Genomic DNA, 144,179 nt, shown 5'->3' on the forward strand with positions numbered 1-144,179 from the left:
TGGCGGCATAACACATTACTTACTCACTCATTCGAGTGTTTAATGTGTTTTGGTTTTGTGGCAAGATTGGCTGTGATGTTGTGTGAGGATACCGTGGAATAACGCACGGTTTTGGATTGATCAAAACATTGACCGAAAAATACAAACATGAACATGTAAAAGTCTTTACCCCTAATAAGCGAACACCATATATCTCTACATAACTATGAATGCAATATGTGTTTCTCAAACATATAATCCATGAATCATCTACACGCGTATAAAGCAGTCTATCTGGATTTAGATACCGAGGGCCACATGCAAATGATGCTCTGTCTGAAGTACTGATTATGCTACCCTAGACATAGGTAAACGACATGTAAATTCATGCCATGTGGCCAATATGTTTGAAAGACCCATTTAGCGAAAAAAGCTAGCTTATGACCTTGGGATTTGTGGTCTCTTCAAAAAGTAACTTCCATATAAGGTTCTTTGAAACCCATAATAGGTATCAGTAGTTGTGTGGAAGAAAGTATATTGTACTGCGTATGCGTAAACACTAACTTCCGACTAAGCAACTTCCTTTTCCTGTCCAAGAATCAACATGGTAGGATGGTGTCTTCGTTAGGCTAAATTAAATCCACTGTCATCTATCATCTTATAGTTTTATTCACTTGATAAACAGTTGTTTGTATTCTGCAATGGTCGATCTTTCGTACCGACGTAACATTTCGCACCCATGTATTTTAGATGCGTTACATCGGAGTAGTTTGATTCACCCAAGTAATCTCTTCTTGATGTGATTGTTTATGCAGACAGACGAACAATCAGCAGCCGAATTGGCTGAGAAGAAGAAGAGGAGGACCTTCCGTAAATACACATACAGAGGTGTAGACTTGGACCAGCTTCTGGATATGACCAGGTTGTATTTTCTGATTTTTTTATAGTTATCATGAAGTTTTGTCAGTGGTAGTCGTGTTTCATTTCATCGACGTTGTGCAACTTACAAACATGTTGAGTTTCGAGTCGGATTCACCGTAGCGTATTCAGAATGTGTTACTGGTTATGATTATGTATTTTAAAGGTATGCTAGGCTGTATGTCATACTTATGATTTTGTTCCATTTCTGTAACTGTGTTAAGCACCTGTTTAACCAAAAATAAAGACTTGTTCTCCATGGTTCGTAAGGGTTATTCACTCTGTAAACATAAATACCCTGTATAGTTACTAACATCAGTTTAATCAAGCTGTATTGACAATACCAGAACATGACATTGACATTGACATTTTATGCAGGTTATTGATCGAGTTAATTCTTACATTGTAAATTTCACATACAATATTACCCAAATCTATATGCAGCATAGGGACTTAAGTCCATTGCCTAATTATTGTCGAAGTTGTGCAATAACTTGATAAGAAACATTGTCCAGATGTATTTTATGATACTGATAAACCTTCAATTAACTTTTGTTTGAGGCCACATCCCCTTTTCAGATGAGAATCAGAAGTCACATTTTAATGACTGCTGTCAGTATGAACTGTGACTTTGGCTTGTAACAACCTTTATACAGGGACACTTTCCCTTGGCCTCAGAGCTGGATGATTGCATGTGATTTTAACCTGACATTGATTGTGGCCTACATTATGACAGCTAGTTTGTTTCCAACAAACTTGACAACTTCCAGACTGTAGTGGTTTAGTTGCTAAAATACAGTGTTACCACTCGCTAACCATGCAAACTCATTCACTAAAAAAATCACACATTGCTCAGAGCTGGATGAAAGTGTCATATGCAGCTTATAAATATCAAGCTCCACAAAGCATGAGCAACAGTCCACACTTAAGAAAATCACAGTTTTGACCTTTGATGATGCAAATCGCTCCTTACCATCCGCTTTTGCATGTTTTTTCAGCTATTTTTTTTGTTTTGAAAACACTGGATACTGGGTACCTTTTATGAACATATTTGCTACTTAAAACCTTGAACTAAGACGTGAAAGGATATTTAATACATTTTTTAATACCAAGATTGTTTTTTCCAGTGAGCAGCTGATGGAATTGTTCCCATGCCGTGCTCGTCGCCGATTCAGCAGAGGTCTGAAGCGTAAGAGGCTGGGACTGATCAAGAAACTGAGGAAGGCTAAGAAGGAAGCAGGACCCCTTGAAAAACCAGAGGCAAGTATATGCAGAACTGCATTTGTTTGAGCTTGTATTCAATTGTATTTTATTTTTTGCCCTGGGCTGACATGTTTGTCCAAAAGTCCCCAAGCTAGGCTAGTGTTGGGAATAGTTTGTAAGATCATGATTGGATCTTCCCAACAGCTCGGTCATCAAAATTAATGGGTTAGCATCATTTTGCTGTTTCTCTTGTTTCTCTAGAAAATTTGAGAATTTAAGTAAGGGTATAAAATCTTTCGTGTTCGGTGAAAGTGGGGGGTGGGGGTAGGTGGGGTCTTTGCGATCATTTGTACGTTCCGATGTGTGTCAGCTTTGTTTGTGTTGTTGCTCATAATGTCAGTCACTGGATTGTCTGATACGGATATGATTATTTACAGGCTGCTGCATATTGCTGGAATATTGCTGAGTGCAGCTTTCTGAATAACATGATATACATACCAATAAGTTTGCATATTTATTGGGTTATGTATTTGATCTTGATAACAACTTTACAGCATAAGTATGAAAGTTATATGAAGCATTCAAAATTTCGGGAGTCTTAGATGAAAATAATGCAACAAGAAACCTAATGGAATTGGAGAAGGTTAATTTCTGTCACTGCCTTGGTTTCTCCTGTTAGCAAATATCCGAGACATCCTGAAAGTTAGGTGAATGTCTGATTTACATCTTCTAGGGGAAACCTATCTATGCTTGTTGTAAGAGGCGACAATGCATGTCGTAAGAGGCTATTATCGGGTGGCCACCCTTACTGACAATTGTGTGAATCTATGCTCAGGTCAATGACTCGATTGTCTGGTTCAGACTTGACTATTTACAGACTGCAAGTGAACAAGCTTATGAAGGAAATTTGTGAGTTGTGTATAACAAAGTGTGTTTGTTTAGGTGGTGAAGACCCATCTAAGAGACATGATCATTGTCCCCGAGATGATAGGCAGCATTGTGGGAGTGTACCAAGGCAAGACCTTCAACCAGGTGGAAATCAAGGTAAGCTCGTCTCATCAATGATGACTGGTAGAGATGTGGTTTGCACAGTTAACAATTTTATTCAAATGTTTTCATTCTGTATCCATTTTCAAAGATTTTAAAGTTTTGTATCTATCCACCTGATAACTACTTTGGCTAACATCCTGTCACAGGACCAAATCCTAAATCTGTTTAGATCAAGTCTCATGTAAATGAACCATTTCATTTCGAGCAAGCCACAAACTGCTTGACAGTAACAACCTTTTCTTAAACATGGAACAATGAAATCTTCATGAAAATATTGCGTAGTTTTTGTATGGGGATTCCTCTTGATGCATGAAGGGGCGATTGAGTAGCCTAGTGGTTAAGACGTTCACTCGTCATGCTGAAGACCATGGTTCAATTCCCCACACAGGTACAATGTGTGAAGTCCATTTCTGGTGTCCTCTGCCATGATATTGCTTGATTATTGCTTAAAGCAGCGTAAAACCATACTCCCTAACTCTGGTGCACAAATTAGGGGTATCATGACCCAGTATTTGCACCTGAAGACGTGTATCTGTGATAATTTGTAGGAGTCATAGCTTTACATGATGCTTCACAAGAATACATTGAATTTCAGCCAGAGATGATTGGTCACTATCTGGGAGAGTTCAGCATCACATACAAGCCCGTGAAGCACGGTCGCCCCGGTATTGGTGCCACCCACTCCTCTCGATTTATCCCTCTCAAGTAGGGAGACATGTATACACATTAAAGCTGCTACAACAAAATTGGACATGTTTTTTTGTTGGCGTGAGAATAATTCGAAAGTCTGGATTTTGACATTCATAAAGATGACACTCAAGGCCTGAAGGGAAGGAAGAGTTCACACAGAAATAATTGTCTAATGACAGTCAGCAATGTGGTAGCCTAGTGGTTAATGTGTGCTCGTCCCGCTGAAGACCAGGGTTTGATTCCCCACATGAGTACAATGTGTTCCCTGCCGTGATATTGCAGGAATATTGCTAATAGCGGCTTTAAAACCATACTCCTGGACTACGGTAACAGTATCTTTGTGCTGTTTCATATAAGCCAGTGATGGTGGGTAGCCTAGTGGTAAAGGTTTTTTACCAGCCCGGTTTCAAACTGCAGAGAGATATAGTTACTGCAGCCATAACACAATGTAACCTGAAGAAGACTCTTCCTCGCAGCTGACATGGGGCATCTATATGTAAGGACTCACCACTTCATCCCAGAAGACTCATGCAGCTGTTCACACTTCACAAAATAACATTTCATCAATACTTATCATGCTACTCTAGTGCCTGCTAAGGCCCACTCACAAGTTGATAACAGAAGTAAATTTATATTCTTACAGTTGCAAACACTGGTTGTGCAGGGGAAACAAGGGGTCACTTTTCTGTAAATTACTTCTTACACTTTTTTAAATTTCTCAATTTGCTGCACTGCTCAAAGGCCAATATAGCAAACAAGGGCAATAACTGTCAAAAGTGTCATGTTTTTTTGTCAATGCTGGTTTTCAAAAGATATGTCCAAAATGTCATCCATGTAGAAGATCAGAGTAAACCCCATTCTCACTGCAATTTCGTGTTTGTTCCCTTTTATCCTGATAAGGTAGTCTCACAAGTCCTATATATCATCACCCAAGGAGCGGAGACAAATACTCGAGTTCCGCGGTTAGCATTTCAGCAAATATGGTGAACAGCTCCCAGTGTGAAGTGTAAGTTATTCCCCTTTTTACAGTGTTCACTGCTGGCTGGGAGCTGGAGCTAAGTATTGCCCGAGACGACAATACAACTCTAAAACCCCTTGCTTCATACATTTCACAACCATTTTCTGTTTGCGGACTTTTTAAACCAAAAATTTGTAAAAAAGAAAATCTGAAGACTTAAACGCAGCATACATGTCCACTATTACCACATCCTTGTGTTCCACCATGCTTGCCGGTGGCGCTGAGCTACTTCTGCCATTACGGGAGGTAACTCCATCAGTTCCTGTTCGACTGACAGCACATCGCGATCTCACAAACTGACAATTCGAGTATCATCTGAATCCAAGTATTGATGACAAGGTCATATGATAGTTCTTTGGAGACATGTGTCCATGCTCCCTCATAGTGCGGATTGTTGTTATGCTATCAACCAGTGGTTTGCCATCACCGTCGTTTATCTGAAGGCTGCCTGTACTTGGACCTTCTGCGTTGCTTATTGTCAATACTCAATCAGATGCTGTTACAAATTGACTTCGTCACAACAGGCTGATATCCCGTAATCACAACAGTCCGTCCTCAAATACTTCCATGATGGTGAAACATGAAGTACACAAACCCATGAAGTTGCTGTGCAACCAAACCTTCAAGCTTGATTTCATATTGAAGTATCATTTTAAGTGCAGGGACGACATAAGTCGCGATTCCACGATATTCTCACATAGTTGTCATAAATATCACATTAACATTAATTCAGCGTGATTGGAAATAGAGTACATCTTTCAATAGTTTTATCCGCATTGACACTCATTTTCACATACAAACATCAAAAAAGTTATATTGCTTGAATAAAATTATCTACCAGGGATAATTCTCGCCCATATTTTCAAATACAATGATGCATTTTAACATTGTGCTGTATGGGCGTACCTCGGGAATATTTGAAATTTTCACATGAAGGGCCCATGTCAGAAAATTCCTTGAGTGAACCCTAATTTACTGTATCTAAAAATGGCAATAAAAAACTTCCTCGATAGTTTCTCCAATCGTCAAAAGTTGTCAATCAAATCACTTGCAACACAGCATCTCTTACTGTGCATTAATGATTCCTATAGCACTGTGTGGAACTTTGCACGACATATTTTTATACCAGATTGTCGCGGCGTATTCGGTGATCTACAACAAGTCATTAGCCACATTTTTTGTCACTGAAATCCTAGCAGAAATCAAAGACGTACATGTATGTGCATCCAAGCAGAAATCAAGGGAGAAAAAGTTAAGTTTCAAAATACAAGCAAATTTCGACTTTAGAATGACAAAACCAAACCTAAATGAATATACATACAACTCTTTCTCCATAAGAAACTACAAATTTCACATCCCAAACGATCATATTTTAGATGTGATTCGCCTGGACTTAAGATAACACAGCACTGGTTTTCATGAAAGTATACCCTCTTGAAACGTTCATGAATTACGTACGAATGTTGAACTATTTCTAGTGGCCAAACAGCAAGTTGGAGATATTTTCAAATATGCTGCGATATGTTTGCTTTCCATATTTGTCAATATTTATTGAAAACTGATTTAATCATTCAAATGTAACTCATAAACATTGTGAATGTCTTTTCAACTTCAGGTTACTAGTAAAAAAATTCTGGCTGCTGCACATGGCAAACATGGCGCCTTCTGCAGAAAATAAATCGACTATTGTTGCTAATTTAAACAAAAAGGTGAACCTGGAAAATAAATCAATGTATAATGAACTGTCAGTTCTAATTACCGTAATTAAAAAAGTCCATATTGATAAGATTTCATTTGATACAGTCAGACACCTGGTCTTTGATACAGTACACACTGCAGACACTATAAGACAGTGACATTGATGAACGCATTGGAATATAAATTATATATTTTTTGCCAACTAACTGTAACACCATTTACAACTGTCGCTGTTTCATGTCATCGCTTTGAATATATTAAATTACGATCTGAACAGACAATGTCAAAGACCTATACATTGTTTGTTCCCCTGCATGCCAACGAAATAAACAGCTGATGGTGGTAAACATGCCTTATCTATAATTATTCTCGCAAATAATTCCTCCTAAAGTTGACAATGAACTGAAATACATAAATATTATGTATTTTCTCCTAAAGTGGACAATTAACAGAAATATAAATACTATTGCAAATTTTTGTTGATACTAGTGCTAATATTTTTAAATATTCACAGTTGAATAATTAACGTTCGAAAATATCGGAGGATGTTACTATATAATCTAGTAACATTAATTGCAACATAATTCAAGTCACAAATACCGAATATCAAATACAGTTTCAACTGTGGGAAGACAAAATGTCACTGAAAATTTGTAAAGATTTTCTCTCATGGGTAAAACATTCAAGGTTATTCCTTGAAAGTGTTTAATGAACTGCGACATGCATGCTTCTTCAATCCTTCAACATCCAAGGTCAATGGCATGTCATGGTAATTGTGAAGAGAGGTATCATTGCCACTGAGTGTGTCCACAGTCTGCCATGAGGGAAGTTCATAGTAAAAAGTGGTCCCCTTCAGGATAAGTAACCAGTATCACATGGGGTTGTGTCATACATTAACCGTCTTCCCGAGGCAACAGCGTTAACTGACTACCCTATAAAAGTCCAGTTTCCACCCTTGCCGAACTAGGCTTCAGTTATGGAGCTATATTTTGGCTGGACTAACGAGTCTATGCACATAGTCCAATCAAAATCTCATAACGAATTGAACATCTGGTTCGTAAACTGCCGTGTGGATTTCAGTCAGGATTTGCAAAGCATGTGTACCGTCAACAGATATTTTCCAAATCTCTTTCATGTTTTTAATCAAGGTGGTCATGTGATTTGAAGCACTTTGCAAAGTAAGACTCGTTTTATTACAATATAAATCTTGATTATCGATCAGATTGCCTTCACTGGGCACCGCCATTTGGTTTGAAACAAATGCAAGTGATAGAGGGGGAATCTGATTGGTCAAAAGAAGGGCATAGAAGGTACATGACTCGTAATAGCTGGCGGCACTATGATCGAACCTAGAAATTCCAGCCAAGTTGGGAAAGGGTGGAAACTGGACATTTATAGTCCGTTAACTCCCTTGCATCAGGAAGATGTACATTCATATACTGAAAATGCACAAGGTTATTACCTTGACTTACAAAAGTGCAGGTCCAGGGGACCCCAATGATTAACTTGAAGGGTCTTTGCAGGCAATATAGGGGTCCTGTAAAGTAATGAAATGGTGTAGTGTACTGTACGTTTAGCTCATTACTTTTTAGCCTGGAATGAATCAATGATCATGTGGACAGTGGTCATGATTGATGTATGAAATAACAGACACCCATTACTGCTCTTGTTGCAGTGTATGTACAATGCATAGGTCCTCACGGACACAGTACATTGTTTTTCTACGTCTCTTCTCTACATTTGTGCGAACTGTGAGACCCTGATGCATTTGGCTTATGAATGCTCAGCTTTCTACAAAATAAGCAATGAATACTTTACTGGAAAGTTTTTATTTCCAAATTTCCATGTTAATTCACATTGTTTCAAACAAGTCCATTGGGGCACTGAAGATTTTCACCCGAAAGAAGCACAGATCTTCATGTACTTTCACATCCAGAGTAACTTCAGGGAAGACTTTGAACTTGAGACTTCCCCATCCACCATGCTGGTCAAGTGTGTAGCGTTCCTCGCATGCTACTGGTTGCACTAACACAACAAATATGTACAAATAACAGATACAGTCTATGTACACGATACTAGCCAACTACTTCCGATACCACATCTGCACTGTCTTCATCTTCTTGATCTTCTTCTGCAGCTGTAGAACTCCGTATAACAACGCCTCCGCGGTCGGGGGGCAACCTGGCAACATGATGCACACAAGGAATAATAGCACCTGCTCATGATGCACACAAGGAATAATAGCACCTGCTCATGATGCACACAAGGAATAATAGCACCTGCTCATGATGCACACAAGGAATAATAGCACCTGCTCATGATGCACACAAGGAATAATAGCACCTGCTCATGATGCACACAAGGAATAATAGCACCTGCTCATGGCTTCGTTTTGAAGACAAGCCAAAACAAAGTTAGCGACCTGACCACCACCCTCCCCCATTCTGTTAGTCACCTTTTACGGCAAGCATGGGTTGCTGAAGACATTTTCCACACCATATCTTCACAGTCTAACTATTATGATTAATTGTCAGTGTTAATTGTGAACTATACCAAACAACCAAAAATAATTAGAGATGATGAATATTTGATACAGGATGTGGTCTGTGACCTTGTACAACAGTAAGTCAGAAATGAAGGCTGTGAACCTACCTGGAACATATATATCAACAGGAATAACCCTGTCACAGCCTCGGACCACGGCATAAGAGTAGTGGTAGTAGCCTCCACCGTTGGCACAGCTGCCCATAGAGATCACCCATCTCGGCTCCGGCATCTGGTCATACACCTGTAACAGGTAATGTCAGGTACAGGTTACCATTGACAGGTAAAGTCAGGTACTGGTCACATGTAACAGGTAAAGTCAGGTACAGGTCACTGCAACAGGTAAAGTCAGGTACAGGTCACCTGTAACAGGTAAAGTCAGGTACAGGTCATCTGTGACAGGTAAAGTCAGGTACAGGTCACCTGTGACAGGTAAAGTCAGGTACAGGTCACTGCAACAGGTAAAGTCAGGTACAGATCACCTGTGACAAGTAAAGTCAGGTACAGGTCATCTGTAACAAGTAAAGTCAGGTACAGGTCACTGCAGCAGGTAAAGTCAGGTACAGGTCACCTGTAACAGGTAAAGTCAGGTACAGGTCACCTGTAACAGGTAAAGTCAGGTACAGGTCACCTGTGAAAGGTAAAGTCAGGTACAGGTCACCTGTGACAGGTAAAGTCAGGTACAGGTCACCTGTAACAGGTAAAGTCAGATACAGGTCACCTGTGACAGGTAAAGTCAGGTACAGGTCACCTGTAACAGGTAAAGTCAGGTACAGGTCACCTGTAACAGGCAAAGTCAGATACAGGTCACCTGTAACAGGTAAAGTCAGATACAGGTCACCTGTGACAGGTAAAGTCAGGTACAGGTCACTGCAATATGTAAAGTCCTGGGATCTTGAGGTCTTCTCATATGGTATTTGAATCTCACGACCTCTTGACTTCCATGCCTAATTTCGAACACTGAATACAGATCACTTCCAAACTATTCCCCATTGCAAAGAAATCACAAAAGTAAAAGTTTTCAACAATCAACAAGCTATGCCCCACTTCACCAGATTTGTGACATTCAGGGCCACTGTTGCTCTACTTTGAAGCCAAGAAGCTCAAAAATAAATAAAATACCTTCATAATTAATTTTGAAGCTGTAGTGCAACAAGCTCATTCAGTATTGTTGACCTCATTGATGGGAATATATATGCAAATGGTTAAGGAAATATACAGAGAGTAAAACTACAACATAAAATTAATCAAATTCAGTTGCCATGTTTAGGAATTACGGTGCCCGGGGCTGCTCAGAAATTGGCACTAGTCATGTTGTCCTTGTTAAACTGCCCAACAGTTATGGTATCATAATGACAAGTAGAAATTTGCCCTTTTTGCTATATGTTACGTTTTATAAGGACTAGTGGACTAAAACTGTTAGTTTCTAACACTGCAGTGGCCTCTTTGTATTACTTTAAGCTTACTTTTCTCAGAGCTGGAGCCATCTTGTTTGTGAGAGTTCCAGCAACAATGATGAGATCTGCTTGTCGAGGGCTGGCTCTAAACACCACCCCAAACCTGTCCATGTCATATCTGGGGGCGGCGAAGTGCATCATCTCCACAGCACAGCAGGCCAAGCCAAACGTCAGTGGCCACAGGGAGCTCTGCCAGGACAAATCTCCTTATCACACAATGTCCCATCCAATACAATGACTGTAGCACTACGAAAACTGTAACTCAGGCCTATACTTTAATCATGTCAACAGGGTTTCAGAACAGTCTTCTTGGACATTGACTGGTTATTATAAAAAATGTCAGACCTAACCTGGAGCTTAAAACTATGATAAATTTCGGATTAGAACTCACAACCATTGCATCCTGTCAGTTCCTAGGGGAAACAACTCAACACATTGCCACTTATATATAGAAGTATACCATAAATTTGATTGTCAAACATGTGTTACATTCTGTGAGATGTACATAATGTGATCAATGATTATGATAATATTTGCAAAAAAAATACTTCTACAGTGTAATAATGAAATTATTTACACTGACAAGCAATCTAAAACTGATCATGCTCATATCTACTTCATATATGGCGACAGTCTTAAATATTTGAGCCTGCATCAGACAATCCAGTAATTGACATCATGAGCATTGATCTACGCAATAGGGATACGATGACATGCATCAACCAAGTCAGAGAGCCTCACCAACCGGTCCTGTTAGTTGCCTCTTACGACAAGCATAGTCACCATTTACGGCAAGCATGGGTTGCTGAAGACCCTTTCTACCCCAGATCTTCACATGTTCTACTTGGTTGTAAAATGGCTGACCTTCCTGGCCCAGTTGAGGAGGTCATCCACCCTGGCCAGTGCATATTCTGCCTTGTTGCTCGTGTTCTGGAAAGGGGAATATGTCTTCTTTGGCACTATTCCCTGGCTTGTGCTCTGCTCTCTACTTGGAACAACACTGAAAATGTTAAACAGTTAATAATCCTATTTCATACTCGAACAGTTTTGAAAATTCAGCTATCCTGTGTGTTTGCTTTTCCTTATTCCGCAGAGCAAGAATTCTGATTGCTCTTAATCTACACCACTGACAGATTTTTTAATAAATTTTATCTTAAATTCTATATTTTGGTAAAAAATTAAGAAGAATGTTTACGTGGAGACTTTGCAATACTGATAACATATTGCAATACCCCAAAATGTTTGAAATTCTACAAGCCCTTAGGATTCCTTTAACATTTACAAAACTGGTCTGGGCTAGCGCTAATTTCTATCCCTGATAAATACAGTCGTCACCTCCCCATAAAGCTGTACAGTTTCCTCTGGAAATGATGATTTACTGTTTCAGTTGTAATTTCTGTTATGCTGGGCATTGTTTCTATAACTGAGTGTATTGATCTTTTAGTCTAAGCAATCAGCAAAGGTGTACACACATTTTCTCTCTGTTTACCGAAAGTTATTTTAATCATGAAAATATGTATATTAAATATAACAGTAAAAAAACAACATACATGACAGTTAACAGGTCAAAGTATGTCATCGATGAATTTAGAATGAAGTTAGTAATCACCTGACACCTGTCTTGTCATCCTCTTTGTCGGCGAAGAGACTGCGACACTGGACTGTCAGTGCTGGGGACTGACGACTCACGAAGGACCCAAAAGTCGGAGAAAACAGACCCGAAAGTCGCAATACTGTAACACAAGTAGCCATTCTATAACCACTACCATGCCAAAAGGAAGTCAATTTAAGACTGTCTCATGACTTTAGTCTATGGATGCTTACAAGTGATCCCTATGCCATTTGGCATACTCGTCCCATTCCGCAATCTACAAGATACCGAGTGGCGAGGAATGAGCTAATAAGATGCAAAATGAAAACGGTTCCATGTTGACGTCAAACACACGGGTGCGCATGAATGACATGGTATTTAATAATGGTGATTTTTATGACAGAAAAGTGGGTTGGTGGACACTGTTAGGATAATCTGGATCTGAGTAAGGAACGAGAGAGGAATAAGAATGGGTAGTGACGCCACAAGAGTGAGTCCGCTTGAGTCCTGCTTTCTCGATGTTTTTGTGTGAAGAATATAAGAATCTGTACAGAATCTATAATAGCCACTAAACGGGTACATAACCCTAATGATTGTAAAGGGGTGAATGAGCGCAAAGAGGATCCAAGGGTGAAGGATAGAGTTCAGGGTAACCTACACTATAAGCAGCATTCAGCGCCAATATAATATTCCTAATAAACTGCATTCCTGTAGATCTACATAATAATGAAAATTAGTGAATTGAAAAAATAAAATATGTATATTAGATCCCATTTATAATCATATAAGCTATTTGAATTAAGAAAAAGAAATATATATATACTGAAAATAGAAGAGCTTTCACACACTAGAGCTTTCAATAACATAAGCTGCTGCAGCTTATATTTAGTAAACAAATATTCAAAACACTCAACATCGTTGGGCTTATTCAACAACATTGCGTGTGGAGATAATAGATCACTTAGACTAGTGAGAGGAGCTAAGCATGCTCGACGTCACAGGGCATTGTTTCGCCGGTGTGACTGGCAACAAAATACTACAAATAACACGTTTTCACCAAATGCGGTGCTGTTTTCGCCAGAGAAATCAGTGACGTTTTGCTGAGGTGCCATTTTAGTTGGTTGGTTGGTTTGTTGTTTAACGCCGCACTCAGCAATATTCCAGCTATATGACGGCGGTCTGTAAATAATCGAGTCTGGACCTGACAATCCAGTGATTGATATCATGAGCATTGATCCACGCAATTGGGATCGATGACATGCATCAACCAAGTCAGCGAGCCTGACCAGCCAATCACGTTAGTCGACAAGCAGAGTTGTCTTTTACGGCAAGGATGGGTTGCTGAAGACCAGTAATTAGCCTGCACCCTTTTAGCACACTCAAAATAGAATGTAAATTCGTACATTCTGTTCGGTTCAACAAATCAATAGAGTTAAGTAGACTCCAAGTTCAACATTCCACTTGTCCAATGTAAGACACGGAGAAGCTGGTCAGTGTTAAATTTGTTCTAGCGCTGATCATCTAACGATAATAGCTGCACGAAAACTGGGGTATCAGCAGCAAAGGTAAACATTTTACGTTGCATAACCCCTTCAAAGGCGATTGCCTGCGTATCGTTGGATTCACAACTTTGGCAACTTTTTACACCATTGGAATGATGGTAAAATTGAAAAAGTTCACTCGGTATCGTTAACAAACATCAAATCGCAAGTTATCATGCAAAGACATATAGAGGACACTAACCACTGGAGGTCGCCATTTTCTCCCACTGGGAACGAGGCTATTGATGAAAACGAGTCATGAGCTATTGCGCATGACCCTTAAAGAACGGAAATGGCGGACTCCGCAGACCTCAAGGTTCGTGTGAAAATTTTCAATCGGAAAATGTCCTAACATAACTCATAGGAACAGATTAAAAAATGATTCAGGCTTTCCACATAGGTTTTCATTAATATTTTTAGGGGTTTCTAGAAACTATCCATTCAATACAGACAAAAATTACACGCCTTCTTTCACTCCATCTAAACAATGTTTTCATTTCTGACCACCATGTCGGCTTTGCCTGTTGACCGTGGCTGGCCAGGCTTCCTTGTCAAAATGATATTTACAGGTTGATTCAACAAAATGTCGAACATGTATCTGTTTAGCCTAATGGTTGACGTTGTGTCGTTTGACACAGAAGCTCCTATCATCATCTCAGGCTCCCTTGTTGATTGTAGCAGTTGACATGTGAGGCAAGGCCTACTCCTGGTGATACTTCAATGTGAGCTCATTGTCAGAGGTTGAGATAAACTGAATCAATTGGTAGGAAATCACACTGATAATAAACTGAGCTCTTCACATATATATATACCATTGTTGTAGGTGCTTGCAATTGCATACTGCACAACCTCCATCTTGCATTCCCTGCAGCATTTAAACGGTTTTATTGATACCTCAAAACCAATATGCTGTAGTGTATATATTTTTATATAAACATGTTTTATTACATGTGCAAGTAAGACGTTTTCAATGAACATAGGTTTATGGAAATTTAAACATGAGGAAAGTGAAAAATGTTTGGGCATAATTTTGTAAGCCACTTACTCATGCTATATACCCTGGTTGCTCCTCATTTCAACATTCCAAGGGTATGTTGTTCACAAGCGCTACATCAATGAGCATCAGATTTATTTTTCACAATTCTTAAAACTATGTCAGGTATGCTTGTTGCATTATGTAGTTACTGATGCTGACACTGATGTATCGGATAAATCTTTGTTTGATTTTCACTCACGTCAAAGACTTGCCTACGTTTGCGCATACAGCAAATGCTGTAGTACACGTGAAATACGACATCTTTCTGTATGGAAGCCTGCACTTATCATGACAACAATCATATCCTATGAAGTGAAGATGAAACATGTCCAATTAAACGCAATAGTTCCACGAAGGATAAAAACATAGTTGGCACATTTACTAAAGTGAGACTAAAGAAACTAGGGATGCATATAAATGTACGATTTTAGCTCAGTTCAATAATGTCGGTAATGTGGGTGCTAAATCGAACCGTTGCCTCGCGAGATAACATGCAACCCCATACAAATTTCAACTAGTCCCAAAAGGTTTCCACACATTTTTTGTGCGCGGAACTGGGCGTCACCAGGGTTGGTGCCTTGTTGGTTATGTTTTGACAAGATAACTTGAATCGACATTAATAACAAGCCAATTTTGGTAATAAGAATAACTTGTATATAATGTTATGAAACATATGGAAGCACAATACTGGTGTGTGACCTTGTTTACATCTCACGTGACCTTGAACTTGTTCTCATTTGATGCAATAAATGCTGCTTGTGAAAAAATGTAGAATGTTGAAATTTTTTTTGTCAAGATATCTAAGCCAAACTAGTCACTCTCTGGTCTATACTTCACATATAATATGTCATTATAATTTTGTGAAGCTTTTGGTTGTATTACCGGTGTTATGATTACCTGTGCAGTTGGCATGTTATGATGATGGTCCATGATTATTTGTACTGCAATACAAGTTTCATCCAATGTTATGGGAGATGACATTGATTTGAACATTTGATTCAGTTGGATACAAAAGATTTTGCACCAGCTTTGGAAATGATTTATGACCGCCTCCGTGGTATTGTGGTAGAGCATCTGCCTGAAGAGAGGAAGGTCAGAGGTTCAGTGCCTGGCTGCTTCATACCAAAAGACGTTAAAGTATGGCACTTGTTGTTACCCTGCCTGGCACTTGGCATAAAGGGGCTTAAACAAGGACTCGTCAGCTCGGAGTCAGTATTCTATGTCTGAGTTGGATATTCATGTTGCATGGTATCTCAGTAGACCACTTTTAAATCTGCAATTAATCCTATTTCACACACACACACACACACACACACACACACACACACACTAGTGCCATTAGTTTGGTATGCAACATAAAAGGAAGACGTGCATTTCTTGATTGGATTTGTTGAGGATAGTTACAGTAACTGACAATATATACTAAATTGATGGCAAAGGGCTAATTTAGTTGATTGATCTGCTTTTAGAAGAAAAATATTTAGGTGTCATTATTATTGTATTGTAGATGTAAATTTGTTCCTAATTACTGTTTATATAGGGATTTTTATTGAACTGTTCAGAGGCTGATATGTTTGGCCCTAAGTCTGCAGCAAATGACAGAATCCTAGATAAATCCCTGAGAAATGGTGCTACTTTTGTATTAAAATTGACATGCAGACGTAAGCGATGAGAATTGTACATAATTTTTAGGGCAAGGTACATTTTTAGTTGTATCAGCTTTTATAAATAAACATGTTCTAATGTTATTTTTTCAGCACATGATAATGAGCTTTCGGGTGTCCGAACTGCAAGTCCTTTTGGGCTTTGCAGGGAGGAACAAAAGCGGCCGCAAACAAGAACTACTTCAGAGAGCGCTACAGCTTGTACAAAAAGGCTGCACAATGCCTGTGCAGATAAAGATTAGGGAACTTTACAGGTATTTCATATTATTTTCTCTTGTTAAATGAGTCATGAGTAGAGCTGGATATTGTCATAGTATACATGTGTGATGAAGGTCCTTTGGTCCTCAACTTCCTAGATTATAAACTTTTAATATAAAGGTTATGCACATGTTTGCATTACCACATGTTTGACACCAAGAGAACTAATCGGCGGGTATAAATGCAATGCTGTATCACAGCACTCATAGTGCGAACATGCCATTTAATGAATCGCTGTTGTTGATACAGGCGCCTTATTATTAAAAAACTGTAAATTTGTCCACCAAAACCTTTGAGCCTGAGGGAATTTCAAAGCGGAATAAGTCCCTGAAATTAGATGTTGCTTTTAAGATATTAGTAGCCAGGAAATAGTATAATTTTTTACTTATCCTGCATTACTCCTTAATGCATTCACTGCTTACCTTGCGACAAAAAAAAACTGGGACAGCTAACCGGCGATGGTCCTTGGGTGAATGGCTCTGTTCGTAATCCCACTTTTACATCCCCCGTCGCTGTCCCTGTGACCTCACGTGACCAAAGGTCAACTCTTCACATCACTGCCTGTCGCGACATAGCTAGGACGTTTCCAGCGGAGCTCTCGTTTTTTGGATTTATTTAGACCTTCTAATTCTTCTACCATTCTAAAATTCTTCTGCGATGGGTGATGTATACATTTCATATTACTTTCAACATGTTGTGAAGTTGTATTTGATGTTTTGAGGCGGGAAAAAAAGACGTGTCTTTTTTGCTTTTCCCGCCACGTGCTATCTGTTCCCCGCCATTTTGAATTGTGTTACAATTGTTTGCTTGGAAGGTAGTCAATTGTTTACAATTATCGGCTAGGTATGTATAACATATTTCATATGTTGTTTTAAATACTACTAGCCTTGGCGGTTCATTGAGTTGCGTATATTCAAGCATTTATACACTTTCAACTCGTTCAAAATTTGCCGAGAAATTATCTACGGCAGTAAATTCCAGTCCCGTTTTCTTCTAGTATATTATTGCGTAACTTATGCTTGCGCGTTGTACTAATTGTCGTGGAAAAAAATCTATTCAAGATCCTCACCCACGTTGTTTGTCGTGTACACAAATTTGTGCACCAAATTCTAAATGTGTTTTTTGTATAAACCTCTCTCCAACGAGTTTCGCGAGGTATAGGCAAGTTACTCACAAACGTATTTTACAGCAATCACGTCGTGAGAAAAGGAAAATGTCTTTATCGCTATCGCGAATGAGCGATGGACAGGATTCGATCATTACGACGCAACCTTTATCTATGAGGGATAATAGGTCGGCCGTAACTGTCACCGCGGAGGTGCACATGCCACCGGAATCTTCTCTCCCGGAGAATGTTGGGCGTATTATAATTGCACCTAATTTGCAGTCTTTGGAGAATTCTACATCTGTTACGGCTGCAGACAGTGCGCCAGCGTCTCAAGATGCGTTGTCGGGGGTAGCGCCAAGCCAAGCTAGACTCAGGTCTCCATTGAGCATTGCGCCTCATATGCCTGCGCCAAGCGCAGCCAAGCCCTACTACACAAGCGCTTCTACAGGGACATCAGCCCCAGGGCTATCAGCGTATGATATTACGCAAGCAGCGCACGATCAGCTTAGCGCTGTACCAACGTTCCCAGCGCAGGCGCCTATGCCAATTCCAAACACTAATTGGATGCAAAATTTTCTACAGTCAATGTGGCAGCAGTCTATGACACAACTGTATCCTGCGCCTACGCCTATGTCTACGTCTATGCCTACGCCTATGCCTATGTATCAGACACCTGCATCAAATACATCTACAGCACATATTTTACCGCCTACTCCAGTGACTAATGTGTATAACACTCCTATTATGAGTCATAATACAGTACATTCTTCGTTGAGTAGTACCAGTACACCTGCCCGTACTTGGACATCAACTCATGATTCCTTGTCACCAGGCAGTTCATCTAAGCCCTCGGTCAGAGGTAATATTGCACATCGGAGTAGAAGTCGTTCACCATCAAGACGTACACATCAACGTCGTTCTGATTCATCAGATGGTTCTAATGATGAGGAGGGAGATTCCGCGAACGAATGGAATACTCACCTTAGCCTGGCTCAAGTACCTGATTGGGTAGCTGACCGCCTCATTTCAGTACCTTCCCCGGGTAGTGGGGTGGATAAAAAAGATACTATTTGGACACATCCCACGTCGATTCCGATTGACCCTATGATGTCAGATATGATTAGATCTTTGGATGAGGACTTCTCCAGGCTGACACTTACGCCGTCATTCAGACCTCCCAGATTTAGGAAAGATGAATTTCCTATACATGGCTTTGAGGCAGCAAACCAGGCACATAGTTTGGATGAGGATATACAGAGAATGACAGGCTCGTCAAGGCCTACCACTCTTAAGGTTCAGGATACCAGAGTTGCGTTTATTGAAACAGAAATCCGAAGGGTATTAAAACCTTTAGCAGCATTAGCATCGTCTACTCGGGCGGTAGAGCAGGATCTGTCAGAGGATAATCCTAACCGACTAGATCACCTCCAAACTATAGTTGATTTTCAACAGCGTCAGATTGACCATATAAGGAATCATCTTAAAGCTGCGTTGGCAGAAATAACTGTCACTCGGAGATTGGGTTATTTAGCCTTATCTACTTGGGACTCAGAGTTTAAACGCAGATTGCTACGTCAACCCTGGTCTTCATCATCTCTGTTCAACGAACAGATTTCAGACACACACGCCAAGGTTTCCAGTTACGCTAGGGATGAAACAGCACTCAAGGCTTTGGAGCATGTTTCTCAAAATTTCTCCCAGCGATCAGGCAAGTCAGGCAACTACAGGCCTAGACGTGAGTCGCTTAAGGAAGGACAGGTGCAAGATTCTTTTCGTGGCAAAGGGCGTGGCAGAGGAAAACCCCAGGGTTCTTATCAATCCCGACGTGGTAAATACCACAGTAAGGGAGGTGAAAGGAGGGGCAAACATTGAAATGTTAGACAGTCACGACTGGGATCTCCTACCCCCAGTCGTCCCAATTGTCAATACCCCCGTAGGCGGGAGACTAAATTTGTTTTGGAAGAACTGGAGCATCCTCAGGGACGATTATGTTCTCAACATTCTACGCCACGGTTACCAACTAGACATAGAGGTTTTTCCTCCGTTGACCACGGCACCCATTCCGGGGAATTATCCAAGGAAGCAACATGTCCTTTTAAAGGCCAACATAGACTTACTATTGGAGAAAAGAGCCGTAGAGATTATACACAGCCCAGCGTTAACTCCGGGATTTTATTCTCACATCTTCCTGGTACCCAAGAAGGGCTCAGACAAGATGAGAATGATACACAATCTCTCTGTTTTCAACGAGCTCTATCTGAAGCGTCCACCCTATTTCCGCCTCATTACATTGAGAATACTCAGAACCAGCATAAAAGCGTTCGATTCCTTGATCAGTATCGATCTACAGGATGCATATCTGCACATACCGATTCATCCCAAAGATCGCAGATTCCTCAGGTTCCAGTTCAATGGGGTCCACTACCAGTGGGCAGTACTCCCATTTGGCATTTCAGTGGCCCCGTGGCTATTTACGCGAATAATGAAGCCCATAACTGTGTTTCTACAGCTGAGGAACATTTGGTTCCAGTCGTACATAGACGACTGTCTCCTGTGTCATCAACACACACTGATGTTAGTATGCCACCGGGAATTCACCAGAAGACTACTATATCAACTGGGTTGGATAGTCAACGAGGCGAAATCGGAGTTAACTCCATCTTTTCGACTCCAGTTCATAGGAGGACTATTTCAAACAGATCAGAACCTCCTGTCGGTCCCCAGGGACAGATGGCACAAGATTTTACGCCTCCTGTCACCTGCTCTTTGTCAACCACGCACACTTCACCAATGGCAAGTGTTGCTAGGGTTACTCACCTCAGCCCAGGACCTAACCAACAGAGGCCGATTACAGTTACGCCCAATACAACAATTCCTGAATCCCTACATCAGGAGTCAGGATCCACTCAGGGCCATCATGCTACCAACGCACTTGAGACCTTATCTCCGTTGGTGGACGATAGAGTCGAATGTCTTAGGAGGAATCTCTTTATCAGGGTTGTCCCCGAATCTACACCTATTCGCAGACGCCTCCCTTCAGGGGTGGGGTGCTCATCTACAAGACCAGACAGTCTCAGGGCTATGGTCAAGCGCTCATCGGAAATGGCACATAAACAATCTGGAGTTGGAAGCCGTAATCCTAGCCATATCCCATTGGCAGAATCAACTACAATCAACCCAACTCTCCATATCCACAGACAACAGCACTGTGGTGTGGTGCCTGCGCAATCAGGGAACAACACACTCCAACTCGCTACTGCAACAGACATTCAGGTTTTTCCATTTAGTGGATCGGCTGCAACTACAGTTCATAGTTCAGCACATCCCCGGATGTCGAAACATTCTGGCCGATGCTCTATCACGACCAGACAGGGTAGCACCCACCGAGTGGAAACTTCACACAGAAGCATTCCAAATATTGGTTCGGAAGTTCGGGCAACCAAACATCGACCTGTTTGCAACTTGCCAAAACCATCAACTTTTGACATATGTCTCCCCGTTACCAGATCCGAGGGCTTGGGCGGTGGACGCATTCAGCATTCCTTGGGAAGGACTAAAGGCGTATGCATTTCCGCCACCAGTTCTACTTCCCAGGGTAATACAAAAGATCCAAGAGACAAGAACACTTGCTCTGACTTTGGTCGCGCCCTGGTGGCCAGCGAGAGGGTGGTTCGTCGAGCTCAGGAAGCTAGCAGGAAACGACCCACTACCCCTTCCACAGTGGTCCAACTTACTTATCCACCCTCACAGCAAATTGCCTCATCCAACACCAGACAGATTTCGTCTGCACGGTTGGTTCGTCTTAAAAAGGCATTAAGTGCAAAAGGCTATTCGGCTCGGGCAGCAAAAGCTATAACCTTAGCTCATCGTCCCTCTACTAGAAGCCTTTACGATGATAAGTGGGTATCGTTTGAAACTTTTTGCAAGGCAAAAGGTCAAGATCCTACCACAGCGTCACCTCAGTTTTTAGCTGAATACCTCCTACATCTGCGTACCCAGAGACACTTGAAAGGTAGCACCATTACCACGTACTTGGTTGCACTTAACTCAGTGTTGGCCGTTCCGGATAATCGTAAGATTACTAAGATCCCGGAACTACAGGCCTTATTACGCTCATTTAGGCTTGAGGATCAGAAGACCAAGTTCCGCCCACCTGCATGGGATCTGAACGTGGTACTTCGAGGTTTGCGAGGACCCCCATTTGAGCCCCTCAATGCATCCTCCTTTTATGACCTCACCAAGAAAACAATGTTTCTCTTGGCATTAGCCACAGCGGCACGGGTGAGCGAATTACATGCAATCGACATTACCCGGGTTCGTTTTGAGCATGGGACGCACGGAACGGTACATCTAGGGTTGTGCTGGGATTTTATTGCCAAAAATCAATTACCAGGCCAACCTGATCGTTCCTTCACCATTCCACCAATCTCGACGATTGTGGGCAGTGAGGATGAGGGTGAACTTCTATTATGTCCAGTACGGGCACTGCGAATTTTCATCCGCCGTTCCAAGACTAGGCGTGGTTCGAGGAAGCGGTTATTTATACCCGTATCTACTACATCCACGACCGAGGTCAGTCGCAACACCATATCCTTATGGTTACGCGCAGTCATCCTTCAGGCCTATTCGATCGCCAATTTGGATCCACCAAGAACGAATAATCCTCATGAGATCAGGGCATTAGCCTCTACCATGGCCTTACACAGCAATTGTACTATTAAGACAATCATGGAAGGATGTTTTTGGAGGTCTGACACAGTTTTCGCTAGTCATTATCTTCGAGATGTGACTCTCGAGGACATTGAAGGTGTACGGAGTTTTGGGCCGTTGGTTGTAGCTCAGCAAGTTACCAACCCTCGACGCAAATAATGTACGCACCCTATACAGAGCCTTTTCATGTTTGGTGTAATCGATCAGATTTCGCCAGGGGAAGACAAGTTTTTGTCAGCAGGGCTATAATTATATAGTAAGTAAAGATTTGGCTGAGCAGCTCATTGTCTTTATTACTAAAATGTATAGGGAACTATTCTTTAATTCCCATGTGCAATTGTTTGCCACATTGTAATACCCTACCGTATTAGCGTTTTCTCTCAACTTTTCCGCTTAACGGTTTACTGACCAATCTGTGTCATGTTGTCAGGGTGTGAATTATCGAGGTTTCTGTATTGAGGATTTCCCACCTCCATACCGTCCGATACAGATGCATTAAGGAGTAATGCAGGATAAGTAAAAAATTTAGTAAAATCTAAATATTTTTTACATTTGTATACTTATCCTGCATTACTACGTTTAAGGCCCACCCGTCGCAGACTTGCCTCCCCACTTTGGCTTCAGAAACCTCAAAAGTATGTTTTTTTAAGCTCGGGCGACAGGCAGTGATGTGAAGAGTTGACCTTTGGTCACGTGAGGTCACAGGGACAGCGACGGGGGATGTAAAAGTGGGATTACGAACAGAGCCATTCACCCAAGGACCATCGCCGGTTAGCTGTCCCAGTTTTTTTTTGTCGCAAGGTAAGCAGTGAATGCATTAAGGAGTAATGCAGGATAAGTATACAAATGTAAAAAATATTTAGATTTTACTAAAATTAAAACAGGGAATCTGGTGGTCATAATGACTGCCAAGTATTGATATTATACTAAAAGATAAACAGCCGAGGAAGTAGCATCTATGATATTATATATATTTGACTCATTATGATGCTATTGATGCTTGGGTTGTCCCAGTTAAGCTGATTTGCAGATCAGTTTGAAAATGGAATAATACCTGGCAGCAACTGTGGCACTGAAGGTGTCATGACTTCGGCAGGAACAGAAACCACTGGGCGTATCCAGCTGGTCCTTATTTCAGACTTGTCAACTTAAAATGGCTAAATTTTCTCAGAGAAAACAACTGGTCCTTTGATTGTGGGTTTGAATCCTGCTTTATCCTGATTATGTTTCTTGACTTGTCAGCATCATATCCGTGCTTGTGGGTTTCACCAAGATGGTGAACGTCTGAAACCTGATTCACTTTTTTTTGGCTTTCCTCCCACATTATGCTGACACTCTGAGATAACTGAGTAATGTTAAAAGCAGCATCAATCCAAACTCAGTCTCTCCCTCTGTTTTGCCTTGTTTTTAGTTTTTAAAGTGATTATACTTCACCAGTCTTTCAAGAAGTTATTTAACTTAAAGTTGAAATTTTGCATGTCATATCTGATCGTGAAGAATTGCTTTTATGGCAGTATCTAGTAATTTTCAAGAGGAAAAGTGGAAAATGTCGGAGTCAAGTGGTAGCATTATCACTCAGGGTATATGTGGTTTTATGCATCCTGCGTCAGGTTTTATACCACATGTACCCCGAGTGATACTGCTACGTCGAATTTATCTTACTGAAATGTTTTAATCTGCCATTGTGAAAGAATTTGAACAAATTCAAAATAATTTAAATTATTAGAAAACAGCTCTGCGATTGAGCTGAGGTTAATTTATTTTCTGTCAAGAGACGTTCGTGTGCAGTTTTTGTGTTAGAAGCGGGGTATAAGGGATTTATGTTCCGGCTCAGAAATCCATGTGCAGCCTGTGTTCTTCGTGGCAGGGTATAAGGGATTGTATTCTGCTGCTCAGCCGGGATACATAGTATTTTATCAAGATCATGTGAACCAATCAGATGTCCTCATTCTGAAATGGGGTATGATAACGTTTTATCAGTATGAGTATAATCATTTGATACTGACAGAGATTCTTCCTGTGTCAAGCTGCTGCCTCTTGCATCTGAACATATTGTAGATTGATAGATATGTTCTGTAATATTAAACATCGCATTGTTGTTAATATTTTTTGGACTAATTTGCACATGCTAATAGTTGTACAATAATATTTCTTGCCAACAGGCAAATTTTTTCTTCCAACCTGCATAGAAGAAGATACCCTGGTGGTCCGGGCACAAGTCCCCCTCAAGTGAGACCACAAACAGATGCCCCTCCCCCCTCTGGAGGCCTTGGGACATGTAAGTACATCTACTTCATTGTTTCTATGAGTTCAAAATATGTACCCATGACTGATAATGGGAAACAATGACAGGAAAAGACAGCTGCTTGTCATTAAAAGACCTTCTTTGGGAGTTCAACTATCACAGATAAATCAAATAAATAGTAAGCATAACAATTAATGTTATAGTGTATGTTATGTTTGAGTTATAGAACTTTTAATAACATAATAATGGTGTTGTGGTAGGTTATAGATACTATCAAGGTTTTCCTATTGTTTCTGAGATGTCAGTGAATTAACTCCCATATTTTCTATACTCCACACAAGCAGTAGAAACTAACAATTTTAGTCCAGTAGTCCTTATTATAACATATAACCAAACCCTTAAAAATGGCAAATTTCTACTAGTCCTTATGATACCATTACTATTGGGCAGTTTGGTGAGGACTACAGGACGAGTGCCAATTTCTAACACGACACTCTATGCCCACTTCATATCCTTGGGCAACTAAACAGTAAAAAACATTTGTCTGGAGACAAAGCCTACTTGTCCAGCTTATTGACCCAAAATGGTGTTTTATCACACCATAAAAGATGTAAATGTATTTCCAACCACAAAGAATGATGTTGTCCAGGCCGTAGACAAATCTTAACATGGATATTCAGTCAGCCTATGTGACCTGCCATGACTTCTTATGTTTTGCTACATGGTAGTCTGATCTACCAATCAGACAGTGTGTCCTAAACTGGAATCGAAAAAGGAAATATACAATTCACTGCCGTCAGTTAGATTGGTCATACTCGCGTTGTTTATGCTCTTTTAAAACTACATTTAGTACCTGTTACAATTATTTTATCAAAATTGACTAAAGGTATGCTAAATGTAAGGTTTGTATGCAGACAACCGAAGCTGATTTGTTGTCTGGCTACTCATGTAACGAGCTAAACGAGATGAACATTGATTTTTCACACCCCTGTATTTGGAACAGCCTGTTACCATGACAGCAATCTGTTAACATCACCAGGTGTCATTCTTGTTTTATGCATCTGATTACAAGTTATTTTTTAATCTGTGATTTTCAGTTATTGATTTGGTTTCTTTGTTGTTTAACACTGCACTCAGCAATATTCCAGCTATATGATGGCGGTCTTTAAATAATCGAGTCATGACCAGACAATCCAGTGATTGACATCGTGAGCATTGATCCACCCAATTGGGATCGATGACATGCTTCAACCAAGTCAGCGAGTCTGACCACCCAATCCTGTTAGTCGCCCCTTACGACAAGCTTGGGTTGCTGAAGACCTATTCTACCCCGGATCTTAACAGGTCTTCAGTAATTGAGAACACCTGACACTTGCCATAAGTAAAGAAGATAAGGTCATTCATTCTAAAGACTTGTGAAAATTATGAGGGAGTATTTGATAGTGTGATTTCATACACATCACATCTCACGATTATTTGGCCTAACACTCAGCTGTGAATGTTGTTATATTAATTCCAAAATTAACTAAGACTTATGCAAATACTAAGAGACAATTTCAGGCAAGTAAAATAACATAGATGTTTTTAGTGCACATAAAAGTTTAGTTCCTGTAATTTGATTGGTTAACCTTGCCAAAGGTCTCATTATTTATTGTGCTTTGATAATTTGTATGTATTAAAATTTGATGACTGTATTTATATGCTATCATCAATTAACTTTCAACAATATGTTGTTTGTATGTTAAGGTCAAGGTCGTTTGAATATATTGATATTAAGTATAACTGTTCATCAAAGTATTATTATTATTTTTTATCAAAAGGACTCGTATGTGTCTGTCATATGTTGACCATCATATGTCTGCATCTACTTTCTTCAAGATAACAAAACATTAAATTGATAGCTATTGTCCACAGAACTATAACTTCATTGTTGAGTTGATTATGATACATAGTTCTTAATGTCTTCTATGCATCTGTTTTGAAACAATCAGCTAAGACGTTTAATGGATGTTGTTGGAACAGTTGTATTGTGTATACATATTGATGACATTTTGATTAATGTCTCATGGGCCACTGACACCAACTGGAAAGTTGGCACAACCCTGTGACTCTCCAGACGACCTCAAATAGGTATATCTTATATGATGCATGGAAACACAGCAAGCAATTGAGGGGGTAGTCAAACAGCTACGAGTATTAACATGGAACAATTACAAAATTAACATTAGATAAGTACGATATAGCATCTTGCACTTTCGCTTTCATTGCCAGAGCATAAGTCATAAACTGTTCAGTATTTCAGCCTGCTCTGAAATGGTGCCTTTTGCTATTCTGATCTTTATCAAATTTTTCATATATCCTGATGGAAATGGATAAGGGAACACATAAGTTTAGACACAGAAAATGTATATGTTGTGTTCCCTGCCTTGTCCACCAGAACGCGTTGGAAACAATGCACATAAACACACCTCAACATTTGATTCTGACGTGTTGAATTTGTATGTGTGCTATTTCAAATGTACTGACAGTAAAGCTTATTTCCTTGTATTTTATTATTGTTCTCTTATTCGTTTCCATCAGTATAATTCTTTTTTCATTTCCAAGGCAACAAGTTTTACTCATGGTCCCTTAAATATTTTTTTATGAAACTTTGCATCTCTCAGCATGCTCTCATCTTCACTGGGCAAGGGATTTAACTGACTGTAAAAGTCTTCTTTCCATCCTTGCTGAACAAGGCTGCAATTACCATATTCGACCCAATAAGCGCCCAGGGCACTTAAAAAAAGACAGAAGGGGTGGGCGCTTAATGTGACCAATTCAGAGTCAAATTGGCATAAATTCATCAGTAAGCCTTACCATATTTTCTTGAAAATAGTGCGCACTTTTTTCCAAAAAAAAAAAGCTGTGTAGAAGGAGGTGCGCATTATACACGAATTAATGAGTTTTGATGTTTTTTCCCCAATGGAAAGACATTATTGTGAGCACATCACACCGGAAATACCATGTCAACAAATCCATACTGAAGTTCGCAAATTATTCATGTAATTACACTGTCTGGCTATAAAAAGTGTTCTTTGTATATATGGACTTATGTTTGTAACTTATTTCATTAATTTTATTCAAAATTCCTTTTAATATTTTTTAAATAATTTCGAGGAAATCGTGTGTGAAGCGATCAAAAGATCGCACAATTCACTGTTATTAACAGCAACCACGGTCAGATTACTGCTATTGACGACTTGAAACGAACTTTAGTTGACAGAGAATGGATACATATATCATAAATGCCATACTTTGATTCGTTAAAAGTCATATTTGCTTTTGTTGGATGATTCTATGTCAACACGTAATTCTCGCGATCACACGATCACGTGCACAGGAGCCTTGACGGTGACTGGTCAGACTTATTTGGGGAGGGGCGCTTATTGGGTCGAATACGGTAGGTGGCGATTACAAGTTATGTCCCCTATATGTCCCTCCTATTGACTTCTCAGATTCCACCTTCAATATTACATGCATTTGTTTCAAAATGGCAGCGATAAGATGGGTTTTACCTCACGAAGTGCATCAAATCACTTAAGCACCATTGTAGAAAACATTAAAAGATTTGGAAAACATCAGTTGACACTCAGTTGATGGTACACATGCTCTGCACATCCTGCAATCGCCTATAACTGCATGGCAGTCGCCATGTTGGTTATGAACCGAGTGTCGATTTTCTTATGCAATTATGTATGCCTGGCATGAGAGGATCGGTGATCAGGCCTGGTGATTTGGTTGATCGTGTAACAGTGTACTCTGACAAAGTGGGACGTTGCTCATAATCTAGTGTGTTTTAAAAAGCAAGAATAGTATTATACAGGAGTTAGGAATTCTATAATTTTTTGGCTATTTTGTTATAGAATCATGATTCAAAGTATTGAAAATATATGTAACATTGCTATCAAATGAAAGTTCTGTGTGTTGAAAAGTAACATTACCAATTTTAGTAGAAACAGAGGGAATCATCTGACTTTGTCATCAATCATTATGTCAGTTGACCCACAAGCGTAAACAAAAGCAAATGTGTATGAAAACGGGATATGATTTGAATAATAACTATTTCATATGGAAATATACAGTAAGTGGTGCTTGACTTTTTCCCAGGGGTACATAATGTCACTGATGCAATGATTAATTAAAAGTGTCCATAGTTAATTGAGGAGAAAAACAATATTTAATATCTGAGTGTTGTTGGAAATGTTCACCATTCTGTTAGTTGTAAATAATTACAAATACTAGACATATTCATCATCAGTATGCAATGAATCAAGTATTTTTCTTCATCAATAAGAGGTTCAAGAATTCCTAGATTCAAGATTCAGCCATTTTCATGGACATGATATCCAATGTTCTGAATTCATGAATTTAAATATTAACACTAATTTGGGGACGGGTGGTGACCAAGTACTCAAAGTGCAGAATTGTGTCCCTTAGACATACCAGGGACACATTTCTCACTGATTCTCCCTGATTGTGGTTCTCATCTGTTATCAGTTAAAATGCTCTTGGATTTAAACAAAAGTGGTGGTAAATGTCAACGACCTACTTCACGACTTAGCGAATTAAGCTGAATAAACTTAAATGCTGTTCAAAGAGGTGTTAACCCCAAGACACTCGTCTCTAAGACTAACTCCTCTTCTGCTCTACTAATGATGCACTCTGAAGCAACATGGATTTATATTTTTTGAATGATTGTCAAAAGTTTGAAAGATGGAATGTATCAATTCATTTCAATCTGTCACATGTTCTATTCCAATGTAATCTGAGATTGAGCAGTCTGTGTACATTGATTTTGGACCAGCTGTTGTAGTAGAGATATTGACAAAAGGTGTGTTCAGCAAAGGGTGTCAATCTAAATGTTTAACACTGTGATTGTGTTGATGTTTCAAATAGGTGAGTGATTAGTTTTACCAGTCTCAGAACATTTGGTGTATTTCCTTGATCTTAACACACTAAAAAGTGGAAAAACATTTTTAGTGTTTTCTCGAAAATTGACTAGTTATTACTCCGTAGGCATGCATGGTAGGGCAATATTTAGTTTTTAGACGATCTTCTGAGCCTCACTAGGGATTTGTATGTTTTAAAAAATATATAAAAATATGTGTATTTATTAAACATTAATGTGACAGTGGTGCATTTCTTGGGACAAGCTATGAGAATGTTGTCATGACAACCAAACTTGTATTGCATAACTAAGCCTTACATAACACATGCACAAGGCTTGTTATATAATACAATTGGCTAGACACTCCCATGTGACTGGTAGTTACAGCTATTGCGTAATACAAGCCAGATCTTGATGGTGTACGGCAAGGCAGTGAATGCTCAGTCTTGCTTGGGCCAGAAGCCAAGAGAGTGTTGGTAATCATATCAGCTTTGTTGTCTTCAAGTTCATGATGGTAGTGACAAGAAGTGGAACAAGAGCAAGTTCATTGAAGGATCTTACCAATCAGAATATTCATGGAAAAGATAAACATTCCTCTTGTGCATTGCAGTCAAAAGCAGTGGCAAAGTCAAAAACAAGTATCATTATGAAAAGACTTGGTCTTGACAAGGAAAATATACCTGAAACATTTACGCGTGGTGAACGGTCAACACGTTTTAAACAAAACAGTGTTGGTCAGCATGGTAGAAATAGGCCTGAAGTTGTCGCCTCTGCTTCTGGTGCAAGTGTTGGTGCTTGCATGGGAGGATCTGAAGAAGGCTGTAACGTGTCAGACAGTACACCTGGCATGCCTTTACTCACATTGGCTTCAGGAACCAGCACTGAGGAGAGCTACACAACAGTACCAGCATTGCCTGGGTGTTTGCCTTCAGATAGGCACACAGCTGCTCCAGGAACAGACCAGGTCGATGTTTCAACCTCTGAAACTGCCATCACTGATTCCTCCAGCTCACTGCCTTTCAGTGCCAGGAGAGATTCTGTTTCTTATAATTGGGCTGGTGCCAGAATATCTCAACATAGGATATCCAGTGGTTCCTTCTCTGAAGAAAGCTTTTTCTCTGTTGCAAGCCGATGCAGTACTTCCAGTGAGAATTATGATGCTGATAGTCATATGGAAGTATTTCCCATACCAGTATTGTCTACCATTATGCCAACAGTTTCCTCAGTAAGGCCAGAATATGCTGTATCATTACTTGAAAGAGATATACAGCACGTCCTCCAACAAGTAACTGAAACACAGAATGCCAGCACAAATGGTTGGTGTACTCTCTATTACTAAATTAACAATACACTGTATATGTTTGAAGTCTCCATGGTATCAGTAGTTTTAAGGCCACTTCAATCATGCATGCAACTGTGATGATGTTTTCTATGGTGTAAGATCCAGTTAACTCACTCAGTTAACACATCATCCGAGGCAAGACATCATTTGGTAATGATGTCAGTTACAAATAAGTCAAAATCAATCCAGTCACAAGCAGAAGTATTTTAATAAGGATATATCTTACAGCCTGCCAGCATCGATTTCAGATCCAGTCAGGCAAATAGCTTTGATTGACTTCCAGATATGTGCCATGATGTGTTGCACGTTATTGTCATACTTGATCTTGTCAGCTCCATAGACCTGTGAAGATTTGGGGTAGAATAGGTCTTCAGCAACCTATGCTTTTTGTAAAAGGCGACTATGCTTGTCGTAATAGGCGACTAACAGGATCGGGTGGTCAGACTCGCTGACTTGGTTGATGCATATCATTGTATCCCAATTGCATGGATCGATGCTCATGATGTCAATCACTTGATTGTCTGGTCATGACTCGATTATTTAAAGACCGCCGTCATATAGCTGGAATATAACTGAGTGCAGTGTTAAACAACAAACAAACCAAACCAAACCAAACAAAACAAAACCATAAATCTCACCTAAACAGTTTAGGTATGTCTCCATCTGAGTTTGCCCCAAGTAGGTAGCTCAGTTGATCACATTGTCAGTGAGATCTTTGAAATCTCTCCATGCTACAATCATTTTCTTGCTCACTGGAGTCAGCTGGACATGGGGAAGTTCCTGAATAGAATAGCTGATGAGCAGTCTGTGCAACCGTAGCCACTTGTCCACTTTTATGTGTCAAGAAAAAATTATTTTGTCAAAATTAAGGGAACGGGTCTTCTGATAAAGAGGAAGTTGGTAGACGCCAAGGTCATATTATCAAAAACACTCTTCCTTTGGTCAACTTGGGCATCTCGAACACAGCTTGACTGAGAGCCTCGGATGCATGTGAATGAAAGTATATTTATCATACATGATGTATAAGCATCAATAATGTATTAGCTAGCTTGTATGGTCACTTTACTCATGTAGACTGATAAGTAGAGTGATGAAGTAAAACATACACCTATTTTAACAGATATCTACAAATCACCAGGAGTAATATAAAATGTCCCCCTCTCATCATAGTTGTAGTAATATAAACACTGGATGTCAGGGCATCTGACGAAATACACTTGATAGCTTTCATAAATAGCCTTTTTATGTTTAAGACACTTTGAATAATTTCACACTCACACTGCATATAATTCTTTCCCATTTTCTTACTCTTGAACTCCCATGGACTTTTCTAGAAAGGAATTTTAAATAGTGTTGCACCAATAAGTAGCGAAACTTGATAATATATCTCCTGGAATTGTGAGACAGGTTGTCAGTCTGTGTGAGAATTGCATCTATTAGGTAGGCTTCTTGTCCTTCATCTATAATCTGTCACTCTTTGAACAAGTTTGAAGTATGACTGGGATCTTGACAGGTTTCTTTGTCAGTTGTCTCATTAAGGGATAGTGCCAGCGTACATACTTCTGCCATTGCTGTCTTCAGAAGGCTACTGAAGTTTTCTGGCTGCCTGGTTGATGACAAAGCAGGGAGGTTGAGGCCCATAAGCAATACTGTTTGACAGTCAATATTTTGATCAGTCTTGTCTGTTCCATGGCCAACAAATACTCGATTGCCATGTAATGGTGCAACGATGCATTCCTTTCTAATAACTAAAGTAACACTCCTTGCCATGTCAGCGTCAGAAACTAACACTTTTAGTCCACCAGTCCTTATGATGATAACATATGAAGCGAAACCCTCAGAAAATTGCAAATTTCTACTAGTCCTATGATCCCTTAACTATCATGACTATTGGGCAGCTTGACAAGGACTACAGGACTAGTGCCAGTTTCTAACACTGCATGTTTACTTGAGTCCCACATTGCATTATCATGTTAGAATCTGCAGTTCCCTCATTTATTTGTTAGTGTAGGGTGGCAGTGCATTTTTAAGGTTTTCAACAAATTTCTTTGCTTGTCTAGGTGGGTCAGTGTATAGGTTGTGTCCCTTGAAACTGATGTATTTATCACTAACCCATATCCACAGTAGTTTCTGTTGAGCTGGTATGCTCACTATAGTTCATATGTTAAAGAGTAAAATCTAATTGGAATGATGCCAAAGTTAAAAAGAAATGTTTAAGACACAGACACAGCGGTAGAAACTAACAGTTTTAGTACACTAGTCCTTATAATAACATATTTCAAAACCCTTAAAAAGGGCAAATTTCTACTAGTCCTTATGATACCTTAACAATTGGGCAGTTTGGCAAGGACTACAGGACTAGTGCCAATTTCTAAGGCTGCAGACAGGTAAAGTTACTAACTAGCCATGTCTGGAGGTGTCCTTGATAGATGGCAAGTCAGTATCTGTGTTTGTCAGTTCTGGGGTTGGGAATGTAACATATATTTTTATTGAAAACAATGCTAATATTTCAAACCTTATGTCAAATTGTCTGTTTTATTTAGGTTAAGAATGAAGATGCCTTCTTAAGTTAATATATATAATGTGTTCATCATTAACTGATTTTTTTATTGAACATCATATAACATGATAATAAAACTTGACCTGTAGAGTGCTGTTTTCATAAAAGTACCAATCGTATTTGTACTTTGATTCTACCATGTTGCAATATTTTGATGTTTGCAGAATATATTTTGCTTCACTTATCTTTAGATCTAAGACCAGAAACTTTTAATGGCTGATATCATAACAGTTCAATTTTAATTTCAATTCAACAATTTTGTCAAGCTATATACCGAAAATAGCTCAGCAATGTTTGTACTTGATAATTATATGATGACGTACTTGGCTTATGTGCTCAGGGTTTCAACATACAAGGAAATAACTAACCTTTTAGTCCACTAATCCTTATGATGATAACATATAGCAAAACCCTTAAACAAGTAAATTTCTACAAGTCCTTATGATACCTTTACAATTGGGCAGTTTGGCAAGGACTACAAGACTAGTGCCCATTTCTAACGCTGACATAGAACAGTGATTGGGTCAATCTTTTTGAGAGTCCCAGAGATTTACAGGAATATTTTAAGGTGTCCTTGTCATGAAAATGGGGGTCCAAGGCAACCACTGTACCAACAGCAATACAAGACAAGTATCTATAAAGTCTTACGATTATCACAGATCTCCTTATTTGAATCAGACCGAAGTGATCAAGTTTTTATCTATTTCAAATATTTATTAACATAAAAAAATCATAAGGCTTAGTAGTTTGAATCTTTATATGCATGAAAATGGACACAAGAACATTAAAAGCATTTACTTTGGTAGACAGGGATTGTTTCTCTACATTTTGTGGAACCAATTTCACCAAATCTCATGTTTGTCATAAGTTTTATAAGTTCTTTTTAAATCAATTACTTTTTAACACTAGACATTTTTCAGTGCTGACTTGCTTTCGTAAAGTGGCTGTCACTGTTAACTTTAAACTTTGACTACATATATTGCTGAGCAATGTTTGGTTAGTTCCTGATTAAAATTTACTTTCTCAGGGATGTGTTCACTTTTTTATTTAGAACCGGGTGAACTGCAACTGCCATGTCTCTTGGTCTTTGTGTTAATTCAGAGGGACAATACATCAATGGTTCTGTGTGTTTTTAAATCATGCATGAAATAATTTCCAAGTGTGACATCACATGCCCGATTCACTTCTCAAACCAAAACAATAGAGCTCTGCTCAGTGAAGCTGAAACCACGAGCTCTGCTATAATATAAGTGGGAATTGCATAATAACTTAACAAATTGTTGTCCAAAAGATCCACTTTCTGAATTTCTATTAAAAACCACTCTGTAAAATCATTTATTCCTAAAGAAATTATGTATTTTCACATAGTTTATGCTTTAAGAAGAAGGCATGCAACATTTATAAAGATTCTTAAGTTATTGATCCTTGAATAACTCTTAGAGGCATAAGTATCAGGTTAGTATTTCACGTATCATTTCACCGTTTGAGATATGATTTATGGTTGCCAAATTTGCCCTCAGTGAAGATAAATATTTCAATGTAAGCATCCAGTGATTATGGAGAGATAACAGTGTTTGACACAAACTCTGGTTCTTTGGTCCAGTCTAGGAAAGGACCAGTGGAGTGAATTGGATGATCTCATTTTCAAGTGTTTGTTTGTTCTTTTACACTGCACTCAGCAATATTCCAGCTGTATGACATTAACAGGGGTCTGTAACTAATCTGGTCTGGACAAGACAATCCAGTGATTGACATTATGAGCAACAATCTAAACAATTGGTATACGATGGCATGCAACAACCAAGTCTAACCACCTGATCTAGTTAGTCGCCTCTTATGACAAGCATTGTCGCCTCTTTCGACAAGCATAGTCGCGTCTTAAGGCAAGTGTAGGTTTCTGAAGACCTTTTCTCTACGGATCTTCACATGTTAGTGCTATTTTGGCAGCATTGGTGATTATTTTCCAGTCAGAAACATATAGTAGCAGGTGACCTTGCCAAGATGAACATGACCAAGCTCACCTCTGTTCATTTCCTGATGAACGTCAGTATGTCTCATGATGATGATATCAATCAAGATGACTCAAAAACACCGAAAATCCACAGAACGTTCATATTAATCCAACTTCATTAAAACCCAGGGACGTTACTCCAAATAGAATTGTTTAGACGGATGACGTCACGACAATAGCAACTCTCTATTTGTGCATCATGGAAATTGCACTATCTTCATCAGCTAATGAATGTCAACAGATACAACTGCCATCTTTAATTGAAGATTGCTACAGAATTTTAACACGAATCAATACATTAGAAGGCGTATTGTGTCATCAGGTGAAAAAAACAAAACAAAACATCAGTAAATGATGACACCCCAGCTCTTTACCTGTGTTTTGCATGTATCTGGCTTTCTGTTATCTTGTAAGTGAATCTGTATTTGAAATGTGAATTATGCAGACACAACTAAGTAAGGTTGAACTTTGTATATGTTTCCTTTGTTTTAAACTGTTTTGTTCAGGATGTTAACCTTGCACTCTTTAAACATCATGTAACTTGTAGGTAGGTCTTTCCTTAAGTGCCTATTTCTAACATCAATGTTGATGGATTCAGCTTCAGTACCTCTGTCCAGGCTTGAGGGAACATGTATGTTCTGAAGCTATTTGTTGTGGCCTGAATGAAGGAGACTTTTTCAGGGTTAAGCTACAGACTCAGGTATTCAACTTTGAAACAAAATCCATTATTTAAACACTTTTGATAAATTAATCCAAATAAATTGGTGTCATGTGATGTCTCAGACAACATTTTGTATTGGTGTATTGATTTTGTTTTGTTGTTTTAAGTTTTTGCTTGTTTTTTTTTCTGCACAAAAGTCGCATTGACAGCTGAATGTTTAGGCTATTGATTAACAATTGTTTACCTAACATCCATTTCAGGTTACGGCACTTACACCTCTGACCCTGCAGGTGAGTGATCTTGATCATCAATATCATGGTCAGTCTGTGTTGGGTCAAGGGTCACCATAGGGTCAAAGTCATGGTTATCACTAGCTCATCTCACACATATTCACAATGATTTTCTCATTTCACAAGGCAGGAAATATATTTCGCCAAGCTTGTCCTCATGGGACCATCTTTGCCTTTCCAGTCCTTCTTGTTGTAAAGCCCCTTCATGCTGTCATCATGTATGCATTGTATGTTGCTTGTAAAGGGTCTACTCCAGGATAGTGTTAAGAATAAAGAACATTAACATATTAATATTATTCATAGCCTTAGAAATTCATGTTTTTTTAAGACTAGTCAAGTTCACTGTAAGTTATATTCAGTTCCAAATTGTGGCAATATCAAAGCATTGAGAACTGGTTCAGAATTATAACCCCCGCATGCTCTATGCTAGTAGTCCATCAGGACTACAATCAGTTGATTTTAACTTGTCCACAGCACAATTTGTAGTCACAGGCGAGCAGACTTGAGTGAATTTTGAAGGCTGATACATTGTTTGTATTTGTTTTTGTTTTTTTATTTCAATTAAGAATTTGCTATCCTGGATTAGATTTTGCTTGTGGTAATTGGGTTGTGTGGTTGGTGAATCAAGGGTAAACTGGTGTTTCTCCTGCATATATCACAGAAGGTGTATTATTATGCCTCTTCAGCACTGTGTAATCACATGTGGATATCGGGATGTACATGAACATATAAATGAAATTAGTTGAAAATTGAGTCGTCATCTTTGTTTCCAAGGTTATTTTCATGTAAGCAGATATGCAGACAGTGGATTAACTGACATCATACAGTCATATTTTCTGTTCATTTGTAACTTTACATGTGGAGTTAAATATATCTCTGCCTACTTACTAGACAAGGTCACAGCCCCAGGGGAATTGTGGTAACCATGTCATTTTGTCGTGTTTGTAGTCAGCTGTAAAATGTTGTTTTTCTTGGATGTGGTTAAAATTATTATGCTAGGAAGGGAATAGCTCCTGACTACCATGCCTGTTGTAAGAGCTAATTTATATGTGGACTGGGTGGTTCAGATTTGTGACCTGGCTGATTGTGTGTCATTGTTCTCAACGGTGTGGGTCATTGACTCATTGCTCATGCTTTCAGCCACTTGTTTAATATGCGTCTATATATCTGTAATACTGCTGGCAGCAGCACAAGACAGCACTCACTACCTCACTTTGTCTGTTAACTTAATGTGTCATTTATGTTTAATTATGTACCTGTGACTTGTCCTGTCTCCAGCTATGTACATCACATCTCAGGGATGAAGCTGGGATCGCAGCCACTTAATAGAACCCACGTTTTTGAAACTAAACTTGGATGTCATGGTGTCCTTTTCATAACCCGGAGAGCGGAAGGTCCAGGGTTCGATCCCCGACCGCGTCATACCAAAAGACGTTAAAAGATGGTACTTGTTGTTACCCTGTCTGGCGCTCGGCATTAAGGGGTTAAAGCAAGGACTGGTCGGCTCGGAGTCAGTATACTGTGTCTGAGTGGGGTATTCATGTTAAACTGCGACATTGTATCTCAGTGAGCTAGCACTATAAATCGGCATCAGTCCGGTTTGGTACAAGCAGCCACACACACACATGCATGCATGTCGCTATATAAGTGCAACAATCTTGGACGCGACGTTAAACCCAAGTTCACCTCACCTCACCTTTTCATAACCCTAATATTAAGAGTTAATCATCTATGGGGATCTTGCAATGGACCCCAGAACGCCTTATATTTTTGCAACACATATCAGATCCAAACAACCAGTTCTTCTCCCAAAACAAACATTTCTTCTCCTGAAGAGTGGCACCACTAAAAGTCTGGAATTTGACTTGCCCCTGGGAACCTTGAACATCAGATGAGCCGACTTGGAATAATGGGCTGAGCCAAGTTTCACCACTGGCTGCAGGTGTAAATACCCTCCCTCCATATTGAGTTAAATATACCAGAAAGCTAGTACTTCAAATTGTGTATAAAAAAAATTTACTTACAAGAAACCTTAATATACCTAATAATCCCATTTGTGTGTGTTTTTGTTTTTTTAGTTTGTTGAAAGTTGGAAATGTAATGTATTCTTGTCCCCAAGATATGCATGCACTGTTGCATACAGTAGGTTTATCGTGTAATAGGTAAATCATGATGGCTATGTTAATGTACTCCCATTGTCACAGACTCACAACTCCATCCGTATCATCTGGGACTTTCAAAATCTATTTGATGATTTACTCAAAAGAAATAGTGACAATGTATGAAGAAGTTACTGCTAGCATCTGTTGTAAATGTGGAAGCACATCATGATCCTGACTTCTGTTTGTCTCTCCAGTGAAGTTACTACCAATATGGAATCAACATATTATATAGAGAGCCACATTGATCTTTTTCCCATTAGAGTATCAAGTAATTAGGAGTGTAGCCCGAGGTAGCCGACTATGAAAAGAGATAATTGACTATAGTGTGTCACAGTCCCGCTATAACTCAGCAGTAATTGAATTGTCTTCTGGCATTCTCCTTGCTTAAAATGTCATCTCTAACTTCCATCAGGTTAGCTGTCATCAGACCAGCATGGCGGCAGATTGAGATTATCACCATGTTCTAAATAACCCATAGAACAGGGATGAGAATAAACTCTTTCACAATACTCTTCAATTACCCTTCCTCCCTCAGATAAATTTGTGACCACTACATTTGGATTGTTACGAACACAGCTGTTGAATGTGAAGAAATATCCAAGTTGCTCAATATCAGTTCAATAAATGAGGCATTCTGTGTAGAAGAAACTTAACGTCTAAGAAATAACCTTTTCTGAATTAAAGCATCAATCATAAATTGCAATATGCCTTTACCAAGTCTGTTGATAAGTGGCGAGTCCACTATATATGAAGTATAACCTTCATATGCAAGGATGTATGTACTTCACCTGAACCAGTGATTCTCACGAGCTTATGAGCTTATGAAGTGAACGCACAGCTGTCTCCCATGTTATTCCACCAATAGTGTCATGAAAGGGGTGTCAGTATGTATGTGTCTGTATGGCTCCATTTTCAAAGTGTGTTTGACCTTGTCAGTCAGTATTCAAGATAATTTTACAATCCTTTAAGTAATTGTGGTGGAGTTTTGTAACCCTTTAAGTGGGTTGGTAGGGCAGATATCTTACGGCCATTTCATGCAAACACCAAACAAGTAATGAGTACTTCAGTCCATACTTCGATGCAAGATCTCCATGATTTTAACTGTTGTATGAGTATGTGACACAGGACCTGCTACCTGACTAGAATACAACCCATCTGCACACTGCAAGACTCACGTTCTGTCAGTAGACAGCTGGGTGCTGTTGTACAAAGCGGTCTTATTCCTAAGATGATCGTAACTCTCATACCTGAACATATATTTACGACTGTCGTAGTGCTGAGGTGGTTTTGTACAACAGCACCCTGGTAATCAGGGGGGTGTAGACCTTGTATACTTATTGAGATGTCACCACTGTGGGTGTGTGGATGTATATTCATATTCATATTTTCATATGCCTATATTCATATTCTTCAGCAGTCCATGCTTGCCGTAAAAGGCGACTGCTTGTTTTAAGAGGTGACGGGATCGGGTAGTCAGGCTCACTAACTTGGTAGATACATGTCATCTTATCCCCATTGCGTAGATCGATGTTCATGATGTCAATCACTGGATTGTCTGGTCCAAACTCGATTATTTACAGACCGCCATCTAAATTGGCAACTAAATTTTCTCATTCAAAAAATAAATTGTTACTGAATATATGTGAGGTTGTTTCAAGTGAGGTTGAGTATGTTTGTCTTGGCAAAGATATGGATTTGATTTTCTACATGGGTCATCCCTCACTTTGATATAGCTGGAACTAAAGCTGTTCTCACTCACTCACTCACTCACCCCACTCACTCACTCACTCACTCACTCACTCACTCACTCACTCACTCGGGGGCACAGGGGGCCCAGTTGTCTAAGGCGCCGCGATTCGCTGTGCAGAGTTGCGTCCCTTGGGCATGCCAGAAACCTATGATTGTGGGTTTGAATCCCGGTTCGCCCCGATTATGTTTTATGGTTTGTCAGCACCATACCCGTGCTCGTGGGTTTCACCAAAGTGGTAAACGCCTGAGACCTGCATCACTTCGGGCTTTCCTCCCACTTAAGCTGACACACCGCGATATAACTGGAATACTGTTAAAAGCGGAGTAAAACCCAACTCACTCACTCACTCACTCACTCACTCACTCACTCACTCACTCACTCACTCATCCACTCATCCACTCACTCACTCACTCACTCCAGGTGAGTGTTCAAGGTCAGGTGGTCATTATGGTTGAAACTGTCTACCATGTGCTGTTCTTTATGTTACAGGTCCCATAGACTTCAGTAACAAACACTTGTCAAGTAGTCACCCAGACCCCACACCTTCAGGTCTACCCGTCCACCCTGATGTGCGATTCAAGCACCTGCCTTTCTATGACGTCCTTGCTGAACTGATGAAGCCAACTAGTCTAGGTGAGTTAAATAGTTAAATCAGTCATTGTTGCGTTGCAGTAACTGCTGCAGAGATGTTTGGCTAAACGAGGTCAACTCACTTGGTATTTTAGGCCAGGTACCATAATAACACAATGTCTTATCAAATATATATGGCCTTCTGACTTTGATTTAAGTGAGGTAAATTATGGATGAGTAAAGATGTTATCACCTAGGAAGATGAAATTAATCATCTTGGATGATACTTTCTGTCACTGTCTGTTCGGTTTCAGCCAGCTTTTGCTGTACTGTATTCTTGCATTCCATAATGTCTGATGTCATTCATCCAATCTTGTGTGATTCTTGATGTATTAAGAAGAAAAAACAACAACACAATTTTAAAGGTTGTATGTTCCCGAAATTGGTCTTTTTGGTCAGATTGTTTCTGTTCAGGGATGACTCCCTGGTAAATTAATAATGCTTTTGTGATAAGAATTTGGAATCATCTCCAGGTGGATATTTTTCCTTAAGTTTGTTTTTGTCAATGTTTGAACTTTTCTTACAGTTCCAAAGAACAATGGCAGATTCCAAGAGTCCTTCTTTGTCTTTCACCTGACACCTCAGCAAGCACAAGATATTGCCATGTCAAGGTAGGTGGACACTGAATAAATAGTCTGAACATAGGTTGGGTGGATGTAAAGCTGATGGAATAGCTTGAACATGGGTGGGGTGGATGTGACGCTGTGATGCTGATGGAATAGTCTGAACATAGCTTGGGTTGATGTGATGCTGTTAGAATAGAAAAAAAGTTGGATGAACACACAACTGATGGAATAGCTTGAACATAGGTGATGACCAGACTGATGTAAGAGCCTGTTGTGATATCCTTGTGCAGGGGAGTGTGTGGACATTCCACTAGTGGAATAGCCTGAAGTGGGCATGAGAGGAATTGTGTGAACAGTAGCGTAGCTTCCAATCCCTGATGGGTTGAAGGATGTTGAAGCTGGTGTTTAAGCTGGAGTCACAGAAGTCACTGTACTTATTCTCTCTGTATGTCAGGGGCAAGGGGGGCCCAGTCGTCTAAGGCGCTGCAATTGGCTGTACAGAGTTGCGTCCCTTGGGCATGCCAGAAACCTATGATTGTGTGTTCACCCCGATTATGTTTCTAGGTTTGTCAGCACCATGATACCATGCTCATGGGTTTCACCGAAGTGGTAAACGTCCGAGACCTGCGTCATTTCGGGTTTTCCTCCCACATTAAGCTGACACACCGTGATGTAACTGGAATACTGTTAAAAGTGGAGTTAAACCCAGGTCACTCACTCACTCACTCACTCACTCACTCACTCACTCACTCACTCACTCACTCACTCACTCACTCACTCACTCACTCACTCACTCACTGTATGTCATGGGTGCAAGTCAGGAGCAAGTGTTACACGTTTCACTGGAGTCAAGGTTGAAATGAAGCAGAAACGTTGTGGCACACAGGCGCAAGTCACATGCACCCACATGGCAACATTCATTGGCAGATGGCTGTTTCCTGGCCTCGCCCCCACCCCCTCTGAATCCCTCATGTTTGTACACCCAGATTCTCCACCGCATGGTGCTGATGCACATGCTTTGTTATCATACCCTTGTCCCACGGCTACTTTTGAAAACTTGCTTTTCTCAAATTTTATGGCACTATGCTTTGTTCATGTCCAACATATCCAATTGATATATTCTCATTGTAGGGATTTCCGGCCAGGGGCCAAGTGTGAATATACAGTCCAAGTACAGCTCAGGTAGGTTAGATACTTGCTGGTACCTGTGCAAAATATGTCATTGTTGAATTTAGTTACTGTGACGAGAATACCTACCGCAAATTGGTCCTATATAACTGTTGATGTTTGTTGCAGGTTTTGTTTGCTAGAAACAAGTTGTGAACAAGAGGACAATTTCCCTCCTAGTATCTGTGTGCGGGTCAATGGGAAAATGGCACCATTGCCTGTAAGTTTTTCTTGGACTTTTAGGGACATATTAATGTAAAATATTGTTTATTGCAGTTTCTCTTTTCATGTGAATCAAATATTTTTGGTTCTGAGAAGAATAATATGATAAAAAATAAATTAAAAAAATATGAATTACCTTAACCATGTTAACTGATACAAAAATACTATCATTTTTAATACCACTTTTGTTTTTGCTATTCAAGTTTTGTGGTGTCACCTCTCTGATTGATTTCCTCAGCTGGTAATCCTGTGGCACGGCTGTAGTAATGTTCCAGGCTAAGTCTACTAAACATTAACATTCTTAAAAGGTCGCACAACTCTGGATACCAATAACATGCAAATGGTTTGGCTATCACACAAGTACTGATTCTCTCCCTGATGTTAATGTGTGTGTTTTCACATTGTTTGATCAACATTTGCTACTTTTCAGAATCCTATTCCCACAAGTAAACCAGGTATAGAACCCAAACGACCGGGCAGGTCAGTCGACATAACCTCCATATGTCGCTTATCACCAACCGTATCTAATCAGTTGGATGTATCATGGGCCTCCGAGTTTGGACGGGTACGTCATGTCGCATGTCCTAGTGTAGTACACAGCTGGCCCACAATTGTACTTCTCTTTCAGATAATCACCAATAGAAGCAAACCATGTGTGGCGCGCCCACTGGACATTTCTTTTCTCACATCCAAAATAGAGAATATAACACAACAACTTCACTTGTCATGGTCGGTAGAAAATGAAAGCGGGGTGGTAGGTATAAAGGGAAATGAAAACTCACGGCACAGTTGAGCATTGTTCCTTAACACCCCAGACTGTAACGAGTCACCGACAAGTGTTACATTGTTCCTTAACACCCCAGACTGTAACGAGTCACCGACAAGTGTTACATTGTTCCATCTCACTACTACTAACTGTTGACACAACAAGCATCTGATAAGAACCTGAGAAATGTCCAAGAATGTTGAATATCCAGCGGTGTTTATAAAAGATAGCTGATAAATTTCACTTCCTCAGTAAATACTTTGCTTTTATCCTTCCTATTATATTTATATGAATATATATATTAGAGGTAAATCATTACTTTGAAGATTCACAATACAATTATATTTACACCAATAATCCAAATTAGAGTTGCATCGAGCTAAGTTTCAATGTTTTTTGTTGTTCCTGTATAATTTTTCGATTCATCAGAATAAGACAAAGATGTAAAGTACCATGAAAGGTTTTTGTGGTTTTTTAAATTGATGTATTCTTTGGATATTTTATTATCTCAATTCATTCCTGGAAATGTTACTTTTGTGTTTGTTGCTTGTTGATATTACAGATGGACTTAGGCCTGGCATGGCACAGTTGTTGACCTAATTCCACGCATGACATTCTGTTCAGTTGTATTTCTGGTGATGGGAACCTCATTAATTTAGCAAAATAGTCTTGATGAACTAAAGGAAAAAAGTACCCCTGCATGACACTAGTTGGATAAAAAAATAAAAGGAAATCCTGACAATGATTATCCCACTTTTCAAGATTACAGAGGAAATGTTACACAAACTTTTAAAAAGTTCTGACAACAAATGTTTTCTTTCGATTTTGGCTGTGTTTAGCCTCAATTTTAGCCAATTGTTCTACCACTATCACAAGTAACCAAATGTTTGTAATGCATATGTATATAAGTGGATGATAGGGGATATTTATATAATTTGCCCAGGGGTCTCCGCTGCAACCTACTGTACAGAGTTTCAGTCCTGACCCTGTGCCATGGTGTGGGTTGTGGGTGTACATGAGTATTGATCTGTCAGTGTCATGTCCATGGGCGTCATTCAGGTAGAAGCATCTAATGCCTGGGATACAGGGAATTACTCCCGGTGCCTTGTTGAAACTGAAATGTTATACCAGGTACTCACCACAGACCATGGTTCACATCTCATGCATTGTTTGTTTGTTGCAGGGCTACTGTCTGGCTATATACTTGGTGCGAAGACTCACATCAGATATATTGTTACAGAGGTTAAAACAGTTCGGAAATCGACATCCAGATCATACAAGAGCTCTAAGTAAGTTGCTTGACTCAAATATCGAAACTCTCTTGGGTAATCGTGTGTACAATAAAAGTTAAGACCCTTGAAGGGTGTCTCCGGAGCAATCAACCTGTCTCTACTCTATTCTTCAACTGTTGAGAATGTTGAATCTAATAATTGTTGGTTTATGTAAGGTGTCAAACCATGATAACATGCTCCTGAATCAAACAAATATTAGTATCCAGATTTACCTATTCACAATAAAGACATAATCATGCAAGACAGGATGTATGTTCTATCTATGATGTGGTTAAAGCGTTTGCTTGTCATGATAAGAACCCGGGGTTTGATTCCTGACATGGGTACAATGTGTGAAGCCCAATTTTGGTGTCCCCCGCCGTGATATTGCTGGAATATTGCTAAAAGTGGTGTAAAACGAAACTTACACACTCACTCACTATCATGTAACATTATCAATTGTTTGACAACATTGTGTTGTGATGACATCAATATTGCAGGTACGTCATGCTGTATCAATGCCAAGTGCAGAATGCCAAGTGCAGAATAAAACAAATTCTGTGACATGTTTGTTTCAGTTAAAGAAAAATTAGCGCATGATCCTGACAGTGAAATAGCAACCACAAGTCTCCGAGTATCTCTCATCTGTCCCGTAAGTACACGCACTGAGACAATGTCATCTCGGAGAGAAAACTATATATTGACAATCACTGGCCTTTGGTAGCACACCATGGCACTGATTCACCATTTCTGGACAGTCCCCACATTCCTTTGCCCTTCATGAAAAGTCATTGAAACAACTGGGTTCCGGTCCCCCATGCTAGTGGTAAGGGGCCTCCGCCCAGTACCAAATGTTTTCTGTAGGCCTCATTAGAACTGGACCCATGAAGATCCGGGGAAGAATAGGTCTTCAGCAACCCATACTTGCCGTAAAAGGTAACTATGCTTGTCGTAAGCGGCAACTAACGGGATCGGGTGGTCAGGCTCGCTGACTTGGTTGATGCATGTCATCGATCAAATTTTTACCACTGTTCGGTGGACGCTCTTTTTGATTTCCACTATCCTCTCGGCGACTGAGGCCATGACTACCTTGATGTTCAACGCTAAGTCTTCTGAAGAGGCTTGTGTTGAGGATCTGTTGTGATGATTCAGGATAAGATCACAACCATCTTGGAACCTCTTACATCATGCCGGATTGGTCACTGCCCTTTTACGTCAGGTTGTCCTTCAACAATGTCAGTGGGACAATCCCTTTAAGGCGCGCCTGTACCCACTTCTTGGTCGGCTCAGTCACTCTTTGCAAATAAATATTCAAGGGATCACGTAGGACGTTAACAGGGTCCAGTTTGAGAGGTTACAGAATGGGAAGTTTTTTCTGGGTCTTCTCTGGGATTTTATAGCGGAGTGCTTAGAAGGGTGCTTCTGGAAGTCACATACTGTCTCCGCTTCCCATCTCAATGACATCCCCCTTACAAAGGTCCAGGGTCTTCACCAGTTTGGTCCCTTGTTCCTGGCACACCAGCTGTTGACTCTACACCAGCAGAGATATTTGAACCCTCTCAACTTGTGAAGAACTAGGTTAGCATAGGCTGCTAGCATAGCGACTAATGGTGCCGGGTGGTGAGGCTCGCTGACTTGGTTGATGCATGTCATTGTATCCCAAGTGCGTGGATTGATCATGATATCAATCACTGGATTGTCTGGTCCACACTTGATTATTAACAGACAGCCATCATATATCTGGAGAATTGCTGAGTGCGGCGTTAAACAACAAACAAACAAAACAAAGCATAATTCAGTGCCCCTGTAAGGATCACGGGTTAGAATTGGTCCCCATCAACTAATGTTGGTCAGAAGAGGCAACTTTATGAATCGGGTTGTCAGACCTTGTGACTTGGTTGATGGCGTGGCATGTTGGAATGGGTCATTAATGCTTGTTGAGACTTGATTATTTCCAGGCTTCTGTCATGTAGCGGAAATATCGCTTAGTGCAGTATAAAACAACAAACACTCACACACACACTTTTAGTAAGAGATTGATGTTATAAAGGTATTGAATGCAATGGTAGAGTATATATGTATCATTATTCAATTGTGTTGTGCTCTTGGCTAGATGTTTCAGTTGTCTTAAGGCTGACTTTCATTGTTTGTGTTGATTCCAGTTGGGCAAGATGCGCATGCAGATTCCATGTCGAGCGAGTACGTGCACTCACCTCCAGTGTTTTGATGCCACCACGTTCCTCATGATGAATGAGAAAAAGCCGACATGGGTGTGCCCTGTGTGTGATAAACCTGCTCCTTTTGACAAGCTATTGATAGATGGGTATGTGTGTGGTCACCTGTGGCATCTGTGTACAGTTTTGCAACACAAAAGCAGAATCATCATTCTTTGTTACAGACTTTTGGAACCATGACTGATTGATTCCTAACTGTAGTATCAGTAGCAATATAAAGAGAAATTCTTATGTGTTTTAAACTCTCATCTCCATGTAAGAAACAGTAATTTTTTACTTATCCTGCATTACTCCTTAATGCATTCACTGCTTACTTACGACAACTAGAAGGACAGCCTGCGAAGGTCCTGGGTGAAGAAATAAAGTTGTTGTTCTCAAGTCCCAATAAGTGGCCTTCCGTCGCTGTCCTGTGACCTTGATGACACCTAAGGTAATCTTCACATCACTGCTTGTCGCAGCACAGCTAGGACGTGTCCCAGCGGAGCTCTCCTTTTGGATTAATTATAGACCTTCAGTTTGTCTACAATCTTAAAAATTGATCTGCGATGGGTGATGTATTCTTTTCATATTACTTTCACCATGTTGTGTAGTTTTATGTGAATTAATTAGGCGTGTAAAGACTCTTGTCTTTTTTCCCGCCAAAATATTGTTGTTCGCCGCCATTTTGAATTGTGTTACAATCGTTTGCCTGCCAAGGTAGTCATATTGTTTACAATTCTCAGCTACGTATGTATAACATATTCTTATGTTCTTAAATACTACTAGCTTTGGCGTAACAGTGAGTTGCGTATACTCAAATTATTGTATACTTTTTCAACTCGTTAAAAATATGGTTGCCGAATCTACGGCATTCTTCCAGTCCCGCTTTATCAACAATTCTTTTATTGCGTACCTATGTTTATGCAATTAAATAGGTTTTTGTTGGTCTTTTTGGTTTACATTGAGTTGCGTATATGAACTATTGTATACTCTTGCAACTTGTAGTTTTGCCGATAGATTATTGTTCAATTCTATGGCATTATTCCAGTACCGCTTCATCAACAATGGCGTAATTGTGTAACTTATGATTGAGCGTGGTACTAATTGTCGTGGGAAAAATCTTACAAGATTATCATCCACGTTGTTTGGTCTGTACGCAGATGTGCTCTCCAAACCCTAAATGAAAATATAAATACCCTTGGTTTACATTTAGTTGCGCATACAAAAAGATTGTATACCTTTGCAACTCATAATTTTGCCGATAGATTAGAGTTCAAATTCTTCGGCACTCTTCCAGTATTGTCTCATCAACAAGGGTTTAATTGTGTAACATACCTTTGAGCATTGTACTAATTGTCGTGGAAAAAACCTTACAAAGATTATCATCCACGTTGGTTGGTTTGCGAGCAGATGTGCTCTCCAATCTCTAAATGTAAATAGCCTTGGTTTACATTGAATTGCGTATATAAAAATATTATATACCCTTGGAATTCGTATTTTTGCCGATAGATTACTGTTCAATTCTACGGCATTCTTCCAGTACCATTTCTTCAATGGTTTAATTGCGTAACTTATGTTTGCGTGGTGTACATATTGTCGTGGAATATTCGCCCAAAGCTCTTTATCCACGGTCCTAGGCATGCATGTAGATGTGCTCGCCCAAATTCAAAATGTAATTTTTGTGTAAATCTCTAATCCAACGAGTTTACTATATAAAAGCAGATTACTCACAATCATATTTTGCAGTTATTCCGTCGTGAGACGAGAGGAATGTCACTATCGCAGAATAGCGAATGACATGGTTCGGTCATTACCACCCAACCGTTATTATCAGCAGGTATTATGACGCCTGTGACTGCAGAAGTACACCATCCACCGAAATCAACAATACCGGAGGATTTTGTGAGTATCGTAACTGCTCTTATTTTTTCAGCCGCCGGACACTTCCAGATACATGTATGTTAATCTGTGAGGTCGGCGACAGCACCAGCGTATCAAGATGCTATGATGGGGGTAGATTAGACGCAAGCCTTGATCCAGTCAATACTTTTGAGCTTTGTGTCTGATTTATCTGCGCCGAGCGCAGCACTTGACTACAACCCAAGCACTTCTATTACGCAAGCGACGCACGATCAGCTTAGCGCTGTTCCAACATATCCAGCATAGACATGCGCCGAGCGCAGCGTCTGACTGCTACCCAAGCGCTCCTATCACGCAAGCGACGCACGATCAGCTTAGCACTGTTCCAACATATCCAGCATAGACCTGCGCCGAGCGCAGCGTCTGACTGCTACCCAATGCGCTCCTATTACGCAAACGTCGCACGATCAGCTTAGCGCTGTTCCAACATTCCAGACCTGCGCTGAGCGCAGCGTCTGCGTACCAATCAAGGTCTCTACAATGACGTTAGCCCAAGGCTTACAGTGTACTCGGTTACGTAACCGGCACATGATCAGTTTAGCACATGTACCCGATTGGGAAGCAAACCATCTCGTGTCAGTAACGCCCTCCCCTGATAACAGGGTAAATAAGAGGGACACCACGAGGTCATTGGAGGAAGACTTCTCCAAAACTCACTTTTGCTCCGTCATTTAAGCGACCAATATCGTCAATGTTTGCAGTGGATCAGAATCTATTAGAGGATAACCCTATCTGAATAGATCACTTTCAAACTATCGTGTTTTTCCTACAGCGTCAGTTTGACCACAGGAAAATTCATCTTGAGACCGTTCTGACGGAGATTACCGTCACACCCAAGACTTTACAGCGTTTCCAACTGAGATGCTGGTTTCAAGGGCAGTCTATTACGTCAACCTTGGTCATCTACTCCCCTGTTCAACGAACAGATCGCAGACACGCACGTCAAGTTCCTAAAAAGCTTGGAAAGTCCAAGCGGGCTGGCAAGTCAGGGAATTATAAGCCTTGACGCGCGTTTCTCAGGGAAGACCAGCATTCCCTTACTGAGAAGGGAGTGGCAGAGACAAGTCTCAAGGACGATTTCGTACTTATCGCACTATATCATGGTGTCCGTATACGGGTAGAGATAACCCCACCGTTGACCACAGTTTGATTGGGAAAATCCAACATTGATATACTGTTGGTAAGAAGAGCTGTAGAGTGGGTTCACAACCCAGTTTTTACACCGGGGTTTTATCCTCACACCTACCTGGTACTCATGAAGGACCCAGACAAGATGAGAATGATCCACAATCTCTGTGTTCAACGAACGTTTGACTCTTGATCAGTCTCGACTATCCATCCCAACCGTAGACTTTTCAGGTCCAGTTCATTGAGGTTCACTACCAATGGTAGTATTTCCCATTTGACATGTCAGTGACACTTATGGCTATTTACAGGAGTAATGAAGCCAATAACTATCTACACGTGATGAACACTTGGTTCGAGTCGTAGATGGAGGGCGATCTACTGTATCATCAACACATGTCAATAACTGGGATAGACAATCAACGAGACGAAGTCGGGAGTATTCTCCTTCCTATTGACTTCAGTTCATAGGAGACCTGTTCAAGACAGACCAGGATATCCTATCTGTACCGAGGGACAGATGGCACAAGTTTCTACTTCTTTTGTCATCTACTCTACACCAACCACACACACTTCGCCAGTGGCAAGTGTTGCTAGGGTTAATCACCTCGGCACAGGAGTTAACTAGCATGGGCCGCTTACAACTGCGACCAATTCAATTTTTTCCTGAACCCTTACATCAGGAGTCAGGATCCACTCAAGGCCATCACTCTACCGACTAATCTAGAGCCTTGCCTCAATTTGTGGCGTTGAATGTCTGCGGAGTCTCTTTATTCGGGTTTTCCCCGAATACACACCTGTTTGTGGACGGCCCCTTTCAGGGGTGGGGTCTTCACTTACAAGACCAGATAAACTCAGGGCTATGGCCCGGCGCTCAATGGAAGTGGCACACAAACAACTTGGAGTTGGAAGCTTTAATTCTGGCTATATCACATTGGCAGAATCAACTACAGTTAGCCCGACTCGCAATATCCACAGACAACAGCACTGTGGTGTGGTGCCTGTGCAATCGGGGAACAACACACTCCCACTCTTTACTTCTAAGGACATTCAGATTTGTTCCATCTAGTGGATCGGCTGTGACTAAAGTTCATAGTTCAGCACATCCCCGGATGTAGAAACAGACTGGCCGATACTTTATCACGTCCAGACAGGGTGGCTCCCACCGAGTGGAAATTTCTCACAGAAGCATTCCAGTTACTGCTTCAGGAATTCAGGCAACCAAACATTGTCTTGTTTATTACTTGCCTAGGCCACCAACTCATGACGTATATCTCCCCGTTGCCGGATCCGCAGACTTGGGCGGTGGACGAGTTCAGTATCACTTGGGAAGGGCAAAAAAACTAACACTTTTCTGCCACCACTTTTACTTCCCAAGGTGATACAGGGGATCAAGGAGACAAGGTATCTCGATCTCTCCTTTGGTCGCACCCTGGTAACCGGCGAGAGGGTAGTTCGTCAAGCTCGGAAAAATCTAAAACGATTCACTACCCCTCTCACAGTGGTCCAACCTACTCATCCACCCTCAACAGAAAATTGCCTCACCCAACGTCTGCACGCATGGTTCGTCTTTAAAAGGCGTTTAAGTGCGAAGGGTTATTTCGACACGGGCAGCAAAGCTATAGCTTTAATTCATCGTTACTCTCCCAGAGACGACGATGACAAGTGGGGATCACTTGAGACTTTTTACAGGGAAGGAAAGAATCAAGACCCTACGATTGCGTCACAATTCCTAGAGGAATACCTCCTACATTGCGTACCCAAAAACACTTGGAAGGTAGCACCATTACTACGTAATTGGCTGCAATTATCTTAGTGTTGGCCGTTTCCGGAAAATCACAATGTGATTAAGGTCACGGAACTACAGGCCATATTATGCTCATTCAGGCTTGAGGATCAGAAGGCCAAGTTCCAGCCACCTGATTGGGACTTGAACGTGGTACTTCGAGGTTTGCGAGGGCCCCCTTCGGGCCCCTCATTGCATCCTCATTTCATCCTCATTTTCAAGCTCCTTCCCATCGCGTGACACCTTCGTTACACTCTCGGTATAGTATAGAGAGCTCCGCGAACGGGCTATCGCTGTGAGGAGCTTGGACATCACCAAGGAAACAATGGTTTCTCTTGGCATTAGCAATGGCGGTACGGGTGAGCGAACTACATGTGATTGACTCAACCCGGATCCGTTTTGAGCATGGGACGCACGGAACGGGACATCTAGGGTTATGCTGGGATTTTATTGCTAAAATCTACTACCGGGCCAACCCGACCGTTCCTTCACCATCCCACCGATATCGACTAGTGTGGGAATCGTACATGGTGAAGTTCTCCTGGGCTCGGTGCGAGCAGTTCGAGTTTTCATTCGACGCTCCAAGACTAGGAGTTCGACGAGGAGTTCGAGGAAGCGGTCATTGATACCCGTATTTACTTTGTCAACGACCGAAGTTAGTCGCATAATTGCAAACACCATATCTCTATGGTTACGTGCAGTAATCCTTCAGACATACGAGATCGCCAAACGGAACTCGCCGAGAGCGAATTACCCTCAAGATCTCAAGGTGTCAGCCTTACCAGGACTCAACACGGCACTTGTGGTTTTGGAACAATCACGGAAGGATATTTCTGGAGATTCGACACATATTTTCGTTAGTCATAACCTTCGCGTTGGGGCTCTCGGGGATGTCGAAAACGTTTGAAGTTTGGCCCTCTGGTTGTTATCCTGTAGGTTGCCAACCCCTGACGCAAGTAATGAACTCGCCCTATACAGAGCCAGTCAACTTCCATGTGCAGTCACTCAGTCGCCGCCAGTGGAAGAATATTAGACAATCTTGTTTGTCAGCGACGGCTCGATGACGTAGTAAGTAAAGAATTAGCTGAATAGCTATTATTTTCTTTATTACTATGCGTGTATATATAGGGAATTTCTCTTTAATTCCTATGTTCAATCTTTTTGATTTTTGAACAACCCTACCGTAATGGCGTTTTGTTTCCTTTCTGAACTTTTCCGCTTCACGGTTTATCGACCAACTGGTGTCGTATTGTAGGGTGTGAATTATTGAGGTTTCTGTATTCTGAAGGTTTACCCACCTCCAAACCGTCCGATACAGATGCATTAAGGAGTAATGCAGGATAAGTAAAAAATTTAGTAAAATCTAAATATTTTTTACATTTGTATACTTATCCTGCATTACTACGCTTAAGGCCCACCCGTCGTAAGACTTGCCTCCCCACTTTGGCTTCAGAAACCTCAAAAGTATGTTTTTCTAAGAGCTTGGGCGACAGGCAGTGATGTGAAGATTACCTTAGGTGTCATCAAGGTCACAGGACAGCGACGGAAGGCCACTTATTGGGACTTGAGAACAACAACTTTATTTCTTCACCCAGGACCTTCGCAGGCTGTCCTTCTAGTTGTCGTAAGTAAGCAGTGAATGCATTAAGGAGTAATGCAGGATAAGTATACAAATGTAAAAAATATTTAGATTTTACTAATTTTGCTGTCAGGAAAAAATGACTTCTTACCTCAAATCTGGCGTTACCCAATAGTGTTGAATATATTTGTTATACCAGTTATGGATTTCTTGTTTCAGTGTCCCGACCCATCACGAAATCTGTGGTTTATGTTACATTGTTAACACATTTCATTGAATTTGTGAGTCAAATTAAGTGAAGTGTCAGGGCCTGTCAGTTTTGCCATCTACAAAGTTCCTTAGTCGATATTTGTGTTTCAGAGTATAGTAAATTGACAATTTGCTTTTCCAACCATTGATAATCTTTGATATTGTATCCAATTCCTAGCAGACTTGGCACAAATTCATTATATTGTGGTGTTGTATTGGTAACTATATGATTTTGTCAATATCCCTACTTGGTCCAGTTGATCATGATGATGGTCCCGTTTTTATGAGCGGAAGCGGAAGTACTTCCGGTTATGTAAATGAACGAGAGCAACGGCGGGAATAAAAAAAACGAAATAGTACGCGAGCATTAGAGAGCTTTATTTGATACTGTAAAAAGGTTTTACAGTGTCACAAAAGTACAGATTTGACAGTATACCTTTGTTCTTGGTTGAACACAGGAGCTTGTATGATGTGGAAATCTTGAATGACCTGTGAACTGTTGCAGGTATTTCGTGGAGATCTTCCGGAAGTCCCCCGAAGGAAGTGAGATTCAGTTCCACGAGGATGGCAGCTGGAGCCCCATGAAGCACAGCAAGGAAACACATGTGATATCTAGTCCCTCAGTGAAAGCCACAAGTTCCTCCTCGTCAGCTGCATCAGCCTCAACCTCCACCTCATCAGACAAAGGTAACTTTTAGTGCACTAGATTTAGATTCCTCTGCAGGCTGCCATTCAGGAACATTTATTGTGCCGTTGGGGCGGTCGCTTGTCACACCTGGGTTCGATTCCCGACATGGGTACAATGTGTGAAGCCGACCATTCTGGTCTCCCCGCCGTGATATTGCTGGAATATTGCTAAAAGCTGCGTAACACCATACTCACTCGCTCACTTTTGAGCTGGTGCTACATTCTTTTCTACTTTGTAGGGGTGTCATTGAGTGGAAATTTTAGTATCGGTATATTGACTCTGATGATTCATTACAAATGGAATAATGACATGATTAATTGTTCTGTATGTGTACCAAATTGATTTATCTATTTGGATCTGCTATTTAATGCTAAATATGCAGTAGACTGATCACTGGAATATCAGCCTGGAATATTGATGACTACTCGTCAAACAACAAAGAAACAATCACAAGTTTGTCTTGAAGCCATGGTAAAAAATTCTGGTCCTTGACCTGGTGTCTTTACAACCTGACCAACAATGTCCCACACTTCTCGAGAAGACATACAGCAATATTTTAACAGTTATTCTTAACTTTGATAGTTTATTGAATATTTTTTCCTTTTTGTTTGTAGGTTCATCCAAAAAGAAATCTGTCGAAATTATTGACCTTACGATTGACAGTTCAGATGAAGAATCATCACCCCCCGCATCTGTGTCCAGCAGTCGACCATCAGAACAAGGGTGTGTGAGTCCCCCCGTTATAAACCTGGACACGCCGACGCCCCCACATGCCAGCTCCACACACTCTGTTTCTAGCAGTCCTTCAGGGGTGGCGCTATCCACAACTCAGTCAAACCCCCAGTCCCCCCTTACCTCACCCCACCCTTCCCCCTCCCCCAACTCAGTCGCCTCCTTCTCGTCTGTCGAGTCGTCCTCGGCAGCAACTGTCATGAGTTTCATGCCATCGGTTCCTCCACTCCTCCCATCCAGCAGCATGCTGCCTATCCCCCCTCCCTCCCTCCTCCCCCCATCCCTCGCCCCTTCAATTCCTGCCCCTGCTATCCCTCAGCACCGTCCCCCCTCCCTCATACCATCTTCCCAGACGCAAGGGCCAAGTCACAATCAGTACGGAACACTTAATCTTGATGCATTATCGGATCGTGAGTTTGAGGAGTTTCTTCAGGGTTTATCTTGGTGAAACGGCAACCCATTGAAAAACAAACTCAGGTTTATGACTCTGCTTGAGTATCGGTTCTCACGCTTCCAAGTAAGACAGCTGTCTGTATGCGTGCAAGCTGGTATCATTTGGCGTATTTATTTTGAATGCAAGCATTTTATAATAAACTTACAGAACGTCTGAAACATTGATTCCAGTATTTAAGTCTGTCCTACTTTTATTTTCATTACTGATAAACAACTTCGATATGACGCAATATTTTGTCCTCCTATTCACCAAAGGCAGCACATTGACAAGGCCAAAACATATCTGTATTAAAGATTACAAGACATTTGCTCTGAACCTTTTATTAACTTGCAAACGATAGAACCTTTTGCATGAAATTGTACTTGTAGATCTGAATTATTTCTTAATGATATGTCTGTTGTCTATGATCAGTGTAGTGTACAGGTGACCTCTCTGCTATGCTTGGTGCTGTGATAACTTAGCAGGGGGCCACTGTTGACCTAGCATATGAGTTACCTGGAGATGTTGTACTAGAATTTGACTGATGGAGATCAAAGGGGGACGTTTCCCCAAAACTTGGTACATTGTGATCAGGTTGGACCCATGACAAATGTGTATTTGTGCAGAGAAATGCAAATTTCTGATTTTTTTTGTTTTTGTATAAAAAAACTTACCTCCACAGTCGCATGCATCACATTTAAAGTGACGTAATTTGTCAATTTGACAACTGCTGTGAACTTTTTACAAATTGTCCTGTGGCTGTTTCTCTTCAGTATTTAAGATCTGAAAATTAAAATTTAAATCCGAATGAATTTGGTACAAATCTGTATATACTCTGACAAATATCAAACCTGATTTATGGTTGTGCACATATTTTTTACAAGTGAAAACACTCTTTCCATTTGGCCTTTTCCAACAAGACCATAGTTCAGTAACCTTGTTCACCTGACCCTCCTTCCCCAATTGTGTCTGTGTGTCCCAATAAAGATGTCCAGTTGTTCAACTCTCACTCTCCAATACCCTAACCCACCCCCATCAAAACTTCATCCACCCCCACCCCCACCCCACCTCTGCCCCACCTCTGCCCCACCTCTGCCCCAAACAAACCCTTTTCTTCACACCCGCTGTACTCTATTTTTCATATCTTGCAAGTGCTTCAGGTGTGTTTTTGTGCCATCATGTTCACTAGATACATATGGTATAAGTAATATTCAATGTTGTCAAACATTGTTGTCTACCTTTACCCAAGTTGTTAACCCATTGCTTATCGCACCTCATCAGGGCTCCGGAAACTGTCACAACCAAACCCACCCATTTTTTGCCACCAAATTGGTGTGTTTCAAAAGTAAACCATGACAACAAAAGTTCTAAAAGTTACATTCAAACACACAAATTCCTGTTTCATAAAACCCTTAACTGCTTACTACAATGGAAGTTTGAGGTAATTGTCCATGAAAGATGTAGAACTTCCAGCAAGAGTCGTAAAATATACTGCCGGAGATACATATGATTTGATAGCCTGTTGTTCGTGATGGGACTCGCCCAATATTGTACTAATGTAGGTACGATTGCAATATAGAGTACTATATTTATGTTTTATGTGAACACTTAGTACGTTGAATTGCCAAGTGTCTAACTGTTTTATTAGTGTATGTTGATTTGATCTGTTAAGCACATGAAGTACGTACAAGTGTGTTTTAATGTGTAGAAATGTACATATTGATTTATTATGTGGACTGTACATACTAGTAGAAGCATACCAACATGGAACATTCACACATCTTATCATTAACGATACAGGGCCGTTACAGAGATGTGTCACAAAGTGTTTCTTTTATACCATATTCCACACCAATAAAGGATGAATAAACAGCTGTCGAGAACCAGGAAATATACACAGCAATAACCTTATTTTCTAAGTTGTAATGGTGAAACAAATCCATGAGATCAATCAGAATTATCATTTGTTGCCAAATTCATTTGTCAAAGCAAGACTTGATAGACACGGTTTGATGCATCGTATTATCAGAGGATGCATCGTATTATCAGAGGATGCATCGTATTATCAGAGGATGCATGGTGGAGCGGGAGGAGACTTCATCCTGAATGAACACAAAGCCATGTTATAAAGTGCTTTTGTTTTGGTAATTGTTGAAGGGTGAAATTTATGTTCTTCTACAGTGGCAGCAGAAAAATGGCTGTTTTCTTGCTTTTATTGAATCTCTCCCTGCTCCTACACGCACCTGCATGTATTGTTAGCTGTGTGTATGTTCAAACAGATTCAACTGCATCAATTATTTTCATGTCTCACACAAAAGAGATTATGTACATAGTGTCAGATATTTATGTTGGGGCGAATGTTTGGCTTCAAATTTGAAATCTGCATTGTAGATAGCAAATCTCTGCTTCTCAACATCATTTCAACTTTAACATGGAATTTTTCATGGGCTCAACAAAACTTCACAGGTATGCGTTTCTTTCCAATTTGAGCAAAAACATTCCTGTGAAACCTTTGTTGACAAATTAACAAAACTGCCCAAATCGGGGTTTTTTTTAAACAGACATCAATTCCAATTTAAGGACAGATGACACTTTGAGAGTTCTCATCTGCCTCCGAGCAGTACTCCAGTTCTCATGAAGTTGGTGCAGGGAGTTTGTGATGATGTTAGTAGCAGTTCTAGCTTGCATTTTTGTGCTCTTGTAAAAGACGCTGCTTCTTGCTTGTTGTCCATTAATCACTAGGAAACCAATATTCTGTGTACATTTCTAACTGTACATAATCTCTTGCCTATAACATCCACTGGTCATTCATGGCGGCTCCAACCAACTCATTTCTCTTTGTCAAATCAGTTGGTAAAGGGCTTATACAGACTTGTACAAAGTGTAATTAAAGTTATCATTAAAACAGATCCTTCTTTGTCTGTTGTCCTTTCCGAGCGTCTTTTATTTGGGCACAAAGATCAAGCTAGTTCTGTGAAGGAGGTGGAATAGCCAAGACAAATATATGTTGTGGTTGTGTCAGCGTGGTGAGGTACTGTTGCAGCTTACACTCTGACATCACCAAGGAACCATCCGGTCTGACTGGCTAAGGTGTGTGGAACACCTCACTTAGGTTGGTTTCTGTGGATGAGAAAAGCTATGGCCTTCCAACAGTCTGATCCAATTCCACACAATTCACCAGTCCGAGCTTGGGATTGGAATTGACACTGAATTTTCCAAATGGAAGAGCTAATATTTGCTTACAATTTTTCACAAGTAGACAGCAATTATTTAATAAACCACACATTGCAGACTGCTTCAATGACATTTAAAACATTTACAAATTTGAAACTGTTATCTATTTGTTGTGAATTTACAAATACAATGATACCCTCTTTTCTGTATGAAATCATCTTTATTTATGACACGTGAACACTGAAGGGACTTGGTAGACATGTGAGAGTTTCATCGACCAGAAGGTAGGGTTCCCAGGTTTATGGATTATCAAGGTTGTAGATCAATGAAAAGTCAATGTTACGCTACAATACTGTCCACCATATGAATGTATCCACTACATGTACCGGTACTGACACAATGAAAACACACTGTCAACTTTAATTCGACATCAGAAGAAATGTGTTCTAGTTCTCATGTCCATCTCCAAACACGTTAAATGAAAAACAAACCTGTGTGACGACAATGTGACATTTGATTATCTCTACCTAAATACCTAGAACAACATTTTGATTTTTGTGGCCATTTTGCCAAATGTTGCAAAAGTGTGCATAGTGCATAGATTCAACAGTTTATACATGTGTTACATCTCTTAGAGAAATTCAGCATCAAAGTAACTTCTGTTAACACATGGGACAACACAGCTTAACATGACCCAGCACACACATTGCAACAAAGATGCAGTTTCATCATGTTTTTGCCTTCCTTGATGAACATTCGACACTCAAAATGTGGCAACATGGCCATCGTATTCATCAAGGGGAAAGTAGTCCCAGATGATATGCTGTATGTGTGATGTAGTGACCCACCCACCTATCAGCCATTGTAAACCAGAGAATATACTTGGTGTTTGTGGAGCAGAAAGAAATATTGTTCCTGAATCTGGATAATGTACCCAGATTTGTCCATCTTTGCTGCACTTGTCCATTAAACATCTAAAAATTGTTTTTGCATATATAGGTCAAGGTCACCATCATGAGACAAGTATTAAAAGTGTGTAATGATAACATAATGCCATACATTCTCTAGCATGGGGTTTTAGGTTTATAACATTTTGGCTGACTGCCATCAAATATAGAGGTCATCTACAAGGAAGTACGGTGCAAACAATCGATAATAATAGATGCGATCAATAAAATATAAATAATATGTCAAGGTCATTCTGATCAATTGCTCAAATAATAACAAACAAAAATAATTTCTCTATGAACCCTAACCATGTTCAATGTAGGCCGGACTTGTTAGGCTCAGTGAACAGGTAGCTACTATTTTCCCCTTTAAAAGGGTTTGAATTACAGTTCATATTTGTAACCACTTGTAAATTATTCATGGAAATATGGATACCAGCAGCCAGATCCAATCAGAAAGACTTTGAAAATAGGCCACACCTGTTTGGAAGGCAATATGTCATGTAACTGTCAACGTCAACCAGAGACAACAAAAATTACAGGAAAACTGAAGAGCATTCTCGTCTCTGTGCTTTCTCAGCTGTTCAATCATCATCGCATTTTGATTTGGTCCTCTGTCATCTGATTGGTACAATCGTACATGTCTCTTCCATTTTCTATATTTATAAGTTCAATCTGAATTTTGTTTGATAATTTGTATGAGGAATTACCTGTGTGCTCCACAGTTTGAATATTCATGCATATTAATGAGATTTGTTGCCTCCTGTAATTTCAAATGACCATGAGGTCAGCTGTCACTTGGTGAGATGAATTTTAAAAAGTCCTGATTGTTGGTTTGAGTGATAAATTTTGTAGTAAAAATGTCCGGGCATTCAGGAATTAATTATGGGCTAGCTCTTTCCGAGTTCAAAATGTACAGATCAAGCACCCTGTAATGGGATGTCCTCAGATATTGGTTTTGCGGTAGCTGTTCTCATTAAAATCACATCTTAGTTCTCGCTCCTGCTAAACCAAGATCTGAGGACATCCCATTACGTGTCACGTCAGACCTACCTTTCCGAATTTTGACCAGTCATTGGAAGGGTTGACAAGGATTCGACATTAGCAAATCAGAAGGCAGCATTCTGGTAGTTTATGGCACTAACTGGTGACTACGCTTTGTTACATATTTGACATTCTCGATTACCCGGTAATAATTTCATAACGGAACAAACATTCTGGAATGGCTAATAGATGGTCTAGAGTGGATTCAGTTATAAAGCCTGTAACTGTCATTTGGAATACCCCGTGTTAAATCACATTCAGACTCATGATCATTATCACTTTCAAGCGACGCACTGATTGGTCGGATGAAAGGTCATTTTGACGAGACCCGTGATGGAATGTCCTCAGATCTTTGTTTAGCGGTAGCGAGAACTCTGATCTGATTTTAATGCGATTGGTGGTAGCGGGAACTCTGATCTGATTTGATAAGATTGGGTTTGACACAGCCATTTGTCTGCTTGTTCCAGATGTTGTACATGGAACTCGGAAGCATCACATGACAGATTGACTCCTGTAACTTTTGAGTAGTTCGTATGTTCAAGGCAGTGTCTATCTTGGCTGTCTCGTCTAAGATTCAGTTAAATAGCAGAAGGGAACATGCAAATGCCATTTGACCTTGCAGAGGTCATAAGTTGGCACTGAGATGCTAAAATGAAAAAGAATTACCATATCGTGATAATGGCTCGATATATTTGTGATGGACTCAAAATTAAAAAACAAAACGAAGAAGTATAATTGTATCAAAACCTTCTTATTCATTATTTATCTAGAAAGAAAATTATTCAATGCCTGACAACCATTTTAATATGGCTGGTTAGGTTTTGTGCACATTTTAGAAGTGTCTGAAATTAATAGGAGTCGGAGACTTTTCACTTTCAGACTTGAAGTGCAAAGTGATTAACAAGACCTAGATGTCTATTGACAATCCTTCTATAGTGCTTGAATGCCAAGAAAAGTAAATGCCAATTTGAAAATTGAGTGAACAACCACAACACATTGTTGGTAAACAAACTGCTTGTGGGTTTCACGAAAGTTGTAAGCGTCCAGACCTGCATCACCTCATGCTTTCCAGTAGAGGTGACGATACGATATGTATCATGATACAAAGGTCAGGATATGTTCGCAATGTGCATATTTATGTGGAAATGTCTTGACTATAATTATTTCACTTTTTACTAGTGCACTTACGTAATTACAACACATTTTGCCATTTTTGACTGACAAAAATGCTTGGGAGTCATTAAACTAGTAGTAATGTGCTTTAGTAAGTGTGTTGTCTTGTATCGATACAGAAAAAAATGTATCATGTATTGTATTGGCACATGAAGACTCACGATGCACCAATGTATCATTTCACTTGAACTTTCCAGCCATAACAAGCTGAAGGGCAGTGATTTTGCTGAAATACTGTTGAAAGCAGCATTAAACCAAACTCAATCTCACATTATTGTAACGTTGTCTTTGAAACATGTATGTTTTGAATGCAGCTGTTAATTACTGTATGATTCCTTACCATGGCTGATAAAGAGTTGTCATTCTACATCATGACTATTACCAAGTATTTTGTTTTGAAGATCCCAGAGTATGACCAATGTGTATGCATATTGCAGAGCTCGGGCCAAGTGTTACCAGCGACGCGGTGTGTCCCAGGACCACAACGAAATACGCATAGAGTAGACATCTTAATGTGTTGTCAACAATTTGCACTCTATTAGCCCCACTGATGGTGATGGGATTGTGTTTGATGATGTTTGTGATGCATTTGCAGAAGAGTCCCTGTGAAAATAATATTCAGTTTGGTTTGAAAAATATTTGCCACAATTTAAGACTGGCTTTGTGTACAACCACAATGTTTTTGAAAATATACCATGTTTTATATATTGTAAATAGTATATTTTGTATGATTATTTTGTAAACACATCACATTCACAATTTATTGTTGAGATTGTTGAAAGCACCAGTTTATACTGACTTTTGTTTTGTTTTAACAGAACTCCCTCGACCTCCCCCTCACTCTCTAACACGAGCACCCCTAACCACCTGGGATCTCCGTCACACATAGGCTCCCCTCGGATTCTGGAGTCACCACGGGGTTTATGCTCACCACCCCTCAGCTCACCTAAACTGGACACCTTGTGTCGACTGCGGTCACAATCCCACTTGAGCTCGGCATCGCTGTTCGATTATCAGTCGCGACTGCGGTCACCAAACAACATTGCCTCACCACCAAAAGTGGAATCTCGTCTGCAGTCACCAATTAATTTTGGCACCACAGTCAAACATGAATCTCGTGAGAGTCTCTCCTCACCTTGTAAAAGAGAGTCACCGACAAAAATATCGTCACCACCTGCCAAACAACGGTCACCAGTACCAAGACCATTACCCACTCATCTTCAGACATCGAAAATGTATCCCCCGTTTGGCTACGTCCATCCCATGATGACGTCCCCCCTGAGCATGATGGCGGCTGTGCCAATGTCGTCATGTCTGACATTGCCCCGACCGGCTCCATTATCCCTAGCATCAAGTCTCAACAGGAATGGGGTCTCAAACTTTCATCCCTTCGCAAATGTGCCTTCATTTGGTAAGTTAGAATGTTGAGTATCGGATATAGATCCATCCTGTGTCAGTGAATGTTTCTTTTGAGGGTCAAGCTGTTCTATGAATAAATCAGCATTCATAACACTGAAATTAAAGGGCTTTGTCCATTACACAGCCCTATCCTACATGCAGCACAGCAGTTCAAAGTAGCCCCTCCCACACAGGTACCTCGTTACTCTTACTGTTCTCGTTCAGCGGAAGCAATTAATCAGGCCTGTCTGAGAAACAGTTTTCTGACTTAGAATACTGCCCACCCAAACTTCAAAATACAGTCAAACACCGTTGTGTCAAACTTTGATGTGTCGAAGTCTGCATATTGCTTCTTTATCATCATTTTTCATTGTGTCAAACCTCGGATAACTCAAAGTATTTACGAAGGTCCCTTCAACTTCGACACGATGTTTGACTGTATGTAAAACTGAGAATTTCTCTTGGTGAATTTGGTGAACAACCTTCTTGCTGGGTTTACTTTATTAATAATTAGTTGAAATGAATGTAATTAAGTACTTACTTTGCTGCAGTTTCTGAAGTTGACTGGCAGGCCTGTCAATCCCTTTTCATGTTTTCTTCAGTTCACTATCGGCAGTCAAAGAACTGAGAAAACAAAAGAAAAAACTGCTGTTTGGCAAAAGAACCTAATTTTGGAAGTGTCCAAGTGAGCTTGAAATGGTTCTGTTAATGTTGAACTGCTGATATGATTCTTGTTTCTTTGTTGTTGACTGTTGTGGCCTCAGGACACAATCTATCCACTTTCCCGTTCCGAACTGACATGAAGTAGGAAGTTATTTAGTATTATTCAAATAATATATGTGGCTCCTATCAATAATCATGATAATAATATTACCAGAGCATGGAAATACAGACATTTAGTCTCCTTTGTGCTGGACCAGTTCTGGACTAGTTTTATCTTGTGTTTAGAGAGTACACCTCAAGAGGAAGGACTATTCTGAAATTCTGTTCCATATACTCATATCAACGTTTTCTAGAATTTGAAGATTTTGTGTTAGGAAATTAGAACAACTAACACAGAAATTACACACTTGTGCAATAACATCCTGGATGCTCACTTCTTCTTTTTTGATTGACCTTAAATCAACAATAACAGCATTTTATTTTGTTTGCCCCTCAAATTGCCACAGAAGTATCTTTGAAACAAGAAAATAGTTGATCTACCTGAGCAGTTGGAAATTCTGACAAATGAGTTCAAGGGCCCTTTCTGAAAATTCTAAATGCCTCTCAAGTTAGTCCAGTCTAAATCATTGTGAATGATGTCAGTCTACTTTGTTGGGGTTTGTGGATGGGTTGTGTTCTGTTCGTCCGTTTCATCCTTGATCCCCTCGGGGGAGATGTTTCTGCTTCATTCATTAACAACATAAACAAAACATTGATACTGATGAACGCCTTGTTCATCTGAACTAACAGCATGAGTTGATCAATGCTTCAGTTTGTTTTATCCTTGTATACTATATAGTCCAAGAAACATTGAATGTGTTTTAGTGTATGAGAAATTTTACTGTTAGCGAAAAATAAGGGGACACCCAACAGTGCAAATATTGGAGTATTAATTTATGGAGACAAAGTTAACAAAATGAGAAAGAGACAAGTAACCCTCGATACCAACAGGATGTCAAGTGAAATCACTCCTTTCCATCGCTCTCTATTACCCTGGTATCATTTGCAGTGTATCATTCTCATCCAGTTGTAAGTTTTCATTAGTTTCTGCTTTGGAGACCCTATTGGCTGCAGGGGCAGTGAGGTAGCCAAGTGGTTAGTGCAGTCGCTCGTCACACTGAAGACCCAGGTTCGATTCCCCACATGGGTACAATGTGTGAAGCCCATTTCTGGTGTCCCCCACTGTGATATTGCTGGAGTATTGCTAAAAGCGGTGTACCCACTCACTTTTGGATGGCAGCTGTAGGGGTCTTGTTGTGAGGACAAAGATTATTTCCTGTACTTGCTATATGTTCAAATTGTTTATTCGTTTTGTATACTCACAAAGGAGTTGAAGATTATTTATTGTGTCCTTAATGGAGTGTTGTTTTGTACCAGATGATGACCTGTTGCCGATCCTAGCGTCAGATGATGAGGTAGGCGTAAGTATGACCCTTCTCCCGCTTCTGTTCACTGATCTTGTCACACGTGATGTGGTTACATGCATGGATAGGAAGTGTTCAAAATGTAGCATAAAAGTCGCGGGCTCCTTGTCACATCCCTAATGTTAAAAGTTAAAGATTAGGGCTCTGTATATTCAAATACCACAGGACCCGGTATTTGTCATTCCGTGATTCCGGGTTAGAATAGGCCCCAAGGAACCCTGCTGGTGTAGGAGGCAACCAAATGGATCGCGTAGTCAGATTCAGTGACTTGGTTGATTGCATGTGTCATCGTTGCTCACTGTATCGATCACTGGATTGTCTGGTCTGGACTCATTTATTTATTGCCCGCTGTCATAAAGCTGGAATATTGCTGAGTGGCATTGAACAACAAACAAATGGTACAACCCTAATATTTAAAGTTAAAGATTAGGACCCAGATTCCAATACCTTAGATTAAGGACCATAGAACCCTCAAACACTTGATTTGACCCTTGTATTTTGGAAACACCAGTTCTCAAGTCCTGTAAGACAATTACAAAAGGCATTAGAAATGCAAGTTTGACATGAGAGTGATATGACTATGTGACTATTTCGTGCTTCTACCATTCTTTGACACACTGCATTGACATCTGCGAAAGGTCACCTCAATCAAAGAGGCATGAGTGGGTTGATGGACAAGATACCACAATTCACTGTGCAGAGTTGTATCCCTTACACAAGAAGGATCTGCTCATCATTGGTTTGAATTGAATCTTTGCCAACATTGCCTTGGTCTGTCAGCAGCATTCTTGTGCTCATCCGCTGAAGGAGTAGATGTCAGTGATCAGTCATCCCACATTCAACTGCAACATTGTTAAACATCTGAAGTACTGATCAAAGCCCAACTCCTCGCCCTTTCACCTGTAAACTAGTATATGTGGAGAATTTTGAAATATAATCTTGAATGAATTAAGTCATTTATGTATATTATTTCAAATTAATGTGTTGATACATTTTGTTTGTTTATTTCAGATTCCTGATTTTCTCTCTCAGTCAACGTCAATGCTCAACTTCCGGCCACCATCTTCCACAAGCTCCTCACAGCATACTTTTAACCTGTATAGTGATGTGATATCATTAGACTGACATGCAAAAGTCATGGGGAGAGTTTCAGCAGATGAAGTGCAAATGATGAGTGACTGAAATCCATATGAACAGAAGGGATCTGCGTGCATGATGCTGTCAGCACTGACAATTGGCTCAATAAGTTCAAGTATTTCCTGGGCCAAAACATTTTCAGGGATTCAAAAACGTAGTTTTGCATTATCCAGTAGAGGATTTCACAGAGGAAACTGCATGTGTAATAATGTATTGGCAGTTTTCACCATTTTCCATTGAAGTAGGAGGTCTCGTCCATCGGGGTGAAGCTCATCTAGTCACGAGAGAGGATGTAGGATTATTTATTGTAGGTTCGGATGGATGGTACAAGAAGATGGAACACCACAATCGTGGAAGCAGTAGTTGTGGAATTTTCTGATTGTGCTGATCACGTGACAGATAGTGCCTGAACTGTTATATGGGCAGTTCACAATAGTTTCAATGAGATACAAGTACACTTGAAACAAAGACCATTTGCCTGTTGATCAGAATAATGTGACTGTCCATCTTCGGAACACCCTGGGGGCATGACAGTGTCGGTGAGGTCAGTCACCTGTTGGTTGTCTCTCGTATACAATATGGTCAAAGCCTGTGCCAAAGTTTGAGAGCTGGTCACAGAGGACTGTTTGTCTGCATGTGTTTAGTACGTCGACTGCAGTGAGGAACACAAGTGTTAGATCATGCTGTGTAGCCTCATCACCTCGCGCATCCTCTGGTGCATCCTCTCCTTGATGTCCGACATAATCTGTGAACTAAACAGGGTCAACTCACTACAATCTTATTGTCAATTTGTGTATAATTCTGTACATAGTTTGTGTTTATTTTTTGGGATGACAGAGTCTTTGTATATTTCTATGCTTGTTATTTCTACACCTAAATACAAATACAGATGAATTGACATGACCATGTGTCATGTGACTTGCTGTGTGTCAACTTTCTTGACACTGTCAGTGACTTGACAATGCAGCATGTGACTTACAATGTACATTCTCTCATTCGTACACCAGTCTTGACTCATTGGTAACCATTACATGGTGGTAATGCCTTGTCTCACCTGTAGTGTTGTAGAATACCATCCAAGTAGCTATTTTAAAGGTAGAAACTTCTTCCATACTTTACTTATAGGACTATCAAAATATATTTTCACTCAAAGCTAGTTCTTTAAGGAGATTGTGTCACCTTGTATGTCAATACTCACAACCAACCGTTTTATGCAGCCCCATTTCAAATTGTCATAACAGGTTTGAAGCCCCATTTCAAATTGACATAACACGTTTGAAGCCCCATTTCAAATTGACTTAACACGTTTGAAGCCTCATTTCAAATTGTCATAACAGGTTTGAAGCCCCATTTCAAATTGACATAACACGTTTGAAGCCCCATTTCAAATTGACATAACACGTTTGAAGCCTCATTTCAAATTGTCATAACAGGTTTGAAGCCTCATTTCAAGTTACATTAGCACACTTGCAGGCTCATTTTATATTTCAATAACACATTTTCAGCCTCAGTGGAAGGTGAAATAACACATTTGTAGGCTCATTTCAAGTTAAAATAACACATTTGAAGCTTCATTTGAAGTAACATAAGCTGTTGCCCTCAGCCTGAGATATGTTCACATCTCTAATGTTGAGTGGTATATTCAGTGACTCCCATACATTTGAATTTGTCTACAGATTTACCCAGATGTCCAGTGTCCGTCACACAACTACCAACATTGCTGTTCATGCCCTGTATATTCCCTGATGTCTTGTATGTCAGTGTCATTTAAATCAGATCTTAGTTCTCTCTACCGCAAAACAAAGATCTGAGAACATCCCATTACCTTTTTTGTCTGACCAATCAGAGCTTCTCTTACCAGATCATGAAAGTGACAGTCGGAATGTGATTTCTAATCATGATACGTCGAAAACTTTAACTCTAAGTCTATTAGCCATTCCAGAATGTTCATTTGTTCAGGTTTCAAATGTTTAATCGAGAATTTGTCAAAATATGTTTCGAAGCGTAGTCGCCAATTTGAAATTAGTGCCGTAAAGCACGAGAAAGCTGCCTTCTGACTGGCTAATGTCGGTCAAAGTTCGCGAAAGGTCGGTCTGACGTGACCAGTATGGGGATGTCCTCAGATCTTTGTTTAGCGGTAGCCAGAACTAAGATCTGATTTTAATGAGATTGCTTGTATGTAGTTGTATATACTGAGCTTGGTTCAATCATCTCCATCCTGGGTACCAAATGGACACACTTTTATACCATTATACAGTGGGGTGCTTCTAACCAATCAGATTGCTTTCTGGAAAAGCTAACAAAAACCAACCAATCAGAGGTCTTCACATGAAATAAGGTAAACTTATGGTAGTATGGCAGTAGCATCCACTTCAACATGGATGTGTAGCTCTCCGACATCCCTCTGGTACAAACAAACATATCAGGGTGCATAATGACAGGACTTTGTCTCGTGGGGCTATATCAGCTGTTTTCTGGACAATATTTCCCAAGGAATATTTTGAGTAAGAGTTGTATGATGTGTAACTTTCACTCTTGGTTTGAATAAAATTGCCAAAATAACTTAAGTGAGGTGGAAAAAAAAATCATATTTAGTCTAGTAACAGGATAAGATGTCATCATTTCAAAATATTTTGGGGAATTGGGAGTGTCTTTACCAGAGAAACAATAAATGGTGCTCTCATGAATACCCTGTTTAAACCATAATGTACATGGAAATACATCACACATTTCATTTGTTGTTGTTTTCATGAATGAAACGGGTCTATGTTTAAGATTTGTATATCATCATGTATTTATTGTTTTTGTGTGTGTCCAAGGTTTGTATTGTAAGCATTCCAGCTGGGCCTATATGCTAGTAAACTGATGCTGTGAAGCATTTCTTCAGATGTGAGTTGAAGAGGCAAGTATAATGCCTTGGCTTGTCAAGTTGTTCAGATGTGAGTCGAGTACCATGCTCTGGCTTGTCCAGATGTGAGTCAGGTACCATGCCCTGGCTTGTCCAGATGTGAGTCAGGTACCATACTTTGGCTTTTCCAGCTGTTCAGATGTGAGTCCGGTGCCTTCCTTAGGCTTTTCCAGCTGTTCAGATGTGAGTCAGGTACCATGCTCTGGCTTGTCAAGCCCTTCGGATGTGAGTCAGGTACCATGCTCTGGCTTCTTCAGATGTTCAGATGTGAGTCAGGTACCATGCGCTGGCTTGTCCAGCTGTTCGGATGTGAGTCAGGTACCATGCTCTGGCTTGTCCAGCTGTTCAGATGTGAGTCAGGTACCATGCTCTGGCTTGTCCAGCTGTTCAGATGTGAGTCAGGTACCATGCTTTGGCATGTCCAGCTGTTCAGATGTGAGTCAGGTACTATGATCTGGCTTGTTCAGTCAGGTACCATGCTTTGGCTTGTCCAGATGTGAGTCAGGTACCACACTCTGGCTTGTCCAGCTGTTTAGATGTGAGTCAGTTACCATGCTTGGTTGATGCTTGTCATCGTATCCCAATTGCGTGGATCGATGCTCATGATATCAATCACTGGATTGTCTGGTCCAGACTCGATTATTTACAGACCACAGTCATATAACTGGAATATTGCTGAGTGTGGCATTAAAGAAGAAACAAACAAACCATGCTTTAACTAGTCCAGCAGTTGTTCAGATGTTAGTCAAGCACCATGCTTTGGCTTGTCAAGCTGTTGTTCAGATGTGAGTCAGGAACCATGCTTTGGCTAGTCCAGCAGTTGTTCAGATGTTAGTCAAGCACCATGCTTTGGCTTGTCAAGCTGTTGTTCAGATGTGAGTCAGGTACCATGCTTTGGCTTGTCCAGTTTTTCAGATGTGAGTCAAGTACCAAGCTTTGGCATATCCAGCTGTTGTTCAGATGTGAGTCAGGTACCTAGCTTCGGCTTGTCCAGCTGTTATTCAGATGTGAGTCAAGTACCAAGCTTTGGCATATCCAGCTGTTGTTCAGATGTGAGTCAGGTTCCTAGCTTCTGCTTGTCCAGCTGTTATTCAGATGCGAGTCAAGTATCAAGCTTTGGCATATCCAGCTGTAGTTCAGATGTGAGTCAGGTACCTAGCTTTGGCTTGTCCAGCTGTTCAGATGAGAGTCAAGTACCAAGCTTTGGCATATCCAGTTGTTGTTCAGATGTGAGTCATTGGTCTTGTACACCCTAGAACTGAGCTGATGGTTTCTCTGTTAACTCAACCCAACTAAAGTAGTACTTTGGACAATTTGATACCATGCTCAAACCCTCAGTACAGGTAACAGACATTCTCATACACCTGAACAGGTAACAGCCAATATCATGGTGTTGGAGTACTATCTGTGAACAGTGAAAGCTCTATGGTTTTAGAGAAGAATGAAGGTTAGCTTCTTAAGACTTGAATTTCCCACTAAGATGACTTGACTAAACATTCAGAAAAGTGGCCTGTCAGAGTGTACTTTACCTTCCCCAGATAGTGGGGGAATGGATGCTGGGGGTGTGTGGACACATCTGAAGTCGTGAAATCCAGTTGTACCATGGCATTATGTAGCAAGGAAAATATGTTGTCACATTCTATTCAAAGAGAAAGAAATCTGAGTAGTCATTATTCAAAAGTGCTGATGGAGTTGCTGTCTTCAAATATACTTTCAGTGTTGGACCGAGTTTGGGTTTATGTTGGGAGACTTCTTGTAATACATCTGTGAATGTCTTTTTCTTATTTGTCAAATCTGTATGAAATATATTTAAGTGACATTCAAAAGCCGTAGTATTAGTGAAGATAGGGCTGGCTTGTGGATATCAACTGTGGGGTACATCTGACCTGAATGTTGCTTTGAAGGAAGGAAGTTGAAATGCATGTCCATCCTGCCTTTAGTAGTCGGGGTAAAGTCAGTGTGATTGTTTTTAATATACCTACAGTTGGTGATTGAACTGATGTGAAACACATAGGAAGGGTGGAAGCTCAGCAACACGGAAAGATAGATTATTAGCCATTTTTATTTCCAACTAGTCTACAGGAAACATCCTACAAACGTTTCAATTGCTTGCAAAATGTCAATATTTCATTTCATCATTGACCCTACTGTTCTGTGATATGTTAAGTTTTACAGTTGATATTGCAGACTTTCTGCCAGGTACGTCACTCAGCATACTGTGGCACTAGCGTACCAATGAGTAAGACCCCCAAGGAAGGGGAGTCTGTATACATAGTTTTTTTCTTTGAAAACTGCATCTGCATACATTTGTGGATGAAAGAATTTTATTGATAGTCAAATTTAACATGATACGGGTTGATATTTATGTATATTGTTACTGAATGTATATAGATGTCATTTGTTGCAAGATTTTATTGAATTGAATGTAAAATGTAAATTAATTGAATATCAGTTCTAATGCCATACCATTTCCGTGTTTTGTGGCTATATCGGGTCTGGCAGCAATTTCCTTATTTGAAAAACATTCTTTACCCTCTGTGTGTTTTTTTTTTTTTCATTCATTTTATTTCGTCATGTTTTTGTGTATTTTTTCTGTACAAATTTCATTGTTGTAAATATCTATGTTTTGTAATGAAGAAAATATGTAATGATAATAGATAGCTTTGAATCAAAGAATCCTTATCAAACTACTCTTGCCAAATATTATATTGTTTTATTTTGCAAGAAATGTGGTTACCAACAAAATGGTGTGGCAGTAACTGAGACCTCCATTGTATAAATGTTGATATATGTTAATTCATCACAAAAATCATGACAAAAGAGTTAAAGGTCGTTCTGCTCTGCGAGATGTATAACATGTTGTGTCATGCTCAGTTATAGATGCCGGGAGTATGGAAGAACAACTGACATGGTTTATGGGTAGTGGTACTCCACTCTTGTTTGAAAGCGGGTAAGACAGCTGATTTGGAAGTAAATCTGCACGACAGACCTACACGTGAGATGGGTTGACTTGTTGATGGTCGTCCCACTCATGTCCTGTCATTCAAAATGTTCATTCTCTTCGAATAGATGTAAAGAAACTTGATAACTGAAAACTATTCATGCAAATAAACAATTATGTAAAAATGTTTATTGTTGTTGTGATTGTTGCAGCTTTCGTTCTAGGCTGTTCCAGGTATTGAACATTACAAAGTAGACACAATTAACGGATTAACTAGCTGCAGATGTTTGCTTATCATTTTTTTTTCATTTGTCTTTTAAGGTTAATATTAGTTGAGGCTTATGATGTGACTTAAGATGCAATGGCTGTCGGACCTTCTTATAGAGGAAACAAACACCATGGAGATTCCTGGGGTTTGACTATGGGTCCCCAGCATCCAATGCTGGTCATGCTGTGAGTGAGTGGATGTAATAATAGTCATATCACGGCATGTCAGCTTAATGTGGGAGGAAAGCCCAAAGTGATGCAGGTCTCACACGTTTACCTCTTTGGTGAAAACCATGAGCACGGGTATGGTGCTGACAAACTTAGAAACATAATCGGGGTGAACCAGGATTTGAACCCACAATCATAGGTTTCTGGTGTGCCCAAGGGACTCAACTCTGCACAGCAAATCGCAGCACCTCAGACAACTGGGCCATAGTCTTCTGGAAAAGGGTTGTACATCTTTCTCTTATTCTCTATTCAAGATATCGTTTGGTACAGAGTTGTATCTTAGCTGTGTGACCGTCAATAAATTGAAAGTAGCGCTTGCTCTGTTCAGATGTTTTTTGCATCAGCTATGTGTTGAAGTTTTACAGGCTGCTGTCTTATGATTGGTATATTGCTGAGTTCAGAGTTAAACAAATATTGAAGAAACTTTAATGTTCTTAGGTTCTGCACGGACACCACAAGGCAACATAGAACACAGATAATCGCAAATATGGCCTATTTAAAAGGGCTCACAGAACTTTTATTAGATTTTAAACATCAATGCCAGGGTAGCCATAACCTTACAATTACAAGAGATCCGGGGTCTTCAGCAACCCATGCTTGCTGTGAAAGGCAGCTATGCTTGTCATAAGAGGCGACTAACGGGATCGGGGGTCAGACTCGCTGACTTGGTTGATGCATGTCATCGTATCCCAGTTGCATGGATCGATGCTCATGATGATCACTGGATTGTCTGGTCCAGACTCGATTATTTACAGATCACCGTCATATAGCTGGAATATTGGTGACAGCAGCGTTAAACAACAAACCAAACCAACCCTACAATTACAGCAATGTCTTACATTTTGTGTATTGTGATATTTGGCAAGACTGAAACATTTGAACTTCAAATACCTCTTGCAACCATGGCAACAGTGCAACTTTAAACTGTGCTACTCTTATTCATGTATGGATGTGTTATTCATGTTATGGATGTGTTACTGGAATATTGTTCAAAGTGGTGAACACTCACACACGTATTGATGTGTAGTGTCCATGCAGTGTGGGCATTTGTTGTGAGGTCTGCTTTCTACTTAGCTTTGTTTTCCCTTGTGTGACATCAAATTTAAAGGTTTAGTATTTCCACAAACTTTCAAGTGACCTACAAAGCCTTTGTGGCTCTATTCTCACTTTATGGGAAACACAACAAGGAAGAGGAAGTGCGGGTTTTTCAGTTACAAAACTACATTTCTTCCTTAAATGCTCAACATAATGCTTCTGTTGCCCAGCAGCCAGTCGATTGACATGTTTGCCGATTATGCAAATTTATGGGCTCAACTGTGGCTTCAAACAGCCGATTCTTGGTGTTCTCCGGGCGAGATGGGTGGGCAATGTTGTTAGAAGTAGTTCCCAGTCAGCAGGTATTTAGCAGATCAAGATAAAACACTGCCAAATATGTACAGCTCTGCTTTCAGTATTTAACTATAGTTAGCAACAAGACCCTCAGTTCAGTGTCAGAAACAGAAGTATATGGCTTGTTTGTTTGTTTGGTTCTTTTTTGTTTAGCACCGCACTCAGCAATATTACAGCTATATGATGCTGTCTGTAAATAATCGAGTCTGGACCTAACAATCTCGTGATTGACATCATGAGCATCGATCGACACAATTGGAATATGATGACATGCTTCAACCAAGTCAGCGATTCCCTTATTCGCCAAGCACTTGCTTTTTAGGGCAAGAATGGGTTGATGAAGACCTATTCTCTACCCTGGATGTTCATGGGTCACAGCTAGGTATAGAAGGGTCACATGTAATAATGCCTTTAAGCATGCCCATTATTACTCTTGATCAATTTAAAGGACAAGAGGGGGCAATGATGGGGTGTGAGCTTCTGTATTTCAAAAATAATCATTATTAATATCCTCTACGAACCACAACCATTAATGAACACGTAAAGCACAGGAGTCGACAAAGCGGTGAAATTGGTAATCATTGTCATTATTCAGGCATTCACTGGCTGCACCATGCTCTGTTTGTTCAGGATATGAGAACCTACTACACATGTAAGGATACAGTTATCATCAGGGACCCGGAGGTATATTGCTGTACATTGTCATGGCGTAGAGGAAATTTCCCTTTCATACCAACATTATACAACTGATTTTGACAATTTGCATCCTGTTCATGTTGAAACCCTTGCGGTCGGATAGCCTGGTGGTTAAAGTGTTCGCTCGTCACGGTTCGGTTTGGTTCGGTTCCCGCCGTGGGTACAATGTGTGAAGCTCATTTGTTGTGTCCTCTGCCTGACATTGCTGGAATATTGCTAAAACGGTGTAAAACTATACTCACTCACCCACTCATGTTGAAACCTGTCGCTTTCTCTATTGGCTGTTAACATATGCATGTCAGTGGTAATTTGAAACAACAGACAATAAACTGTCCTACACAAATTGAACGTTACAGTATGTCATGATTTCCCAGCATAGGGCTTGATACGGATACGACCAGGCAATCCAAAGGGTGTTCTAAGCTTAATGGCAGCAGCCTCATGTTTGTGTGCACTACTAAATAGTTTCAGTGACAGAATGAGTTACCAAAAGACAGACAGTGAATTATTGAAGAGTCTCTTAAGGAGTACTTGGATTGAAGCCCTTAACAAGGAAGTCGGAATCATCCACCACTTCACTGCTCCGCTTATTGTGGAATCATCCGTTCTAATTATATTTTCTGGGCGAATAACAGACGGTTAAGTGAACTTTATTCACCATTTAGAGTCCAACTATTAAAATTATTATGTAAGAAATAAGCAGGAAACAACACGAAAATATAATGTCAACAGGATTCATAGTTTCTTTTGTATACCCTGGATCGTTGGTGATTTGTTGCACAATACTCACTCACTCACTCCGCCTGACCTTGGACCTTGACGCACACGTGTCCCAGACGTGTTTAAGGGGGGAAAGGTTGGGTTCATTGCCGACCATGGCATGCCATAGATGTCATGCTGCTGGTGGTCAGCATCGACGATTCGTGCACGGTGAGCACGGGCGATGTCGTACTGGAAGGTGTTAGGGTTTGTTGCTTTTCTCTATCGAGAAGCCCGAGCAATAGGTAGGACGCCATGATGGATACCTAAGACAGGTTTACGACAGGTCAGACCCTGTCTTATTTTTGTCTTGAACTTAAGATAGCTTAGCGCTAAGACAGCTTCGAGAATAGACCGCCTGAGCGACAAAACGTCGACCCACACACTTGCAAACGTGACATGCTAAAAAGGTGTCAGAATGATGTCCCGATAGCACAGTCCATGCAGTGACCCTTCCTTGCACATTATGGAGTTTGGTTCGGTCAGTCATAGAAATGCCACACACCATCACCGATCCACCGCCAAATCGAGAGGTCTCTGATTGACATCAGTTTGACGTTCATTTCGACCGCACTTGTCATGGGAGTGCAAAAGGAATCGGAACTAGACACGTGACCAACGACGATTACCCCAGTTTCGACGTGTACACCATTGGTGTCTGTTGGCAATATGACGATTTGGAAGGGACGGCACAACACGTGACCGTCGAGCATGGAGATGAGCTGCATGTGGACGATTGATAATCTGACCTGTGACTCGTACTCCAGTAGCCTGATGAACGGTTGCAACAATTTGATTCGCCGTTGAGCTCGATTTCGTAAAGCCTGGTTTCGGATCAATCGATCCAGTACTCTTGTTGACCCAGGACGCCCTGAACAGGGTCGATCGTCAACATTTTGGTTTGTTGGTACCTGTTCCATAGTCTGCCTATCACAGGCCGTGAAGCATTGAACGTATTGGTCACTGCACGCTGAATTCTGCCAGTTTCCAGCATGCCAACAGATGCAGACGCGGCATCGTTTTAAGTTCTTACACAAACAATGAATGAAATCAAGTAAATCACAACTGTAGAATAAGCAGAATCAATACGAGTGACAGAAATAATGGTCCACGGAGATTGATCGATCTTCCTTGACAGCGTCAAAATCAGGAATGACACCCTGCGCAACTGCGTGAGGCACGTGCAAAACTATAGGATGTGGCTTGGTGTTACGTCTTACAGACATAAACGTCCTTGAATAGGATGCTTGTCAACATTTATCACTGTTCCAATACTTGGTATGAACATACATATTTCATGATCCCCTGCCTTTTGTAAAGAGTGTATAACGATTCTGTCGACATTCACGCGCAACAGATACTGCCGGTGGTGCACACAATTACTTTCCTTCAAGGCAGTACTGTGATTCGTGAGTTGATTTTGAGAAGAAAAATGTCTTGTCACTGTCCGTGAACCAGTTTGGATTGTGGCATGAATATGAATGCCCTTAGGCATTGTCTTGTTGTTATAGAACCTGATGCGATTGCATGCAGTTGTTCGAGACTTCGTATGTAGCATCTGAAGACTATATACACCTAATACATAGAGCAACATTTCAAAATATCACATTCTGTTTATTTAAAGGTGGATTTCATATATATTTCATGTTGCACGTGCATATAATCAGCGGTATATATATATATATATATATATATATGTGTGTGTGTGTGTGTGTGTGTGTCTGTAGTATATAGCTTTGACTATATACAATATCAATCTAAGCCATTTTGGCATTAGTGCACTACATAGAAATTGCAGGGGCTGTCGGGTAGCCTAGTGGTTAAGGCTTTCGCTCGTCACGCCGACCCGGATCGATTTAATTCCGACATGGATACAATATGTGAAGCCCATTTCTGGTGTCCTCCGCCGTGATATTGCTGGAATATTGCTTAAAACGGCGTAAAACCATACTCACTCACTCGCATAGAAATTGAACAATGTATACAGAAGTGCGACCCGCCCGGACAAACGGATGTTATCTGTTTTAACACCAATCTCACCAGAAGTAATGTTACTGGAAGCAATAATGATACAAAACAATAGATCACTTCTGGAAAAGTAAACTAGGAGTGACATACATTGATATATATGCGACAGCGGGCATAAACATAAACGTATAAATGGAAACTGTTATTCTGGGTAAAAGAACTTTAAAATAATCCGCGCAACATCTTAATTTTAATAGCAAAAGCTAAGAAAAAAATTGTCCTGCATCATGACTGTGGAATTTCTATTTTTTAGGTATTTTTTTAAAACAAAAAGCCCAGGCAAGTCTTGATCAAACTAACCAAGTCTAGTTTGCTTAATTCCATACAACAGAAAGGGAAAGGTTCTTTCGAAAAAAATAATTTTATTATTTTAAAGACATGTTTTCATTGACTAAGTGTTAGTCTAAGAGAAAGGTTCTAATTTATTTTATCTGAAGAAAGAGTTCACAATTAATTGCCATTTCAAATAACCAATAAAGGCCATCAGCCCAACCGTTGTTGACAGATTGACAAGATTTTGGCAATGACTTGTGAAACAAGTGCTGGCATGAAAATACCGACAACATGAGCTCGGATAAACGAATGTGATCTGTTAGAACACCCCGTCATTGTCATCTGAGGTTTTATTTTAATCAAGATAGTGTACGCACAAGCACCTGTGTCCCTTTTAGCTGTGGAGCTGCAGAGTTCGTACGGCGACTTCGTGTGCCTGTTTTTTTTATACAATTTGTTTTTTACTCTCCAGATGACACCCGTACAGTTCAAAGGCTCAGTACGAGAAACCCTCCACGTGCCCGGATGACGGGCTGCATCTTGCGTCTCATTCGTCCAGTTGGACGTCGGATCTGCTAAAGGGACAACTGCGGACATTCCCAATGCAAAGCTGCTTCCAAATTGCGCAGATTCTGTACACGAGGCTTGTGTAAGGTGTGTAAGGTGCGTGCGTGTTAGTGTGTGTGTGTGTGTGTGTTTACATGCCGTATTTCATGAACACATACTCATGATATGACCTGTGTCGCACAATGGGCTCTTGGGGTGGGGATTTCTCCTGGTGATGAAAATGGACTTTCGCTCTTATTTGACACTTGTACACGTGTGTGCATTAGGGTGTGCATGTATGTGTTGATACCCTCATATCAGCTAAAGTAGGTCTATATATTCTCTTTGCATCTTGGGTCTTGGGCGTGACATGCAAACAGTTTGACAACTGTGATGTTGTATCGAGAATTATATATATTTCCAGCTACAGCTACAAAACCAGATATTGTTCTTCTTTACAACGTTCTTTCAAGGTAAACACCTGTAAAAAAGCAATGTAATTTTTACGGCAGGCATTTTTTTTCTCAAATTTGAAGCATCATTATTTGTTTCAATAATTTCTTTTTCTCTCGACTATATGATTATTACATTCATTCCTTACTAAACTCGAATAAAGATACATTTTAATCATTCTGGTTATGCTAACTCTGACTAAGGCCATTATGATATATTTCTTAATTAAAATATATGCAGAGATATAAATGCATGTAAACCATATGTCATGTTTTTTGTTGTTGCACAATGTTGATATATGCAAAAAAACAATAAAGTTAACAAAAGAAAAAATTCTGATTTCTGTGTCTTAAAGGAATATTATTAGGTAACTCCAAAGGCAAAATGACTATTTAATAAGTCATCGGTAGTGGTATACTGTCGTGTTATTGATACTGGCAGAGTGCTGTGTTATTGGTTGTAATACAAGGTGTTGTGTTGTTGGTAGTCCAAGCCTTGTGTGACATATAGTGTTGTGTTATTGGTGGTGGTGTGTGTTGTTGTATTATTGGTAGTGGCGAAGTGTTGTGTTACTTGTAGTGGTTTAGTATTGTGTTATTGATAGTGGTATAGTGTTGTGTTATCGATAGTGGTACAGCGTCGTGTTATTGGTTGTGGTATTATGTTGTTATTGGTATGGTGTTGTGTTATTGATTGTGGTAATATGTTGATATTTATTGTGGTATAGTCTTTAGTTATTGGTTGTGGTATAGTTTATTGGTTGTGGTAAAGTGTTGTGTTATAGGTAGTGTTATTGTGTTACTGATATTGGCACAGTCTTGTTATATTGGTAGTGGTATAGTGTTGTGTTATTGGTAGTGGCAAAGTGTTGTAAGTGCTATTGAAAGTGTTAAGTTTCTTTTGTTCACATACTTGAATTACGACTACAGTATGTGTTTGGAATGTAGGCATGGCATACACTCATCCTTAGTACTGTGCTTTTTTCAAGTCATTGACATATCATTCTCTGAATGTATGACAGGTGCCCCCTGTCAATCGCTCATGAAAGTAGTCCACAATTATCTCCCCTTCTACAGTGGCAATGTGCGCGATGATATGACGTCATTATCAGATACATTCCCGCCATCTTTCTTTTATTCTTTCTACTTTGTGTTTCTGAGAACCTTATGTGTATCACGTCAGACGTGTTTAACAATACGATTTCTTTAGTACGTTTTGGGAACTTCATATATCCGAAAAGTTACCAATTTACGTGTTATTAAGAACCGGATGTGACACACATCACATGGAATTGGTCGTCATGACAATCCGCCCAACAATATAGTTCTAAGGTGAGTTCAGGTACGTGTCTTTTTTCCGGGCACATTACTCCATAAAGTATCAGAATGTTGTAAACTAACGTTACTGTATTATACGGTTTTGTAATAAATCTTTTCTGATTTAAAATATGAATCGCAAAGGAAATTTGACACCAATTGACATGCGCAAGGATCGCCATATTGGAAATAGCTATAAATACCATCGTAATTTCCATTCCCTAAAATAGCACAAGTTGTAGATTTTTCACTGAGCAACATTTTACTGGACACTAAAAATAGACACCGCACGGATATTTTTGCTCATCTCGTGGTATTGTTTTGGTAAGATTGATGGAAACTTAGTCGAAATGGTGTTGTGTAAAGTTGTCGGGCTTTCCGAGGAAAAATGGCTTCGTACTTTGAGGAGGAATTTGAGTCGCCAAGCCGCTGTGTTCGCTTCTCGACTATGCCGTCTCCCATGTCGTTTTCGTACGCTTCCCTTCGGGTTGTTGATGTCATGTGCTGTCACGAATCACTTTGACAACGTTTTCAATGCCTTCATTTCTCTGTTCTGACAGATCATCATCAAATTGTGTCACCAAGAAGTTTGAAGTTTACAGGCACAGACCTTGACATATTTGGCTACTTCTCTGCTTGGGTGAGTTTGTGGGGTTTTAACTCCGTTTCGGAGACCACAGTCTTTAAGATACGTAAGGCGTCAATGTCAGTTACCTATATATTTCAGTTCCCAAGCATGCTACAATGACCAGGAAAAAACACTTTTCATTGTTGATTTGTCAGCTATCAGCAAACTTTGTATAGAAATTCCTAGGTCATATTTACATTAAGCTGTTACATAGGCCTAAGTGTGTTACGTGGAGATATCTCCCCAATCATTGATATCTATATTATGTGTTTAAAGTTTAGCTCTGTTAGTCTCCTTATGTAGATTTTATTTATAAATTTATTGATAGATGTATCCTCTTGGATGACCTTAATATTCCCCAAAGTTTGGACTATTGTCTCATTGATTATTGATGGGATGGTGACAACTGCACCTTGACAATCAATCCTATCTAAATCAGTATACCCCAAAGAGGCGAAGAGAATCTGCAAAGTAAGACAGATATGATGTACATGTTTGGTTCTAAATGATACAGGTTTGCAGGCAACTACATTTTATGTAGTGTAGCTACCATATAAACACCAGCAAATAGTTTGTTTGTTGTTTAATGTTGCACTCCGCAATATTCCAGCTATATGACTGCGGTCTGTAAATAATCAAGTCTGGACCAGATAGTTCAGTGATTGCCATCATGAGCATCAATCCGGACATTTGGGATACGATGACATGCATCAACCAAGTCAGCGAGCCTGACTACCCAATCCCGTTAGTCGCATGTTACGACAAGCATAGTCACCTTTTACGGCAAGCATGGGTTGCTGAAGACCTATTGTAGCCCGGATCTTCATTGGTCACCAGCAAATAGAGTTAAATGCCATGTTTTGTGTTTTAAGGTTAAACTAAAAATCATGATATGCATCTGCATTATCAAAACATCAATAGATCATCCTTCTAGAAAGACAACATCCAATGTGAATATCAACTTCCTCATCACTAACAGTCAACTTCAGCTATTAGTCACTGTCTGATGACCAAGTCTAGTAACATTCTGTTTGGTCTACAGAGCTACAGATCTGCGTGAAATACGCATCAGAAATGCAGAAAAACGCAGTAAAATAAAATCCAAGCATTTCAAATACGCAACGAACATTACAGATACGCTACAAAAAAAACTTGTGCGTATCATCAAAATATTGTGAAGTAACCCTGCGTATTCGATTTGCAAATCAGCAACTTATTTTGAAACTAGAAACGGGCATTTCGTCAACCTTGCCAAACTCCACGATGACAGTTACATCATGATCATTTGCCATCATACTTTCTTGTGGAAGTATTGTGGTATTTTTGAGTCCGATAAAGTTCTCGAACCCACACGACACCAGTTTGCAGGAACTAGATGAATAGTGTTTTTTTTTTTAAATATTTAACTTAAATACCCACATGTGTAAAAACTAATGGGTAACAGAAATTTGAATACCCAGATAGAATTACTGATACCCAATGATTTTAAAATGCATGGGTAAAATACCAACAACACCAAATGCTTATCTGGAGCTCTGGATCTAGTAGGCTCAGCTAATACTAGTCCATATGATAACACTGAAATCTTCTGAACAGTGGTGGTAAGAGCCACGTTTAGGCTAGTAGATTCAACAGCTTTTGGCACAGACTACTTATGTTTTCGCCAAATGATGAAAAGTGACATGTTCAAACTAGTGACCCAAAAAGGTTTTGGACACAGATTGTAATCTGACATTAAAAGTAATATTCCAAGATCAAACGTAAGTGCAATCTGCACAATCAGTACTGCTTCATCACACCTTAATTTGTACAACATTGTTGTTTCTTTATGTATTAACTTCTTTCACTTTGTTCAAAGTTGATGTATTCATGAATGCCTGTATATGAAAGATCCAGGTAGAGAATGGGTCTTGAGCAACCCATGCTTGTTGTAAGAGGCAGCAACTGTGCTTGTTGTCTGAGGTGACTCACGGGATCGGGTGTTCAGACTCGCTCACCTGGCTGATGCATGTCATAACATCCCAATTGTGTAGATCCATGGTCCAGACTTGATTATGTACAGACCGCCGTCATGTAGCTGGAATATTGCGGACTGCGTCTTAAAACAACAAACACAAAATAAAAACAAAAGATAATGAAATATGGTTATGAATTATAACCATGAAGGTAATTACATTATTACATGAGTGCAATATGACTGTATCCTTCTACCTGTCATGTCGTTTCATTTTACATACATTCATCCTAAATATTTCAAAGATTTCCGTAAATTACATCACTTGTAATACATTTGACCACTTTACAGTGTAGTCACTATTTTTAACCAGTCAGTGTCCTGGTACCATCAAGTGGGTGAACAGCGACGGCTCAGATCAGTGAGTGCTCAGATAACATCCCACTACATGTGCCAAGAATTGTGACCAACCTTATGGGTGAAAAATCACATTTTGACTTTTCATGATATTTGTAAACTTCAGCTTGGTTGGTTGGTTCGTTGTATAACGCCGCACTCAGCAATATTCCAGCTATATGATGGAGGTCTGTAAATAATCAAGTGATTAATATCATGAGCATCGATCTACGCAATTGGAATCGATGACATGCATCACCCAAGTCAGCGAGTCTGACCACCCGATCCCGTTAGTCGCCTTTTACGACAAGCATAGTCGCCTTTTACGGCAAGCATGGGTTGCTGAAGATCTATTCTACCCCGGATCTTCACGGGCATTTCAGAACTAAACAATACAATTCACAAGCTTTACGTTCAAATATTTATTACAGTGATAACATAACATCACACAAGGCGACCTTCACTAAAGTGAATTGACGTTAAATGTCTTTAACGTCAAAACACAATTGTATCCTAGCACCCATAGTGCCCCTTTTCTCCCTGTTTGGGTCACAATTGTCATGCGACATGTGTCAGACTTTCAGCCATCGGTCATGTCTACTCGACACATTGTTTTATAATACTTTGACTTTAAGTACAAGACATCACAATGACCAACACGATCATTGCTATGGGAGAGATTTCCAATGTGTTCTCACTGTACGAGTGGCAATTAGGTGTTATTGTTACTGGTACATGACCATCAGGATTTAACTTGAAAGTGGGATGATTCATCGATGGAACGCAAATTTTTACTTCTAGCTACACGTATCGATAACAATCGCTCACTAAGTAAAAAGTTGAATTGAATTTGTTAAGGACAAATCTTTGTAAGAGGTGACTAACAGGATCAGTGATCAGGTTTACTTGCTTGGTTGATGCATGTCATCGTGTCCCAAATGAATAGATCGATGCTCATGATGTCAATCAATGGATTGTCTGGTCCAGTCTTGATTATAGACCACCGTCCCATAGCTGGAATATCGCTGAGTGCAGCGTTTAACAACAAGCAAAAAAACTGAGGACAAATCTGGACCAACCCTGTATTATTGCTGACTTCTCCATGCTGATACAGTCTGAACTCGAACCTTTTCTAATATTTCTTGTATATATTCTAAGCAAAACATGTCTAGGTAAAGGATAACTAAGAACAGTCTTGAATTTATTCGTGCTATGGAATTGGGAGGGTTTGTCCATTAATTTAGAAGTAATCTGGCAGTGATTGCATCATTTCTAGAAGAAAATCTTGTGAAAAATTTAGGAACATCAAAGTGTGTTGTTCATTAAAGGTGTCTTAAGATATTACTAACAAGGATTCTGAATTTACTCGAACTATTGAATTTGCAGGGTTTGCCCAGGAATGGGAAAGTTGTCGGGCAGTAATTATATCATTTGTGGAAGAAAATGTTGTAAAAATGTATAAATATCAAAGTGTGTTCATATACTTATGAACGTCAGTTTAACTGTCATGTGACCGGCCTACTATCCATTTGGAATGCTGTAAACTTGTAAAAGCTTTGTAATGAATATACTCCGTTACCTGTGCTTAAGCTATTTAAGACAAAGTTGAGATGGGGTGGACAATGCTGATTGATAATACTTTGATAGGCCGTTACCTGGCTGGACATTCTTGATATCCCCATAGGGCTTACAGTGGGAACACAGCAAGTACAGCTCATTCGTCTCAACACTGGACAGTTGCCATCCTACTAATTTATAATTGGAAAATTGCCAACCAAACTTAACTAAATGGCTTCCATGTTGAAAGCTAGGCCAATCTAATTACTTGCTTAATTCTTTTACAGAACCTCTTTTCTTCTTTTTAATTGCAAAGGAACAGAGTTTATCATGTTTATTGCTTGAGATCATAACAAATAAGTCTTCAGTGATGGTTTGCAAAATGCCTAACATGGTCTTAAGGTGTTAACAACAAACAAATATGATAGAGAAGTTGTGATGAGATTGTCAAGCAAAATTAAACAATGTAACCATAGTCTAATCAGTCTGTTATCTATGGATCGACAAGAAGAGTAAACATACTCAAGTAGAGTTTCTTCTATGATTCATCAGGGTTTGGTACATTGTAGTACCTTGTTTCACTTTCATATTCTTGAGCTGTGAGCAGACGTGACAGTACATATTCAAGTAGAGTTTCTTCACAGATTCAGCAGGGTTTGGTACATTGTACATTGTTTCACTTTCATATTCTTGAGCTGTGAGCAGACGTGACAGTACATATTCAAGAAGAGTTTCTTCACAGATTCAGCAGGGTTTGGTACATTGTACCTTTTTTCACTTTCATATTCTTGAGCTGTGAGCAGACGTGACAGTACATATTCAAGTAGAGTTTCTTCACAGATTCAGCAGGGTTTGGTACATTGTACCTTGTTTCACTTTCATATTCTTGAGCTGTGAGCAGACGTGACAGTACATATTCAAGTAGAGTTTCTTCACAGATTCAGCAGGGTTTGGTACATTGTACCTTGTTTCACTTTCATATTCTTGAGCTGTGAGAAGATGGTGGCGTGTGCAACATTTGTGGCGAACAGAGAATCAAAGCCATTAGTATTTGTATCTTGATAATTAGGACACAAAAACATTCATTGTCTGGAATAACATTGTTTATTAGTACCAACAAGTCAGTGAGAACCCGTTTTTATATTGGACGTGCAATGCTTAACTCTCAGTAAATACATTTTGTAATTTCATTGGTTCATAATAAATGCTATTTCAGCATATTGTTTGTATCAATGACTAAGCTAAACGTTACTGTGATAAATGGTATATACTATACAGTAGTTTTTGAATCTTGGGACCTTCTCAGCATGTGTTTGCTTTCATCATTAGGGCTCTGATGTGGAAGTTAGTCTTGAATGGTGATCATATGTCAACATCTTCCCATGGTCAGTTTACTCCCCTGCCTTGGGAAGATGACACATCAGGTGAAAGGGAATGACTAGATCAGCAGTACAGAGGGTACATGAACATCAGGATGTGCACCCAACTCCTACCCCCATTTTTCAGACACCTTGTCTGTCACCTGTTGATAAACAAGTAATTGAATAAACTGATTGCCAACATACTAACACCTTTGACTTTTTTTACAAATTAATTTATTAAATTTAGAAGTTCAGTCAATGATGCTCACAAGGACTTGCGAACTAATGCACATAATAATACCTCGATGGTATGAACAGTCTCCTTTCAAACGATTGGACATGGTCCTTGCATACATGCAGCTTGTATCATTTTGCATCAATACAAAAGTTGCACCTGGATGGCACTTGGCTGTAAATACTAATGATATTTTTTACAAAGATTGTTACAAAGAGGGAAGCTGCATTTATGGGTTTCTAATAACTTGTGAAAGGTGTGTGGTGATCCTTGTAACAAATCGCTCTCTGTTCAAAGCAGTGACTTGCATACCAGAATCATTTACTTTATGATTGACTTACCGTATTTGACATAATAAGTGCGCCGATTTAATAAACCCACATCGAGGTATGTTAATATATTGGCTATTGAACAATCCCAATTAGCACACCTTCCGACCCCTTTTCGCATATAATACGCACTCGTGTGATATATTCACCCTTTATTATTGGTAATTAAATTCTTGAAAAATATATCTGTCGTAATAAACATTTCAGGCTGTCAGCATAAACCACGAAATTTATCTATAAAATCTGTTTTTTTCACCAAATTAATATTCTAATAAGAGCCCCCTATTTCTAATTTTGAGAGCGCTTATTTTGTCGACTATGGTATTTTCCAAGTTGTAAACTGATAAATAGGGCACACCATAGGAATAAGTAGGTTTGTGCTTTGTTTGGATGTTAAAAGAATACATTGTATATCAACTATTGGTGTAAAGATATAGCAATATGAAGCCCACAATACAATACATCTATTTACAACCCCTGTCATTATACACTCAATACAGGGATGGACACAGCCATGAGTCCGTCAGTCCGAAACTAGAGAAAATCTAGACAGACTTCTTGTTTTCTTCCAAAATCTAATCTAGTTATTTTACATGACCAGTAATTTGAAATGATACTCAGGACTAACTGGTGACCAGTGGTGTCTACCCCTGCAGTACAATATACAACAAGTTATATTGGTGTAAAATTGTGAATAATGTTCAACAACCAGTGCAGATTCTCTAGTATTTCCTGGTTGGGTATTAATAGCATAACATTCACAGTGTTCCCTCACCTATATGCTTCTGCAATATAATATTCCATCTTCAGTCTTCAAAATTTAAACACTAATGATTCAGGGTTGTTATTCATCTGCAAAAGGAACAAAAATCAGCTTATGAAATAAAAGTATCGGTATATGATCATATCATATCCATAGTAACGGGATACTTTTACCATTGTGTCGTAGCCTCATTGTGACATACCACCTGTAATAAAACTGCTGTTAAAGTATTTTATGGTACTGGGATTGGAACCCTTTGTCTATCAGTATCAATTCACAAATTAAAAATTTCCCAATTCATGTTTATTTGAGAATTAATTTTCACTTTGTGTGACTTCATTTAGGGTTTGAAGTTGTATTTGTTGCCATTCATCAGCTGATAAAGACAGTGCCCTGTGTGAGCACGTTCCATGATACACAGAATTGTCGACAATGAGGATGTTTGACCACATGCATGCAATTAAATACTCTAATTTTTTGTAATTGAATGCAAAAGCACTGAATTAAAGATTAAGGTGTCCAAATGATCAGAAACAACGCTTCAGTGTATATTCAGGGCTGCTGGGTAGCCTAGTCATGCCTCTGTCCCAGGTCGCTTCCCCACATGGGTAAATTTGTGAATCCTGTTTCTGGTGTCCCCTGCCATGATATAGCTGGAGTATGGCTAAAAACAACTCACTGTATTTATTCATGCAAGGTAATTCCCAAGCATATCTCCAGGAATTTGAAAGAATACACTTTCAAGAATACAGTCGTGTAAAAACACATGTACATTAAGATGTGTCGTTAATACGCTTATTATATCAATTTTGCCTCTCGTCCAATGGAAAAGCCAGATATTGTGTAAACTTCATATTATGTGGTCATATTTACTGTGTTATGTTTTTTTTAGATGATTAAATTAGTTTAATATGTACCTTGTTGCAAAAACTTCTGAATTTAAGAAGTTTTAAAAGATACAAAATTTAAACAAAATTTCTTTCCCAATTTACCCAACAAGTGCATATAATTTTGAATCCTTGTTATATTCCTGTTTTTCTATCATATAATATCGCGAGGTCCGGCATAATAAGACAACTCAAGATATGCCTGTTTCATGTCGAGCTGTCACATCCACATCACATTAAATAGAGGACCTTTTTCCCCCTCAAAATATTGACAGTTCATGAGTTGCACACAGCACAGTTGGTTAATGTCAGATGATAACTGTTGTTGTGCCTATTGGAAGTGCTGGAACAACGACCCAAATGAAGCAAAGCAATCAATGACAATGCGTCTGACAGATGTTGATTTTTAGACCGGTGATAGGTATGGATTGTTGCTCATGGTATTAATCACTGGATTGTCTGTTCCAGCCCCCATTATTTACAGCCTGCTGTCATATGCAGTGCAACCCCAGTTTCCTCGGAAGTTGTCTGGATTACCAATTTAAGGATTAATGGGTCATGACACTTGGTAATATCAGTTTAACCATTTCAACTGTTTATCAATCTCTGCGATGAACGTGTTGTAAGGAGGTTTCTGGTTTAACGGCGTGCGGACAAACAGGGCTTCACTTCAATGTTATGCAGCATGAAACAAGGAAGAAACCAACATAGGATTACAATTTGAATCTCTGTTATTTGACTTTCATTGTCTTGATTATGCGTCCTTAGATATTTGTTACGATCTGTTCGACTTTGTCATGTTTAGCTTAATGCTAAATATGACCTTGGCTGATCCATTATAGGTTTAAAATTATATTCTCTGTTGTGTCATCTTAACCATCGTAGTCTTGTAAACTTTTCTGTGACTGTGAAGTATTAATTTGGTATCGATATTCATTTATATGTATTGATACAGTAACAAAAATGTTACTGATACATCAATATCAAGATATAAAATCACATTGCTTATGGCATGTGCATTTACATAAAAATACCCATAAGAACACATTACTATGCATAGATTTCTTCTAAAGACAACACTCTTATACTACTTAATTTGACAATATTGTGGTCAGTGGTCATTGTCGCATTTGAGCAGATACTAGTACCTGGATAAGTGCAGTATATAAATGTATAATGTATTAATAATCAACAAACCATGTCAAATAATTTATGTTGTTATTGCTTCACTGAATATAACAAATAAAACATCAGCTGCTGAATGGTTATTGTATTCATGAATTAATTTTCATATTCGTAACCCTATATTCGTGATACGAATCATACGCTTCATAGTATGTTTGTTGCAGCCCTACACATACCAATGTCACATTCATTGTGTTGTCAATTCTTGTGTGTACCTGTGAAGATCTGGGATAGAATAGGTCTCAAGCAACCCATGCTTGCCGGAAAGGGATACTATGCTTGTTGTTAGAGGTGACTAATGGGATTGGGTGGTCAGGCTCGCTGACTTGGTTGGTGCATGTCATTGTATCCCAATTGAGTAGATTGATGCTCATGTTAATCTTTGGATTGTCTGGTGCAGACTTTATTATTATGAAATTTACAGACCGCCGTCATACAGCTGGAATATTGCAGATTTCGGAGTTAAATCAACAACTGGTGTACAAGATGCATGAGGGACATGCAAGAGATGCAGCTGTTCCTTGATACATTGTTTCTATGCAATAACTGCATTAGCCTCAAGGTTTATTGTACATGATATATGTGCTGCATGAGCTAGTGAAGACAATATGCTGGCAAATGTTTTATTGGCAGATTCTCAGGATTGTGCTAAGTACTGAATGATTCGATTATGTTGGTGGTAGGAGACAAAAAACCCTATCACATCTTAATAAGTTTGTAAATAATTGAAAGGACATTTTTCTGCATTAATGATGTTTTGAATGAAAAGTATTTTAAACATTTATGAACAATTTGTCGGAAGCCTATAGACTGTTGTTCTGAAGCTCCATACACAGTTCAGTGAAGGAATTAATAAGTTTCCTTTCAATGGAAAGTGCCGGGAGTAGATGTTGGTTTAAGTTCAACTGAAGATACCACTGAAGCTTGTGAGTGTTAATCTCAGTTAAAGAATTGTTCAGTGATTTGGAATAAAATCCTCACATCACTTTAGTGCTGGGAGACAGAATGGCTGGTGTCAGATCAATAATCACTTTACCATTGTTTGCCAAGTGACATTGTGGCCCAATGATGTGTCCACTGCACAGACAAAATGTCTGCATGTGGCTGTGTCATGATCGGACAAGCTGGCTCAATGCACTGATGTCATTGCTATTTTTAGCAGGGGATTCCCCTCTATCATGACACAAGCTTGGCAGACATTTTCTTTCACTGTGGGGAGAAGTTGTTGAATGAAGGTCAGTGTTTCAATGTGTTCACGGGCTGTGTTTACATATCCAGGGATGTCCTTTCCTCTGTGAAGCTGGTCCTTGTGGGACTTTGAAGACTCTAGTGATGTTTTCACAGTGTTTGGGTTATCTAGTTTAGATATATCTATTTTTGAGTCAGATTTTTCCCCCACAATGCTTCTTCCTGGTTTGGACATGAGTGACATAGAAATCTTTATATAGATCTGTCATCTTATTAGGTAATTCTTTGTTTCTGGACGTAAAAAGTGAGTTTTCAACATCAGGAAGTTTTATGGATAACAGCTTCCTGCTTCATGTTTTCAAGGGATAGGCTGGTCAGAAGTTTCATCCCAAATGCTGGTTTATTGTGTTGCCTCATGTAGGTCAGACAAAAATAATCTGCTCCAATGAGGGATATTTTATTTGATAACAAAGAAATACTATTGCATGTGGTTGTCAGTTTTCTTAATCTTGTTGATAGTGTTATCTTGCCTGTTCGTTCTGTGTATGTTGGCCTGGAGACCTAGCCCTGCAGTACCTGTGTTATGTGATACACTTATCATGCCTATAAATACACCCCTGTTATGATTGTGTCATACCTGCATTTACTATTGGAATAGATATGTGCTTGAAGAGTTCAGGTAATTGGAGAGCTCTAATATGATTATATCCTGATCAAACCATTTTCTAGTATTAGATGTGAAGTTGGCCTTGAGGCTTTCTGGAGGAGTGTTTAATTGGGGGCCCCTAAGATTGTTGTTCATTCTTTGTTTCTGAAACTGAGTTATGGTAATGTGTAATGGCCAGGCCTCTATGTCTGTTTGATATGCCATTTGAACATTCATTTTAAGTCATTAAGTTATTTGATACAATGTCAGGGTTTCTGATGGGTTCAGAATCTAGGACATTGACAGATTGTTCTACACAATGTCCTAACAATATTTCTGAGTTGTAAAGGTTTAAACAAATATCCTATTATAATTTGCAAAAAGCATAAAAATATCCCATTTATCTCCAGCAAATCCACTGTATGTTTATCACAGTACATGTGTTGATGGATATTGATGGGCTCTGGGTTATTGATACTACATGGTGAGGGAGTTAACACTGAAGCCTGTAGTAACAGTGCCATGGTCGACAGGGCCCAGTCTTGTGTTTCCCGATACTTGCGGTGGACTGAATAATCCGTTAGTTCATCAATCTGGACCATCCAAACGATTATCGAATGTCAGTCTGTCTAATCGATAAAGCAATTCCGTTCATAAGTTTGCAGTTAAAATATATCTTTCTAAATACTATATTAAAATTTGCTGAACCTTTGCAAACTTACATTATGATATTGTGTCAAAGACAGTAATAGACAGTCTTTGTAGTGTTGGTAATGGGGAAGGGCTGGGAGATAGGACTAACCAGGGGTTTATGTTGACCGGGTGAGAGGCTGATAATCGTAACCAAGTCAGGGCCAATAAAGAACAAGATGCTTTCATGCTTTGTTTTACATTATTGCATCAGATGTAATGTTAATAATGTCAATAGAAATTAAGAAAATACCTATATAAACTCCCAATTTTGAACAAATAATACTTGTTTCACAATTTGCTTGTCAAGGTCACTTAGTTTTGAATCCAAGATACGTCCCAGTTTACATGTATGAAAAACCATAACAATTACATTATACTATGGTTATAATGAACTCAAAGGAACCGCTAATTTTTATAATTTGTTATAAGTATATATACAGCAAATGGACAGGACAAAAAAATGTATTTCCGTCAGTTTGTTATGAGCTTGTTCGTTGTATACATAAATTACTGTATTGACTAAACCTAAAATATATTATGTTCTTTGTAATGCTGTCAGAGTGCTATTAATGTGGTGTCAATAATTGTTATCGATAATCATTATCAATACGTTGACTATTTTTCGGTTGATATTTTGATATTGGCTCATCAAGCAGATGGAATCCTCCAGTGGGTACACTGTGCAAAGACCAAATTTGGTGTCCCTAGTTATGTTGGAACATTGCTAGCAGCAGAACTGTATTACACCATATACCGATGAATGATCCATGTTCTCCGTTATAACTGCCTGGGTGCCGTTGTACAAAGCCATCTTTGCCCTAAGGTGATCATAACTCCCATACCTTAACATAGACTGACGACAGTTGTTGCGCTAAGGTTGTTTTGTACAACGGCACCGTGCTCCATAAAACTTGACCGCAGTCAGGTCAACTCGCAGAAGGGGTGTGGCCTGATGGTCCTTGTTTTTGCATATCGACCTCGTCAATTGACTATCCAATGGAAATGCAAGATTCTTAATAGAGGTATAACAATAATATTTATGAGCACCCCCCTATAAGACATAAATATGCATGATAGTCCATATTTTCTTGTGTATATTACTCATTTTGTACAGAAAACATCAGTGATCATGGTTAAACTATGCCTAAAACTGGTGTGAACATGTGTAACACTCCACTGTTAAGTAACATACATCATTATAAAGTTTCATAAGCATGATAAGATTGGTAATGAATGTGGGACTTATCCTTAGTATTTTCTCGAATTTCAGAGAGACCATCCTGAAACAAAATGGGCAGAAAGAAGATACAGATTGCTCGCATTAATGACGAGAGGAATCGGCAGGTATTGTCCCTCTATGTCCTGTACAGCAGGACGTCCTGCATGTGTAGCTCGAAGCAGGATGTGGTGCTGGGAGATTGTTTGATTCATGGAAATGGGAAATGAAATGAGCTCACTTTCACTCTCATTGTGATGCTAAGCCTTAGGTTGTCACAAGCAGCAAGAAAAAATGCCTTTAAGATAGAGTAGTAGTGTCAATGTTTTCCTGTTTTGGAATTGGTGTGAGTTGGGATTAACGCCGCTTTTAACAGTATTCCAGTTATATCATGGCGTGTCAGCTTAACTGTGGGAGGAAAGCCCGAAGTGATGCAGGTCTCAGATGTTTACCACTTCGGTGAAACCCACAAGCCCGGGTATGGTGCTGACAAACCTAGAAACATGATCGGGGCGAACGGGGATTTAAAACCACAATCAAAGGTTTCTGGCCATGCCCCCACCCCCCGCCCTATTTTGGAAATGAGAAAGCAGTTATTATGGTTTTTTTCATACTTCGTTGTTTATTTAACCTCTTCCCAATACGGAGATTATTTTACTGACATTTTTAGGTACGGCAGACAATTTTATACAAGCAATACAGCATTTAAAATTTTTGTCAATGCAGATAAAACTATTGAAAGATGTATGAGATTTTCAATCGTGCTGAGTGAATGTTAATTTCACACACTGACAAGGCTAGAAAACAAGGGCCTACTGAAGTCTATGAAGTCGATGATTTTCTATGATAGTAGTTTCATCAAAGGGTCCCCTCATTCTGTAATTATGTAAATGGAATATATGGTTATGTCAGGGACCCCTTCACTGTTGTTAAATACGAATAGCAAAATAGGCAACATTGGAGCTCTATTTCTTCAGTTCATCAGGGAAGAATGGTATGTGTAATTTACACTCCACACTAACCATCCTTTCCTTAACATAAAATGTGAAAAAGCTTTTGTTTTGACTTCACTGATCAAAAACCTTAGCATTACTTAAAGACATTCAATTCTGGAATACAGGCAAAAGCCTCAAAATTTTCGACAGGATTGTCAGGGTCAGGAATATGCTGGGTAATTGGAATGGTAATTATTCTTTCATATCAGAGTCAAGCCGGTGAACAATTAGATTATGTTTTGTTTATAACTTTTATAATTTGGGATATGCTCGACAAGAAACTCTGTAGCATAGTAAGTAAACAGGCTTTTGTGGTTCATAGTGTCTTCTGTTTATTATCAGGTGACGTTCACCAAGCGCAAATTTGGTTTGATGAAGAAAGCATACGAACTGAGTGTTCTATGTGACTGTGAAATTGCCCTCATCATCTTCACCAGCAACAACAAGCTCTATCAATATGCCAGCTCCGACATGGACAAAGTATTGCTCAAGTACACAGAGTATAACGACACCGTGGTCAGCCAAACCAACAAGGACATCGTCGATGTGAGTACCTCAGCTACTGGCCAGGGACTTCGTGTAGAATACTGTTTCTGCCCTGACAATTGAACAGGCTTGTATGCCCTGCCACGAAGTATGGGGCGGGGGGGGATATAGGAGCGGAGTCCGTTCTTCAGTTCGCTTCTCGAAGGGGACCATTTACACACAGATTTTACACTCTGATGTTACTGGTCATGATCTCAAATGAGTTCGAAAATTGGGGCCATTAATTCATTTCTTACAGAGTTATGGCCGTTGCTCCGTGCTTTTCAACTTAGTGCATACTGCATGAAATGGGGACAACTTTTCTTAGAAACTACTGAAGTTATTTGCATGAACATTTTCATGCTTATTTAGGAGATACTTGTCAAGACTGATTTCGAAAATTGGTGCCGTAAAAGAATGTTTTTTTACAGATTTATGGCCCTTGATCCATGTAATTTTACTTGGTGCAATGGGGACAAGTTTTTTAGAAACTGCTGAAGTTAGCTATCTAAGATATACTTATCAAGACTGAGTTAATTTTTCCAGAGAAAGGTCCTTTTATGTGTATTAATTTCACATTTAATCATTTTTCTGATGACATGAGGCGAACCAAGTGCTTTTTGAGGCTTTATAGGACCCTTTTACATTTTATATTCATACTATATGAACGAACAAATTTCTAATGTGACCTATGTTGGGGGATATTAATTTTTGTCCTGTTTTGTTTTGAATAATAGCTTTTATGATGTTTTTTAACAGGTCACAGTCTTGTGACGATTAAAGGGTTGAAAGTGAAATAGTGGACCAGTAGTGTTGCCAGAAACACAAGTATCCTCTTTGTTTCTTTGGGGGTCCAACTGAAGTTGCAAATGTTCTTATACTGAAAGTGTGTGTGTTCCAGCTGCTCAGTAAGAAAGAGCACAGAGGCAATGACTCCATGGATGGCGAGGACGAGGACTACACATTGACGCCACGCACAGAGGAATCCTACAAGCGGATAGATCAGGAATACGCTCGGGTCATGCAGCACGGGGGAGTCAAGGTAGGCAGAAGGGGTAGGATCTGTGTCAGAAATAGCTGCCTGCCTTCTAAGGGTGCGCTGTATTACTGGTATATCGGTAAATTGAGGTTAATTCTTTCTATATGTGTCACAATATCATGTTTTAATGCTCGGTATATCGGGTGTTTTCAGACAGCAATTTTTATCATGTGTTAAATGTTATACACTTGCTAAATACATGTACCTTCAAAATGTTTCCGTAATTCCGAAATGCAAGTTCGCATTCTGGAGTTCTTCTGTGGCAATGGTGTAACACCAAGTCACCACTGTCCCTGAGCATGCATCCTTGGTATTTATTCAGTCAGAAAGCATTGATTGGGGGAACATTGCAAATACGAGGACTTTCTCATTATGTGAAAATGCTTTAAATGCATTAATGCAGATATAATGAGATCTGTAGTTTCATGTTGTGTAGAAAATAGAAAATGTCCTGGTTTCACATTCCTGTAAACTGTGATGAAAATAATGAACAGCTGCTATTTAGGAATAGCCACACACCTAATAGCAAGGTTGTGCAGTTGACACAGGAGTTTGCCGCAGGAACTTCATGTTGTTTCAGGGTTGCAAAACTAATTTTAACATTTCCCATTGTTTGGATTAATAAGGTCATGATTTACCCAAGGGCCTTGTGTTGGTTGTCTGTCATCTTAAAGATTGGCCACTCTCCATAGAAAGTATGACTATTTGCCAATAACATGTGGGTGGACACCCCGAAATGTCTGCTCCACAGAAGTTGTGTGAAGACCTTAGTGCCAAGGGGTCTATATGTGAGAGTATTTCAGTACAGACAATGCAGGTCAGTTTTGGTCATTGCACACAAAAAAAACCACTCTTATAAGTGCTCCCTGACCAGCTTCTTTACCAAGTTATCTTACCCATACTAAGATTGAAACATTCACTGCATATACTGTAGAGTGAAACAAACATTCCCCGGGAACATCCGAGGTAGAATAGGTCTTCAGCAACCCATGCTTTCCGTTAAAGGCGACTAAGCTTGTCGTAAGAGGTGACTAACGGGATCGGGTGGTCAGGCTATCTGACTTGGTTGATGCACGTCATCATATCCAATTGCATGGATCGATGCACATGTAAATCACTGGATTGTCTGGTCCTGACTCGATTATTTACAGACTGCAAATGAATAAGCTTATGAAGGAAATGACAGACCGCTTTCATATTGCTGGAATATTGTTGAGCGCGGCGTTAAACAACAGACAAACAAACAAGTCTATACCTATGACTTTAACGTAAGGCTAAACATAACTTTTACTGACCTGCAAAATTATGATCATGCAACAGACCTTACGTTTTTGTGATTTCATATTCATGATAAAATTAGGTACAATTTTTAACATGGAAATTAGCAATTTCAAAAATGTATTCCAAGAATTAAATAAGTTGTAATTAATGTATGTTTCCTTTGTAAAAATATTCAGTTATCTATTCATTGTCTTCATAGTAGAGAGTCAATGTCGGCATGTTTCATAGCTGACAAATTCTATATGTGACCGTTACTTTTACTCTACCTTTTTCGTTAAGAATGTAGTAAAATTTGGTAATTGCTCAGTTTCAAACATATGTATGTGCAAACTTTTGACCTTGTTTTCATCAGGCTCTTACTTTCTCTCAAAAGGCATATTGGGCTGAGGTAGCTGAACTTTGCATGGTTGTTTCTTAGAGCTCCAGTTAACTTTTTGACCAATTGAGTTTTTACTCGAAGGTTTCCATTTTGATTGGGTTATTACATATTTCATTGGGTAACCAATATTTTTTCACTCATGTATTCATCATTCTATTGGGTTTTTCCCAAAATGAGAGAACATTTTAAGATTTAAAAAAAATGAAATAACGTTTTCGACATATATAACGGTTCTATATGTACAGGCCTGACTCGGAAAGTAAATTAGCTTGTAATTATGTTTCGGAAATTTGCTTTGTTGTACACATGCTGAAAAAGCGTCATTGTGTATTTACGTGTGCTGTTTTTACACATTGGGTTTTTCATTTAATGCATGCGTTTCTGTAAAACTTGTGTGAAAGTTATTTGTTTTTGAATATTTATGGGGGGTATTTTACACAAATACGCTGCTTATCTGTAGCTCGGGTTTCTCCTGAGAAAGCAATAGATGTTAGTGTTCTAAGTGTCTGCCTTTGTTGATATTTAAACTGTTGACTACATATCCAGGTGGGCTACAGTGCCATGGCTGCCTTGATTGATTATTTCCAGACTGACTTGATTAAGCTAAATAGTACTGACTTGCATTTGACAATATTCACTCTCTCATACATATTGGGCCTGGGTACACTTCTTGGTCTGTAATGGTATTGTGTTCACAATAGCTGCTGTTCCTACAACACATAATGGCGACCGATCACCGGGTCAGTTGGAATCCCGCTATGTATTGTATGAGATTTCCTCTGGCTACAGAACCTGGCCACGTTCCAGCCCACGCCGATGCCTGTGGCAGTACCGGTGCAGTCACAGTTCAGCTCCTCCCAGACGTTCACCACAACAGCCGTCACTCAGACAGCCGCAGGGGCCAGTGTGGCCCCCACTGTTGTCCTTCTGCAGCCCCCTGGGACCCCCGTGTCCAACTCTGCAAGTCCCTCGGGAGGATCAGGTGAGTGAGTGAGTGAGGGTGGGCTTGCACTGGCGTGGCATATTCACTGTCCATGTATCTGGCAAAGAGATGTGTAGGCGTGAAATAACAATTCTTGTTGAAGAAAGGTATAATAGACATTACAAATTGCAGTAAAATATGTTTATAACGAACAGGCTTAAAACAAACTGACTGATATTAGACACTTATTTCTTGGTCGTGGCCATTTGCTGTATATTTTCTGTATATATGCTTATAACGAACTACGGTTATAACTTACTAAAGTTAGTGGTCCCTTTCACTTCGTTATATATGTAGTTTACTGTACGAATGTTAATCTGGAAAACGCCTGATTTTTCTGTGAAGGTTTCATCCAGGTAAAGGCTCTGTTTCAATAAATATAAGTATAAAGTATATATCTCCATACACACATTTGCACATACACATTAAGATAATCATCCCCGTATTGGCCAAATTCCTACAACCCCGAACTGGTTCTTGCTTTTTACACGTGTGCGCAGCCTTGCCAGTATGCAAATCCTATCTGATGTAACATCAGGACAGCCATACTTGTGTCTTCTGTACCTGAGACACAACATTATAAACACACTGTGTTTCAGGTGTCCGATTAACATCCAGTCCTCTACCTGCGAGGACATCGCCAGCGCCACCTAGCACCTCGCCAGCCCCTCGAGAATCACCAGGTGAAACCGCTGGAGCAAAGAAACCAAACCTGAAAGTGCTCATACCAGACCGACAACCCAATTTGGTGAGTCCTGTTCGTCAGCCAAAACTGGCAAATAATTAAACCCCAACATGTTGTCCTCACATTTGCATGGAATCTGTGTTAGCAGGGAATTAGACTTCATCAACGCTACTCTATTATACATTTTAATACCGCCCTTATCCAGACATCTCTGATAAAATGCAGTTTATACTTGTTTCCCGATCAGTGGATTCATATGCATTCCAGTTATCATTCTGAACTCCCTGGGGAGAATACAACCAATACTGCCTCCAGGCGTTTTACATCCACCTCACTTATACGGCATCTGTCCCTGATTGGTGAACGGAGTCCCTTGCCCAGGGTGACACCACACGTTGTGACGCTTGTGTTTCGGGTGTATGTTCCTATTTGGGTCCCAATCGTCTAAGGCGTTGCCAGGATCTGCCTGTCAGGGGTCACAGATTGCACCCGATGATGATCCTCTCATCTCCTGAAGACCCATTTCCCCCCACATTGAGAGCTGCCATGATAGGACTCAGATGCTGCTCGGGCCCGTGAAGACCCCGGGGTGAAAAAGGTCTTCAGCAATCCATACTTGCTGTAAAAGGTGACTATGCTTGTCGTAAAAGGCGACTAACGGGATCGGGTGGTCAGGCTCGCTGACTTGGTTGATACATGTCATCGATCCCAATTACGTGGATCGATGCTCATGATATTAATCACTGGATTGTCTGGTCCAGACATGATTATTTACAGACTGCCTTCATATAGCTGGAATAGTAGTCAGATTCAATCTATTGTGAAACAGAAAATGTCTGTTTGTACCATCGCCAAACATTAAGTTTGATTAAGTCATAGCACCAACATAATCGTTAAGATGTTAACAAACTTTACTTAGGGACCAATTCAAAAGTGTGATGTTGGCTAAATATCTTAAGGGATGGGGAGTCAATGACCCTGCAAGGTTTCCATCCAGTAGAATAAACCTGCCTGATTTCTCAGTGTTTTATGTCCCAAAACTTATGGAATTGTTTTATCCGACATCAGACTTTGGCTCTATATATGATGCACAACAGTTCACATCTAATGTGGATGTCATGTTCACCAGGGTCATCCTCGAACGACGCTGGAAACTCCTGTAGTGTCCACAATGGCTACACCGGCTGCTAACACGAATCCGTCCATACCAACGTCCCTACTGTCAGGTGAGAAAACACTGGCTGTGTTTGAAATTAGGAGATCAGCGGGGACTAGTGACATTTACTTAAGGTTGGAACAGTGTTTGAAAACAATCAAGATAGGCAAGGAGTCCTGGGCCCACTTGCACAAAGCGATCTTAGCTAAGATTATTCAGAGGGAGCAATCTCAAGGACTACAAGATACCCCACTTACATTATAGATGGCAACTCTGTTGCAAATCTAAAGAAAATAATAGTTAATAATTTAAACATAAACTCCGACTCCACTTCCAGAATACAGTAGCCATATGCTACTGTTCGGGATACTCTAAAAGAATATATTATTTTTGAGTGTGGTACATGTGTCGTCTGTATTGTTGACCTCTGTAGAGTTACCTCCCTTAGGGCATGGAAGGCAATAGACAATAACCCTATAGTGGAGCTCTCTATATTATCACTGCCATCAGTCACTGCTAGATATCCACAACCATGCATAGAGTTGAACTCTCAAATGGCTGATTGTTAATACTCTTCTACCTGTTTCCAATTTACTGTATTGACATTCTCAAATACATACCTAAAAATATGTTATGTCACTGCAGGGTTGGAGGGCACATTTCAAGATTCTTGTAATGGTCCCTTCACATTTAAAGTGAGATAAGCTGTCAAGCACTGGGAAGGAGTTTGTGTGCACATAAACTATAGACGTTATTTTGAATTATCGTTATTTTCTCCAACATGACCAGAGTTCATTCAAAAGGCTCAACAATTTACAGTTACACTTTAAGTTCATATACTTTCTTGTTGTTTTGTTTACTTTCGGATTACTGTTCAGTTTGCTTTGTTTTGATTCTTTTCGTTTATGTAAATTATCAAAATCAGTTTGTATATTTTGATTGTGCGTAAGTATGGCGTCAACATTGAGGTGTGATAAGAAATGTGGGGTCTGTCATTCCAACATTCCTCACGTCGGAGAAGTGTCAGCTTGGGCTTGCAAGACGCAGCAGGTTTATCTTCATGGACAGCTGAACTGATTATAAGGTCAATGTTGGATTTAATCTCGCTTCTGGAAAAAAACTAGTGAAGTCTGTCTGACAGGTTGTCCTTTCTTCCCTTGCAGGCGAGTTCCAGCTAACAAGTGCAGACCTGACAGGGTTGTCTCCCCTTGTTCAATGGTCAACAGGTCAATGTCCTGGCCCACTTACTGCAGCTGTCCAAGCGTCTGGTCTACAGTTCACACCAGGGTATGTCACTTCCACGCTCCTGCCATGATCCTCAAACTTGTCATTGATGATCCAGCAGCACACCTATTTATATTCCCATGGATTCAGTACAAGATATGGAAACATACATGTTAACAGTTTCTGCTTATTACACTCTGGCCCAGGTGCATTGACTCAGCAATGTAACTGGGGTGGTGGGGTAGCCTAATGGTTAAAGCGTACGCTCGTCATGTTGAAGACCCGGGTTCGATTCCCCACATGGCTACAATGTGTGAAGCTCATTTCTGGTGTCCCCCGCTGTGATATTGCTGGAATATTGCTGAAAGCGGCGGAAACGCTCGCTCGCTCACTCACTCACTCACTCATGTAACTCACTCATGTAACTCACTCATGTAACTCACTCATGTAACTGGAATAATGCTGACTGTAAAACAGCATTCATTTTCTCCAAATCTCACACAGACATTTGGCTTGATTTTGTTGTGAACACTGTTGATTATAATTGTTTGTAGTACAAGTAGTTTCTTTATTGTTTGGTTTGTTTCTTTCAGGGGTTCATTAACATTTGCTACAACATCGGGAGTGCCCATTTTAACAACCACATTACCCGTTCGAACAGCAGGAATGGGTATAAAAACCGAGCCGGTGTCACCTAACTCCTCGAATGCACATGGTCAAGGTCAAACTAGACCCACGCCTTCCCCCGGAGCGTCCGATGAACCGCCAGAGAAGCGGAGTCGAGATGGTTGATGCAGCTTTGCTATAGGTGGAATGTAAATTATGGGGTGCATTTTGAGATATATAGCACTGATAGGGGATGTGAACCTGTTTGATACAAGTGTATATTCTGTGTACTAACGGATGCTATAGCTCATCAGTGGAACATACTACTCAACTTTTGACAGGGATATTCTGAGAGTCTTAATGGGACTGATCTAGGAGATGTCATGTGAATAATCTTCCACTATGCCATGAAACTGATGCATTTTCAGTTTTGTGTCAACTTATAGACAACAGCACACATTGTTATCTTTCAGTTTTAAAACAAACTGAAATAGCTTGGTATCCCTATCAAATGGTGTGTAGTATACAACTAGTTAACTGCTCACATTTTGTTCCTTGTGGAGTACGACAATGACGGTAACAGTATAACGAAGTACGCTGCTTGCCACGTGTCTATAGAGCAAACAAAGCCCATTGCACTTCAATACCTGCCACTCTTACGTTTACACCAGAAATTGAATCATTTAAAGGAAAAACTAATCACTGGACTTTATTAAATATTGGTAACATTTTCATGTTGACATCTTACATTACATTGTCATCAGTGTGTTATTGCAAGCTGATTCTTACATTTCCAACTTGGCCAAGTACAAGAGAGGACCCATCTGTGATGCTACGAATGCCTTACTCACATGCGTGGGACTTGTTGAAAAGTGTATTATCATCTGAGACCGGCCCCTTCTGTCTCTCAGACTTTGTTAACAAATACTGACACCTCTTTGTCGGTGTGTCAACTTTTTACACAATGAGATGAAAAAATGTTCAAATTAATTTCTATTAAAATGTAGTATTTGGCAAAATTGAGAAATGGCATCTTGTTTTTATGTGTGTAAAACGTTGTTAAGTTTTATGTGATTTTATCACCGTTACTTTGGGGGGAAATTGTAAGCTACAATATAAAACCTTTTAGAATTTCTAATCATAGAATTTGTTTATGATGTTTATGTACAGTACAATATACCAAGTTTTCATTATCAATAGTGTTTGATAGGGGTTTGAAGCATCTCCCGCCACCAGTGCTATGTATAATATTAGTGTACAGTTTCTGACTGACAAAACATCTTCAGAACTCGGCCACTGCAAGGTTGGAGGCGGCGGACATCACTATGTCTGTATCTTTATCAAGGCATGTCTCAGTCTTCTTTGTTTGAATTATTTGACTGATGTTGTCCTGAAGGAAATGTACTCATTGCCGACCAACAAGGCCTGTCTGTTGTTTCCATCCTTGTAGGAACTGGTCATTTGTTATGTGTGTGAAGAGAGCTCTTCCACCCATCGGTTTTAAGTAAGGCTATTAATGCCCCAAACTGGAGGGACTTCGGAGTGACTCCCACACAGTTCTTTTTATCCCATGATCCTTTTGAGAGGTAAAGATTTTCTTTTTAATGAAACCAATAGTGTGTTTTTTGTTATTTTCACTATTTTAACATCAAGGTTATCTTCTTAATAATTGGTTAAAGAATCCAGGCATTTAGGCAATAACATCTGAAATTAAAATTGTGCCAATTTAGACATGTGTTCATCGAAAGAGAACCATGTATAGGGTAAGTTAGAACACATTACTGACGAGTTGTTGTACTGCCTTGAATAACTGGGCTTTATGTTCAGATAATCTGTAATTGAGAAGGATCAAAACCTTAGATTCAATAAGTATTACCATAGTTACCAACAGGGATTTAAGTAAAATAATGTGTATGTATGAAAAATTCAAAGTTGCCCCCTTAACAAATGACCAGTTGCTATGGCAATGTAAATTATCAGGTGTATTGTAGATACACACTTGCATGTCCGAGTGAGAGAGTGGGTTGTTATTGTGTGTTATTAAGGATTGTTAACCTATACCACGTAGGGTTATTAGTCGTATACCCCCCCCCCATCGGAGTTTCACAGACTTCACGTTACATATACAAAGCAATATTTGTATGTCATCCATGTTTTATCAGGAATACATATGTCATCAAGTACCTAATGTCATTTAAATTTCCAAGTTAAGTGCATTTGAAAATGCATAATATGTTTTAGGAGCCAATGTACTTAAACTCTGTGTTCATTTGGTGTAGTCTGTTACAATGTTTCAAGATTTTAAACTTTTTTATTTTTTGTCAAATATAACAACCCATATCAGAGATGGTATGCGGTAAAGAAAGTTCTTATCTTATCTTATCTGATGAAATAAATTCAATAAATAATATGAATTTCATGCAATAAAACTTGAAAATGTTTTTGAGAATTTGGCAACAGGAATTCCAGCATTGGGTTAGTTATATTATTGGAAGTTAAATCAATAAATATATAACCTGTTTAGTGTTTCCATCAAACTTTGCGAACCCAGGTGAAACTTGATGAGACTGGTACAACTCACCCATCGTACACATAGTACACATCGTACACATAGTACACGGAGTCGTGCTGACTCACCCATCGTACACATAGTACACGGAGTCGTGCTGACTCACCCATCGTACACATAGTACACGGAGTCGGGCTGACTCACCCATCGTACACATAGTACACATAGTACATGGAGTCGGGCTGACTCACCCAATAGAACAATCCTCAGTCTACAGTGAGACTATGGCCTGACTTAAAACTGCAACTAGCTGTTCTTGGTTATGACATCGAAACCAAATTTTGGCTAACATTACAATCCTTGGATAGTGGCAGCATTGTGTTAAGGTGCCGACTGTTTGACTAGGTGGAATTGCTGTGAAAAATGTCCATGAATTACACACAGAAACAATTATACAAAAGGATAGTTATTTGTATAAACTTGCGTGTAATGTCCAAAACAGTTTTTGTAAGTTTTGAGGGATACAACAGTCCAAAACTACTATTTTCATAAACGGAAAGGCAGGTGCAACTGTGGTACATGTGTACGCTATTGTCATTCAGCTGACAAATGTTTCTTGTCAAAATTTACTGTATTTTAAAATAATGCTTAGTAACTAACGAAAACAGTCAATACAAGAGCCGGAACAGTAAACCATGTTATACTCTGTGAAAACAGATGGTGGGGAATAGCAGGATAGTGCAACATTTGCAAACTCTCTTTTGCAGTCGCAGGTGGGGCGGAACAATTCCTGTGAACATGTTCAGAGATTCCATAATTGCTTTTCACAATGGTGGATGTAGTCATGAAATATAAAATATAGTTTTACTACCCTCTCAGTTCCTGGTGAAACATGGACCGATCCCTTGATGTGCTCAGTTGATTAACACCAATTCATTACGTGTGTGTATATGTAGAAAGGCAAATCTATTTTTGAAAATTATAAGAAGAGTTGTTATACAAATCCATTTTGTTCTGCAGACCTGTCTACTTATCATTTTCACTCATATTTAGAGTCTCACTCTCATATAATAGAAACATCTCTTTGAATTATATCATCAGATTGTTGTATTACTCTTGTGAATATTATGGTTTTGACACTTTTCATCCATTAGATCTATAAGACTTGTACAGTAGTGTGATGTTTGTATAGGCAGATGTTATTGACTAGCTTATTTCTTATACTAGTGTGACAAGTATTACCACATGTAGATTTCACTCGTCTATTGGTTTCAACCCTCTGACATTGTATCATACAGTGGATGCATATCATGTATATCGTCATAGCAGAACAGGAAATATACATTTTTTTATATACGCCTGACTGTACACTTGATCATCTGACTGGCGCAGGTGATGTTCTTGTGCCATATATTTCACCAGGGCACCTTTCAACAAAGTGATCTTAGCGCTAAGATCATCGTAACTCCCATAGTTTAACCTTGGCTTTCAATAGTTTTAGCTCTATCATCATCGTAACTCCCAATCTTTAACGTGGACTTACGAAAGATTATCATCGTAAGTCCCATACTTTAACCTAGGCTTAGGATAGTCATAGCTCTAAGATCATCATCGTAAGTCCCATACTTTAACCTAGGCTTAGGATAGTTGTAGCTCTAAGATCATCATCGTAAGTCCCATACTTTAACCTAGGCTTAGGATAGTCGTAGCTCTAAGATCAATTTGTTGAACGGGGCCCAGCACTAGACAGTTTGTGAATTGCTTGATTAACTCCTCATCAGCTGTAGACTCATTTCCCCTGTATGCCGTTCAGGCCAATAATGCATGGACTGTGCAGCATCTCCACACCAACCATGGAGCCGTGTCACTCAATCATCACAGATTTAACCTCCATTTCATTCAAATACAAGATCCTAACATTGACTATTTTTGTTTTCATTATTCATAAGTTCATGTGTCATTGCTAAAGGTTGTGCAGGAATAATTTGCCTTAATCTGAATGCACCTATTTGAATATTGACAACATGGTTTGATGACTGTAAAGACGAAGTAGGATTGCAGAGGTCTCTATGACCTTCAGGTTTGATCACAGGTTCTGAGGACAAGTGTTCATTGTAGTCGGTGATTAACTCCTCTACATTATTACAAACATTTGTTATTGCTGGATGGATTCACGATACTTTCACAGGTGTATGCATATGATGATGAAATTTTAGCTTGTTACGTTTTATCAATCTTTAATTTAATTTCTCTTGTTTGCACATTATATTTTCTCAACTAAACAATCCTTTTTTTTCAAAACAAGTAGAAAGATGGAAACAATAAAGACAAGGCTCCACAGTAGAAAGAGCCATATATTACAGTAATGAGTATCAAACATTACTTTGTGAAACCAATCTAAGTATTTTTGTTAATAATTGTGGCAATAGTTTTAGCTCATTTTTTAGCATAATCTTTGAAAAGAAGTATATCATCAGATATTAAGGATGTATAAAAAAATAACTGCTTGAAAACTTGAAACACATGAAGCATGTGAGGCGAAAGCACATGCTGCTGTCCCGGCCTGTGATGCAGTGTCCATGCAGATGGTTGTTGCTCCTTCTCAGATCTAGGCCCACTGAAGTAGGACGCATGCTTCCCAGGGAATAATCAGCAAACCTGTCACATGGAACAGGGGTTGCACTGTACACTTAAATGTTAAGGCAGAAAATAGCGGTTGAACAAATGTGATCTCTGATTTGTTTCCTTCATTCTATTTCTAAATATTGCACGAATGTACTGGCACACATCTCACAAGGTCAGCAGAAGCTACTTGTTTTCTCTGTTAAATAAATCAAGTCGCAGGCTAAAGTGTAAAAAAATGAAATTTGGCACCATATTTAGTTAAGGTCTTGTTTAATATATATAATGTTTGATGCATGACTTATTATATATATTGATGTGTGACAGTGGTCATGGGTGGGCCCAGGTGGCCCTTGGGAGAAGACACCACAAAAACGCTATGCCGAGTTACCTCCCTTCATCATCGCAACATCTGTTCCCCCTTCAACAGAAAATCAGCTATGTAACTGAAATACAGTTCAAAGCCCATTGTAGTTACCATACAAGGTTAGAAATTAAAGGTGTTTTTTAATTAGTCCACAACAGTTATTTGATACAAAGTTGCCAGCTGACTAATGTTAATCCACAAGGAAATGTCACAAGTACTTCCTGAATTTTACTTGTTTCGAATTAGCAGACTTTTGTTAATTTTTAACTCTGTCATAGTAATATTTTTCAGTGGACAGGCAATGTAGTCAGTAATATTAACAAACAAGTCCTGTCAGACAATGTATTATCAGTATTGACACACAAGCAACATACTGTTTCTCATCTTATAATACACATACAAATGATAAAATTTTAAATAACATTATTATTATCTAAACTGCAGACATAAGTGACTGTTGTTTTGGTCCTGTTGTTTTAAACAATGGATAGTTGTTGTGATATCAGTGATGCCAGTGTGAACTGGCTGCCAGGGAGTTTGTACAGTACTAACAGATGTGTGTCTGTCCGACTGTTGTCACGACTGACCTTCATAGTCTGACGTAGGGTCATGTGACTTGTCACGACTGACCTTCATACGTCTGACGTAGGGTCACGTGACTTGTCACGACTGACCTTCGTAATCTGACGTAGGGTCATGTGACTTGTCACGACTGACTGTTGTCACGACTGACTGTTGTCACGACTGACCTTCACAGGTCTGATGTAGTGTCAGGAGCCTGCTGGAAAGGAGGAAGACATGCATGTTTTGATGGAAAATAAGTAATTTTGTATTTGGTGCTTCGCGTGACATGTATCTTATTCAGACTTTTTCATAATACCTAGTGAATCATTGATCAGTTTACTGTCATCATGTGAGGTTAGATACATTCTGGTAGTCAATAAATGCCTTTTGTACATATTGACTTGTTATATTGTATTGTACTCTTGTAGCTGAGTTTTGTTTTCTTGTTGGTTGTTATACCCCAGCTTTGTGATGGTGGCCTGTGTATAATCGAGTCTGGACCAGGCAGACCAGTAGTGCAGTGAGCAACAATCCACAACAGTAGGGTCTGACACCTGACACCTGACACCTGATCCATCCAGCAAGCTGATAACACGCGATTTGATTTCTGGTGTCCACCCCCGTGATATTGCTGGAATATTGCTAAAAGCGGCGTAAAACCTGACTCGTTCACTCACTCACTCACTCAGCCCACCTGGCCACTCAAGCTACAGGGGTGTTTAGGTAGCCTTGTAGAGTGGAGTTCAGTGGTTTATGCAAAAATATCTATATTTTAATAGAAAACAACTAGTCCCTCTAAGGCACGGCCAGAAACCTATGATTGATGGTTCAAATGCTGTTTTGTCCTGATTATGTTTCTAGGCTTGTTAGCACCATGCCTGTGTTTCTGGGTTTCACCAAAGTGGTAAACATCTAAGACCTGCATCACTTCAGGCTTTCCTCCTCATTCCAGTGACAAAAACAAGTACATGCTCACTCACCTGGATGTCTGTTCACCTTGCAATGTGTTACAACTGGATGCCTGTTGACATTCAAGAAGTGGATGTGGTATAGCTTGTCATGGGTTTTGTTTCAACGACTGGCAAGAGAAAGTAGGTGAGGTTTAACATACCCAGGACTGGTGTGGATAGAAAACTCTTCATCACAGGATCACTCCTAGAAAAGGGTTTGGTGTAGTGTGAAGGGATCACTAGAGAAGTGGGTGTGGTCTCATGTCGGGCACGGTTCGCCCCGATTATGTTTCTAGGTTTGTCAGCACCATACCCGTGCTCGTGGGTTTCACCAAAGTGGTAAACGTCTAAGACCTGCATCACTTCAGGCTTTCCTCCCACATTAAGCTGACACGCCGCGATATGACTGGAATAATGTTAAAACTCACTCACTCACTCATGTCTGGGTGTGACATGACATGATCACTAGAGAAGTGGGTGTGGTCTCATTTCTAGATGTGACATGACAGGATCAGAAGAGAAGTGGGTGTGGTCTGATGTCTGGGTGTGACATAACAGCATCACTAGAGAAGTGGGTGTGGTCTCATGCCTGGGTGTGACGTGACAGGATCACAAGAGAAGTGGGTATGGTCTCATGTCTGGATGAGACATGACATGATCACAAGAGAAGTGGGTGTGGTCTCATGTCGCGGTGTGACACAACAGGATCACTAGAGAGGTGGGTGTGGTCTCATGTCTGGGTGTGCTATACTATTTGGTAACTTTGGTTGGGGTCTGCGAATTTTATGTTTTTTTATTATTTTTGGAAAAGTTTAATTAATACAAAATATGCATGCAAAGTATGTTATTTTAGTTTTATGCCCATGTGTATATTAATATGTGTATTACCGTATTTAATCAGGGTAATTTGAAACGTTGTTTATACACAAATCAGCGAAGTTCTGATAGATTATAGAGGGTGTCGATGTTGATCCTTGTTCTAAATATGAACTGAAACATCGTGCGTAAGGTTTGGTGGAGGCGACAACCACCAACAGGGGGCGCAACTCCGTAGTGGTTGCACGGGAAGAAATTGGCGGTTTGTGTTGATAGAAGCGCGTGTAAAATACGTCACATCCAGAACAGATCACACACAGCGTGAATTTGGTTATGAATATTTATCCCCACCCAAACGGGGAAATAGAAACGGACTCCATCCGTCACGTTTCGTTTCCGGGATATAACTCATGAATATTTCTTCATGAAACTTGTCGTACATCGTACACCCCTTTTGGGATTCTGGGCTTGTGTGGGGACACGGCTTGGTGTAAGAGGCAACTGACTGGATCGGGTGGTCAGACTCGCTGACTTGGTTGATGCATGTCATCGATCCCAACTTCGTGGATCGATGTTCATGATGTCAGTCACTGGATTGTCTGGTCCAGACTCGATTATTTACAGACCGCCGTCATATAGCTGGAATATTGCTGAGTGCGGCGTTAAACAATAAACAAACAAACAAACAAGTGGTGACTTGGTTGTGTTATATCGTACGTCGCTCATATTTCAAGGTTAATTAAAAGCAAAGAAAGCATAATATTTTAGATTATAAATAATTATGTAAATTTTTGAAAATAGTATATGAAAGATATTGTCTGTTGAAACGTAGCATAACTAATTCATAGCTCTGGAATGTATAGACATTTAAAAAAAGAGGGGATCATTAGTTCAGCCTTATCAATATGTCACTTGTTCTCACAAGCTTAGGAATAACCTTATTTTTTTGTATCATGATATTTCTCACATATAAATACATTTTTGGACACATATTTAACTGTGCGGTCGATATCGATGACTTTGTCTTCTTTTTGGTTATGTCTCTAAATTGTCCTAAATTAATATTTTAATGTGTCGTATACAGACGCATATTCCCGCATACCAACCCGACTTTCTCCAAAATGATAGGCGCAGATGTTAGAAGACAATTTTAACACTTTATATGCAGTAACGCTTTCAAACATGTTTCCGCGTGTTTAACTTTAAGAGAAAACATACTTATTGTTAACCGTTTGCAATAGAGAATTCCCGATAGCGCCCTGCCCAGTTCCCCTGGGGCTGCAATCACCGTACACAGTGAGGTAAAAACTAAACCTAATGGGAAATACTTATCCTCTGTTGATCAATCAGCAGCCGCTGAACACAAAGCCCACATGGGCCACAATATTGTGCACGATTTACAGCCTCCTGGATATGTGCATGCGGGTGCACGGTGTCTAAGAACGTACTTATAACTTAATATATGACCAGTCATTGAAACCGCCATACTTTTATCGCCCCCTGTGTGTACAGGCTAGCACATAGGCGCAGCTGTATGCTATTTCAATGACGACTTATATTTTAGACGTGCTTTTTGAGAAAAAGTAACCTACATATCTTTGTACGTAGAGAACTATAGCAGACGACTTTACAAAAGCTCTGTCGGGAAGCCTGCTCAGAATACATATTCCTTCCTACCATCATTGATGTCTGAATATGTACTGATCTGATGTTTCCTAAAATTACAATTAATTTCCTCATCAGAGTGTCTTTCGTTGCCGTTATTCGTATTTTATTCATCATACATTTGCAACACCCTGACTATGACGTCACCACCCAATGTGAGATGGACTTTCACAAAATTGATTCGGAAATTAAGACGGACACGGTTACCGAAATAGAGAGCGAAATGACCCGTCCTATAGCGCGGCCAGCGGCCACCGACTAGGGCCTAATCAGTATTTTATTTGAGGTTGTTTCCCGTGGTTTTGGCTGTAAAACACACTGATTGGAATTTACGGTGCCTGAAGATGGGAGAGTCGTATGTATTGATGTACATTGGCGAGACAGACTAGAAAAACAACTGCTACTCTTGTCTTAAAGGCGCACTACCTACACTGAGATAGGTAACGTTTTTTAGTATAGAACTGTTCCCTTGGAACAATGTAGCTCTTGCATGGAGCAAGACGGGTATATAGCGAAGTGGGATAATGTGCTTGTTTAATAAACGTATGGCATTATATTTGATTCTAAAGTTTGAAAATCAACGAATTTGGATTTGTGCTTGATACAAAACAAATGAACGTCGTTTCATCTATACTTCAGTTGCAGCGTGTGCTTGATACAAAACAAATGAACGTCGTTTCATCTATGTTTCAGTTGCAGCGTGTGCTTGATACAAAACAAATGAACGTCGTTTCATCTATACTTCAGTTGCAGCGTGTGCTTGATACAAAACAAATGAACGTTGTTTCATCTATGTTTCAGTTGCAGCGTGTGCTTGATACAAAACAAATGAACGTCGTTTCATCTATACTTCAGTTGCAGCGTGTGCTTGATACAAAACAAATGAACGTCGTTTCATCTATACTTCAGTTGCAGCGTGTGCTTGATACAAAACAAATGAACGTCGTTTTATCTATGTTTCAGTTGCAGCGTGTGCTTGATACAAAACAAATGAACGTCGTTTCATCTATATTTCAATTGCAGCGTGACCGGTGAGTTGCGCAGGTGGTAGTCATGTAGTTAAACTCATGAGAACGGTGAGGGTGTCAAATAGAAATCAGTGTTAATCTGGGATTCAAACGTACAACCAGCCCCCCTGGCCCCCAAGGGCTCAACACTGAAAATCAAAGTTGGAGTCCATGAAACAAATATAAGGGGCCATCGTGAATTGCATTATGCGGCCGTCTGCATTGATGTAGTTCGATGACGCTGCTGCTGACGTCAGCTGCCTTGGGTCATGTCCACTTTTTAACCAATTTTCAACCCAAATGGAGGTCGCCACACAGCACAAAAATATACTAAGATAAAACGAAAACATTATTACATCTGTATGGAAATAGATGTATATTGACCAATGTATACCCCCCATAGTTACCCAAAAGCATTAACAATTTCAGTGAACAATGAGAACATCCTTTAGCCCGTCTTCATGGCGCGACCGTACAGGCCCTCACACTAACTTTAAAGGAATTAGCCCCAGCATTTCGATTGCAGGATGCAGAGCAATATTCGCCGGTCACATTTGCTGAAGGTGAAGTCAATTAGCATGGGCTGCTGACCGGCATGAAATATAGATGTTTTGGAGTGAGGTGCACAACCAGCGACGGCGTCGTTGCGACGTCTCCGTCCTCGGGCTCCCGGTCCAGCATGGCTGACTGGGCCCTGCAACTGCCGCGCCCTCCTCCTCCTCCTCCATATGGGGTGGTCTAGATTAATACTTTTTAGACTAAAAGTTTTGTTTTTTGTTTCTTGTTTAACGCCACACTCATAAATATTTTAGCTTTTTGACGGCGGTCTGTAAATTATCAAGTCTGGACCAGACAATCCAGTGATTGACACGAGCATTGAATCACGCTATTGGGATACAATGACATGCATCAACCAGGTAGGCGTGCCTGACCTCCCGATCCCGTTTGTGTCATCTTACGACAAGCATGATCGCCGCCTTCGGTAAGGATGGGTTGTTAAAGAACAATTCTAATCCGGATCTTCACCGGTCTATCATAAAAGAACGATTAGGAGAAGAATACCCGTCTATGACGTTGCCCCACCTGTAGTTGACCTTCACCCCATCCCCCTTTTTCAAAACCAAATATAGCATGTTGTAGGCAGTAAAATTGACTGAGAGAAGATATCGATATTTTGGACCCCTCCCTTTTTAAAAAAGCTTGATTAGCCCTTGGACTGAGGAACTTGGTGTCTGTCGCTTGTTGTTGAGTGCGGGTTCTTTTGTTTGTGTTCCTTGTAGCTACCTCTCTTGGCGAGACGCTGGAATAGATGACATAAAATGTAGCCATGATGCAGATGCACAGATGGAAGACCCTTACATATAAGTGCACTGGTACAGGGATGGTATATTTAGAAAATAACCAATGCAATTCGAAACATTACGTATTATCTGTCCCGGGTGAAGAAATGGCGTAAGACCCGAGCCTTGACAGACAAAAAATACGTAATTCTACTCCTTGCCGTTTCAAGGAAGAAAATGAAGAAAAATATACGAAAACGCAACCCTAAAGAGAAAGTTCACTGAATGAACCTATTGTTCAGATGACGTAATGTTCTCAGTTTACGACGTCATAAAGTATTCTCAACAATGATCCACCGTGACGTCATAGCGCATCAACTGACCAATCAGCATTGCTGATCCTTCAGAAAGTGATTACACTGGATCCTTCTACTGTGGGTAATATTTTCTATATTGCAGCAGACAGATTTTTCTGGAAAACATAAATTTGAAACAGTCGCTTTCTTACTATTTTTGAACTGAGGAACCGCTGAGGTAAAATCTCGCTCACTCCACTCTCACTCGTATGGGCGAGTATGTGAGTATGATTTTACAAACCTTTTAACCCAGCCAAGACACCACGACTAGGTCTCACACACTGTACCCATTTGGAATCGAACCCGGGCCTTTGCGTGAAGAGCGAACGCTTTCACCGCTAGACTACGATTATGGGTGGGTAAGTGACGCACTACATTATTTGTGGCTCAAAAACGGAAATATGTCGGTCATGGATCCAACTCAGAATGATAGACGTGGACAGTGCTAACTTCGTTCGCTGCTCTCAAAATACAAGCGAAAGATATAAGGAGAGGGCATTATTCTAAAACAGGAGACGTTTACAGTTACGATGAAATATGCAGCATTTGCGAACCATACTTGTCGCTCGTAATCGGGTTAGGCGAAAAAACCGATGCTGGTCAGGGCGTGACGTCATAGAGGGCTGACGGAGCGGCGCCACACTGACGTGGCCCAGTGCTTGAAATGGCCACCTTTTAACTTGCCACTGTTACAGCCTGAACCACGTTTTCACTGCGTTAAATTTGGTTGTCCCCACATTGTTGTAGGCTATTATTTCAAGGGTGTGTTGTTTGATTGTATGTTTGGAATACACATTTCGCAGCTGATGGTATTGGAGGTTGAGTCGAAGGTTTGTCAAAGAGTAGACGACGTCGTTTATACAGGTGTCAAGCTGTAGGTGTGACAGTGCCAATGTAACCACCTTTACGCATGGTACTTGCCTCGTCATAACACAAAAGCATCGACATGGCAAGATATATATTCCGCCTCATGTACTTAGGTTCACACGAACAAATATCTATATTCCGACCATTAGGTATGAGTGAGTGAGTATGGTTTTACGCCGCTTTTAGCAATATTCCAGCAATATCACGACACCAGAAATGGGCTTCACACATTGTACCCATGTCGGGGATCGAACCCGGGTCTTCGGCGTGACGAGCGAACGCTTTAACCACTGGGCTACCCGACCGGTACACACATATACACAGGTACACACATATGCCGCCATATTATTTTAACCAGGTAAACACACAAAAAAAACACATTTTCAGATGGTTCACCTATTAGTGGACATTTATATATCTGCCATGTCCGCCAGTGCCTGTCCACGTGTCCGTCTGCTGGGTAGGGTCCGCCCACACAAACACCCACGTCCATGCTACAGTTCGCCCATACCACATGGTTACCCGACATGTTTACTTTTTACAGGTATACAGGTATACAGGTTACTAAACGAGATGCCGACTTTATTACGAGTATATTTAAAAACGTACCTACTGTTGTGTGGCTGTCATTGGAAACATGAAGTACTATAAATGGTATGGCCCGTCTTATCGACTTTAGCAAAGTCTTTGACACTTTTTGGCGTGATGGACTCTTGTATAAACTACATAACTATACTTGAAGACAGAATTTGTAACCTCCGTCATATTAATGTAGCGGCCATAAAATTTCCGAGTCCCGTGATGGGATTTGAACCACGGGCCTTCTGATCAGAGGTCGGACGCCTTGTCCACATGACCAAAGAGGTTAACCCCTGCTGCACTGACAAGGTAAGGATGTCATCTGTTGGATGACTCCTCGCCCTGTTACACTGACAAGGTAAGGATGTCATCTGTTGGATGACACCACGCCCTGCTACACTGACAAGGTAAGGATGTCATCTGTGGGATGACACCACGCCCTGCTGCACTGACAAGGTAAGGATGTCATCTGTGGGATGACTCCACACCCTGCTACACTGACAAGGTAAGTATGTCATCTGTTGGATGACTCCTCGCCCTGTTACACTGACAAGGTAAGGATGTCATCTGTGGGATGACTCCTCGCCCTGTTACACTGACAAGGTGAGGATGTCATCTGTTGGATGACTCCACACCCTGCTGCACTGACAAGGTAAGGATGCCATCTGTGGGATGACACTACGCCCTACCACACTGACAAGGTAAGGATGTCATCTGTTGGATGACTCCTCGCCCTCTTACACTGACACGGTAAGGATGTCATCTGTGGGATAACTCCTCACCCTGTTACACTGACAAGGTAAGGATGTCATCTGTGGGATGCGTCCACGCCCTGCTACACTGACAAGGTAAGGATGTCGTCCATGGGATGCCTCCACGCCCTGTTACACTGACAAGGTAAGGATGTCATCTGTTGTATGACTCCTCGCCCTGTTACACTGACAAGGTGAGGATGTCATCTGTTGGATGACTCCACACCCTGCTGCACTGACAAGGTAAGGATGCCATCTGTGGGATGACACTACGCCCTACCACACTGACAAGGTAAGGATGTCATCTGTTGGATGACTCCACGCCCTGTTACACTGACAAGGTAAGGATGTCATCTGTTGGATGACTCCTCGCCCTGTTACACTGACAAGGTAAGGATGTCATCTGTTGGATGACTCCACGCCCTGCTACACTGACAAGGTAAGGATGTCATCTATGGGATAACTCCTCACCCTGTTACACTGACAAGGTAAGGATGTCATCTGTGGGATGACTCCACGCCCTGTTACACTGACAAGGTAAGGATGTCATCTATGGGATGACTCCACGCCCTGTTACACTGACAAGGTAAGGATGTCATCTGTGGGATGACTCCACGCCCTGCTGCACTGACAAGGTAAGGATGTCATCTATGGGATGACTCCACGCCCTGCTACACTGACAAGGTAAGGATGTCATCTGTGGGATGACTCCACGCCCTGCTACACTGACAAGGTAAGGGTGTCATCTATGGGACGACTCCACGCCCTGCTGCACTGACAAGGTAAGGATGTCATCTATGGGATAACTCCTCGCCCCGTTACACTGACAAGGTAAGGATGTCATCTGTTGGATGACTCCACGCCCTGCTGCACTGACAAGGTAAGGATGTCATCTGTTGGATGACTCCTCGCCCTGTTACATTGACAAGGTAAGGATGTCATATGTTGGATGACTCCACGCCCTGCTACACTGACAAGGTAAGGGTGTCATCTATGGGATGCCTCCTCGCCCTGTTACACTGACAAGGTAAGGATGTCATCAGTTGTATGACTCCACGCCCTGCTACACTGACAAGGTAAGGATGCCATCTATGGGATGACTCCACGCCCTGCTTCATTGATGCCGTTGAAGATGAGATACAATCTCGCCGGTTGTAATCTCTCTTCAGATTTAATGTATGATTTATGGCAATTAGCATCCAACTTAAACCCAATCTTTATGCAGATGTCCCCTGCCGCCCAGACCGTATTCTTAGTGCGGAGGGGCACGGGTGGTCCAGTCGCCTAGGTTACACGCAACCAAATGTTTTTCCATAGACTTCTATAGTAACGTTATATTCTTTAAAAACAATTAACCAAGCATTCAACAGCTATTACCTGTACGTGTGTGCACAGTTTGGCCTTAGAGCAGCAATAAAAACAAAACAAAATGACTAGCTTAGCCAGCTCCTTTTCCGAGTACAGGAAGCTAAACACACCACCCCGAGATTCGCACCAAATGTCGCCTACTTGAAAATAGCTGTGGTCACATTCAGCATAAGTCATCATGTTGAGAAAGACAGTACTAAATATAGAAAAACATGGTCAGTTTTAATAACTGGATGGATGTACACTTAAAAGACATAAAAATCTTACACAATATCCTCCAATCACAGCCTGCAGATATCGCTCGATCTGCACATGAAAACCGCTCTGTCCCAACTGGTTCTGATTTGGTGTAGTTGAACCTGTAAGGCGCCGCAATTCGCTGTGCAGAGTTGCGTCCCGTGAGCACGTCAGAAACCTATGATTGTGGGTTCGAATCTCAACCAAGTCAGCGAGCCTGACCACTCGATCCCGTTATTCGCCTCTTACAACATGCGTAGTCGCCTTTTACGGTAAGCATGGGTTGTTGAAGACCTATTCATGATGTCAATCGCTTCATTGTCTGGTCCAGACTCGATTATTTACAGACCGCCGTCATATAGCTGGAATATTGGAGTACGGCGTTAAACAGCAAACAAACAACCAAACAAACAAATCGAAGTTAGTTATGATATAATCGACGGTACTGCATCCTTTATATTGATAGCAGGTGTGGTTTCCATACATGTCACCAACTGTTCTTCCAAGAAGAATGTAGGTGTTTGTGTTGATGTAAGTTTGGATGGGTCTCTACCAAACCCGTTTATTGTAGAATCTATGTTGTTTCTAACAGAGGGGAGGAGAGGAACTTCCAAAGTCGTGGGTGGAGGCGAACTACCACGGTAGCTATCAGAGACACAGATCACACAAGTTTCCAGTCCTGGCATTAACATCACCGCCGTATATAGTGTGCATTTGGGTCTATACAGGGCTCGTTTCTGTTCTAAGGATATTAAAGGGTCACTTTGTTTATCTTACAATATACTGGAGTCTTCATTGGTAGGGGAGTAAAAAATGATTGTAATTTCTTTCCATTAATGTTAATTCTAATCAAGTCACCACCAGCTTTATCTAATGTTTGGATCGATGCTTCATGATGGTCCAGTGCTGTGCCACCTCTAGCATTACTCTGTGCCACCTCTAGCATTACTATGTGCCACCTCTAGCATTACTCTGTGCCACCTCTAGCATTACTATGTGCCACCTCTAGCATTACTATGTGCCACCTCTAGCATTACTCTGTGCCACCTCTAGCATTACTCTGTGCCACCTCTAGCATTACTATGTGCCACCTCTAGGATTACTATGTGCCACCTCTAGCATTACTCTGTGCCACCTCTAGGATTACTGTGTGCCACCTCTAGCATTACTATGTGCCACCTCTAGCATTACTCTGTGCCACCTCTAGGATTACTCTGTGCCACCTCTAGCATTACTCTGTGCCACTTCTACAATGTGCCACCTCTAGCATTACTCTGTGCCACCTCTAGGATTACTCTGTGCCACCTCTAGCATTACTCTGTGCCACTTCTACAATGTGCCACCTCTAGCATTACTGTGTGCCACCTCTAGCATTACTATGTGCCACCTCTAGCATTACTCTGTGCCACCTCTAGCATTACTCTGTGCCACTTCTACAATGTGCCACCTCTAGCATTACTATGTGCCACCTCTAGGATTACTATGTGCCACTTCTACAATGTGCCACCTCTAGGATTACTCTGTGCCACCTCTAGCATTACAATGTGCCACCTCTAGCATTACTATGTGCCACCTCTAGGATTACTATGTGCCAGCTCTAGCATTACTATGTGCCACCTCTAGCATTACTATGTGCCACCCCAAGCATTACTATGTGCCACCTCTAGCATTACTCTGTGCCACCTCTAGCATTACTATGTGCCACCTCTAGCATTACTATGTGCCACCTCTAGGATTACTATGTGCCACCTCTAGCAATAGTATGTGCCACCTCTAGGTTTACTAAGTGCCACCTCTAGCATTACTCTGTGCCACCTCTAGCATTACTCTGTGCCATCTCTAGCATTACTATGTGCCACCTCTAGCATTACTATGTGCCACCTCTAGCATTACTATGTGCCACCTCTAGCATTACTATGTGCCACCTCAAGCATTACTTTGTGCCACCTCTAGCATTACTATGTGCCACCTCTAGCATTACTATGTGCCACCTCTAGGATTACTCTGTGCCACCTCTAGCATTACTATGTGCCACCTCTAGGATTACTATGTGCCACCTCTAGCATTACTATGTGCCACCTCTAGGATTACTCTGTGCCACCTCTAGGATTACTCTGTGCCACCTCTAGCATTACTATGTGCCACCTCTAGCATTACTATGTGCCACCTCTAGGATTACTCTGTGCCACCTCTAGCATTACTCTGCGCCACTTCTACAAGGTGCCACCTCTAGCATTACTATGTGCCACCTCTAGCATTACTCTGTGCCACCTCTAGCATTACTCTGTGCCACTTCTACAATGTGCCACCTCTAGCATTATTATGTACCACCTCAAGCATTACTCTGTGCCATCCCAAGCATTACTATGTGCCACCTCTAGCATTACTTTGTGTCACCTCTAGCATTACTATGTGCCACCACAAGCATTACTCTGTGTCACCTCTAGCATTACTATGTACCACCTCTAGCATTACTCTGTGCCACCTCTAGCATTACTTTGTGCCACCACAAGCATTACTATGTGCCACCCCAGCATTACTATGTGCCACCTCTAGCATTACTCTGTGTCACCTCTAACATTACTATGTGCCACCTCTAGCATTATTCTGTGCCATCCCAAGCATTACTATGTACAACCTCTAGCATTACTCTGCGTCACCTCTAGCATTACTTTGTGCCATCCCAAGCATTACTTTGTGCCACCACAAGCATTACTCTGTGTCACCTCTAGCATTACTATGTACCACCTCTAGCATTACTCTGTGTCACCTCTAACATTACTATGTGCCACCTCTAGCATTACTATGTGCCACCCCAGCATTACTATGTACCACCTCTAGCATTACTCTGTGTCACCTCTAGCATTACTATGGTAGATGAGGGAAAAAATTTGTCACTCCGGTCATAGCTTCCGAAAACGGAAAGGATCAATTGACATTCACAGCTGACCATTGTCCGTCCATGTGATAGATATAGCCATGGCTTAATCTCACCCAAAGACATCTTATGTGGAAGCCAGTTTTGAAAAATGTCTTTTAATATGGGAAATATCAACGAAGTCTTAGTTAATCGGTATTTGGCGAGCTCGTATTGAAGCTAGTTTTGGATGATAAATATATATATTACACCCCAACCACATTGAGGGTAACAAAACAAGTTAATCCCCTCCCGCGGTATTAAATATAGGATATTCCTGAACTGACACGCGGCAGACCCCTGTGGCGATTCCCCGGGGGTACCGCAGCCTCGCCGCACAGCCCGGTTCGACCACACCTCGGGAATAGACTCACATCACTTGGCAGTGAAACAGACATGTGCTGTTTGTCATACCTCCCAATGACGTACAGCTCTTGACAGCCTCTAGAAAGTTGGATTCCATATCCGCAGTGGAAATGACCTTCCGAGGAAATGTACAAACTTACATTTTAATTGGTCTAAATATAACGTTTTAATGATAGAGCACTTAATCAAATTAATTTAGAAACTTTATTTTTTACTTTTGACCCGAGTTGAGTTGGATATCCTGACGTAGTGCCTAGTGAAGCACACTGGTGGAGGTGGAGTACTCTCCTGGCGCTGTCTGCAACTGACCTTGAAACACTTATCAATATAGAAATGATAAGGAAGAGAATATATGGGTGCCAGCTTCTTTATTATGAGGGACACAACGTTTCGGAGTATATACTTACTCCTTCATCAGGTGAATGAATGCTTCGAGGCAGAGAACATATATATGTACATGTAAGAAAAACAAAAGTAGCAAGATAACATACGTGGAAACTTAACAAGAGGAGCCAACAGTGCCTAATCCATCAGTGCTAGTTTCCCCGGCCTCCCGTTTGCCCATTGCCCAATACCAATCAGCGATCATTTAAATCCTGGCTTCCATCGCTATCAACTATCAACGCTAATTTACTGTTGGGTGTTGGCTTCCATTGTCTATTGCTAATCACCTATCAGCGCTAGTTAACTGTTGGCTCCAAGCAAAGTTTCTACCTTTTTTGTCTTACTACTTTTGTTTTTCTTACATGTACATATATATGTTCTCTGTCTCGTTGCATTCTTTCACCTGATGAAGAATTCATAAATTCTCTTCCTTGTGTGTATCACTTCTAAATGCCTTTCAAAATCTTAATATAGAAATAATAATCATTCTTCTATAAAGGCGGGTTTATTTATATATCAATGTCAGGTTATTTTTTAAAGATATATTTGACATCACTCCTCGTGTTACATGTAAGCCATGTAGTATAAATTGAAGACAAATATGGACTACTGTCGACCCATCTGGTCATGACGTTAGGAACATAATAGCGAGGACGTGAGCAGGAAACAGCATAAGTACACACAGTGAAAGCCGACTCCAGCACAGCGCTGTTATGACGGGCGGTAACGCGCTGTAGGTAAACACACGTTACGTCGTAACGACGACATCGTTGTAATACAACATAGCCAACGCAATATTAGATATATTAATATCAAAATATCCGCTCTTCCAATAGTACAAACACCAAATAAGCCTCCGTCACAAACGTACATCAACGCAGAGCCAAAAACGTTCTGGTACTTCCTGAATGTCATATAAGGGATTTAGAAATCTACTGGGCTGCTTGAGGCTAGAATGTAGGATATTCTCTTGACTCAGTAATCAAATATATGATATTCCGGTAATTCTTGGGCTACTTTACATATGTTTGTATAATAATGAACTATATCTATATCTATCTGTATATATATATCTATCTGTATATATATATATATATATATATATATATATATATATATATATATATATATATATATATATATATATATATATATATATATATATATATATATATATATATATGTGTGTCTGTCTGTCTATATATATATATATATATATATATATATATATATATATGGATATAGATATAGTCCATTATTATACAAACATATGTAAAGTAGCCCAAGAAATACTGGAATATCATATATATATATATATATATATATATATATATATATATATATATATATATAGATATATATATATATATATATATATATATATATATATATATATATATATATATATATATATATATATCTATGCATAGATATATATACACAGATAGATAGATAGATATAGATATGTAGTGATATGTAGAGATAAATAGATATGCATATCGATTCGGACCATTATTCTATTTTATATTTTCTTGTTTATTTGTTGACTTCAGCAATATTTTACCTTGTATACGCAGTGGTAAAGTTGACACTGATGAGGGGTGGCTGTTATATGTTTGAACTGACGTACATGTTAGCTTTTATATATATAGTAGGTAGAAAAAAGGCATACATGTGCGGTACAAACATTCTATACCTACTTCTTGGCAATCGACCAACTTTAGTGTGCAGGCTACATTTGGTATCAGATGTACGTCGGTCACCCAATGTCGCTCTGGCCACCTCACCCTGCCTCACCCCGCCTCACCGTGTTACACCTATTCCACAGGTTTATGTTAATAAATAGGTATTATATTGCATACAATTTTAATAAAGGCCTCCTGGGAACAAATATTAATATTTCGGAAATATGTGTTACTCCATCTGTGTGTGGAATGAACAGTTTTGTGTATTGATTAGATTACACCGAGGCGTTCGAGTCTGGAACAAGCGTTAAACATGTGTTTGTTGTTTTGCGTGAATCGATGCTCATGATGTCAATCACTGGAAAGTCTGGTCCAGAATATTTATAGACCGCCGTCATATAGCTGGAATATTGCTGAGTGCGGCGTAAAACAACAAACAAACAGACTAAAAATACGTCAGTTTTAGAGACAGAAAACAACATGGGGTAGATTTGGTCTTTATAATAATGTAAAAGATATACTATAGCCAAGGCATCGTATGTCAGGTATATTCTGATTTGATTTGAACAATTTTCGTACCGATTTGAGCATTATATATGTACTGAAATCTAGATGCATCAATTAAGAAACGAGTGGTTGTTTTCAATGGCTGTGAATTGTAGTCGGATTGACGAGAGAGGACACCTTGGCATCGTCTATTCATTAAACAATTGTTATGGTAATAAAATATCACCACATTTGGTGAGGCAGTTTCTCTGATATTTTATTTTCGCAACTTAGTCAACAAATCTAAACATTTCAATTTGAAGAGAAACGTTTGATTATTTAATTTAAGTGCAATGATTAAACCTGAATTACACTGTATAGTACAGCATGTATCTACTCATGAACTGGGAATTCAGAACATTTCCGTTGACAATGTTGAAAATATTCAAAATGGCCGCCATGGCAGTTGTGATAGAGTGCGAAAAATATAGTCCAGCTTTGTCGACCATATAGCGTCTTTGTACTTGAGAATTGACACAACCCCTATATGTTCAGTTGATTTTTCTGGCATATGGTTGGCTATCGCCAAGACTTCACGGGTCTGTATACACGACAGCCCTAGTGTGTATATATACAAACCCGTGATGATTGGTGTGATACTATGAACATGTTATAAGTTAAATAACGTATGCATTTATATTGCCTCGGAATAGTGGGACCAGCCTCCATGTTCATTTTATGGTTTTCAAAAATGTATCCCTCAATCTATGTTTTCTACATGTTTACATGGAATCCCCACAACTAGGTCTCATGAGGTCACGTGAGGTGAGGTGAGGTGAGGTGAGGTGAGGTGAGGTGAGGTGAGGTGAGGTGAGGTGGAATGAAGTGGCGTTTAACGTCACATTCAAGATTGTTTCACCCGTGAAGATCCGGGGTAGAAAAGGTCTTCAGCAACCCATGCTTGCCGTAAAATGCGACTATGCTTGTCGGAAGAGACGATTGACGGAATCGGGTGGTCAGGCTCGTTGACTTAGTTGATGCATGTCATCGTATCCCAATTGCGTGGATCGATGCTTATGATGTCAATCACTGGATTGTCTGGTCCATACTCGATTATTTTTCAGACCGCCGTCATATAGCTGGAATATTGCTGAGTGCGGCGTTTAACAACAAACAAACACTTACATAGCCACGTGCAAGCACGTTGTTCTGTAACTGCTTTTAAAGGCCTGACTAGCTCATGCCGGTTTTATAGTGCAAGTGCACTTAGATGCCATGACAAACAGTTTATCATGAATACCCCGCTCACACACATTATGCTGAGTCCTTGTTTCATCTTCTTAATGCCGAGGCACCAGACATGGTAACAACTGTAAGATCTCAGCCCATACTCCCCCTAAAAATGTTTTATTAAAGGTATTGAGCGACACTAGATACACATGGACAGAAGCCTTTCCGTAACAAGTACCAGCCTTTCCGTAACAAGTACCAGCCTTTCCGTAACAAGTACCAGCCTTTCCGTAACAAGTGCCAGCCTTTCCGTAACAAGAGCCAGCCTTTCCGTAACAAGTACCAGCCTTTCCGTAACAAGAGCCAGCCTTTCCGTAACTAGAGCCAGCCTTTCCGTAACAAGTACCAGCCTTTCCGTAACAAGTACCAGCCTTTCCGTAACAAGTACCAGCCTTTCCGTAACAAGTACCAGCCTTTCCGTAACAAGTACCAGCCTTTCCGTAACAAGAGCCAGCCTTTCCGTAACAAGTACCAGCCTTTCCGTAACAAGTACCAGCCTTTCCGTAACAAGAGCCAGCCTTTCCGTAACAAGTACCAGCCTTTCCGTAACAAGTACCAGCCTTTCCGTAACAAGAGCCAGCCTTTCCGTAACAAGTACCAGCCTTTCCGTAACAAGTACCAGCCTTTCCGTAACAAGTACCAGCCTTTCCGTAACAAGTACCAGCCTTTCCGTAACAAGTACCAGCCTTTCCGTTACAAGCACCAGCCTTTCCGTAACAAGTACCAGCCTTTCCGTAACAAGTACCAGCCTTTACGTTCTTTGGTATGACGCGACCAAAGGATCGAATCAACGACCTTCCACTTTCCGAGCAGAAGCTCTATCCACTACACCACTGAGACGGTCCATGTTTAGATTCATGATTAAACAGATAAACATCTCACCAATTAGTCTGTGCATCAGCTGACCGTCATCTTTACTGATTGTGCACCTGGAGGCTGAACCGCCCTCTTTGTGTACGTATTAGAAAATATATATGTTTCAAAATGTTACAATATTATAAAGTGTGGTTTAATGTGAGCATTTTCATAAACATTATTCTAGTTACTGCAGATAGTTGCGTGGTTGTCATTCCTCCCAAATACAAAGGGGAGTATACCGTTTTAATGCAGATAATCAGCCTCAAACTACAAATGTGCAGGGGTAGCATTAATTTTACTCAAAGATACAGGCGAAGTTTCAGGACAATGTCAACCGACACAGCTTTCATTATTTCACCGGAAAAAAACAAACTTCGCATGAGAATATGTTTATTTTTAAATGAAAGTTGTTTAACAATTTCTTCGCCGAGACACGACATGTCTTCACGACATTGTATCTCCTCTCCCTCCTGTCTTCACGACATTGCAGCTCCCCTTCCTGTCTTCACGACATTGCAGCTCCCCTTCCTGTCTTCACGACATTGCATCTCCTCTCCCTCCTGTCTTCACGACATTGCAGCTCCTCTCCCTCCTGTCTTCACGACATTGCAGCTCCCCCTCCTGTCTTCACGACATTGCAGCTCCCCCTCCTGTCTTCACGACATTGCAGCTCCCCTTCCTGTCTTCACGACATTGCAGCTCCCCCTCCTGTCTTCACGACATTGCAGCTCCCCCTCCTGTCTTCATGACATTGCAGCTCCCCCTCCTGTCTTCACGACATTGCATCTCCTCTCCCTCCTGTCTTCACGACATTGCAGCTCCTCTCCCTCCTGTCTTCACGACATTGCAGCTCCCCCTCCTGTCTTCACGACATTGCAGCTCCCCTTCCTGTCTTCACGACATTACAGCTCTTCCATCCTGTCATAACGACATTGCATCTCCTCCCCCTCCTGTCTTCACGACATTACAGCTCCCCCTCCTGTCTTCGCGACATTGCAGCTCCCCTTCCTGTCTTCACGACATTACAGCTCTTCCATCCTGTCATAACGACATTGCATCTCCTCCCCCTCCTGTCTTCACGACATTGCAGCTCCCCTTCCTGTCTTCACGACATTGCAGCTCTTCCCTCTCGTCTTTACAACATTACAGCTTTTCCCTCCTGTCTTCACGACATTGCAGCTCCCCCTCCTGTCTTCGCGACATTGCAGCTCCCCCTCCTGTCTTCACGACATTGCAGCTCCCCCTCCTGTCTTCGCGACATTGCAGCTCCCCCTCCTGTCTTCGCGACATTACAGCTCCCCCTCCTGTCTTCACGACATTGCAGCTCCCCCTCCTGTCTTCGCGACATTGCAGCTCCCCCTCCTGTCTTCGCGACATTACAGCTCCCCCTCCTGTCTTCACGACATTGCAGCTCCCCCTCCTGTCTTCACGACATTACAGCTCTTCCATCCTGTCATAACGACATTGCAGCTCCCCCTCCTGTCTTCACGACATTGCAGCTCCCCCTCCTGTCTTCGCGACATTGCAGCTCCCCTTCCTGTCTTCACGACATTGCAGCTCTTCCCTCCTGTCTTCACGACATTGCAGCTCCTCTCCCTCCTGTCTTCACGACATTGCAGGTCCCCCCCCCCCCCCTTGTCTTCACGACAAGAGCACCAGAAAATGTGCTTCACACATTGTGCCCATGTGGGAACCCGTGTCTTCAGGGTGACGAGGCGACGCTTTAATCACTAGGCTACATCACCGACCCTGACCAACAAGGGAGGAAGCAAGGCACGTGATAGCCTGTCACAGAAGCTGATGTATGGTTGAATCTACCTGGATCAAAGCTCGAAGGAAGATTGGGGTTATTTAATTGTTTCTTTGAAATATGACTCTTATGATTATGGAAACGTCAGTTACCTTTTAAAGATTGTTTGCCGTTCACTTTTATAAATATTTGAATTAGACCAATCTGTCAAAATACTGACTCAGATAGAAACAACTTGTACATAATTTAGACATTTAGGTATAACTTAATTTTAAATTTAATGGACAAGACAGATGCTTTTCATATTTAATAATGGCATTCAAGATTTCAATGAAGAGCAAACGGTATACAAACTAATATCGTACATCACCGGTAAATCATCTTTTCCCTATTGTACACTAACCGTGTATCGTAAAGTATTCTTGTCCAATGGTACCCTTCGTATACCTGACTTCACCACCTGCACCCGCCTCGTGAAGATACGGGTAGAATAGGTCTTCAGCAACCCAAGCTTGCCGTAAAAGGCGACTATGTTTTTCGTAACGAGATCGGGTGGTCCGGCTCGCTGACTTGGTTGATGCATGTTATCGTATCCCAATGGCGTAGATCGATGCTCATGAAGTTAATCACCGGATTGTCTGGTCCACACTCGATTATTTACAGACCGCCGTCATACAGCTGCAATATTGCTGAGTGTGGCGTTTAACAACAAAAGAACCAATCACCTACACCCTTCTGTACAACACCTTCATCCTACCGTAGAGATACCCAACACACCGATTTCGGCAGATAAAAATACCTGTATATAGTCAAAGTTGGTATGAGAATATTAAACAGTCATACATAACTGGATATTACATTTAAAGACAATCGGTGCATGAATAAAAAATCTGTCTATTTAGCTATCACTATATTTCATCAACAACCAGACCTATTCGTCACGGTGGAAAGAGCATTCATTGAAACAGCCATCTGCATAATGCCACCCCTGCGTCACAGGGCCATATGACACAGTTGAACCAATCAACTAACGCGAAAGGGTGCACAGGAATCACGCACGCCGAGACACCCAACGTTAACACCGTATTCGCGCTTGCGTGATTCCCGTGCACCCTTTCCAGTTGAGTTGATTGGTTCAACTGTATTGTTGATGAAATGTAGTGATAGCTAAATAGACAGAATTATTATTCATGCACCGATTGTCTTTAAATGTAATATCCAGTTATGTATGACTGTTTAATAATCTTATACCAACTTTGACTGGAGTAGGTCCGATAGTTTTTCAGATATTGTAGTAAACGTCGGTACCTAAAATTACTTTCCAGACTTATAATCACGGCTTATATAGGGCCAACTAAAAAGATGTTTTGACGTATAGTGATGAAATGAACAATCACGTTTTCAAATCTCGTGAATAAAGCGTGTAGCTGTGACGTAGGTGCATCGGGTCCCGAGCACACCCACACCAACGCCTCTCACCCATAACCACCCACTCACTACCCCCAACCACTCCCCATCCGGACACCCCCCACCCCTCCACACGTGCCTACACTGTCCGCGTCACAGACGCGTGCACTGTGTCAGTGTTGTAAAGGGGATCTGTCCGGTGACGTCATAGAAAAAAGGATATCCGATATCTCATCGTTTATCTTTGTTGAAATCTAATAATAAGTGACAAAACGACGACCATCACAATGTCATCGTATGATTATGTCACTTAGTGACGTCTATACAGAAACCACAGCGTGGCTGAAAACATCTCGTGTTTCTACACGCTGTGTTCAAATTAATAGTGAAATAAACAAAATATCGATTGTTCAAAACACACTCTCTCTGCTGACGTCACCACTACGTGCAGTTGGCGAGGCCTGGTTACCTGTTGGGTCACGCCAGGTATATAAACTACCACGTGACATCAGGTAATTGCCGCACAACCTCAGGTGGACGGGGGTCTCCCTCGTGTCTTGATATGTGTAAATTCCAAACTCTATCGTAGTGCCGCTGGGGGGTCCCTGAAAGCGAGAGCTGCTTCAATGTAAGCCATCATAGTCATCTCCGTGTGGACGTTATGCTATATGGCTAATTACCTTTATACCGCGATCAAAGTAAGGCGCGCATCTACAGTGAGGGTGTGCCCGAGTCATCACATAATGATGCGAGTGATGTAGATATTGCCATCTACCACTTGTGTTTCTCGTTACGAAGCTACTCAGCTGGTGCGGTGCTTGTTGTCGGCTGGGGTATTTCTGATCAAGTTATTTTTGAGATATTTGTATTATTATCAATTACACACTTCCTCACTAGATATAGATATTTGTATCATAGTCTGTTACCTCAGCCTGGTTGGGGGTTGACATTCCCTCGAATGTGTGTCAATCAGTCGATGGGTGCAGCAGACAGCAACCCGTTCATTTACTCAGATAATCATTATTTTAAAAAGCCTGATAGCTCTTTATACCAGGTAAGGGGAAGACTTTTTTTGACGCATTTTCGAAATATACACATAAACTAAGCATTTTTATGTGCATTTATTTTTTTAACAACTTCCATCACGTTTTGAAATGGTTCTGGTAATTCGGCCTAGTTTGAGCTTTGCTTGCTTTTCCTTGTGTTCTAAAGTATTGATTTGTAAATCATGACAGTGTAATTTAATAAGGGGCTGCGGGTGGCACCTCATTAAGATCCGGAATTGAATTGATCTTCAGGATGGCTGATGCATGTGGTCGTGTTGGGTAGATCGATGCTCATGATGTCAATCACTGAATTGTTTGTTCCACGAGCGTTAATCTAGAAACTACAGGTAGTCATGTAGAGGCAATTAGCTGTGTAGAGTTGTCTGCCCTGTCAGGGTCTGTTGATGGTGGCTTACCTGGGGAGTGAGAGGAAGAATAGGTCCCCGGTAACCGGTGCTTGTCGCTAAGGGACACTTCTGTGGATCGGGTTGCCAAGCTCGGTGGACCGGGTACATAACACAGATAATGGAGATACACGTACCGGGTACATAACACAGATAATGGAGATACAAGTACCGGGTACATAACACAGATAATGGAGATACACGTACCGGGTACATAACACAGATAATGGAGATACACGTACCGGGTACATAACACAGATAATGGAGATACACGTACCGGGTACATAACACATAAATGAGATACACGTACCTGGTACATAACACAGATAATGGAGATATACGTACCGGGTACATAACACATAAATCAGATACACGTAGCGGGTACATACCACAGATAATGGAGATACACGTACCGGGTACATAACACATAAATGAGATACACGTACCGGGTACATAACACAGATAATGGAGATACACGTACCGGGTACATAACACATAAATGAGATAGACGTACCGGGTACATAACACATGAATGAGATACACGTACCGGGTACATAACACAGATAATGGAGATACACGTAGCGGGTACATAAAACATAAATGAGATACACGTACCGGGTGTATAACACAGATAATGGAGATACACGTACCGGGTATATAATACAGATATTGGAAACACATGTACCGGGTACATAACACCGGGGGCGATGGGGTAGTCTGGTGGTTAAAGTGTTCGCTCGTCACGCCGAACACCCGGGTTCGTTTTCCCACATGGGTACAATGTGTGAAGCCCATTTCTGGTGCCCCCGACGTGATATTGCTGGAAAATTGCTGAAAGCGGCGTAAAACACAACACAGATATACTTAATCTACACGTACCCCAAGTACCGACCACTAGCTACTGGTACCAACACAATGTATCTGTTCAGGATACCTAATATTGGTACACTTGCTGTTGGGACCCGTGAAGATCCGGGTAGGAATAGGCCTTCAGCAACCCATGCTTGCCGTAAAAAGCGACTATGCTTGTCGTAGAAGGCGACTAACAGGATCGAGTGGTCAGGCTCGCTGACTTGGTTGATGCATGTCATCGTATCCTAATTGCGGGAATCGATGCTCATGATATTAATCACTGGATTGTCTGGTCCAGACAGATTATTTACAGGACGCCGTCATAAAGCTGGAATATTGCTGAGTGCGGCGTTAAACAACAAATCAACCAAACCAAACCAACCAACATTTGCTGTTGGAACCTGGCATTGGGACTGGACATTGGGTACTCAAGCCGATCAGTGTGCCGCCATGTCCTCCGCCTACTGGGGAATGTCAAGTTTGTCTCATAAAGGTAATATGCTTACAACACTATGACATGACTATTTAATTGCTGCCCTCACTGATGCTGGAATGGAAAAGTCAGCCCCAAAACAGTTCTTTTAGTATGTAGTTCATTTAAGACGCTTTCAAGAGACGAGTTGTAATCAGCCTTAGATGGGGAAGGTAATTGGTGAATCGCGGCGACTGACTGCAGGAGGGCTGGGGCCGATAGTACGTATCCACCGCCATGAAATAAAACTCATTAGTAAGCCGTAATGAGTTCCGGACCTAGAGACTTGTTAATTTCTAAAAACACAATGTCACCAGAGGAGCGGACATTGGCTGCATTCGAAGGTTAATGGGTGACACATATGGCGCCTTTCTCCCTTATCCCATGGGAGAAATGGCGAGTTCGTCCGTCGTTTGTTGCTGGATGGTGGTTTCACGGGGTGATGTACATGGAAGGTCAGGTCGATGGATAGGTCATCGATTGTTGTCCCTTGTAGGTAATTACAACAGGAAGCAATAGATGCCCTGTATCTTTTCCAGTCCCGTAGGGATTCTGGGTCAGAACGTGTTCCCAGCATCCCATGCTTGGTAAACAGGCGACTGAAGTGTATTGGATGGTCACACTGAGTGCTGATTGCGTGTTATCGTACCCCGACTGCGTCCATCAATACTCACACTCCCCGTCACTGGTTTGTCTGGTCCAGATTCGATTATTAACAGGTGATTGCTGAATGTGGCGTTAGATACCACACCCTTACGCCCTCACTACATGAATCCAGTGGTTAAGGTGCTCACGGGGAACCTAAACCCGAGGTCATAACAATGTTTGACCAGTCTTTTAGGCCACCCGTAAATGAAACCTGTGTCGCAAACAGATCCTTTTTAGGTCCACACAATATGAAACACGGTCCTTACATCAACCAAACACCTGTGCCACAGACATCAGCAGACCTGATAAGTAATAATAACGTTATCGTCATTACCCTGTGTGACCTCCATGTTCGGAGGTGAGATACAGTACCTTGTGTGTCTCCGCGGTAGAGGTGAGCTATAGTACATGTGTGTCTCCGCGGTAAAGGTGAATTATAGTATATTGAGTTTTTCCACGGTGGAGGTGAGCTACAGTTCCTTGTGTGTCTCCACAGTGGAGGTGAGCTCCAGTACATTGCGTGTCTCCACGGTAGAGGTGAATTACAGTATATTGAGTTTTTCCACGGTGGAGGTGAGCTAGAGTTCCTTGTGTGTCTCCACAGTGGAGGTGAGCTACAGAACCTTGTGTGTGTCTCCACGGTGGAGGGGAGCTACAGTTCCTTGTGTGTCTCCACGGTAGAGGTGAGCTAGAGTTCCTTGTGTGTCTCCACAGTGGAGGTGAGCTACAGAACCTTGTGTGTGTCTCCATGGTAGAGGTGAGCTACAGTACATTGAGCTTTTCCATGGTAAAGGTGAGCTACAGTATTTATGTGTCTCCATAGTAGAGGTGAGAGCTACAAAACATTGTGTGTCTCCACGGTGGAGATGAGCTCCAGTACCTAGTGGGTCTCCACGGTGGAGGTGAGCTACAGTACATTGTGTGTCTCCGCGGTGGAGGTGAGCTACAGTACATTGTGTGTCACCAAGGTGAAGATGAGCTACAGTGTCTTGTGTGTCTCCACGGTGGAGATTAGCTACAGTACATTGTGTGTCTCTGCGGTGGAGGTGAGCTACAGTACATTGTGTGTCTCCGCGGTGGAGGTGAGCTACAGTACATTGTGTGCCTCCACGGTGGAGATGAGCTCCGGTACCTTGTGTGTCTCTACGGTCGAAGTGAGCTACAGTACCATTTGTCTCAACGGTTGAGATGAGCTCCATTACAATCTGTGTCTCCACAGTGGAGGTGAACTACAGTACCCTGAGTCTCTCAATGTTGAAGTTCGCTTCAGTACCCTGTGTGTCTATCCACGGTGGAGAAATTTACGTCAGAATCCCACGTAATACTTTGTCTGTGGCACATTAGCAATGATCTTTTGTAATGGCGCCATTAGTTCGGCATTTGAGCTAACCTGTTCTGTGGAACGTAGAGTTAGGCAACCAAAAGCTTTTAGGGATCCATCACCTGATCTAATTATGAGGACATGTGGCGAATATAATTGCCAGCTATTCTCAGATCGCTAAATATGAGATGTTGTGTGTTAAACAGTACAAAACGGTATACGACACACATATGCAGACTCCTTTGAGCGTGTAGATGACAGCCATTTTGTAAACAGACTGGAAATATTCAGTCTTTGTGCTCGGAAAGGAAGAGCACTAGGAATAGAAACCTCAAACTAAGCAGCGATATCTATAAACCATACACGCTATTATTACACATCAACACCTTTGACACGGCTCCCTTTCAATTTCTCAAAACATTTTATTGACAATATTACTCTGAACTCGGTCAAGCTGTATACAACTGTGAGCAATGTCGAAGACAGAATCAACTACTGCAGACATGTTGGCATTAATGGTTCTCTTTTGTTGAAATGGTACAATAAAATATACATTTAATTCGAATAATAGAACTCTACGTCTCCAAAACAAGTTCAAGTCATGGAGAGAGGGAAAACGAGGGACCCCGGAGAGAGGCCCCTAGACAACCTCCGGTAGACCACCAGTCATGGAGAGAGGCCCCTACACAACCTCCGGTAGACCATCAGTCATGGAGAGAGTCCCCTAGAGAACCTCCCGCAAACCACCAGTCATAGAGAGAGGCTCCTAGACAACCTCCGGTGTAGACCACCAGTCATGGAGAGAGGCTCCTAGACAACCTCCGGTAGACCACCAGTCATGAAGGGAGGGTCCTAGACAACCTCCCACAGACAATCAGTCATGGAGAGAGGCTCCTAGACAACCTCCCGCAAACCATCAGTCATGGAGAGAGGCCCCTAGACACCCTCCCGCAGAAAACCAGTCATTGAGAGAGGCCCCTAGACAACCTCCGGTAGACCACCAGTCATGGAGAGAGGCTCCTAGACAACCTGCCACAGACCACCAGTCATGGAGAGAGGCTCCTAGACAACCTCCGGTAGACCACCAGTCATGGAGAGAGGCCCCTAGACATCCTCCCGCAGACCACCAGTCATGGAGAGAGGCCCCTACACAACCTGCCACAGACCATCAGTCATGGAGAGAGGCCCCTAGACATCCTCCCGCAGACAACCAGTCATTGAGAGAGGCCCCTAGACAACCTCCGGTAGACCACCAGTCATGGAGAGAGGCCCCTACACAACCTGCCACAGACCATCAGTCATGGAGAGAGGCCCCCAGACAACCTCCCGCAAACCACCAGTCATGGAGAGAGGCCCCTAGACAACCTCCGGTAGACCACCAGTCATGGAGAGAGGCTCCTAGACAACCTCCGGTAGACCACCATTCATGGAGAGAGGCTCCTAGACAACCTCCCGCAGACCACCAGTCATGGAGAGAGGCTCCTAGACAACCTCCCACAGACCACCAGTCATGGAGAGAGGCCCCTAGACAACCTCCCACAGACCATCAGTCATGGAGAGAGGCTCCTAGACAACCTCCCGCAAACCACCAGTCATGGAGAGAGGCCCCTAGGCATTCTCCCGCAGACAACCAGTCATTGAGAGAGGCCCCTAGACAACCTCCGGTAGACCACCAGTCATGGAGAGAGGCCCCTAGACAACCTCCGGTAGACCATCAGTCGTGGAGAGAGGCTACTAGACAACCTCCGGTAGACCACCAGTCATGGAGAGAGGCTCCTAGACAACCTCCGGTAGACCACCAGTCATGGAGAGAGGCCCTACAGAACCTCCCACAGACCACCAGTCATGAAGAGAGGCCCTAGACAACCTCCCGCAGACCACCAGTCATGGAGAGAGGCCCCTAGACAACCTCCCACAGACCATCAGTCATGGAGAGAGGCTCCTAGACAACCTCCGGTAGACCACCAGTCATGGAGAGAGGCTCCTAGACAACCTCCGGTAGACCACTAGTCATGGAGAGAGGCCCCTAGACAACCTCCGGTAAACCATCAGTCATGGAGAGAGGCCAATAGACAACCTGCGGTAGACCACCAGTCATGGAGAGAGGACCTAGACAACCTCCCGCAGACCACCAGTTATGGAGAGAGGCCCCAGGACAACCTCCCGCAAACCACCAGTCATGGAGAGAGGCTCCTAGACAACCTCCGGTAGACCACCAGTCATGGAGAGAGTCCCCTAGACAACCTCCCACAGACCATCAATTATGGAGAGAGGCCCATAGACAACCTGCGGTAGACCAACGGTCATGGAGATAGGCCCTAGAGAACCTCCCACAGACCATCAGTCATGGAGAGAGGCTCCTAGAGAACCTCCCGCAAACCACCAGTCATGGAGAGAGGCTCCTAGACAACCTCCCACAGACCATCAGTCATGGAGAGAGGCTCCTAGACAACCTCCGGTAGACCACCAGTCATGGAGAGAGGCCCTAGACATCCTCCCGCAGACAACCAGTCATTGAGAGAGGCCCTAGACAACCTCCGGTAGACCACCAGTCATGGAGAGAGGCCAATAGACAACCTGCGGTAGACCACCAGTCATGGAGAGAGGCCCTAGAGAACCTCCGGTAGACCACTAGTCATGGAGAGAGGCCCCTAGACAACCTCCGGTAGACCATCAGTCATGGAGAGAGGCCAATAGACAACCTGCGGTAGACCACCAGTCATGGAGAGAGGACCTAGACAACCTCCCGCAGACCACCAGTTATGGAGAGAGGCCCCAGGACAACCTCCCGCAAACCACCAGTCATGGAGAGAGGCTCCTAGACAACCTCCGGTAGACCACCAGTCATGGAGAGAGTCCCCTAGACAACCTCCCACAGACCATCAATTATGGAGAGAGGCCCATAGACAACCTGCGGTAGACCAACGGTCATGGAGCTAGGCCCTAGAGAACCTCCCACAGACCATCAGTCATGGAGAGAGGCTCCTAGAGAACCTCCCGCAAACCACCAGTCATGGAGAGAGGCTCCTAGACAACCTCCCACAGACCATCAGTCATGGAGAGAGGCTCCTAGACAACCTCCGGTAGACCACCAGTCATGGAGAGAGGCCCTAGACATCCTCCCGCAGACAACCAGTCATTGAGAGAGGCCCTAGACAACCTCCGGTAGACCACCAGTCATGGAGAGAGGCCAATAGACAACCTGCGGTAGACCACCAGTCATGGAGAGAGGCCCTAGAGAACCTCCCACAGACCACCAGTCATGGAGAGAGGCCCTAGAGAACCTCCGGTAGACCACCAGTCATGGAGAGAGGCCCTAGAGAACCTCCGGTAGACCACCAGTCTTGGAGAGAGGCCCTAGAGAACCTCCGGTAGACCACCAGTCATGGAGAGAGGCCCCTAGACAACCTCCTACAGACCATCAGTCATGGAGAGAGGCCCCTAGACAACCTGCGGTAGACCAACGGTCATGGAGAGAGGCCCTAGAGAACCTCCCACAGACGACCAGTCATGGAGAGAGGCCCTAGAGAACCTCCGGTAGACCACCAGTCATGGAGAGAGGCCCTAGAGAACCTCCGGTAGACCACCAGTCATGGAGAGAGGCCCCTAGACAACCTCCCACAGACCATCAGTCATGGAGAGAGGCCCCTAGACAACCTGCGGTAGACCACCAGTCATGGGGAGAGGCTAACTGACAACCCCCGGCATACCACCATGTTTTACGTTCATATCTGCCATGTTTCGAAACAAGACGTTATTGCTGGTGTGACAGTCTGCTGTTGACAGGAGTACAACTGAGAGAAAGCGCATCTACATCAATCATCGTCAAATATGAAGTCAGTTGTTATCTCCTTGCCATAACATGGCTGTTATCAAAATACCAAAGGTTTCTTTTTTCCAAACGCAAACAACCAAACATAAATTATTCTGCCATCGGATTTGTTCGAAATAAATATCAAAACAAGGACAAATCGTCAACTGAGACTGCGCTTATTCTGGTAAAGGAAATAAACCAGATTAAGAAAAACTTCCAAATTTCAACACCAACCCGTCCAAACAGAGCAGCATTGCGAAAGTCGTAGTACAAGTAGTAGCAATAACGATCTCCTGTTCGGCCTCACCAATTCACACTTAACTACCAGTTGTTTGGAGAAGATGTCTTAAAATAAATAAATGTGATATGTTGAGTTTCCCCCCTTCCGAGCTGAAAGCAGTGATGTCCATTCATCCACACTATTTACAGCGCCAGGGAAGAGGATGCGAGTTACGGCGGCGTGTCGTATCACCAGCAGTAGGGTATCTGTCTTGTTAGGCTGTAGGTAATCGCTGGTCGTATAATATGTGACGCTATCGATTTTTTATTAGAATGCCCATCATTGAAGGTGGTGTAGGGTTTCGTTTCTGTACGACAGCAATACAAGCTAGTATGTAAAAAACCTACTCCACTTTGACGCACTCGATTTGGAACTGCAGACTGATCGGTGACGTCACCTGCTAATTTTGGCGTCATTTGACGTCAAGTGATACACAAATGCGATTTTGAGTTTGCCAAGTTTTAGGTGTCGGGGATATTTTCGTCTCCAGTTCACGGAACTAAAGGAGAGACGAAACAGAGATTGGTGTGAAATATTAAACTTAACTTTCAATAAGACACCTGTTGTCAAATTATGTCTTTCCATAATGGCGGAGCATAACGTGTGGTGAATTTGGTCGCGGATGCAGCAAACATTAATACTGATAGTCAGGTTCGCTACAACACATTATTACGTTTTAAATGTTAAAGAGTTCTACAAGACGAGCAAGATAGGATTACACATTTCTCGCAATCATGGCAAAACCATGGTGTACATTTCATCTGTGACACGTGCCGTCGCACTTTAGTATCCCCAAATAAGGAGTGGTAATAATATATTTGTATAGACCTTCTAACCACTGAATTGAAAGACTTCGAACAATTAGCAAGAGTAACAACAAGGAAGACACAATTTTATGGATAACAACTTCTTTAATGCTTTATCCATAAAATTGTGTCTACGAGTATTTTGTCATCGTCAACTTCTAAGTAATGCCTTTCAAACAATTTAAAAGTAACAACGTCCCTGATCCAAAGGAGGGGGGGTGGGGGGGTGGGGGGGTTGTTTGTTTGTTGTTTAACGCCGCACTCAGCAATATTCCAGCTTTATGACGGCGGTCTGAAAATAATCGAGTCTGGACCAGACAATCCAGTGATTGATATCATGATCCACGCAATTGAGACCGATGACATGTATCAACCAAGTCAGCGAGCCTGACCACCCGATCCCGTTAGTCGCCTCTGACGACAAGCATAGTCGCCTTTTACGGCAAGCATTGGTGGCTGAAGACCTATTGTAGCCCGGATCTTCACGGGTCAGGAGGAGGAGGGAAACATACCGCTAGCGCCAATATGCATGTTCTACACTTCGTTATCAAAGGATTGATTGTTGTACTCTGCAATATTCCAGTTATATGACGGCTGTCTGTTAATAATCGAGTCTGGACCAGACAATCCAGTAATTGATATCAGGAACATCGATTCACGCAAGTGGCATTCGATGACATGCATCAACAACGGCAAGTATGGGTTGCTGAAGACCCAGATCTTCACGTGTTTCAAAGATGACAAGAGTTTCTCTTTTTAGCAAGAGAGACATGTTGGCTCTTATACAAAGCTTAGATTTAACGCCACTTTCAGCAAAATCACAACGGCGTGCATATAGTGGAATCCTCCAGTGGTTTATAGCGTGAACAACGACCCTCGCCGTCATGGTAACCCATTGTCACCAGCCGATTCTTCCTTATTGTCGTCTATCGGGGTTTCATACATCCATTCCGGCCCTGACACCCCTCATGGGTGATACGGTTAAGTTTAGGGGTACCAGGGGTTTCTATTTTAAGAACGTTCCAGTCGTCTAAGGCGCCGTGTAGAGTTGCGTCCCTTGGACACGCCAGGAACCTATGTTCGGTTCGAATCTCGGTCCGCCCCGACAAAGGAAAGGCCTGACATGTTCTCTAGCTGTGTCTTGCAGGAGAAAGAGGAGGGGTACATGTCGCGCACATGTTATGTTATGTTTTTGTAATGTTTTTGAAAGTAAATACATACTTTTTTTTGTACTTTTCACAAATTTGGTGAAAGCATGTACTTTTTTTCGAAATTCAAAGTTTGGCATGTTTGCTTAACGAAGTTTAAGTTAAATGGTAGCGTATAAATGTCACTTTATACAGCAGACATTGAATGTTGGTATATGCGTATGTTCTAGGCTTCAGTACGTTTGCGTACTTTGAACGATCAGAGATTATAGAAAATTATAGACTTAAATGGGCTTTATTGGACAGATTGGACGGGTTTAGTATGACAGATTCAATGCACATGTGCAATGATGTCACATTAACAGCGGCATTGTTGACACAATGGGTAGTGACGTAACAATGGATCATGACACTGCTGACATCACTGTTGACACAATGTTCAGGGACGTAACAATAGATCATGACACTACTGATATCACTGTTGACACAATGGGTAGTGACGTAACCATGGATCATGACACTACTGATATCACTGTTGACACAATGTGCAGGGACGTAACAATGGATCATGACATTTCTGACATCCATGTTGACACAATGGGTAGTGACGTAAATATAGATTATGACACTACTGACATCACTGTTGACACAATGGGTAGTGACGTAACAATGGATCATGACGTTACTGACATCACTGTTGACACAATGTGTAGTGACGTAACCATGGATCATGACACTACTGACATCACTGTTGACACAATGGGTAGTGGCGTAACAATGGATGACACTACTGACATCACTGTTGACACAATGTGTAGTGACGTTACAGAAGATCATGACACTACTGACATCACTGTTGACACAATGGGTAGTAACGTAACAATGGATCATGACACTACTGACATCACTGTTGACACAATGTGTAGTGACGTTACAAAAGATCATGACACTACTGACATCACTGTTGACACAATAAGTAGTGACGTTACAATAGATCATGACACTACTGACATCACTGTTGACACAATGGGTAGTGACGTAACAATGGATCATGACACTACTGACATCCTTGTTGACACAATGGGTAGTAACGTAACAATTGATCATGACACTACTGACATCACTGTTGACGTCACATGTACACTTTGTGCTGTGAGGCACGGTTGTTGCTGACCAAAGACACTGCTTCTTGTGAACAGTTAATGATGAAGAGGTTATTATTATCATACTGATTTAACAAAGCTCGTGCCTATCGCTCGTTAAATACAAACTGCTCGGAACATTGCCGTACTCTTATAATTATCTCTTTATATATACTGTAAACTACGGTTATAACGAACTCAAAGGGGCCACTAAGTTTAGTTCGTAATAATCGTAGTTCGTTAGAAGCATATATACAGCATATGTACAACAAATGGCCGCCACTAAAAAAAATGTCGTTATATCTGTCAGTTCTTTATAAGCGTGTTCGTTATAAACGTATTTTACTGTACTGTTTAATTTCAAGAGCGACATCTGTAGGTCAGATTGAACGTTATCTACGCCCTACTCTGTTTTCAGGACACGCGTATTTGGTTACAAAAGAAGTGACCACTCTGAATAAGATGACAGTCACCACGGGGCGTGTGTGCCATGTCGTAAAGGATTTCCCGATGTCCCAAGTGGGTCATATACTCTGTCAGCCAGCTAACCACTCGCGTTGTCCGCAACTTTGACACGGATTAAATTGAGACAGATCAGTTGAGTGTTGGTGATGCTTTCATTGACTGATTAGAGTTTCTCACGCACCTGCGCACGCACACAGACACTGAGACTACAGACCTCGTCGACGGCTCCCGTCTCAGCATATGGACACGCGACAGGGTTTAGAAGCGCCAGGGTAACAGGGTCAACCCGGCGGGCATTGAAAATGTTCCTTCAAATGCTGTAACCAAATAATTTTTCTCTCTTTTTACAATAAAAGAAATATAGTTCATGACGTTCACCGGGCATGCTGCATGAAAAATAATAAGTTGACGTTCTGAGTCCCGTGTCACAAGGTCACCTGAAGGCTACGACTGTCGTATTAAAGTTTATGTCCGGTTAAATAGTTACGGTCGTCTAAACTCTAAGCTTTGTGGACCAAAACCATTATAAAAAAAAGACTTATATCCTCCGCAACCCATGCTTGCCGTCAAAGGCGACTAATGGCATCGGGTGGCCTGTCTCGCTGACTTGGTTGATGCATGTCATCGTATAACAATTGCTTGGATGGATGTCCATGATGTCAATCACTGGATTGTCTGGTCCAGACTCAATTATTTACAGATATACGTCATATAGCTGGAATATTGCTGAGTGTGGCGTTAAACAAAAACAAACAAACAAATCATGACAATGGTTAAGTTGAAGATTACAAAAATATGCCCGTCTACAAGAAAGATTGACGAGAAACAATAATTTAGTTACCGGGGAAACCGTTGCTCCCCTACAAAACAGAAATATGAGAGACACACGAGAGCAAACAGGATCTTAACAAGAAGTAAAACCCATTATACACCTCGAAAAAACACTCCTATATTCTGAAATAGTCCTAACTCCAATGTATAATTTGGAAATATCGACATATATCATTGACCTCTATCGATGATGGATTGATGCGACGGATTCCTGCTGACCAGTTGGTACATTAGAACCCGATGAAAAGTGTGTTCCTCCAAGGACTGGTCCTATCTAGGTGCGGCGGCGGGTAGCCTAGTGGTTACAGCCTTCGCTCGTCACGCCGAAGACCCGGGTTCGATTCCCCACCTGGGTACAATTTGTGAAGCCCATTCTGGTCGGCGACTTACGGGATCGGGTGATCAGGCTCGCTGACTTGGTTGATGCACGTCATTGTATTCCAATTGCGGGGATCGATGCTCATGATTTCAATCACTGGATTATCCGGCCTAGACTCGATTATTTACAGACCGCCGTAAAAAAGCTGGGATATTGCTAAGTGCGGCGTTAAACAACAAACAAACAAGAAACAAATCAAGTGCGGGCTGTCATAGTCGCGGGTACATTCCACAGCGGGACGTGTTTGGTTCTGAAGTCTCGGCGAGTGCAGGGTGTATATACTGCTGTGTTGTTTCTCGACGACTTCCACATCCTTGTTTCATGAAAGACTTCACATTAAAATGACCGCCTCTGTGACCTAGTGGATAGAGCTTCTGCCCGTTCCGACCAGTACCTAGTTTGACCAGTATGTGCTGTTATAACTGCTGTACTCACCTCATTGCCAAGGACTGAAGAAGTCCCCGGGTTCTGTCTTGTCGAATTCTCCATTCATCCTACATCGCGTTGGCCAGTTGCAGGTGTCCGTGGCGTACGTTGACGTTGACGTTGACGTTGACGTCGATCGAGTTTATCCCACAGATGCGCTATCGCGTTCAGATCCAGAGAGTGTACATGGACACGCGCATACAAACACGCATACATGTATGCAAGCACATTACTATGATGTGCAACAAGATAACTTTCAACACGGCGCGAAGACATTTGTAGCATACCTGCCATTGATGCGGGCACCTATCCTGTCACAGCCCACATATGTCACCCAGAAGGTGAAACAAATTGTAATTTGCATGTGGTACCTTCAGAATCTGTAATGAGAATATGACACATTTGAGTTTAAATACATATGTAATATAAAAAGAGGAAACAAACATATGAAAACAAAACTAGTAATATGTTTTCATAATAAGGTGAGGCGAAATGGGGTTTAATGTCGCGTTCAATATTGAAGCGCTTATACTGACCACGAGCCGACCAGTCCTTGTTTTAGCCCCTTAATGCCGAGCGCCAGGCATGGT

At 40.9% G+C, this 144,179-nt stretch overlaps 5 protein-coding genes across 11 annotated transcripts; 4 read left to right on the top strand and 1 right to left on the bottom strand.

Annotated features, from left to right (window-relative positions):
- The first annotated feature begins 529 nt into the window (after positions 1-529).
- On the top strand, positions 530-3,896 carry LOC139453410 (small ribosomal subunit protein uS19-like). Of its 2 annotated transcripts, XM_071235131.1 has the most exons (5): positions 530-586; positions 795-901; positions 2,025-2,157; positions 3,043-3,144; positions 3,746-3,896. In XM_071235131.1, the coding sequence occupies exons 1-5, from the start codon at positions 584-586 to the stop codon at positions 3,857-3,859; spliced, it is 459 nt and encodes a 152-aa protein (XP_071091232.1). In that variant the 5' UTR covers positions 530-583; the 3' UTR covers positions 3,860-3,896. The 2 variants fall into 2 exon arrangements, with proteins under 2 accessions (XP_071091232.1, XP_071091226.1); XM_071235125.1 differs by lacking the exon at positions 530-586 and having other exon boundaries at positions 789-901.
- Positions 3,897-8,380: 4,484 nt separating this feature from the next.
- On the bottom strand, positions 8,381-13,928 carry LOC139470300 (NADH-quinone oxidoreductase subunit B-like). Of its 3 annotated transcripts, XM_071252671.1 has the most exons (6): positions 13,892-13,928; positions 12,167-12,290; positions 11,422-11,557; positions 10,567-10,746; positions 9,209-9,344; positions 8,381-8,737 (listed from the first exon to the last, which is right to left on the bottom strand). In XM_071252671.1, exons 1-6 carry the CDS (start codon positions 13,905-13,907, stop codon positions 8,640-8,642), a joined length of 690 nt encoding a protein of 229 aa, XP_071108772.1. In that variant the 5' UTR covers positions 13,908-13,928; the 3' UTR covers positions 8,381-8,639. The 3 variants fall into 3 exon arrangements, with proteins under 3 accessions (XP_071108772.1, XP_071108779.1, XP_071108765.1); XM_071252678.1 differs by lacking the exon at positions 13,892-13,928 and having other exon boundaries at positions 11,422-11,542; positions 12,167-12,309; XM_071252664.1 differs by lacking the exon at positions 13,892-13,928 and having other exon boundaries at positions 12,167-12,309.
- A 44-nt stretch (positions 13,929-13,972) lies between these two features.
- Positions 13,973-70,709, top strand: LOC139453657 (E3 SUMO-protein ligase PIAS2-like). Of its 3 annotated transcripts, none has more exons than XM_071235139.1 (17): positions 13,973-14,005; positions 16,483-16,643; positions 24,628-24,743; positions 36,472-36,501; positions 40,903-41,046; positions 41,570-41,654; positions 42,741-42,791; positions 42,906-42,996; positions 43,429-43,563; positions 44,948-45,053; positions 45,614-45,687; positions 47,198-47,358; positions 54,413-54,594; positions 55,210-55,318; positions 62,917-63,509; positions 65,576-65,619; positions 66,634-70,709. In XM_071235139.1, exons 1-17 carry the CDS (start codon positions 13,982-13,984, stop codon positions 66,745-66,747), a joined length of 2,220 nt encoding a protein of 739 aa, XP_071091240.1. In that variant the 5' UTR covers positions 13,973-13,981; the 3' UTR covers positions 66,748-70,709. The 3 variants fall into 3 exon arrangements, with proteins under 3 accessions (XP_071091240.1, XP_071091246.1, XP_071091254.1); XM_071235145.1 differs by having other exon boundaries at positions 65,576-65,613; XM_071235153.1 differs by lacking the exon at positions 36,472-36,501.
- Positions 70,710-80,741: 10,032 nt separating this feature from the next.
- LOC139453684 (myocyte-specific enhancer factor 2A-like) lies at positions 80,742-105,084 on the top strand. 2 transcript variants are annotated; one of them, XM_071235162.1, is made up of 10 exons: positions 80,742-80,887; positions 81,124-81,203; positions 93,656-93,729; positions 94,939-95,142; positions 96,023-96,163; positions 98,610-98,802; positions 99,402-99,550; positions 100,617-100,713; positions 101,807-101,930; positions 102,461-105,084. In XM_071235162.1, exons 3-10 carry the CDS (start codon positions 93,676-93,678, stop codon positions 102,657-102,659), a joined length of 1,161 nt encoding a protein of 386 aa, XP_071091263.1. In that variant the 5' UTR covers positions 80,742-80,887; positions 81,124-81,203; positions 93,656-93,675; the 3' UTR covers positions 102,660-105,084. The 2 variants fall into 2 exon arrangements, with proteins under 2 accessions (XP_071091263.1, XP_071091269.1); XM_071235168.1 differs by lacking the exons at positions 80,742-80,887; positions 81,124-81,203 and adding an exon at positions 91,041-91,093.
- A 27,223-nt stretch (positions 105,085-132,307) lies between these two features.
- LOC139458226 (surface protein-like) lies at positions 132,308-136,160 on the top strand. The gene is made up of 3 exons (XM_071239592.1): positions 132,308-132,350; positions 133,443-133,660; positions 135,219-136,160. Exons 1-3 carry the CDS (start codon positions 132,308-132,310, stop codon positions 136,158-136,160), a joined length of 1,203 nt encoding a protein of 400 aa, XP_071095693.1.
- The last annotated feature ends 8,019 nt before the right edge of the window (positions 136,161-144,179 follow it).

This window comes from Haliotis cracherodii, unplaced genomic scaffold (genome assembly GCF_022045235.1).
Source record: "Haliotis cracherodii isolate W230 unplaced genomic scaffold, xgHalCrac1.p SCAF_1, whole genome shotgun sequence".
NCBI classification, from domain to species: Eukaryota; Metazoa; Mollusca; class Gastropoda; order Lepetellida; family Haliotidae; genus Haliotis; species Haliotis cracherodii.

Coding starts and splice junctions, on each gene's coding strand:
- LOC139453410 (XM_071235125.1), top strand. CDS start 789: ATGCAGACAGACGAACAATCAGCAGCCGAATTGGCTGAGAAGAAGAAG. Junction 902..2,024: donor CAGCTTCTGGATATGACCAG/GTTGTATTTTCT, acceptor TGTTTTTTCCAG/TGAGCAGCTGATGGAATTGT. Junction 2,158..3,042: donor GACCCCTTGAAAAACCAGAG/GCAAGTATATGC, acceptor GTGTTTGTTTAG/GTGGTGAAGACCCATCTAAG.
- LOC139470300 (XM_071252664.1), bottom strand. CDS start 12,309: ATGGCTACTTGTGTTACAGTATTGCGACTTTCGGGTCTGTTTTCTCCG. Junction 11,558..12,166: donor GATGACAAGACAGGTGTCAG/GTGATTACTAAC, acceptor TAACATTTTCAG/TGTTGTTCCAAGTAGAGAGC. Junction 8,738..9,208: donor TGTTGATATATATGTTCCAG/GTAGGTTCACAG, acceptor TCATGTTGCCAG/GTTGCCCCCCGACCGCGGAG.
- LOC139453657 (XM_071235139.1), top strand. CDS start 13,982: ATGGCGGACTCCGCAGACCTCAAG. Junction 45,054..45,613: donor AGATCATACAAGAGCTCTAA/GTAAGTTGCTTG, acceptor TGTTTGTTTCAG/TTAAAGAAAAATTAGCGCAT. Junction 65,620..66,633: donor CGTCAGATGATGAGGTAGGC/GTAAGTATGACC, acceptor TGTTTATTTCAG/ATTCCTGATTTTCTCTCTCA.
- LOC139453684 (XM_071235162.1), top strand. CDS start 93,676: ATGGGCAGAAAGAAGATACAGATTGCTCGCATTAATGACGAGAGGAAT. Junction 100,714..101,806: donor ACCAACGTCCCTACTGTCAG/GTGAGAAAACAC, acceptor CTTCCCTTGCAG/GCGAGTTCCAGCTAACAAGT. Junction 101,931..102,460: donor GGTCTACAGTTCACACCAGG/GTATGTCACTTC, acceptor TGTTTCTTTCAG/GGGTTCATTAACATTTGCTA.
- LOC139458226 (XM_071239592.1), top strand. CDS start 132,308: ATGTCCTCCGCCTACTGGGGAATGTCAAGTTTGTCTCATAAAG. Junction 132,351..133,442: donor GTCAAGTTTGTCTCATAAAG/GTAATATGCTTA, acceptor TCCACGGTGGAG/GTGAGCTACAGTTCCTTGTG. Junction 133,661..135,218: donor TGTGTGTCTCCACGGTAGAG/GTGAGCTAGAGT, acceptor GCAAACCATCAG/TCATGGAGAGAGGCCCCTAG.